General features: G+C 41.1%; 1 long non-coding RNA gene across 1 annotated transcript; it reads right to left on the reverse strand.

The window, feature by feature from the left end:
- Positions 1 to 15,111: 15,111 nt before the first annotated feature.
- Positions 15,112 to 96,706, reverse strand: LOC131828112 (uncharacterized). The gene is made up of 5 exons (XR_009352238.1): positions 96,513 to 96,706; positions 94,870 to 94,953; positions 24,924 to 25,013; positions 20,518 to 20,631; positions 15,112 to 15,772 (listed from the first exon to the last, which is right to left on the reverse strand). It is a non-coding gene; the product is annotated as an uncharacterized LOC131828112 (long non-coding RNA).
- Between the last annotated feature and the right edge of the window lie 47,473 nt (positions 96,707 to 144,179).

Raw genomic sequence — 144,179 nt, forward strand, 5'->3', positions numbered from 1 at the left:
GAGGCAGAGGTAAAAGGACAGTTCCGGGCCTGGGGGCTAAGGGATAGGAGATTTTCATGTGGACCATGTTTTTACACCTCTGAACCTTTGTTTGTGCTGAAATATCCACCCCAAACCCTCCAGTGTCCGCTTTCTCTCACCCAAATTACTGTTCTCTCCCACTTGTTTCCACCAAATTGCTTTTATAGTTGGTATATCTCTGCAGTCCTTGACAGTGATGTTGTGCGTTGCAAATCTTTGTATTTTTAAGGGCTTGGCAGTTGCCTACAGTGAATGTGCAATAAATGCTAAGTTGGAACAAGAAAATGACAAGAACAAAGACTGGTTGAGCCAGTATCAGATGGATGTTAAGGATCTACTGACACCAACATAAGACTTTCTTCTTGATCCAATTAGATTAACTGGAAAAAGAACAGAAAAAGCAATGAACTTTCTGATCACGTGATCCATGTTATGAGCCCAAATTGCCTGGAAGCATCTTACACTTTGGGAACCATGGATTAGAGCAAAGGATTTAAAGCTTTTTTGATCAAGACCTAGAGAAGAAATACATTTTCTGTCTGGAACTAATGAGAATAGGAGCACGTACACTTGCGCCCATGAGCATACAACTAAAGAAAAGAGCCAGGCAGTAAGTCGCCCATACTCTGGGCAGTATGCTGCACTAGGCTTTATACCATTCTGTTGCCATTCCTTTCTTTTCTTTTTTTAAATGATGATGGGAGAATGCTCAATTGATGTCACCACCCACTAATTGCTTGTGAAAAATCACATAATTTGAAAATCTCTGAATTAAGGAAATATGGCAGGGTCTACCCAAGAAATGTTGGGTCCTCCTGGATGCTAGTGGCAACAGAAATGTAATAGAGGTAAAACTGACAGTGCGGCTATACTCTCTTTTAAATGTTGTAACATTTTCACATAGGGAGGTGGAATTTATAAACCCATTTATTGTGAGCTAATTTAATGTAACTCACATTCCACAGCAATTGGTCAACTTTGGGTGACTTTTGAAGGGAAAGTAGAACTTTAGGGAAAACTGGCTGGTGGCACCAACCTTGCAAAGCAACATATTCAATAAGCATCAAATCTGATCACTTTGGGTTTTTCTTTCTCTCTCTCTTTTTTTAATGTTGGGAAGCATTCTATTTGCAAATTCCATTCACGCTCTTCAAGAAATCTTCAACCATGAGTGCTCTTGGGTCTTTAAGTCTGTACGGCAATTGTTATCTTGGATGATAGCTCGCTTTGTAACCCTCTGGTAGCCAAATGAGTATGACAGTGATGAAATTAAAAGTGTAATTACATTGTGCTCATATTGTGTGTTCAAGTGAGACTTAATGACTGGGTTCCCTTGAGCGAACTGCAAAATATGAAAACATTTCAAGTTTTAAAACAGGGAAAAATACATTTTCTTGAATGGCTCTGGAAAGGCCGCCTCTATTCACAAGTGTGGCTATAAAATAAACAATCTTCATCTTAATTTACGTTTGCTACCACACCAAGATGCTTAGGTGCTAAGAAAGGACTGTACGGTGATGCATTTGCCAGACAAAAAGCTTTCCCTGTTATTAATGACTGTTGGTGCCCCAGTGTAATCAAAGGGCACAACTGGGGTGATATACAGTGGTGACAAACCTCAGGATCTTTCCTTCTCGATGCTAACCTAACAGCTCGCAGCCGAGGACTTCCAGTGCTGTATATCTACAAGATAAATAGCACAAGATATGAATATACGTATTGCTTCCAGTCTTGAAAAGTACGGTTATATCCCCTCCACAATAATTCTAAATATGATGCATTTTTCACCATTTTTGGTACAATGCTGTTGTTTGTAAATGGCAGTAGTTTTCCGGTGGAGATTTAAAATCCTCCAACTGTACTGGTCACTGCAGTCTGATTTGAAAACTGGTGCCTATGCTGCTGCTGGTGTCAGCAGAGCCAGTTTCCAGAAATTCATTGCCCCTTTTATGTTGACAGGCAGCATCAAAAGAAGGAATCACTTCAAGAATATACCAGAAATCATTTTTATTTTTACTCCTCGATCATGCCAAGATGATCTAAAGGGAAAACTGAGAGTCGCTCATGATACGAATTTGACATGAAGGAATCTGTAAGAAGAATTCACTAGTGTTTTTATTTCCAGATATTAAGCCATTTTTCCCTCTCTCTCCTGCTTCGGACCTGGAACCAGTAAGCGCCATATTTTGCCTTAAGAGTTCAAGAAATGCATTTAATTGGGAGTTATGGCCAAGGTAAAATGCAGCATGAAAAGAGGTTAGCTTTCTACACTTATTCAGGTGTGAATTCCTGTGGAAAAATTCTATAATCACTGATCAGGTTTCTATGAAAAATAAAGTGAACCAAACCACTGAATGGACAAAGCAAGGTCTTTTCCCAGATCAATAGCAAAGACACGTCCATGCACACACAGAGGAAGTCGGTGCAGCTCCATGACCTTTTCATGAACTTTCTGGGAGACGGAAAGATCATTCAAAGGGCAGAGGTCAGCGTTCATGCTGGTCACAAACAAAAATCAGATTTAACCTCGTAATGAAAGATTCAGGGCTCTCACCTAATGATGCAAATTAAATACTATTATTGTACATTTTCTTACATTATCTATTGCAGAAGAAACTGCTTTTGTATTTGAAGCATATATTAACATTTCCTTACCAATATTTTGTTATTATTATCAAGCATCACCGGATTAAAGTGGAGGTTTAAAAACGGGAAGACCTCAGTCAAGATGGAAATCTTTAGCTCATCAAGAAGAACAGATGCTCAAGAGTCCCTCTCTGGATGCCCCTGCACCAGCCCCAGGACACAGAGCAAAGAGGGAAGAGCAGGATTCCAGAAACACAACATAATATGAAGCTAAGAAGAGAGCCTCAGTTAGAAATAAATCACATAGGTCATAGGGGAAGAGCCACCACCCAAAGAATAAGACAGTTATTGCTCCAGAGAGAGATGTTCAGTGCAGAAGAGACAGCAGTGGGAATAACTAGGAATCTAGAGCATTTTACAAAAAAGCCATGTTTCTAGTAGCCCAGACTCAAATAAGCATCATTGTGAAAGCCCAGAACTACCTGGGTTCCTGGGCAGAAGGTGTCCATACTGCAGTCCATACTGAAGAAGTGCCAACCGGTAACCTGTCTTGCCAGTGTTCTTCAACAAAGAGGAATCCGAATAGACCACAGTCTTTTAGAATCAGTTAGTGATAAGGCCCTTTGGGGAACTTTGAGAAATCAACCAAGTATCAGAACATAAAAATTCTACTCTTCAGAAAAATTCAATATCTTAGCTATCAATTAAGAAGGAAAGGCATTTTCAGAGAAACTGAGGCAACCACTACAAGCCACAAATGGCTTTGCATCCTTCTATGGATAGTACATGATAGTTCAAGGTCAGAAAGTTCTGCAGCCTTTAATAAATGCACCTGTAACATATAGAGAAATCTAGGCACTCGTTATTCCTGCCTTTCCCTGTGCTAATTTTCTGGGGCACAGCATTTAATTTTCTTAATCAATTGACATATGACATAAGCAAATTCCAATACATCTTAAATCCATTTCTACCAGTAGGTGGTCTGTGAAACTTTAAATCTCAAAGTTTTGCGTTGCGTTGGAAATCAGCTCTTAGGGAAAAAAGTCAATCTGTGTGGGCATATGGGAAGTGGGATGGGCCTGAGAGGGTGGATGCCTACTACAGCCTGTAGAACTTGACATTTAGGAAAACAAAAACAAACCCAAAAGACATTGGCAGAGCATTCCAGCTTACCCTTTTTGTTTTCCAGAAAAGAGACCAATGCTTGGTGAGAGAGTATGTGTGGTGGGATGGGGGTAGAGGGTAGAGGGAGGGGAGGTGGGGGGATGGAGGGCAGGCACTGACCAATCAGATCAGAGGAAAGCCCAGACCCTGAGAATGAACTGGGGTCTAGTGCTGGGGCAGGATCCGAAAACTCCTCTGCAAGTACCAGTTAAACTCTTCAGATGCTGAACTGTGGGAAGGTGGAAGATATACTGGGGAGGGCCAGTTAGCTCAGGTAATAGACAACATACAGTATCAGACATAGAGTATCCTCTTGGGCCTGGGAGGAAGATGATGTTTAGTTAAATACCCATCCGCCCAGGCTAGAATCCTGACTCTATCACCTATAATATAAATATTCTTAGACAAACTAATTAACTTCTGTAGGCCTTGGCTTATTCATCCATATAATGGGCATAATAATAATAACCTCATGGGACCATATAATCATATATAATACTGCACTAGATGCTTTAAGTGCACTCTTCTTCTGCCTTCCATGACCCTCTGAGGTAGAGGGTTTTTATTATTCACATTTTACAGATGAAGGAATGGAGTCTCTGGTAGGGTGGCAGACTTGCCACCATCTCACATTTGGTAAGAGACAGAGAGGGGACTCAGTCCAGGAGGTCTGGCATGGAGCCCTGTGTCAGCCTCACAGTCTGACTCCAGATACTAGTCTACATTGGTCTTAATGGTACTGCTTAAATGGCCTCCCACTGAGAGCCATAGTATTTATTTAAAATAAATAAGCTGCTTATAAAAGGATTCAATGTAATGGAATTCTACCTAACTTTTTCCAGAGAGGCCGACTTGTCCAAGTTCATACAGCAAATTAGTGGCAAAATTGCATTAAAGCATCTTCTGGTCCTTAGTGCATGTGTTTTCCAGTGCACACACAGCCATGAGTACAGCTTTCAAAATAGATCGGAAGAACACTCTATGAAGCATGGCACAGTGGATAAAAATGTGGACTCTTGAGGTAGACTGCCTGAGTTAGAATCCTGATTCTACTGATGTGTCCTGGGACCTTATAAAAGTTCAGTGACCACTCTGTGCCTTACTTTGTTCGTCTGGAAAATGAGGACTAAGGGAGGAATGCATGTAGGACAGTTAGAACAATGCCAGGGACACTAAAACCACTCAATAAATGCTAGCTATTATTATTTTTCTTTCAAGCACATAGCCCCTGTGCAATCAGATCAACGACTGAATTTCAGAAGTTTTGCCTTGTACTTTCTAGAACTATGCTGGGTCAAGAGAACGACAGTGGGTACATGGTGGACTAAATTAGAAGGACAGAGTTATTTCAAGTCTTCTGAAGAGGAATGGTTAAGCCTTAGTTCTGAAATCAGATAATACTTCAAAGAAACTTGGTAACATTATAGAGAAGGAGGTCTGAGAAAGTATTATAGTTGAAAAAGGAAAAAATTAAAGGGGAATGCTTGAAAGCATATCATACTCCTGTGACAGTAAATTTTATTCAGGGAAGGTTTGGGCTTGCAAGAATCATGATATTATTCAAATCAGAAATAGAAAGCAAACTCAGCTAAATATAATTTGTGTGAAACACTTTAAATGTCAGTTTTTTCAAGGAAATAAAATACAGAACATGATATAAATGTGTATTAGAAAGAATGGAGAATTACAATTAACCTGAAATAAATATTAAGTCCAATCCTGGGGGGAGAGGGCATAAAGATTTTAAAAATCTATTTCCCTTTCATCGACTTCCATAAAATTTTTTAATTCTTCACGGAGCACAGTGAGTACATTTCTGCCTCTTCTCCCTTTTAATGTGTTGAACTTGGTTTTAAGCACGCATCAGAAAGCAGCTTACAATGAAAGCCTTTTGTCGTCTGTAGACAGAAACGTCAGAAGCTGAATGCCGGCCGATACAAGGTATAAAAGAATTCCTCTTGATGCCATCTGTCCTTCAAGGTCAAGCCCTGCACAGCTGCATGCTCAGGATGGTCTAGGATCACCTGGGCAACCTCTGGGTGATGCTCATCTTTGAGATGTGACCTATTATGGGGAAGAAAGGGGAGAAATAGCAACATGATATTTAACAGATTCTGGTCTGAGTGATCACACATTTGGCTTCCTGCAAGGCATAAATCCATTATCTTCAAAACTGGCCTACTTGCATTGCTGGCATTCCTCCTAAACAGCTGCAAATGATAAGCCTTACTCTACATAATTTTCTTTAAAGCACCTTGGAGATATGATTAACCATATACATATAGATGATAGACCCTTATTTTCCCTGTTCCACCATGGGAAAGATACAGAGATTTCAGTGACCTCCTCCATTTTTTATATTGACTCTATGAATGAGTCCTTCAAAGCTGCCTCGTTCTACAGAGATTCATGTCCCAACAATGAGACCATATCTTAAAAAGTAAACTTTTAAAAAATTACAAAACTAGATCACACATTATAATCTGCTATTCTATTTTTCCTCATGTAGAGAATTTTTTCCCCTAGAATATTCTATTGAAGAAAGTGGTTTTAACCAAGAGCTTCTAGAAAAAGAAAAGTGTTGGCTCTGGTTTCTTGCAATGCTTGAATAAGGTCAGTAAATATTAAGACCTAGGGCCCTTAGGTAAAATTGCTTTTGAAGCCCTTTGATTTAAAAAAAAAAAAAAAAAAAGGAAAAAGAAAAAAAGAAAAGAAAAGTTTTAAATCAAATGGAGCTCTCCTTTTCCAATCTATTAAATAATCCTAGAATCATAATCATGTAATTTGGAGAGGTCTGTGGTAATGTCCCAAAGCCAACTTATGAATGGCTGGCAGTTAATTGTGTGTATCTTTTCCCCCCTCAAATTCCGAAGCTTCAAATTAGGCAGGGTGGAAATATTTACACTTGGGACATTGGCAAATGCTTCTTCCTCCTACCGTCCCAGAAGCTGGTTGCTAAATATTTACCAGGGACCATCGATTTAACAGGACCATGGATTCAGCCCTGGACCCTAAAGCTGGGGAAGGTTATTTCTGGGGACACCAGTCTTTGAGATACATTAGGTACTTGAATAGTATCTAGTATGCTCATGCCTTAAAGAGATATGAAGGGCTGTTGTGATACTGGAGACAAAAATGCAAAAAGATTATGCTTAATCAAGTTTTTTCTCAAAACTACCTTTAATGAAATAGAAAAACTACTATTAGGGAGGATCAACTGAACCTCGCATGGCAATGACTGACAACTAGGATTTTGTAGAAGTGTGGAAAAGTCTTCTGAAAACAGCCTTTTTTAATCAAGAAAATCTCTCTCCATGTGTGTTTGTTCCTTTTTTCCCCTCAAGAAAAAACTTACCTCATACATTAAAAAAAACAACGACAAGAATCTCTCCATATGTTTTACATTAATGAAGCAACTTCCTCTCTGGAAAAAGACTGTCAAATAAAGTGGATTTAGCTTTGACTCATCATTAGTTCTGTTCTCGTCCCTGTTTTGGCATTCTTGACTCTCACTCAGTACCACCCGTCCTTCCAGGAGAGTCTGGTAGTAAAATCATGGAGGGAGTTTAGCTTTTATTGATTCTAAAAGAACAATATAACAAGATACTGGCAATAATAAACAGATACAAAGTTGTTTCAGCTTGGAAACAATTGCAGCCATATAACCCTTGGTGGCCCCTTTTATATGAACCGTTATTTTTCTCTTCACAATGACTAACACGGGAACTATCATCCATCCAGTCTAGCAGGTTCTACTTGCTCAGGAAACAGTTAAACTACTGCAGGTCGGCCCTCCGACCTCATGGAAATGCTTTGATTTGTCTCCCACACAAAACCAATTTGAGTCATTTATTTGACTAACAACTCCCAAGGCACTGCACAAAGTCTCCTTTTAAGAAAAATTTACCCTCACACATATGTGACTTTGCCAAGGAAGTTTCCTCTGGAAAAGACACAGATCATGTGCTGGTCATGTGCTTTCATGAAGTGTCTATAGAGCTTTTACTTAATATTAAGGAATTGCACAATTCGGCATTTTTTTTTAAAAGCAGCCTCACAATTCCAATCTAGTTTAATTTGATGCTGTTTCTGACATGGGAAATAAAAGTTTGACTTTGGAAATGCTCTGGGGTAAACCATTCAAATATAATATTACGCCAAGGGCTCCTAGCCACAGAATAGGAGGATGTGGGTCCCTGACTCTTGAGTCTTGTGGTTAGCCAGTGTCCTCTGGATAGGTGATTTTGTAAGCATGTTTGTGTGATTCTCGTCTGAATATTGCAAATGTTTCTATATCTCATCTTCCGAAACATTCTCTAAGGGAAAGAAAATAAAATAGTTAAAAATATACTTCTCAAATAACAACTTCTATTCCAAAATGGGTGATTCATAATTGAGTCAGCTTCTCCCTGCTCGAAGGTCACCGTAGGAGCAGCCAGGAGGGAGGGTGACATTCTCCTGTGACATCAAGGCCCCTCCAGGGTCATCCTGCAGCTAAGCAGCCACTGGCTTCATACCACGTATATCTGAGTGAGCAAGATTTTGCATGATGGTTGTAGAAAAGAGATGGAAAAGAGAAAGAGGACCAAGAAAGTCCTTTGACAGAAAATAAAATCTCTCTTTTGTATTCCAATTTCAAAGGGAACTAAAGTTCTGCACACGCTACTCTCAAACTGTAGAGCTTAAGAACACCAGCCTGCATCAAGTCGTTAACCTTTTAGGACCTACTCAAAGCAGTGTAGTGTGACTTTATTAATGAATGCTTTAATGTGGTCTATAAAAGCTAACAAACACAGACACTTGCTATGATTCATCAAATTTAATATTCCATCAAACCTTTCCATTTAAAAACCAATGATCTTTTTTTTAAAATACCAAAACCTCAAAATGGAAGTCCCGGGCTCCAATTAAACTTAATGCATCAAAAAATAAAAACTGTAAGAATTTAATAGTGGCCAACATTTTGAATAGACAATAAAAGCACTAAATGCTGTGCAAAATTAATTGATAACTCCAGAAAATATTTTATTAAAACCATAGACAACCAAGAGACGTAGCCCTTGAAAAGAGACTTGCTGTTTAAGGCACACATTGTCTGCCATGTGGCAAGGCAAAAGACCCTACTGTAAAACAGCTGGGCTCCTTGCTTCAGGCAAAGGCAAACCTTACAGTAAAAAAAAAAAGCTGAATTAGAAACTTCTAGAATATTTGCACTACTGTACTCAATGACTTTTATATTTGGGGAACCGATAATTACGTGCCTGGCTTTCTCTGTAAGATCCTTTCTTGTCTAATTTTGATATATACAGTTTCTCACTGATATTTTATAAACTGTGCTACCAAAGAACAGCTCACCTTGCTTGCATTCAGTGTCCATCTACAATTCTTGGACAAAGTTTTCAAAATGTCAGTTTGCTTTAAAAATACCTTCTTCATGTTTTTCTTTTTCAATATTTGTGTGCTGTGGCATTTATCAGACAAAAAATGAAGAGGACAATTTTGGTGGTCATATCTGGTTCCACTTGATTTTGTGTTCAAAATCTAGGTCATGGTCTATGCCTGATACATACCAAAAATCATTACAGTTTCAGGGAACCACTGTCCCAGGTCCTGAGAATCCTCAGTGGACAAAGAAAGGGGCCAATGAATTATGTCATCAGGACAATCTGCCGTGTCATCAAAGAAAAATCCAAGTGGATTATTATCTTTTTCTCTTCAAATCATCCTGTAGATGTCTTAAGTGCTTTGCAAACTTTATTCCTTTTTATCTGGTTGTCAGATAGGTTATCTCTCATTTTACTAATGAAGGATCAGACACAGTGAAGTTAACTGATGAGCTGAGACTTCCAATAAAACTAAATCAAGAGGCTACTGACATCAGGATCTTTCCATCATTAAGAATGCCATTTCTTACCTCCTAGAACAGGGAATGCCAAGTTATGTGAATTTTACCCAGTTCAGTTAATTTCTCTCAAGCACACTCCAAAACAGAAAAAAAATGTTCAGCTTCTTTAGCTTTTTTAAAAATGCAAACATAGAATCTAGAAGATATCTTAAATGATATAGGAAGCAAAGCTCCTATGTTTCTGCTATGAAATGTGAATAATTCACTCACATTATCTGAGCTTTGTGTGACAAACTGACTCATGAATCATAGGGTAACCATAAAAAATGGTGTCCATGTGACAAAAAGTAGGTCAATTTTTAAATTTCAGCTATATGTCAATCCATCTTAGAAATAAATAAGGATACATTTTTAGTGAGAATTAGACTCATGTACAGGGAAAGAATTCGGTATGATTCAAGATCACAGAAGTTATGCTTAGCCAGGACTTTCAAAGACGGAGTTTCTATCATTCATCTCAGAAATGAGGATGCTAAGTTCTGAGAGGATAGACAACTTAACTTCTACAACCATAATTAGGGCCACTGTTGACATGATCAAGTTCATCTAATCATTTAAACCATAAATTGTGCCTCAGTGAAGAGGAAGAGTTTTACTATCTATGCTCTGAGCTCCCTTCCAACTATAAAGTCCAAATAGTTATTACATTTTATCAGGGAATATCCAGGTCCCCTGTTTCCCACTTGATGTTCTATTCATCCTTGTTTCATTTTTTCAACATGAGGAGACAGATGTAGAATAATGTGTAAGGTACATCACAAGCCACATTATTGTGAACTCTTCAGTTTGCTGGTGGGGCATGTTGGTGGAAGGGTCAAGGTCATCCTAGAAATCTGTATCATGGCTTTGATATCCTTTATAGGAAACAAGAGGCTCAAGGGCTGGTCCAAGGGAGCTGCCACTGGATGGCGCTGTAGAGCCCGCATAACAGAGTGAGGTGAGAGCCTGGTTGACTGTGTGAAGGCCTTGGCAGAAGGGCAAATTTTCACACTCAGTTTCCCACTTGTCCTGTATGAGCCCTTACTACTCCGGCTCCATCCACACTTGTAGATCTTAGTCCGCACAGCTGAAGCCAAGAATGTGACTTTTGGCTATAGCTGGACAGGTGGGGCAGCCACTCTTGGCTAGGAACATGGTGGTGGAGGGGGATGAGAGTTATAGAGGACTCTGCTTCAAGGGCTGACTGAGCATGTTCTCAGGGCACTGGGGGCTCTTTCTCTCACAGAACTGCTATAACATCCTGCATTAGGAATTAGCAACCTTAAGGCCCAGAGTTCCCTTCATCTCCCCCTCATTTAATACTACAGTTCTACAGTGAGCAAAAACCCAACAAGGTCACTATAATCTGGTCACATGTCTTTACTGGTTGAAGTTGCCTCATATAATAAACTCATTCAGAGTGGATTTCAGCACAGCACCAGTCTCTTTTAAGAGTGTTTTGTCATGAGCTCATCACTGTCTAGTTCCCTTTGACCTCTATGTTCCAGAAACAGTGAATTAGTAACTGTTCTCCAAAGCCTCCAAGATCTCTCATCTATACATCTTTGCACTGACTTTTCTTTCTCACGAGAATTGTCTTCCCACTACTTCCTTCCTTGTTAATTCCTTTGACTCTCTCCTTTGATAGCCAGAAATCTTTCTCTTTTCCTCCAACCCCATCCTGTATTGAGCGAGGTCCCCTCAGGTGTGTTCCCATGGCACCTTCTACCTCTCCTATTGGGGCTTTAAATTGCATTTTTGCTTGGCTCTCACCTCCACTGGGCTGCTGTGGAGGAGCCAAATGGGCTACTCCATGAAGGTAAAGTCTTTGCTTAGTTCCTATTATTTTATATACCAGCTCTAGAACAGGCTCTGGCCACAGGGTCCGAACGTAAACTGCATTTCAATTTAATTCATTTCCTTTGTAATTCTGTCTGCTTTTTGGAATGATTTTAAAAACATTACTCTGAGAAGACATCTGTAGGTTTCATCTGGCTGCCGAAGGAGTCTGTGGCATAAAAAATTTTAAGAACATCTGCTAAAGGCTCAATAAGTACATGATGAATGATTAGTTAGAAAAATAAATGGATCAAAGAAACTAAATTGAATGAAAGAGAATTCCCTATGATCCACCAAGGAAAGAAGGCATGACTCTAGGTCTGAGAGTTGCAAGAACCTGCTGCCCATGAACACGATTTTATTCCACAAGATAGAGGCATGAAACTGCAGAAAAGTTCCAACTTTTGTGAATACCCAATGTCTCTGGCCTGTGAAAAACTCTTGGTTGCCTATGTTACCACCAATCCCTTCCCCTTTCTTCCATGCTAGCAGGGCTTACCTCCAATAATAGTGCTAAACCAGCCCAATATTCCTTTGTGTTTAGTCATGCCTATGGCCCAATTCTGGACAATAAGATGTAAGGGAAAGAAGGGGCAACTGGGTGGCTCAGGTTATGATCTCAGGTTCCTGGGATTGAGCCCCGCATCAGGCTCTCTGCTCAGTGGGGAGCCTGCTTCCTCCTCTCTCTCTTTGTGCCTCTCCACCTACTTGTGATCACTCTTTCTGTGTCAAATAAGTTTTTAAAAATCTTAAAAAAAAAAAAAAGATGTAAGGGGAAATCTGCTAGGAGTTTCTGGGAAGTAGGTCCTTCTTTGACCAACAGTGATCTCAGAGAGAAGCTTTCTACCACCCTGCCTCTGAGCACAGCTTTGCAAAGGTGTGCAGTCTAGAAATATGGTGGCCATCTTATGTCCAAGATACAATAAATTTGAGGATGAAAAGAAAACATGCTAAGGATGGCAGATAGAAGTGAAGGAGGAATCTGGGTCTTCAGTAGAATGATTATCATTAAGTCTTTCATGGTATCACCCTATTACAAACATCTTTATATATAAGATCATTATATATCATTATTTTTCAGCCCATTCTTTGGTGGGTATCCTATGACTCAACGCCTTCCCATTTCAAACAGCAACACAAGCCACTGACAAATTTGGCTGCCATAAAGATTAGGTCTGTGGTCCTAACCTAGCTAAGGACACCACTCCTTATTTTCAGTCATCAGTTAATATTTCCTTCTGCAAAGTTCAGATTAATTCAGTAATTATTTTAGCCCTCAAATACACGAGACAGAAAAAATGAGCATTGGTTCTGTAGTAGGGAAATGACTTCATGTATCTAACTCTCCTGTCCCCTGACCTAAGAAGCTAGGCCTGGACTGAAAGTAGCATAGAGAAAAGGTTAAGTTCTGCTCTGAAATTGGAGTTTGCCATGATTCATACCAGTCCCAGATATCACTTCACCCAATTCCAGCCCGTCCCCTAGTGTACCTCATTCTGTTTCTATCAGGGCATTGACATACCTTTCTAATGGACTATAATGCTCTTTTGAAGTAAGGGACAGTATCCAGGGGTTATCGTATACTCCGTCAGTATCCAAGCAGGGAGCCAATAAATGTTTATTTGATAATGCTTTAGAAAAGGTTTAGGACTACAGGCAATCCTCGGATATACTGAGGGTTCAGTTCTAGGCCACCACAATAAAGTGAATACTGCAATTAAGTGAGTCCGATAAATTTTTTCATTTTCCAGTGCATATAGAAGTTATGCTTACACTCTGCTGTAGTCTATCAAGTGAGCCGTAGCATTATAACCAAAGAGAACTCACCATGTACATACCATAATTTAAGATTATTAAAAAGCGCTATCATCTGAGTTTTCAGCAACTTGAAATCTTTTTGGTGGTAGAGAGTCTTGCCTGGATGTTGATGGCTGCTCACTGATCAGGGAGCTGGTTGCTAAAGGTGGGGATGGCTGCAGCAGTTTCTCAAAATAAGACAACAGTGAAGTTTACCACATCAACCGACTCTTCACGTCACTTGAACACTTAGAAGCCATTGTGGGATTGGCCTAATTTCATATTGTTGTGTCTCAGAAAATGGGGAGGCCTAAGGAGAGGAAAAGAGACGGGGGAATGGCTGGTCATTGGAGCAGTCAGAATGCACACAACATTAATTTCCTAAGTACACTGTCTTATACTGATCACAGATCACCACAACAGATACAATAATAGTGACAGAGTTTGAAATCTTGTGGGAATTACCAAAATGTGACACAGAGACATGATGTGAGTAAATGCTGTTAGAAAAATGGTGCCCATAGACTTGCTTGAAACCTTCAATTTATTAAAAAAAAATGCAATATCTGGGAAGCACAATAAGAACAAAGTATAGTGAGGAATGCCTGTATTCATGAGAGTTGAGAGTAGGTAACATAGTCCCTGCAGACAAAGCATGGGTATAAAAAGATACTTATGATTCCAACAGCTACATGAAGGAGAAAGCCAAGGTCCCCTCGGGCTGAGATGGGAGAGGAGGGCTCCATAGAAGAGCTGTACCTCAAACTAGTCCCTAGAACGGATAAGACTTAGGAAGAGGGATGGAAGGACACACCAGGTGGGACACACAGGGGGAGCAATGACAGAGGCAGAAGGACTGTTCCAGGAGAGTGAAGGATCGATGGAGAGAAGGTAGGGGATAAAAGGGGAGAGGGAGTCTAATGTTACATGATAGAGGGCCTTTACCGTAAGCTTAGGCCTTTAGACTCCATATAACACAGGAAGCCATTTAAGCTGTAGGAGAGAGTTACAAGTATGTATTTTGCAAATGCCATCTACGATACACTTACTTGCACTGTAAGATCTGAGTCACACAGTGATGACAATTCCAGAGGCTCTACAGTCAGTCATGAGATTATCAGATAGCAGAATTATCTAGACCAAGGTTGCCATCATCTTGGGGAACAGGTTGTATAGGACAGACTCATAAGCCTTCCTATCTATGAACTGTTGCTTCCTGCTAACCCTCATACTTGATTTGAAGGAAGGTATTGCCATCACATTCCCAGAGGCAAATTAAAATTATATAGTCTTTTATTCCTCGTATTTGACCTCAAGGGCAGAGACCTATAATAATCCTACACCTCACTTTATAGCACATTGTCACATTATTCCCATAAGACCTTCCTCTTGTTTCATTATTTTCTCCTCCTCACCCCAGAATCCTCATCACCATTCCTCTCGCCTCCACACAGGCATTCTGATGTTGTCAGTATGTGTATCTTTATATATCCTGCATTGTTTTGTATTTAACAAATTTGAATTTGTTTTTTAAATTTGGGCAGATGGAATTATACTTTAAATCTCATTTTTCTTACTTTCCACTAATAATTATGCTTTTAAAATGCATCCATATTATATACTAAAATACTGCATATCAAAATATTGATGATATTGCCTCTATTTGTTGCATAGTTTTCCATAGAATGCAACCACCCTACTTACTTATTGTCCTATGAAGGGCACCCATGAGAATTCCAACTTCCAATTATCTCAAAGAGCGCTAAAAAGACATCATTGTGCATGATCCCTTCACAATAATATCTCTGGGATGTGTTCAGAGATGGACTTGCGGAAATAGGATGACTATATAATTTATCTTCCCTAAATGGAACATTTTGGGAAGTGAAGGGGGCACTATTAGTAAATTATGTCTAAACCTCAGATTTTTCCCTGTCTTCCTGGCTAACTTGTCATCTTCACTCTAATTTCACTAAGATTGTCAGGTTGTTTTCCAAAATGATCATACTCTTTACTGTTCTTCCAACAGTCAAAGATTCCCCATCACCCCCATGTCCTTGTAAACACCTGGTATTATCCAGCTTTCCAGTTGTGACATTCTAATGTGTCTGAAGGGGTCTGTGTTGTTCCGATTACCAGTGACCTTGAGTGACCCTTCTGATACCAGTTCACCATCTGAGCTTCCTCTCTTGCGAATAACTTCTTCATACCCTTTGTGCATGTTTCTTTGAGGTTTCCGGCCTTTTTCTGGCTAGTTTGCAAGACTTCTTTTTATATTTTATGTAATAATCCAATGTCACTTTTTTTAGAGGCAGTTGTAAGCATGGCAAATTCTTCTCCCAGTCTGTCATCTGTCTATTAGTGTTGTTTATGAAGCTTTCCATTTACGGTTGCCACGGTCACCATTTTCTCCAAAGATGAAAAGACACTATTATCTTCTCCTCCAGGCTCTGGCTCATTCTCTAGCTCTTTGCATATTCTCTACAAAACAACAGTAAGATTGATAGTAACTGAAATGTGGCCTAGGCTATAAGACATCAGGACCTGCGGAATGGGGTAACAGAGCAGAAGAGGACTTTGGACATCACCTAGTTCAAACCCCTCACTTGACAGATACATTCTGAGTCACAGAAGAATAAGTGCCTTGACCAAGGGCCCAAAGCACAGGTCTTCTGCCTGATTCCTGGGGGTTCATGTTAGCAAGCCTAGGCGCAGTGCCAAAGTGTCTTTTCCTCCAGCCATTCCTCACCAGGACTGACTCCCCCTTCTGTTTCCCAGGTTTAGGGTGAGCCTTAGTTTTGTTTCACGGCTTACTTAAGAGGTAAGTTGACCTCTTACCCAAGGCTGAGGGTGTTAAAAGGCTAAAATGCTTTCATTTTTGGATGTCGTTATTATCAGCACATGCTTATTTCCTGCATTTTCAACATTTTCAGAGTAAAGCCAAAGACAGGTGCCCTCACCTCGCTGTGGACAGCATCTCTGAAAAGGACACACCCAACCTCCTGAGCCCAAAGCCAACAAACCGCAGCTCCGCGGCTTCCCCTGTTTCATATTCACACGATGCAGAACACATGGGCCAAATTTATGTCCCTGCAATTTGCCTGGCAGCCGGCATTTAAATCACCAAGGTTCGCGGCTCCACATTTTAGGGTGTTGTTTGCAGTCCTGCGGCCAAGAGCTCTGAAGGAACGAGCGCACACGAAGGCTCGTTAGGCGGCCGGATGTGAGGGGGCTCTCCTGGCAGACTAATTAGTATGCTGCAGCATATCTGCATATCTCTCAAGTAGACATCGTTTGTGTCTTTCTTCAGTGACAGGGGAGCCTGTTCAGTAGGACATCTTACCTTTTAATATGCAGGGTTTGTTAGAAGAACCGCTCAATTCATATTTTCCTGGTTTGATGGGAAGCGAACAGCAGTGGCAATATTAATCTGTAGTAACCTGTCAGTGAACTCTACAGCTAATATGATGTAGTTATGATTTTACCATCAATCAGGACCGAACAGGCTCTGGGCAATCCTTACAGCACAGCCTCAAAAAATCTAATTGTGCAAAAGCTTCATTGGTTTCCAACATTTCTTTTTTATCTGTCACAGGCTTTAGGCCTAGTACACAACCTTTTATTATTGGCCTTATTGCATTAGCTTGTTGGACAAAGGAGAAAAGGCTAAAGCAGAGGGTTCCCCTGCATTCCATCATTTGTTTGCATGCAGGATTTTATTTGACAGTCCCATATTGTTTTAGATGTAGATAAAAATTATTGGGACATATGGCATCATATGAACTTTTGAACTGCCAATTGTCAATGTGCTCTAAAGGACTAGCGGCATTTAACAATTCCAGTCCACCTTCAGAAGCAGAGATGCCACATGGACAAGCAAATAAGATCTCCCCAGAGAATTGCATTTTAGAGTCAATATAACCTTGCATGTTCTCCTTGACCAATTTTTATGCCGGGGAGGAGTAAAATCACTCCGAGATAGAACATTAGCAACTGAGATGATCTTTAGCCAAAACTGAAGTTGAATACTTGTGATATGATGATAAGGAGCAGTTCATTTTCTCCAAAAACCTGCGCACACAGTGTGAAGTCACATGGGGCCACACGGCCTCCTCTCCTATGCAGAACATTTCTCCCCTGTGTCTGAGACACTGTCAGACTCGATTCCCATTAAAACATGTGTGTAAAACACAAATCCACATCAAAGTCGGTACAGCCCTTGAGTCTACAGGGTTGGAAGGGACTATAAGACTTAAAACATATAAAAACATTTAGGAAGATGAACTATTAACTTTATCCATTGAGGCATTTTAATCTTTTACATCTTAAATGTGATTGGGTCTTTGGAACTGGGAAATTGCTAATCAGCATGTTGGGTAAATGTTTCTATTTTAAAATGTGCACATTTAGAAATAACAGCTGGCCATAAAGTGCATATTTATGTTTGTGATTTAATGTATCACAAACTTTATATTTTATTTCATTTAGCTTCACAAAGAGACCACACTATTTTTTTGCGAGCCTTCTACAACAGCTTTATGACTCAAGACACACATCTGACAATAAATCAGATATGTATACAATGCCTAAGTTTTTCAAATTTGAAACGCCTTTTAATCAAAAAAAATTAAGGATTATATCCACTCCTTACCCTGTTTCACTTATTTAAAGACTCAATAGAAAATTCCTATTCATTAATCAGGAAAAATCTGCATAGCATTACAGCGATTGTCTCTTGAAACACTGCACCCTCGCTTCAGAGGAAACATATTGTGTGTACAGGCACATCAACCACACAGCTGAGGGTTAACTCTTCACAAGCCAGCACGCACATTGTCCACAACCTAATAAAAACAACTACACAAACCGAGGAAATGGCTGTGACATCCTGCAAGAAGCGTGCAGGAACGCGCCTTGGAACTACCGAGGCAGCTGCTGGGGCAGAGAGACAAAAACAGGATGTGAAAATTATTGCAGGAGCGGTGGTGATTTGAGAGTTCTCTGGCGACCTCTCCATCATTGGTGAGATTTTCTTTTTTTTTTTATTTTTAATTGTCTCTAGAAGATCCTTTTCAAATGCCTAAATCTAAATGATCTTGAGGAAGACCACCTGAAAACATCTGAGCTCTGGCAGACCTCTTGGCAATTTGCAGCTCCTGATGTAACCCATTTCTGACAACGTGGTTGGCATACCCCTAACACGGGTTTTTGTCAATACAGGAAAAAGTTTTAATTTGTCAGAACAAGTTTGTTTCTGAAATATCATAGCTGAAGTGAGGAAGAGTACTAGATCCAATTGCGTTGTTATTAACAAGCAAAAACATGACACAGAACATTCCTATGAGCAGGTCCAAAGTCTGAAAACTAGGAAAGGGTCCAAAACTAAGTAATTACCCCCAAATAAGAAACCTAGACAGTCTAACCTAGCTGCTGCTGAACACTCAGACCATTTTTTAAATTAAAAAGCATATACAGAGACATAGCTATGATAGACATGCAACATTCATTACAAATAACAGTCTCTCACCAAAAGTAAAAAGTGCTAAGCAAATGAAAGATATCATTTTACCAACATTCTCCTTGGATGGATTGGAAAAAAGATAACTGGATTCATCTTATCAATGTCTCAATAACTATAAATTGGAAAATATGTCTTTCAAAAGAGTTCATTGATAACAAGGGCACATGGTTTCTTGAGGTGAACTGGAGATAAAGACCTGGGGGCAGAGGGATGGTGAACTTCCTCGAAAAAAGTCTACCTGGTCATAGTCAAAGATAAAGATACTGAGTTATGCAGGTGGAAAAAGCTAATGAAACCCACATATTAATTAAGTGTAAATTTGAAACATAGATAATAAACATTACTATGCAAATTGTTTATATTTTCAAACACTCATACCTTCAGGTGTACGTGTAAATGTAAATATACCTTCTCATGCCATCCTCACGAGTTTTTTAAATAAAATGTCTATTAAAGTGCATCTTAGGTACATATAACTCTGGCCGGGTTTGTACTCACTGAGAATATTTCCTAGACCTCAGATAATCTAATATAGTTTCATATAATTTATTTATTTTTTTTTTATTTTTTTTTTAATTTTTTATTTTTTATAAACATATATTTTTATCCCCAGGGGTACAGGTCTGTGAATCACCAGGTTTACACACTTCACAGCACTCACCAAATCACATACCCTCCCCACCCCCTTCTCCCAAACCCCCTCCCCCCAGAAACCCTCAGTTTGTTTTGTGAGATTAAGAGTCACTTATGGTTTGTCTCCCTCCCAATCCCATCTTGTTTCATTTATTCTTCTTCTACCCACTTAAGCTTCCATGTTGTATTTTTTTAATTATACTCTTGTTTGGAAGGTACAAAGAACAACATTAGTCCTGCAACCTACTGAGCATAGAACAAACTAAAAAATGTAAAAGTCATAATTACAAAATGTGTGAAGTTCAGCAGCCAACGAGAGGGAAACACAATTATAAGCTCAGTTGGTCAGAATACAATAAAACTGATAAAAAAAAATACAAAGATTAATTTCAAAATCATTAGAGAAACATCAAGTAATACATGAATCATTGAGGTATGATTAGTCAGGTCCTTTAGGAGTCTGTAGCAGAAAAATGATAAGAATTAAAATGAAAATCCCATCACATTTACTTGCATTCCTGTTTGGATAACGTTATAGTATCTATACCAAATATTTAGATCAAGGCCATAGGTCAAATGAAATATATGCTATGTGTCAAATGAAGTATTTGGTTGAACCATATGAAACTGCCATTTTGTAGGCCAAAATCAGTTGAACTTGAGAAGCCCAGGTGGTTCATATATCTTAATGCATGTTGTAATGTAGACAATTTAAAACAGTTTTTGAAGTCAAATGGGCATGTATGAATTCCATCTCAGTTCTACCACTTTATCAGCTGTGAACCCTTAGGTAAGTTACACGCTTTTACCTCTCCTGTAATATCCCCACCTAGATAAGGGCATTGTGGTGTCCACTGTTGGAGTGTTGTGTGTATTAAATGTGTAATCCATGTACAGTGCCTCAGACAGGGCTGTGTCCCACCTAATGAAAGTATAGTTCTCCGAAGGTTTATTTTTAAATCAGTAGTTTAGAACAGAGAAAGGAGGGACCCTAAGTCTTCACTCAATCTTCTGAGATGTCCCATGATTTTAAGTGTTTTGGGCTTCTGGTCACCTTCCAGAAAAGCCACACCTGAAATAAGCCAGTTGTCCATATAGGTGAGGGCATCCCACCAAAACTTCTGCTTCAAATCAATGTCAGCTTCATCTTTGAAAGATGTCTTGAATCTCGTTTCCATTCTTCACTCTGCCAGGGACAGTAGAATTTAAAATAACCAGGAAGACACAGAGAATAATTCTTTGAAATTCAATAGCTGTGAAGTTGGGAAGTGAAGTAGGTACCTCGGGAGCTTTTGTCAAGCTCCTCACACTTCATAAACAATTTGATAACTCCTCAATGCCTGGTGGTACTAATTCCATTAGCCTTATGTATTTGGGTTAATCTCCAATCTCCCTTGGGGTAAGCTTTTTCACACCCCATCCAGCCAGAGAAATAAGTGCTTATCAAACTCTGGAGGATGCCAGTCTCTGGCTTCTTCTCAGTAGGGTCCTCATCTCCAACATCCAGTATGCTCTGCCCACAGAGGCCTTCAGAGTGAATTCCATTGCCTATACTATCAGCTTTCTGACTGAAGGACAGAGAGCCCTGAAATACCTTGAACAATAAGCTTGTGGCTGTGATGAGTGATTTCCATGTAATATTCCATTTCGTTCTCACGGCCACTTAGAAATGAGGAAACAACTTCAGCCTTACCATAGTCACACTACTAGGTACCAGGAAATCCCAGAGTTGGACTTCTCTGTCATCACATCCTAGTGTTTCTGAAAATCAGGAACAGCCTGAGAATAAACATTCTATAGAACATTTTTCTTCTTCTTTTTCTTTCCTTTTGAGTAGAATTTCTATATCAAATAATCAGCTAAAGATGACTATTTTGCTTATTACATATTCCAGCTCATTCTCATTACCCCTCAAAATGGGTCAACATCACCCGGTCTTCCATTAGTGACTAAAAGTTACTCTTCTCTATGATTCCTAGCATTTCACCTTTAAAGGGAACTCTTTCAATGAACTGATACATTGTTTTCAATCTTAGCTCTGTCCTTCCAATCCTTGTCCCTGGTATCTTTCAACTCTGGCAACAGTTCCCCATATCGCAGGTTTTTCTGGTTTTAAAAATATCAGACTTTGCCCACTTGCACCTTTAGAGTCTGTGCAGGCCCAGGATCTCTGCCACAAATCAATATTCTACATTAGAGAAGTGCAGGCATGAGCCAATAGAATTAGTAGAGAAATTTACTGTGCCTCAGCTACAGCTGGTAGAGACTGCAGAGGAAAGCAAGCAGATGTTTGTTTGATAATGGTGGTTTCCTTCAGCCGTCAGAGCCCAACACCCAAACTCCGTCAGCAGTCTGTCCAGCTTAATAAAAAAGGATAAGGGAGATTTGGGTTTCCTCAGTTTATAATGCCAATTGAGTTCTCCTTCTACTATTTCATTGCAATGTTCCGTGTTTTTCATGGTTATATTACGGAATAATATCATATGACGTTTCAGATTTGTTGTGAAAAAAAGCAAGGGTTTGGATGCAGGCAGGTCAGAAGCAGTTATCAGGGTCACAAATTGCTAGGCCCCTGAGGAGAAGACAGTACATATACTATGAACCCACAGTAAGCCTTGCTATCTACTTCGGTTTTGTTTCTTCTTTGGATCTTGTCTATACCCTGAAATGTTTATCAAAAATATTCAATCAAGATATATTTCCTGAAGCTTACTATGGCAAAATCCTGAGTCAGGTTCACAAGAAAACTTATAAATGAGAGTATAATAAATGTACAAATATTAATAATACAGGAAGACTGACACAAACTTGGGGGGGGTGAGGTCAAAGGAGGATGTTTAAAAGATGGAGAGATGAGATTATATTTTTTAAAAAGCCACTTCACCTTGAAGTCTTGGTGGAACTTGGGGAGCCAGAGGCAAGGCAAGGGAAAAGTAGAGGAGATGTTGGGGATAGAGGCACAGACTTGGTCAGAGAATAGAGAGGAGCTGAGTGGGCTGGTCATAGGAGTTGGTGGTGAAGTAGTCAAAGACAAGCCTAGAAAAAAAAAGAGCCTAAAGCTTGGAACACTTTAAATGGATTTGATGTGGTAGACTACTGGACACCATTGAGGGACTCTGAGCACAATCTGTCCAGTCAGTTCTGTGATTCAGGAAGGTCACTGACCATCAATGTGTAGGTTGAATTTGTGGGTAGAGAGTAGCAGGAAGTTAGGCGTAACAGAGGCATGAATTAAAATGGTAACAGGAAAATGAAATGGAAGCTAAGCTAAAGATTTGATATTAAGGGGCTAGAAAATGCAGAACTTCCCAGATAACTAAGTGATGTGGTGAAGGGTGATAGTACGAGAAGAAGGAAGGGTCCGTGGCAACTGAGACTTCAAAACTTGGGAACTGGGTGCCATTAAAAAATCTAGACCATTGAAAAAAAGGAACTGATTTAGACTCACTGCTCAGTGTCTCAGCATTACAAGTGGTTTTCATGCAGAATTTCATCTCATGTTCACCATTTTTATTAGAAGCTATGTTATTCCCACTTTACTTCTGAGGAAATTAGGACTCTGATCATAATCAATTTTTCCAAAGTCACACAGACAGCATGTGGAAGAGTGAGGATTTGAACTCAGCTCCGTCTGGCTTCAAAGCCTATACTCCATTTCAGGGGTTTTTCCATCTGTGATCTGAAGAATTCTAGAAATCCTCAGAGATTCCTTGGGATCTCCTGAAGGGGCATGATGGACATTGAGCCTCTGGGGTCTCATCTTGGTTCAACCTGGCTTAAGATTTCCTTTAGTGAAAGGGTTTTCCTACTAGCAAAACCAGCATGTCCTATTTCATCTTATAAGAATGAGAAGGGCTTGTTTTTGGACATGGTGAATTTGAGAAGCACGTGGGAATGTGAAGTTGTCCAAATGATAAACATGAAGAAATGATCTTAGAAATGGTACAGGTTCAGGAGAATGTGGAGAGGATCAGTGCAAGGGGTTGCCTAGTTCCATGCTGGTATTAGCTTCCTGGTATAAGTAATCATATTCTTGCATTTCTAGTATTACTAATCACATTCAACAATCCCATTCTTAGGTGGAATGGCTAGGAGTTCCTAATTGCCTTGTGATGCTGAATGCTGCTCTCTTGAATGTCTACACACCTCTGCTCCCAACAGTTAGGTATCCAATTTATCAATAATACTTGGGCTTATTCCCAAACAAGTTTTTGTCAGTTGCATTTGTTTTCATAATTCATAATTTTATTAAATACTATGTAAACCCATGCAAAGTGAATGTAAAGGAAATAAAGCTTTTCCTTGAAAAATAGGTTGAATTATTTGGAAAGAATAGACAAGTTATTGCCTTCAAATGAGATGGGAATGAGATTATTGTATAAAAAACCAAAAAAATCTAGACAGATGATTATTATTATTAATTCTTATTATCATTATTACAGCATATAGTACAACAAAGTTGAGTTGACCTTCAAGCATCAGACCTTGGCCTTACACCAAAAAAGTGGGAAATCACTGTATGTTGGTATGTTTGAAGTGAAAATAAAATGTTACATGGGTTTATATGTATTACTTAAGATGCTTATTTAAAATGACTTATTCATTAACCTACAATCAAGTAGGATAAGAATCCATCTACTATGTATTTCTAGTCCTTGAACAGAAAGGGGATTTTTACTACTTGAGCATGGGTCAATCAATGGACTCTTCTCTCCCTAGGTCAAACTAATTAGAAAATTTGGCAAGGAACAAAGAAAATTGTTGAACGGGGTTGAAACTTCGTAGAGCCAATCAATATGAGAGGGGACAGGGGTGAGAGTTTATATATATATATATTTTTAAAGATTTTATTTATTTATCAGAGGGGGGGAGGAGAGAGTGAGCACAGGCAGGCAGAATGGCAGGCAGAGGCAGAGGGAGAAGCAGGCTCCCTGCTGAGCAAGGAGCCGGATGTGGGACTCGATCCCAGGACGCTGGGATCATGACCTGAGCCGAAGGCAGCTGCTTAACCAATTGAGCCACCCAGGTATCCCGAGAGTTTATATTTTAAATGACTTAATTACAATTTCTACTTGGAAAATTAGGTGGAAAGAAATTTCTTCTCATCTTACATATATGTAAGCTCACTTATGACTCACTGGCACAATTCTGCCAATCTCCACGGTAACATAAAATAAGATTTCAGGCCAGGCTAGCAGGGAACGGACTGCCGTGAAGCCATTTTTAACTGTATACACAAGGTCAGATTTTACTTTGCTGCCCTGGAGAAATATGAGGAGCTGGAGCAAACAGAAGGAGAGGCCATGCTGCTCCCCACCAGCTGCTGCCTCGTGACCCGGAAGCCCTGAGCCTCGGCACCAGCCATGAGGCCTGTGTCTCTAATTGGCACTGCAGCCCGTTAAGACTCTTCCCTTTGTGTGCCCTAGACTGCCAGAGCTAGAGAGAGAGAGCGCGAATATGTGTGTGGTGTGTGATCACCTGCTTCCCTTCTCTTGTTGCCATGGGTTACGGAGCCCAGAGCTGGAGAGTGGGGCCAAGCACTTGGGGTGGAAATAACCACGTCAGCCTCTGGAAAAAAAAAAAAAAAAAAAAAAAGAAATTAGAAATAAGGGGCAGGGAAACAATGGGCAAAGGAACAAAAATCAACATCCCAGGGCAGCCTGACTCTGAGCAAGGAAGCCAGGCTGCCAAAACGAGAGCAGCCCTTCATAAATCTAGCTCCCACCACCAATGCTGGTCTGAACACCGAGGAAGAGAATAGAACAAATGCACATGTCTACAGCAAGCCTATGCCTACACCCCCTTGGGCCTGATGTACAGGTCTAGGATCCACCTCAGAGAAAAACAAAAAGTCTGTTAAGAGTTAAGTCAACAGCAGTCAGGGAGCCCACCCGATGCATAGCATTATGGAGTACCAGGCACTGAGTGGAGAGACACACCGACAGGAAGGAGGTTGTGACCTTGGGGAGGCCACTATTTAATTAGGCATCTTAAGTCTGTAAGTCAGGCTTCTTGTGAACCCTGCACCCGAATACTCATTACTCTTCTTATTTGATGGCCCATCAGGGAAAAGAATGTGTTCCCACCTCTTTCCTATGGCTTCTGAATATTTTATATGAAATGGCATAGCTTTTAGAAGCAGAGGGGATTTTTCAACAAAGTCCAATCCCTGGATTTTACAGCTGGAAAAAAGGGCTCAGAGAGATTAGATATCTTGATCAAGATAACCAGCCTGCTTGGGGCTTGTTTGTTTGGTCTGGGTTTTATTTGTTTGTTGGCTTGCTTGCTTTCTACAGAGGAAGCGAAGGGGAAAACAGTCTTAAAGGAGGTAGCTATTGTTTACTTCTATCAGCCTTAGATTGGACAGCCAGGAGGTGAGAATCCCACGTCTCTTCAGACTGAACTATCCAAAAAAAGAGATAAAACTAAGAGCCTTGCTTTTCTGATAGGGCCAGCCACTGCCTTTGGATGTGAGGATGAAGGTGGCTTCCCACCAATATTGCTCAGTCCAAGTCTCACGGATGTCAGGACATTTGGATGGTCATTAGGAGGGACATGCTAGTGAAGGTGTAACCTACAAGCCTTTCGAATTCAGACCATGACAACACTGTGAGCTTCCAGGAGCAATTTCTTCCTTCTCTGACACCTGTCAGAGGAAACGAGTCCTCAGTTATTACAGTGCCTGTTGATTTTTGCCATCCTCTCCTTCCTCAAGGCTGTGGTGAGCCTTGTTTCTCCCGGTTATCATCGGCTATTGGCAGGAAACGGATTCCATGAGAGGTTGTGGCAAATCTGTGGGCCTGAGGGAGCTAGCTGACTAATTGACTAGCCAGCTGCCGCTCTCTTTCCTGCTCCATCTCCAACTTGCTAAACACAGTGAGGTGGCCATTCTCTTTTTGGTTTCCAATGTGTCTTGCTACCTCAAGAATTTAGGCTCTCACATTAAAACATGTGGGAAGTTGTGCCAATTGTAGGCTTCTGGCAGACAATGTAAAAATGTAATATCTACTTGATGCCAGTAAGGTAGAGATAACTATGGCTGCTTGACTCCATGACCCTCCTTGAGAAGGCTAATGTTAGAGAGGGTTGAGCATGACCCTTCACAGAAGTGTGTCAAGGTTGACCAGCTCTTCTGTCTCCCCTGAGCTCCCCATGGGGGTAGGGTGGGCAGAACACAAGGGGGAAAGTCTGTCACAGCCTCTGTGAATGTTTATCAGGAAGCACTCGAGAGCTCTGGTGCTGGGAATGCATAAGGAGCTGTAGGCTACACCTTGGAATGCAGACTGTCCCAGGAAACCACAGGAGACAGGTGTGTCCAGGTTCACAACCCATCCAAAATACCACAGCTATTCCAAAGGGATAGAAGGGAGTTAAACTTCTCTCTGTTACACAAATTAATCCAGATCCTAAATCCTGCTTATTATTAATGCTAGATATCCTTGAGATGGATTCGTCAGCAAGTCCTTTGATCTCGCTGGCCCTCTGGGGGCTGCAGATTTCGCTCAGTAATCAGAGTCCATAGATCTTTTTTCTTCAGGGGTTTATATGCCATGAGTTTTTAAAAATCTTTATACCATGTGCTTCTTTATTTCACTTCATTCTCTACCCAATCACAGCCCCTGCTGAAGGGATAGGTCTAGAGGAGCCTGTGTTAAACAGGGTACCCCTACTCTATCTGGCCCCAGTTGATGAGACCCAGGGTAAACCCCTGACCCAAAGGCAGGCTGTCCACAGGCTGGCCAGCAACCTGTGATGTGGTCTGGCCTATATCACTATGAACTGGACCAGTTAAATTTGCTCTCTTGAGAATATAAACTATGAAAATGCCGAGAGAATGAGTCAGTTAGTAATAAGAGCTGAAGTTTAAAAAGAATGGAGAGGGAACATGTGTAAGCTGGTTAGAGGGAAGAGGAAGTTATGAGAAAGCAAGAGCAGCCAGTCCGCAGAGAGGATAAAATGCAACAGGTGACAAAAAGAAGCAGATAAACTGATAGAAGGTATCCCTGTGGTTCCTGAGAGCAACAGAGAGCATAGATACTTTCTAGAACTGTCTCCAGCCCTGGGCATTTTCTATTTCAAATGCTGTCGCACAAGCATCCTTGCAATAAATCACCTCCGTAACTCTGTTCATTGCAACGAAAGAGAATTACCCAAATACTCGCCTAGTATTTAGCCCAGTGTCACGTGCTTGACTCTGCCTATCTTGCTGCTTGTCTCCAAGGTGGTCCAGAGACTCTTGTCTGTCCTAGATCCCTCGGGGGGAAAGGAATTCTGTCATCCTTGATGACTTTACAGAAGCTGCCTTAGGCCATACTCCATAGGTACATCAAAATCTGAAAGAATGTAAATCTTCATTCCAGAGATTCTGCTCTATGGCAAAATTTTAAACCCATGACGTGTTTCTGTGGGTTGAAAATGTCTTTGAACATGTGCTCCCATATCCAGAGCTATGATTAATTACTGGTTGTTGCTGCTGGTTATGCCTACAGCTCTCAGCAAGAAAAGAAGTAAAAAGTATTTGAGCTTTTACATTTTCTATCTGACAAAGAGCCTCTTAAAAAAAGAAGAAGAAAGAAAAAAAAAGAAAAAAAAAAGAAAAGAAAAAACAAAGCTGGATGTAATTTATAACAAGGCTCCCATATTTTCTGGGAAGCCTGGGCCCAGCCAGCATCTGTCCTGAGAATAGCTATGATTCAGGCAGGTGAGGTGTGCTGCTTCTTCCCCACACACAAACTTACCCCATCATGCTCTGTGCACATTTCTGAATTAGTTCCAGCTAGTTAGTGTCACTGCAGGACAATTTAGACTGCCATTGTTTGAGTGTTCAACATATTCTTCGATGATGGATTCCCAGAAAAGGCGAAATCCATTACTTACACACAGTAGGAAAATAAACCTTCTCCCCAGCCCACAACATGAAGATTGGAAAGCTTTTCATTTGAGACAGATGGAAATTTTGCATTCAAGGGGCTTTGTCAACTCTTTTAATCAATGTCTTTCAGAAAAACAAATTTAGCAATTCGGCTCCTTTATTCGGTAGGGGTGAGGTGTAACTAAGGGTATTAGCTATCAGTGAAGGGTTCATGGTCTATTAGCTGGCACTAGCTTGTAATAAAGTGCTGCTAACTGACAGCTATGCCTGGAGGTGGTGTCACAATAAAACGATAATGACAAAAACCTTCCAGAATTGAAAAGTACAGGTAGGGAAGCTCAGTTCAAATAGTATTTCGCTCCAGCTGGAAGAGAAACACCATTCCCATGGATCGAAGATATTCCCGTGGTAGAGTCACAATAGTCTTCAAGTCAATATGGCAGGTTATTGATGTTCTCTAAGCTCCTTTCAAGAGATGCCCAAACGTTCTCAGTACTGGGGCCGCATAGGGAGATGACGTGGATGGTGTCCAATGAACTGCAGGTCAGGAGGTGAGGAGACCTGTGCTTAACAGCAAGGGCTCTGCAGGACATCCCTTCAGTGGCCAGGGAGACTTTGGGTGGTGGCCCATGTAACTGGATTGGGGCAAAGAACTGTAGGAGACTATTTCCCAGAGCGTGTTCCTAGGAATGGAGTAGGTATAACTGATGAAAAGGAGTCCAGGATCAGACTAGTTGGGAAAATTATGGGTTAAGCAAAGCTACACAGGTTGTAGGATTTCTTGAGTCTTTTAATAGGCTAATTAATCTGTAAGAAAAAGTATTGTTTGTGGGCTTCCCAGTTTCTTTTTAGCAGGAGGACCATGGGAGCCTTTTTATGGAGCAGCTATCTTGTGGACTAGCATGCTGGGGAAATTCTTTTCCAGTACTCACTTTCTGCCCCACTCCTGACTCTTCAAACGAACCTGTCATGTTGTCTCTGCTAACAAACGTAGTTCTGGGCTTATCCTCAGGCTCTTCCCTGCCCCTGTTCCATCCTGTCTTTAGCCTTCCCTTAGACACTGAAGGTCCTGTCAATTGTCCCAGGGACAGCTCTGACTCCGTCTCACCCTGACTGGGCCCTCCTGGATTACACTCCTGGGTGAACTCTTCATGCTTGGAACAATCATCTCTCCTGGTGCTTCCTCACACCAGGTCTCAGAGCCATGGTTCCCTGTGGGAGGCCATGTTCAGTCACCTTAGTCCCTTCAGCAGGCGAATCTGAGCTGATTATCCAGTGGCCACACTAAAGAGCCACCTCACTTCAGAGCTCCTCATGGGGACATGTCCTGTGCAACCTCCATCCTTTATGGGGCTCTGAGGTGTCATGAGGGGCTTGCAGACTCCAGGAGGCCTTCAGGGGAAGAAGTAGAGCTAAAGGTGTTCCCTCACCCCCTGTATATTCTCTTCCAAAATCTGTCACTTTCTGTCTCAATTATAGTCCCTTCCTGCCTTGCATAAACAGCTGGCTTGGGGCAAATCCATGAGGAGGTGATGCTGTTCTCCCAATCCCCACTCCTTCTTAAACTCCATCCCCCAGGTATCCCCTTTGGAGCCTCTTTCCTCCCACCCTCATCTAACCTTTTCCCCCTGTACAACCTGCTCTCATTTGATATCAGCCATTTACATGTAAGTATAATTTTAAGTCAGTTTTTACCTCTCTAGGGACATTTAAAAAATATTAGGTAATTAGGAATGGAATGAGTGGCCGCAGGAAGTAGGTTAGGGAGCTCCATTCCCTGCATGCTAAAAACCACGAGATTGCCTTTGCAGAATGCTAGTCCTGGCAATGACATTACGTAGGAGAGAGGGGGACTAAATGATTCTGTGCCACTGGCTAGGTTTCCAGGTGGTAAAGGTGGATACACAAATCTCATATTTCGAAAAAGTTAAACCTGGAGCCAACCATTTAGTACTGTCATTACAGCTCTTGCCAGCTGAACTTTCATGCAATTTTTTTATATTTTTATGTCTTATACTGCACAATGGCATTATTATTTGACTGTGCCATATGGGAAAGAAGACAAGAAAGTGACTCAGCGTTCTAATAATACGTTTTCTTTCTTAACATCAGTGGATGCAGAGATGTTCTATTTCCCAGCATGTTGTGGCTCTATAGATACTCCAGTATTTGAAGATGTAAAATGACAAAATAGAACCAGTAAGGAGGAATTGAGAAGACCGAACCCAGTTTTCCTTCCATTCCTGTCAGAAGTGACTCTGTGCCAAGCCATTTAGGAGAAACCAGCTTTGTCTTTGGTGCTATTGAGAGCTGGGGCTGGAGTTGGCGAAAGGAGCATCTCAGAAGACCAAAAGGGGGAACTGAGAGCTTACCTTGAGCAATGTACTTTGTCAACACCTGGAATCCCTTCATCACCTAGCTCAGTGCCCATATTTATTGAACTAAATCTGTATCAAATTTAAAACTGAGCTTGGAGCAAACCTCATTTGGTGTGTTAGGGGGCAAGACACCAGATGAACTATCATTTTTCTTTATTTAATTCTACTCTTGCTGTTCTTTGAAATGAATGAAGTTGCAAAAAAAGGGGGGTAAATAATCTTTACCTCATAAGATTATTATAAAAACTAAATGACATAATTCATATAAAGCAATTAACACAACACAGGCCATAGCATTTGATAAATGCTTGTGATGATGATAATGATGATATATACACATGCCTTCTCCCAGTCATCGACAAGAAGTCTGGGCTCAATCATTTATTTTAATATTATGAAGGTGTAACATCAGATACCTTTGTAGTGATAGAGCAGTTCTGTATCTTGTTTGTGGTGGTGTTTCACACATCTGTACATGTGACAAAGTTGCATAGAATTATATACATATACAACTGCCAGTGAATGAAATCTGAATAAATTACATGGATTGTACCAATGTCATTTTCCTGGTTTCGACAAGGTACCATAGCTATGTAAGATGTTACCATGGGGACAATGGGTGAAGGTATGGAGAACCCCTCTGTACTATTTTTTGCAACTGCCTGTGCATCTATTACTATAAAATAAAATAAAATAATTTTAAATAACAAGAAATTATTTAAAATTATTTAAAAACAAAAAGGTTGTAAGAAAGGATTCATGATTTTCCCATATTTGTATAACCTCTAAACGATTTCATTAAAAATATAGATGTTCTTAGGTTTCCTCATTTACTAAAAAAAACTTAAGAGAAAAATTCTCATCTCTTCCTGGAGATTATTATTGTTTAAACAGGAACCATTTCTGCCAGTAAATGTGGTTCCATGAGTTTGAGACAGATTTATACAAATAGCTGATTTATAATATCACTCACTTAAAAATATTTTATCTTTAGCTATATAGTATAGGTGTTAGAATTTAAAATGTTGCTGAGCAGCTGCCAACTATTAAAGTTATAATAAAATCAAATGGCCATTACCTAAGGGGGAGAAACATGCAAGCACAAGTCTAAAGAAACTTTATAAAGAGAACAGATAAAAAGGTACAATATGTTCTTAACAGAAATTGTGCACTTTCCCACCCCCAAATAACATATTATGCTTTATAAGAAATCTATCTGACTGTGAATTCACGGAAAGGCTTCCCAAGGAAGTACTATTTTCTGTAGCAGCTTTTAGCCGCTCAACTCAGAATGAAGAGACTTATATTTGACCACTAGGTGTCACTGTTGGTGGTGGCGTGGGCTATAAGGAGGGGGAGGGGAAATTGAAAGCAATCTCTTAGGGGATTTTTTTGGATTGTGAGGGGTTTTTTGTTGTTGTTGTTGTTGTTTTTTAACATAAAATTCCCATATTATTGCCATTTTGCCTCTCTGTGTTAAGAAGGATGACGTGGAAAGGAAATAGAGAAGTATGAAGATAGAGTTCTTGGAGAATTTCTATACTCATGGCCCATCACATCACTTGGAGGTAGGAAGTGTGTGGCTTAACCATGGAGCTATAATACCCAACAAAAACTGACTATTAAACACAAGCCCATTTTAATAGTTCCCTATCCACATGGCAGGAAAGCAGAAAAACATCAATTACTTCATGTTCAGAGAAGGAAACAGTCCTCAGCCATGTCTGCCTGGTGCTTAAGAACTTAGATGAATAATTTATACCAGAGAGCAGAGTGAGGGTCAGCATGTGTGAAGGGGATTTGAGGAAGGAGCTATTGAAGCACATCAGAAACACCATCCGTGAGGCCACAAACAAAGCCTGTTGGAAGAGTCTCAGGAAGTTGAATGGGATTTTTTTCCCCATCAGCTATCAGTGAAGTATAATTTAATTCTGGACTTGGCTATAAGAAATGGGAACTTTTTCAAAGCCCATGGAAAATCAAACAATGAAAAAGAGATTTTCCTGGTGTTGTACTTGGCACAGGACTCCAGCAACAGCAAGATGGGTGGTGCCTGTCTGGTCTCTGGAGGGGGTCGTCCTTTTCTTCAGAATAGCCTGGGCCTGCTGCCAAGCCTCAAGGTCAGGGGCCTGTTCCTGGGGACCCAGTGGCATACCGAGGATCTGTGGGCCTGCTGGGCTCATTGGCAGAAACCCGCAAAGGAAGTTGCTATGTGCCAGTGCTATTTCAGGCAAGCGTCTCTAGCTGGAGCTGTTATTCTTTCACTTTCCTAAGGGGGGGGGGGGGGGGATAACGTTAAAGAAAACCAAGGAGTTGGGATGGAAGGGAAGTTGGAGGATAGAACCCAAATGAAGGGTAGAAATCACTAATGAGCATCCAGAGGATAATTTTTTTAAATGGAAGGAGAAGTTGACCAGATGGTGCCCAACTTTTCATACTTGAAAATATTTCCTTGCTCACTTATATTAGAAGCTAATGCACGAAGTGATCATTTCTGTCCTCTACTTTAGACATTTCTCAGGGCGATATTAATGCTTTATTAACCACATTCACTGATGGCAAGTAAGTGAGATAATCACTGAATAAATGAAAAAAGAGGAAAATAAGCAGCTAACATTGACTGCTAACTATATGCTAGGCATCATTCTCAGTGCCTTCTAGGTATGAGCTAATTTAATTATCAAACAACCCTATGAAGTAAGCACTGTCATTATTCCCATGATAGATGAAGAAACCGAGGCAGAGAGTCAAATAGTTTGCACACAGTCACAGAGCCTGTAAGTGGTAGTCTGCCTCCACAGTCACTCATCGAAGCAGTCACAAAATCAGGACCAAAGCTGGAGTTCTGACCCTCGTCACCCAGTTTCTCCTTTTTGGACCACCTTTTGCCATCTTGTGATTTGTGAAATGTCTTTCCCAAAGTCAAGATGCTAACCAGAGACCCACAGAATGTTTGCCCAGAGGGATTTCTTCAGCCAGAGCTATGTTCTGACAAAACGCTACAACAAAAGATGAAAGGCATGCTGTGGTGGGAGGTATTGGCCATTGATTGTCATGTCTCTTAAGGCTGATGGCTCCAAAGACTACCTCAGGTAGCCCCTTACGACTTCTCTCTGGACCCACTTACAGTCGCATTTCTACATAATGCCTTGTCAGAGTCACTAGCTTCTATGAGAATATATATCAACTACCCATTGTGATCTACATGAAAGTGACTTCCAGAAACTGTAAGTAACAGTACTTTCTATGAAAATATATCTTTTCCAAGAGATTTTAAATGCCTACCCTCTACCACACCACGTATATATAATACATTTTTGCCAAAATAAGTTTAAACCAGTTGCATAATTGTACACAAAGTAGCTAAAGCTTCACATAACGCCTTGTGGGCACTGACTTAGGGGGTGGAGGGAGAAACAAAGAAAACATATGTGCTCTCTAATAACCCTGGGAGCTGTATTGATTCTAATGGATAGTTTCTAGTCCAGCAGTAGTATTACAGTTTGTCATTAATGGATGTGGGAAGACCAGTTTCCTCAGTTGGAATGAAGCCACTATTAGTAGATAGCCCCCTCCTCCTTCAAAAAAAAAAAAAGAAGAAGAAGAAGAGAGAAGAAGCAATCCCAGGAAATAAGTAAGCATTAGCTCTAGAAAGTAAAAACAAACAGAGCACAAAATGTTTTGTGGAGGTTCTCATGGTATTACTTTAAGGACAAATACTAACTATGAACTTTTAATGAGCCAGGGTTATTTCTTGGTTTGTCTAGGAAGTCAATTATGCAACAGAATTAAGGGGAATATAGTATTTAACTGTCTTCAAGTGACAAAAGAAATCTAACTTTCAAAATCCCTCCTCAAATCTGATCTTTTCAAAAATGTTTTCTCTTTTACTTTGCCATGTACATATCTAGATACCAATTCTGCATTATAGGAAACTATCAAAGTAAAGGGAAGAAAAAAAGAAGTAAACATAAAATGTCTATTAAGATGATTGCACTTGAATGCAAAGTTCAAAAAAAAAATTCTTTCACATTCATGAAACCTAACTGCAATAAGCAATCAATTGTCAATTTATCAGAAGTAATTTTTCACTAATGACTATATTTTATAATCATATTTTCAACAAACACTTTTGTGGTCTGCTATGGACTGGATAGTATCTCCTCAAAATCCATACATTAAAGACCTTACCCCCAGTGTGACTGTATCTGAAGACAGGGCATTTAGGAGGTAATTAAAGTTAAATAAGGTCATAAGAGGGTCCTAATATGGTAATATTGGTAGGTCTTATAAGAGTTAATAAGGCCTTATAAGAGATAGCTCCGTCTTTCACTCTCCATGAATCTGTGTTGAGAAAAGGCCATGTGAGGACACAGCAAGAAGGTGACCTTTTGCAAGCTAAGAAGTTGTTTCATCAGCTGCCAGACCATGATCTGACACTCCTAGTCTTGAGACCTGTGAAAGAGAAATTTCTGTTAAGCCGCCCAGTCTATGGTAAATTATTATGGGAGCTTGAGCTAATACGGACTCCTCCTCTGTGTCAAAGATATTACTATTTGCTGGTCTACAATTGTGTTCAGTTCAGATATGGTTTTGCCCTCTTGAAGCTTATGGTCTTGTTGGTGTGAGAGACATTAAGCAATTAATCATAAAAATAAGAGTATAGCTATTAGTTATAACAGTGAAATACAAAATTTGAAAGGTAATTCAAAAGACTGAGAGGAATTCAATTTAGCTTGGGAAATTGAGGAAATGACATTTAATCTAAGTCTTAGAAATGAGGAAAAAGTTAACCAGATGATGAAAAGAATAGAAGATTCTGGACAGAGGAAACAGTATTATATGCAAAGGCCCTGAGGCAGGAAAGAGGATGTTGATTTTAAAATAACTAAAAGAAGTGAGTGGAGTTACAGTACAGTGAGCAAAGAAAGGACATGATATAATTCATGTTTGTAAAATATCACTGGGACTTCTGTGCAGAGAATGAATGGCAGAGGGAAGTTGCGAGCTGATACAAAGAACTAGATAGAAAATGGGACCTGAAAACAGTGACTTCAACTAGCGTGGTGCCTGTGAAAGTAGGAAGAAGTAAAAGAAGAGTCCAAGAATCCTCTGCAGTGGAAACAAAAGGACTCAATGTTTTAATGAGGGTGGAAGGAGGTGGTTTTCACACTGGTTTTCAGTGTGAATAACTAGTGTCCATATGCGGCATTTACAAAATGGGAATAGGTGGAAGAGGAGCAGATTTGGGAGGTGAGAGCCACTGTTTGGAACTGCTGTTGCACTTGCTTCTATGAGGTTGATCTTAAGAGTGACCGTGACACTATTCTCTGCGGTGAGACTTTGGGTGTATCATACACACCAAATTCAGTAAGTGATAAGGATAAGTGACAACACCAGCAAGACCAGTACAGTTCCAGTAAGACTTTTTGGATGTAGGGTACTACGGGCTTGGATTAGGCTCCTGTTGCAAATCTACTTCAAGGGGCAATATCCATTGCTGGGCAGCTATCAAGGGAAAACCAGGAAAAGACAGCACACGAACTTGTCCAAACCTCACCCCCACACTGAAGGGCAGGGTCACAGGTCACAGATGAGCTGAGGGAATCCTTTAGGCTGAGCCAATACATGGCTCAAGATACCTGGGGGACATAGCAGTTTTCCCTGGATCCCTGGGCAGAAAGGGCTTCTGGAGGGAACTAGGTCTCACTTGTTTCTCCCACCATAGACTTGGTGCCACCATCCCACCACCACTGTGGTCCTTTAGACATAGGACTAGGAACTCTTGCCAAAAGCCTTGAGGATGTATTACCCTTCCTTGTTCTTCCAAATAGTCTAATATTAAACAGTAACATGCAAATATGAGAAACATATTGACTATTATACTTATCTTAACAGGTATGGACCTATAGCTATCACAACAGAGACTGTTGGTTTCTTTCTAACTTCCATTCTTTCCTCCCTCCATAGCAATGGGACTGCAATTCTTAATGAGGAGACGATGGAAGATAAGACTAGCATTGTGGCGATGGAGATGAAAAAATGTGGTGGGCAAGAGAGTTGCCCCAGAGGTAAAACCAGCCAGAGTTGGTGGTCAATGAATATGGGGACTGGGGGAGATATTCTAGTAGACCAAGACAATGACCAGGTGCCCTATTTGCAAAAGAGAGCAAATAATGATTCTGTTTCCAGACACAGAGGGAGAAGACCAGGTTTTGGGGGGGAGGGGTCATGAGCTCCACTTTGGATATGTTCATACCCATGAAGAGATCTGAAAGGGGCAGCTGGTACACAAGCCTGGAGGTGAAATGAGGGATATGGATTGGAAATACAAATTTGCAAACACCAATATTTCCTGATTAGATAGGGAAAGATGAGCTGGCAAAGGAGACTAAATATAAAAGGTAAAAGGTGGAAGAGAAAACTAGGAGAGCAGTTTGTCATGAAAGCCACAGGAGGAGAATATTTCAAGTGGGAGGATCTGACGATGGCATAAAGTGCTTCTGAGAGTTTAAGTTCAATGAAGACTAAAACATATCCCTTGAATTTAGCTACATGGAAGCCACTGGTGACTCTGGGGAAGTTTTTTCCAGTGATGAGGGAAGCCAAATTAAACCAAGTTGGACAGCGACCAGCATGTGCAAAACAGAGCAGAAATAAAGGCAATGCCTCATTTCCCTTGCCAACTACTCCTCCCCAGTCACCAGTACTCACTAGCAGTGGTCAGAAGCTCCTCTCAGTAGTCTTCTACATATAAAGATCACTGTCACCATCAAGTAACTCTACTCAGGGCACTATTGAAAAAATGTAGTTTTCTCATTGTTTTTTTAAGATGATCTTCACCTATGATGGAACAAGTTTGAATGCTATTCATGGGGACAAAGAGAGATGTGCAGACTGATCTGTTCACTCTCTTTCAATCCCATTTGTAAGAAGGTTGAACACAGGTTTGGAGTACAGCCATTGGTCAGGGAAGTGACTAAAGCTTCCATTTGGGGTCAATGTCTGGTCCTCTTTGTTCTGCTCCTATCATCATCCAAATGACCTGCTGAAATCTCCTGTTGTGCACAGCTAGCGAATAGAGAATCAGATGACAGGATCCTTCCTCTGTGCGCTATTCATACAGAAGGAGGGGAAAAGCAAATGTACATATTAAAGACAAATCAAGGCAGTGTTCTTTCACCCAAGGCCAATAATACAAATCTATTCCTAATAAAGTTCGAAGTTCAGACTTGGGGGGAAAGGAGCAGTAAAAGACAAGGATGTTAACTGAATGAATGGAATGTATCTACCAAAAAGAGGGTTCTCAAGAAATGGTTTTAAAGTGAGAGTTCTGCCGTTTGGTACAGATTAAGAAAGATATTTATAGCCCAGGAGAGTAAAATACTTGGAAATGGCTTAGATACTAGAGGGATGGAAACAAAAAGAGACTGAGGAGTCAATTCTAGCTCCAGGGTTTGTACAGATCTGCAACCCCTCGTCAGAAATCCCCCAATCGAAAAAGCTCTAAAAATCGAACATTTTCCCTTAACTTACTGGCAATCGGTTCTGACTCGACCTGAACACATTTGGCTGCAAAACCTAATCTGGACAGATGTAAAATTTTTCACAATTACCTCACCTCAAGGTGAATATTCATATTATTGCAGAAATATTAATGTTTGATTGCAGAGTGCTGCCTGTATCCTACTGGGATATCAGACACTGTAACGCAGGTGACACTGAGTTATCTTCCTGAAATACAAAAAATTTTGAATTCTGAAAAACATCTGGCCCCAAGAATCTGGATAAAGCATTAGGGACTTACAGGAGGAGGGGTCAGGAGAACTATATCCCTGACCCAATGAGGACGATTAACACAGAACAAATACAGAGACCACAGCCTGGGCAAGATATCCATCTTCAAGGGGGCAGATATGAGGCCTGCAGTCTCAGTCAGGGGCTGTGAATCAGAACCTAGCTCTGTGTTCTTGTAAGAGGGAGGTTTGAAGGGCCCTGATGGTCTCCAGCCAGGAAACCCATGTTTTTTGAAAGTCTACTGCATGCCAGGCACAACTCATTACCTCATTTTATTCCCCACATCAGCCCTATGAGAAGAGAAAATAAGAATCATGGAGTAAATGGGACAGTTGGGAATCATACCAGGTCTGTGTGACTCCAAGGCCCATTCATTGCCCATTACACCATGCCGTTTTCTCATTGAATATAAGTCAATGGGCTGAGTACTAGAGAGAGCAATTATAGCTAATTCTTACGGAATATATTCTATACGCACATACCTCACTTACTTCTCAAAACAATCAAGCTGAATTGGTGTATTGTGATCCCATGTTTCAGAAGGAGAAACCTAGGCTTACAGAGGATAAGTAATTTGTCCAAGGTCTTATAAACCTAATTAGTGGTGGAGCTGGATTTCACATTGACATCTGTCTGTCCCCAGAGCTGGCTCTGCTTCCTCGAATGCTATGGTTCCTCCTGAACATAGATTGCTGGTGCCATTGGCTGGATATTTATATGCACGTGCACGCATGCACACACACACACACACACACACACACATACACACACACAAACATTCAACCCCTTTTCATAATAGCCATGTGATTACCCAAAGTTAAGTGTCAATGGCCTTCTGGAATCTCTCTAAAGGGTGAAGTGATAAAGGTCACAGTGATGGCCACAGAAACCTGTTTATTATCAGGAGATTACACTTCCTGTCACTTAAATGAGCCAGAGACTCCCGGACACTCTAGCAAGTCTCCCATTACACAGGAGAACAGCTTCAACGTCAAGAGAGTGAGATATGGGCAAAGGCAGGGGATGTGTGCTTTTCTTCAGCTGTTGACGGTTGGTCAAGTGAGTCTAATGGCTTATTAATAAGAAGCAATTAATTGTGTAGCCAGCCCAGTAGTTCTAAGAAATGAAATCCCAAATCTGATACACGAAGGGCATCAGGGACTGAATAACTGTTAAAAAGCAGTTTCTGGCACTGCTTTGCATCAATAAAGATGTAAAGAACAAAGGAGTAGTGTGCAACTGCACGATCAATAGACACTTGAAATACAAAAGCTGAAAAAGCGAAGAAATGTGGGTAATATCTGCTTTCCAGAGAGGAATTCGGAATCATGGAGACACAGAGTCGGAAAGAGCCTCAAGAGGTCATCTTGATCCACAGCCCAGATTCTACCTGGCTCGGGACAGCTAATCTTTTATTTAAAACATCCAGAGAATTGTAATAGACTGTATTCCAAAGAAATAGGAGAATGTGCATTTATATTGCAGGCAATGGACACCTGGTCCACTGGGAGCAAAAATCAGAGTCCAGAACCCTGGAATACAAAGAATTTCTGGACTCATCAGACCTCCTGTAATGAACAAGACTGACATATGCCTGCATTCCAACAGAAATCATGTGAAATCAAAATTTCAGCCAAAAGAGATTTGGATCCTATGATGGGAAATCTTATAATTCTAAAGCCAGAACTCATACATTTCAGCCACTGAAATGAAGGGATGCAGGGGCCACTTGGGGGAATCCTCAGGTCCAAGTGGTTGTTCTGACAACCCATTCTACTTGGCAGGAGATAATATTCACATGGAAGGGACGTTCACATTTTTTTTTATGATAAGCTAAGAGAATTCTAATGCTAAACTGCAATTAAAACACACACACACACACACACACACACTTGGAGATTCCAGGAACATGAGAGACTTAGGGTAATAGTATTAGTATCATGATGTTAATTTAATAGTTAGGCCTGAAATGTGTAAGGTTTCCATCTTTCAGTGAAGTTGCACCAGCAATGTCCCTGCATCTAAAATTCCTTAGTCCTATTAATAAGACTAAAGGAAGACTCAGTAAAATGTTTAGAATGTTTTGAGATCTCTGAACCCCTTGGGAACTCCAGGCATAAAAAAAGAACAGATTTAATGATCTCTATATCATGCAATGCTTGTTGCCTAGAAACATCTCCCAAAGATTAGTAGATGCTGTTTTTGTCCATACTCCTGTATTTCTGAGTCTTTTACACTTCTCCATATATGCAAAGAGAGAAATATATATATAATTTATATCTGGTCAGACATTGTTTCATTTCTGGGAGCCTTTTAGGGATGTGCCAAAGAATTCAAGGGACCTAGGGAGTTGTTCAATTGGTTGGCAGAGCATTCCTATGAGGTTTAACACACTTGGTCAAAAGGATTGCCAAATCAATGCGATAGCTGACAAAATAAAATCAAAGACTCAGGGTTGAGGCCAACATTGTAACAGTGATCTCTTTCTTTCAGTCTAAGAGACTTTCTTGGTGAGAACAATCCCCTTTATGGGACCTGAACTGCCAAGCAAAGGCCATTTATTTTTTTTTAATTGTTTGCTAATTTACTAAGATGACGAATAGCTCATTATCGCTTTATTTATTTATTTATTTAATTGAGGGAGAGAGAGAGAGAGAAAGAGATCACAAGTAGGCAGAGAGGCAGGTGGAGAGAGAGGGGGAAACAGGCTCCCCACTGAGCAGAGAGCCCGATGCGGGGCTTGATCCCAGGACCCTGAGATCATGACTTGGCCGTAAGGCAGAGGCTTAACCCACTGAGCCACTGAGGTGCCCCGAAGCAAAGGCCATTTATAATGAGACTTTTCTTTTACTTAGGAGATTGTCTTCTAAACTAGTCAAATCCCATGGGCCTTAAATATAAAACTGGCTGACACAACCTACTTTTAATATGGCGGTATACCATGCCATGCTGGAAATGTCTGAAGATGATTGTGTTTTAACTGTTTTTTTAAAGAGTTTGATAGCTTTTTGTGCCTAGACAATCTAACCCTTGAAATACTGGTAGCTGTAGAAGTCAAAGTTTCATTCAACTAGCCCCATAAAAGAAGAACTGGTGTCTGACTCTGGGATAGCATTAGGCAATAGGACCAGAACTGTCCATGTTGCTGTGGTTACACTTTCTAAGTCCCATCTTTGACTAAAAAGGAAAGGCCCGGTTTCCTTGGGGACATCCAAGTAAACTACTCAATCAGGATACATAGTACCCTGCCTGGATGGGAAGAACCCTTTATATTTCTCTTTGAATACACATTCTCCATTCTCCAATGGGTCATGGGAGGGCAACAGGTTGGCATTAAAACATACTTATACCTCATGTCTGTGAGTCTGTGACTCTGGGTAAAAGCCAACTCATGAAGAGAGAGAAAAGCCTATTTTACGTTCCATCTCTGGAACTAGAAACTTAATCCTTGACTAGGTAAACAGTAAGATTTGTGAATAGCAATTAGAAACCATACCTAGAATCCTACTGAATTAAAAGGTCTTATGAACACATCGCATCATGTCTCTTAAGGGAAAAGGAATGATGAACCTACTCACTTCCATTTGGCTCACTGAGAAGGAACCAGAATAATAAAACAATGTGAAAGGTATCTATAGGTGTTCCTCCACCCACCCCCCATTACTCTTTTTGTTTGGTATTTATGTGAAATCACAAAAAGAGTCACTATTAATAAATACACATTGAGTGGCAGAGATGTGCTAAGGAAAATTCAAATTATAGTAAGAAACATGACATTGTGAACCAACAGATTAAGACAGGCATATATTTTATTATATGTATTCTATGATGTTCTTATGCATCAAGCCCATCTTATAAATCAAGTAAACAAACAGAGTTGGCAATAGATCGTTAGCATTTGTAGACTAGTTAGACAGCTGCAAGGGGTAATGAATGTTTTTCTTCTCATGTTTTACCAAACTTGCTAATTTTATGATGTGGTATGTCTGCTTTTTCTCAGGGTTTAAATGTTAATAGTCTCTTGATGAACACAGATAAATTGGTAAATTAGAAAATAATTTCTAAAACTGGAGTGCAAAACATGTTCTTTGCCTCATGGACAATGTAATACTCTGTTAATAACCAGTAAACACTCTGAAGACATTGCCATGTGTATGCTAGATTAGAAAAACAGTTGAAATCTTGAACAATGCTGGTTTCTTCCACGGATTCACAGGATGGAAACAACCTGAGCCATCTCTGATTTTTGAAAGTATAAGCAGAAGTACTCAAAGAAATGAGGAACCCTTCATTGCATCAAAGCTTAGAGTTAGAACCAGAGGTAATGACACATCTGGAAAACCAGCAAGGGAAAAGTTTATGAGACAATGACCCTAAACTATAATCATAACGAGAAAAAGACATGAATCAATGCACACAGGTTGTCAGGCAATGTTCTTATGCTGTGGACCTTCTGGTCTGCTCAGAATTCCCTTTTCTTTTTCCTGGGAGCCATATCCTTAACCTCCTGTGAGGAAACCACCCACTTCCAATCTCAGGACACAGCAAGATTGAGTACATTGCCTCTCCTAAGGTAGACGGGTAATCTAAATTTTTGCCATCAATATATTCCCTCCCCTTGGCCATAATTATTGTCTCAAGGATAGGCACACGACTCCAGTTTGACCAGTCATAACCAGGCTCTTTGCTGAGCTGAATATGAACCCAAGAGGAAAAAAGTCTGAAGTTGCTAGGGGCCATCATACAAAGAGGATTTATCCAAGAGTAAAGCAAACAAATGGGAGAAAAAGAGCAAAACTGAGTCCAAATACATTTGAACTCTAGCATCCAGCCGTGCCTAAATGTACCCAGATTTTTAAATTATTATGTGATCTATTGCATTCTTTTTGTTTTAATATAAGTCACCTTAGAGGTTGGGTCCCTTATAATCAAGATGGTCCTGAGTAATACACTCCAAAATAATGAACATGAACCATAATGGGCCAGTGAATATGAAGGCTGAGTCTGGTGTTCTGGTAGATGACACAGAAGAACTGATCTGTGCCCCAGATGAAAAAGACCCTTCATTTGTCAAATCTGTGAGCCAAATAGAGAGTCAGCCTGAGGTAGAAGGGTACCATGAAAGACTGCAGTGGTCATATTGGGGAGAAACCATCTCCAGGCTAAGATGATTTGACACAATTAAGAAACTAAAGTCTAAATTGACACAGGTAAAATCTGATTTATTAATTGCCAACAGCAAATGAAGAAAATGGAAGACAGAAATGGAGACCAGCTGGTGGACATGTTTTGGATTTGCAGAGCATCAGAACAGTCTGCAAGGAGAGAACATGAAGTACTGTAGAGGTTCCACATCAGCAGACCAAGCACAGAATTCCAGGAAGCTTTTGATAGGCAGGACTTCCTAAGTTGCCTTCGTCATTCCCCCAAGCTCCTTCAGACCTCTGTCTAATATGATCAACAAGTATCCAGAATATTAAGGTAGAATAGAGGCAGAGAAAGAACTACTTTCCTTTGATCAATTGGATGCCATTTTGTACATATTAAGAAAGGACTGCTTTGTAAAATAAAAGTATAAGCAGAATTTTAGTGTAGTAAATTCATACTTGTTTATACAAAAGAATAAAAGTTTGTGTAGGAAAAACTGGAGGCCAGGATAAGTGCATCAAAAGGGACCTGTACAGAAAATCTAAAACCCAATTCTTAAATGTTGACAATCTACAGATTAAGAAAACTGGGAAGCAGGACAGAAACAGATGAAACTAAAAAAATAAAAGATTTTTAATATAGGTGAGAGGTAATTCAAGTCTCAAGAACATGATATAGAATAATGATTAAAAAAAAAAAAAAAAAAGAAGTGCCAATGGAGGCTTAAAAATTCAGACAGTTTCAGATGTCTGTGGATTCCACATCTCCCAGTGTGATTTTGAGAATCTTTTACACAACCATTTTCTTTACCCCATCCAGAAAAAGGATGGGCTTCAAGACAGACTGGGAACTTCTCAAGGGCAGGAGATATTTCTTTTTCTTCTTCTTCTTCTTTTTTAATTCCTAGGGCTTTACACAGAGGCTGTCCAAAACTCCTGAATTCATTGGTTAATTAATCCCAACTAGAAGTGACAATGGCTTTCTGAACTAACCCCTAATTTTATCAATGAGAAAGTAACGTACATAAAGGGGATGAGTTTAGTTCGAAGTCATAAAGCTAACTAGAGGGATATCCAAGAGTTCAATATTCCTGAGATGAGGAAAATCTGTTCATCTGCCTGGAAAAGTTTACTGGATGGTAGTGACTCTGCTAATCAATTAGAAGATGGCTGTCACGCAGAACAGGATGATACTTTAATAACTGCATGGGGGTATACAAGATTCCTTTCCGTCTTGTTTTGCCCAGAGACAGTGGACTGAGGACTAGAGAATGGAGCAGTGGTGATAAAAAGAAACTTCCAAAAATATATTTTCAACAGCTTTATTCAGACTCCCTATTTGGGCTAAGGATCTAGAGACATTAACTTACCAATAAGTCAGTGGTATTTGTTAGTGCTTTTAGCTTATGGACTGTTGCTTGGGAACAAAGGAGGAAACCAGAGAGTCAGATGACACACAGAGAGAAAGCTCACTCATATACCTGGGTTTAATTCCACACAGCTCATTTAATGGAAACTGTTAGCCCTGGATTAATCCTCTCTTCATCACTACCCAACTGTGCAACCTTCTGTAGATCTTTGCTGCCTCATCATAACTGAGAGGTGAGGACTGAATGATCACTAAGATCCCTCCTGGCCCTAACACTACCAAACTCTGAGTGACATGCAGATACGGCAGCAAGGCCCAGACAAATTCAGTTGAGGTTTATCTAGAATTGTCCATCCTGCCTTCCTCTTCTGGCTTTCACTGACAAATGAGTATAAACCTGAAATCCATTTTGTTTCCAAAGTGCCTGGGATGCTAAAATTATTCATATTTTAATTGGCTTTTAACAAGAATAGGTAAGAAAGAAAATTAAGACAATTAAGAAATAATGAAGCCATTATAAAACCAGTAATTATTTAAAAGCAGGTAAGGGAATACTCTTTTTGGAAATGTTGAACACTTGCAAATGAGCAGCTAGATGACAAGCACACAATGGGATTAAGGGATTTCATTAATATCCAGACCAAACCATTTATAGTAATTCCTTCCCAAATTTGGGGATAATGCAAATATCCTGATTATTACTGAAAAGACACATTTTTTTGAAAATTGACCATCCTGCAGAAAGTTGGATATCATATCTGAAGATGTTAACGATATTTTGCTCAAAGGTATTCTCTTTCAAAGATAGCAACTTTCTAAAGTTTCTTATAAATCAAAAGATGTTTTTGAAAAGTATCAAAACCAGACTTGCTCTCTTTAAAAAGGTGGGGGAAGGTGATGCTAGGAGCTGTAACAACACATCCTAAATCTCAAGCACTTGCTTACTCAGAGTCCAGAACTGGCAGGACAGCTCTCCTAGGAACACCTCTTCAAAGCAGTGAGTCAAGTGTATGGGCCCCTTCCATTATCAGGATCCCCCATTTCCTAGGATCCCAAGGAAAGACTATGCAGATTTTATGACCAGGCCTGATGGTAGCCAAAGTAACACCTACCCACATTCCATTGGCCAGAACTCCGTCTTGTGGCCCCTCTTAGATACCAGATGGGCAGGAAGAATATTTCAGCAGTGTGCTCAAGAAGAAGAGAGAAATGAGATTGGTAAATACTAGCAATCTCTATCACAATACAGAACGCAACCTCAAAAAAGAAGCTAAAAGAGAGCTAGAGTATAGGCAGGGATCTGCCTTGGGGGTCACTCAATATATGTGGATGTTGGCCACCAATCAAACAGTCCACATATCTTCAGAACAACCCGTGTGTGTGTGTGTGTGTGTGTGTGTGTGTGTGTGTGTGGGGTTTGGAAGCTGTAGGAGGAGAGGGAAGGGTTTGGGCAAATACCTCCTGATTCAGACCAGGTACTTGCCATCATGCTGCTTACAGAATAGTTAAGAGGAGAATACATGGAAAGAAAAATACCCAAAGACCATTTAATAATATGAGACAATATCACCCTGAGCTTTAAGGACAGGGATTTGGCTTTCTTTGCAGCCCAGCACTATGCACACAGCATGGCCTAAGTTGGCACAGATACATGTAATTGACCTAAATTAAATGGACTACAGCAGATAGTACAAAGAAGTACATTGACTAACCTTCCTTACTAAGTTCTTTAAGTTCAGAGACTGCTACAGGGGTAGAAATAGACCTTTATTTGCTGCCTTCTAAGCACAGCAATTAACCCCCGTCTCTCACCAAATGGTGTCCTAAGGTGGAGGAGTGCCTCCATTTTTCAGCATGTGGTTTGTCTATCCCCAATTTCAGAGGCAGACATCAATTGTGTTATATCAAAATTTCTTGTGCACAGACTGGTACAAGTCTAGGCACATGATCCTGTCAAGGTTAAAGAGAAAGAGACAGACCATCTGGAAGCAGGTGGTACCACAAGAGATACTCCTCCTTTCCCTATGAAGATGTGGTCATAAGGGGAGATCTCGGAGTGGTGGGGATGCTGCTGGATAGGGCCCAAGGAGAAAGCTTCACCATAGAATACAGAATGGAAAGCTGGTTAGAAATTAAATCTGTGGTGGCATGGCTTAAGCCCCTAAACTAACCCTCTTCTGAAGCCAGACGGCTTTGGATTTTTTAGTTTTGTGCCAACAGACTTCATTCTTGTTAAAGCTAGTTCGAACGTGACTTTTGGTAACTTACAACACAAAATCCTTATTTTTACAGGTGGTGTGACCCCTGTGGAAGTACTATTGGTTTCCTAACTAGCAGTGTTTCCTTTTTTCTTTCAGGCAAAGCCTGGAAATGCTAATCAATTTCCCAATCTCTCTAGTAATTAAGATGTATATAGGAATATACTCAATTCACTCAGGTGGACAGGACCTGAAGGAAACTCTTCAGTTGAGGAGTGGGAGTGTATGGGAGGTGGTTCTGAAAAAATTTTACTCCTTGACAAAAAGAAACACATAAGAAGAAACAACTGCTGCTGTTGTTGGCCACTGTGTGTGAGGATGTGATTGCTGGTCCTAGAGCAATCATGTTGCAACTATGAAGAAATAAAGTCAATACAGAATGGCAAAATGAAAGATAGAGCTGAGGCCTTGATGCCATCAATCAATTGCAGAATTTATTAACTTCACAATTATCCTACTCCCACCTTCTTTTATTTACTACAAATTGTTATTGAGATGATAAATTATTTCACTGTTTAGGTGGCTTTTTCCAGAATGGAAGAAGTTCAGTAATTGACAATGGTTTAAAGGCATTAAAGTGTTTAAAGGCATTTAAAGTTTTAAAGAATTGATAGAGGCCAAAAGAAGAGTAGGGAGAAGGTTTCTATAAGAATACAACAACAAGGTGCTCCGAAGGGGCACGCGCACCCGAATGTTTATAGCAGCAATGTCCACAACAGCCAAACTATGGAAAGAACCTAGATGTCCATCAACAGATGAATGGATAAAGAAGATGTGGTATATATACACAATGGAATACTATGCAGCCATCAAAAGAAATGAAATCTTGTCATTTGTGACGACGTAGATGGAACTAGAGGGTATTATGCTTAGCGAAATAAGTCAATCGGAGAAAGACAACTATCATATGATCTCCCTGATATGAGGAAGGGGAGATGCAAGGTGGGGGGGTGTGGGGAGTAGGAAAAGAAAAGATGAAAGAAGATGGGATTGGGAGGGAGACAAACCATAAAAGACTCAATCTCAAAAAACAGACTGAGGGGTGCTGGGGAGAGGGGGGACGGAGGAGGGTGATGGGGATATGGACATTGAGGAGGGTATGTGCTATGATGAGTGCTGTGAAATGTGTAAACCTGGCGATTCACATACCTGTACCCCTGGGGATAAAAATATGTTTATTTAAAAATTAAATTAATTAATTTTTTAAAAAGAATACAACAACAATAGCTACAATTTACTGAACATCTACTACATGTGAAGGACTTCTTCATTTATATCCTTAATTTTAATCCTCTAATCTCCACAGTAATCCAAAAATAAACATTATTATGTTAATTTTGCAAAGGAGAAAACTGAGTCTCAAAAAGGTTAAATGAGTTGACCTAAGCTACTTACCAGTAACGTAGCAGTACCCAATACCCATGCATCTGCTCTCACCCTGTTATATTGCTACAGCTACAAATTTGAGGTCCAGCAAATGCAGTAGGCACATCTTTAGAAACTGAAACAATGCTTTCTATCAGGGATCAAACTTAAACTTACGAAGTAGGTGAAGAACACCCAATGGAATGAATGTGACATGTCATGTTAAGGGGTCACCAAGGATCCAGAGGATCTGTGCTTTTGCTTTCCTATAAGATTCTATTTCTTCCTGGCCTCCTCTTTGCCATTTATGTGCTGCCTATGGGAGAAAATCATCAACTGGTTCTGTTTAATCTGGGCCCAGGCACAGGAGGGGATGGTAAAGATCTCTTTTTAGCAGTGTGTCATCCCTTCCCCTTTCTTTTGATGGGAGTCCCCTGCTTTTCTTAAGGGAAATTACATACTCTGACTTCAGCATTGTGTGCATTCTGAAGGAACCATTACTCAAGCAAGGGGTCATGCAACCTGCTGGCCGAGGTAATGAGTGACCCAGATAAACCATAAAGACATTCACTTCTAGGACTCTGCATCTTGAGGGGAGTGATGCTACTAGGATTCTCCATCTTGAGGGGAGTGATGCTAGAATGGGGAAAATGGTTGGTGCCCATATATTCACTTCAGAGTGGGTACTAGCTTAGACAACCAAATGGTTCCTACTACCTGCACCCTACTACCTAGACCCCTGCCACAGTCCCTTCCTGAACTCAGTTTCCATCTTTCTATTGGTTACCCAATGTTCTTGGACAAATTATTTTCCTGCTTAAGCTGATTTCCATTTAAATGTGGAAAGTTAACACTAGACTATCAACTCTGTGAGGGCAGGAGTCATGTCTTTCTAGGCTCATTGCTATATCCCAGTATCTAGAAGATAGCAAGAATCCAACAAATATTTTAGCTTCTTAATTAATTAATGAAGTCCAGAAATGAATGAGTCATCCCTGTCTGTAACCAAGTGGAAGACTGAAGCTTAAATTTCAGATTCTTGTCAAGGATTTTTATATGAGAAATTATCTGCTGCTTGTCTTGGCTAAACAAAAGCAGAACCTTTGATATTATGAAGAGTGAGTGACAGTTTAATCAGAAACAAAGAGAAAGTGTTTCCTCCTGTGCCACTAAGTCTAGAATGTGCTGTTTGAAAGACAGGCAAAGAAATATGTGCTTCCCTGTGTGAGATATCCTCGATGCCACACATCCCAGAGCTTCTGATTCTTAAAGAGAATGAGTAGGTGGACAGAGAAGGAAAAGCCATGAATACTTCCAAAGGAAGGCACAGTGTCCCTCTACTGAGAATTACAGGACCAGGCGTGGTTAACCTGGCCTGTAGTTTACTTGCTAGAAAAAGAATGGGGGGTGTGACTAGGGAAGGAAGGAGTCCTCAGCACACTACTGGAGGCTCTCCTCCAACTTCTTTCAGTTCTTTTTCATTCTCTCTGTTTCCTTACATACACAGCCCACACATGCATGCTCATGCGCATACACACACACACACACACACACACACACACACACACACACACAGGCTATGAGAACCCAGAAACATCAGACATAAAACAAATGGAACTAAAGGAAATCCAACACCACAAAGCCCTGGTAATGATAATGATGAAGAAAAGCTGCTGCCAGATGCATCTTGTGATGACGCCAATGATCTAATTCTCTCACTATCAAAAGATGCCGGTAAAGGCAGCCTTGACAGAAGGCTTTAAAAAATCAAAAGAGCTCAGCATCACTGGAACTGTGTTATCTGATTTATGCCTTTTCAAAGACCACGCTTGTGTCATATGCTGATAATAGATTCTAGCCATCAAAACGTTATTTTATCTGGTATCTTGATTTTAAAGAATTGTGGAAACTAGCAAAGGGAACTGGGTTATTTATATGATGTTTGAACTATAGTAGTCTACACACACATACAGATACACACACACAGAGAACAAAATCAAAACCCAGGCTAGATAATAATATAATAAAAAGCAACAACTATTGGGTGCCTGGGCAACACAGTTGATTAACCGTCTGACCCACTGGTTGGCTCAGGACGTGATCTCAGGGTGACAAGATCAAACCCTGGATTGGGCTCCAAGCTCAGCATGAAGTCTGCTCAGAGTTTCTCCCTCTTCTTCTGCTCCTCCCCCAAACTTGTTTTCTCTCTAAAATAAATAAATAAATCTTGGGTGGGGGGGGGAGGCAATAGCCTTGATGTTATAAATGGTCAATAATTCTAATTTCTGAATTAGAACATTTTTTTTGTAATTTCATAATGAAAGTATGAATCAATGCTAAGTTGGTATATGGGTGCCCACTGGGTGAGACCCTTACCCACAAGTAATTGAGTGCTGCCAGAATTCAGAGCTATCACTGCCAGCAGATGGAGACTTCTGCTAAAGAAGATGCCACATCAGGAAACAGCCCTGTCTATTAAGTTACACAGAAATAGAAGGGTCTCCTTGGAACACAAATTTAAAAAAAAAAAAAAAAAAAAAAAAGTTTAAGTAATTGAATGTAAAAACTCCCCCAGAAGCATGACCTAATCATTTCACGTTTCATGCAACTTAGAGATGACATCTTTTTCCTTAAATGACTAGACATTAATCAGACAGACCTCCACACTTGAGAAGATAAATGCCAAGCAAAGAAAAGGAAGCTTTCTATATATTTACCTTACTGTTTAAAGCACAGACATTAGAAATGAATGAGATGTTTGACCATTTATCACACAGAGAGACCAATTGCCTTGCAGAAATTTTTATGTCAAACCACACCTGGCCATACATGTTTGTCTCTTGATTCATGAGCCCTAAATATCACATTGCAACATTGTTGGGCTTAAGCCAAAAGTAATGTGTTTAAAACTTCTTCCTTGCAGTCTTAAATTAGCTGCAATGCTAGAATGCTAGAAGAAAGAAAAAGGCTGCCCTGATGATCCAAAACTATGAAAAATCTCAGTGTTATTTATTTGGTGTTTTAAACATATTATTTAATGGGGTTTGGGCAGTATATTGACCTTCCTAATGAGGTTTGACTAAAGACAATATTAAAATTAATGTGCCCTCCCTGAGTGCCCAGTGACAGAGTATAATAGGAGTTGGCTCAGAAGGATCTATGTGGCAGAGAGAAGCCAGCCCGGCAATAAAAACTGGCCTCGGTCAATCTGTATGCAGATGATCAAGAACCAACTTAATCATTGTTAGGGATTCCAGGAATCATCTTCTCAGACTAGGCTTAGTGCTCAATGATCAGAATATATTGATAGGAAATATCGATCACAGTGGTTAAAGTTTGTGAAAACACAAGATGAAAATATAAAAGATCCTGAAAATAGTTTTAAGTGGAAAGACCAGCACCATATGCATCTGAACTCCATGGTGGTTGAAAACCACTGCATGGTAGTAGTAATGCGTGGGACTGGCTGGTTCTGTAGCACGTCTACATACAAGGCTTTCCCAGCTTTGCATGCATTCTTCATTATTATTAGGATGCTCACTTGTTAACTGACCTCCTCAAATAAGTCCTATTTCTCATCATGATGCATCCCAAAACCACGCTGACCCTCAGCCCTGAGAGCCCAACCAGTCCTGGCCAAACGCGACATAGGTGGTGAAGCATTTCCACCTCCTAGCTTCCCTGTTTCATCTCCTTCAATCCCCTTTCCCCCGTGAATTTCCCCCTGAATCCTCCCTAAGGTTGAAATGACTAATACTAGTTTATAGCATGACACCTAGCTGATTGAAGTAGCTTTCAGGGTCTGGCTTTTGGTGAGAATAAGCCTGGCTTCTATTTACATACACTCACCAGTCACCTCACAGCTGGGTGACTTTGGGTGCGTTATTTTACCCTTCCCAGACACAGTTTCTCAGTTGAAAAAGATTGGGGATAAGGAACGAAAGTATATTCACAAATGCTTTAATACCATGAGGCATTTCTTTGTATTACAAAAGACATAGATGGAATAGGGTTCTCCTCGTTATTCTAAGTCTACAGATTCAAATACTGTATGTTCATTTCTTTAATACAGTCTCTCTGGATCTTTCCAGCTTCAAAGAGGATTTGAGAGGCCAGAATACCCACTTCATCCTCAGAGTAACTATATTTACCCTGGCTGCCTATTCCACTGCATCCCAAACAGGGTAATTCCCATCTCAAACCCTTTTTGGTGAAATCTCTTGGCTGGGATCTCTGAGCAGACGCAGACAATTACAGATTTTCTCCTCTTTGTATTTAAGTCCTCAAGCTCAGCAGACAAAACAAGCAGGTTGGGAAAACAGAGAGCCGGCCAGGAAAGGACTAGGACTGATTTTCTGTTGAACTTGCCTAACTTCCATTTCATGTTTAAGATACCAAAATAGTTCTTCAAATATGCTTGCAAACGGTGGCACTGCCCTTGAATATGTTCCCCTGACTCCCATCTGAGTCACTGTAATGAGTCTGCATTTTATAAGAGCTGAGCCTGGTCCAAATGGAACCGTGTAACTGTTAGAAAGATTAATGGACTGTATCATCCCACAGTTGACTATAAACTTCTAATTGTGTGAATCTCAGTGTGGCGTCTAGAGCTAAATGGGAGCCTGCTTCCTCAGTCACTAATATCCACTGATATTGTTCATGATTTTTCTAATGCCAACCCTAGGTACATCAGGGCCGGGCAGACCCCTGAGGAAAACAACAACTTTTGTTGTAGGTACTTGAGAGCAGTCATTATCACTGTTGCCAATTAATTCATCAATCTGTTTACCAAGCTGCCACCAAGAACGGGGACCAGCACTGAGCCCTGCTGAGTGAGGGAAGAACAGAGGAGTCTATGCAGACTGAGCTTCTGCTCTTGAGCAGACGTAAATATGAGCTGAGACATCTCTTTCTGAGTGGGGACTGCGTGACATCAAGCAACTCCCTTTCCCCTCTGAGCCTTAAACTGGGAAGCAGGACACCCACCAGGCCATCTACCAGAAGAACAACAGACACAATGTGTGTGTGAATATGCTTTGGAAAACATTAAGTTCAATACAAATGAAAGCATTCTTCATGACCTATAATAGAAAATACAGATCTTGTAGAGCTAAGAAGAAATCAGGTTAACTTGGGTTAACCATTCTCCTCCTTATAAATTCTTGCCCCCTCTCTTTCCACATTTCAGAACATTTTGAGTGGTTTATCCACATCAGCGAACCCCTACTCTTTTTCAGTTTCGAAATCACGTGTGCAGGCTTCTTTAAGTTATACTTGCTTTGTCCTTGACAGAACCACATTCTATTAAATAGACTATGGAGTATTGGCCCCTGGTTGGAATCAAGGGAAAGCTAGAGAGGACTTCTTTCCTCTACTCCTCGCCATCTGTTCCTTCCCTTACTCCCCCTTTTTCTGGTTTCCTCTGAACGGGAAGCACAGAGCTCTCAGCCCTGTGCCTCCCCTCCATCCCACAGGAAACTGGACCATGAAGCAGGAGCCATGTAACTGCTAGGTCCTTCATCCCAGGCACCCAGCTGTGTGCGTTGCGTTTCATCACTTTGCAGAAATGTCCCTCTCTCCTTCCTCACAGCTGCATGAAGTGAACAGATTCCCTTATGTTTGAAAGAGTCCTTTCTTGTCAAGAAGTTAAGAAAAGAGGAACATTAGTTATCTATGTTGCTACAGGGTGTTGTGAAACTTGGGATGGCATAATGCTTATTGGCAAATAGGACTGCAAGTCTCCGAAGTTAATCAAGTTGCTGAGGTTTTCAGGATCCGGATGTTGGCAGAATTTCCTTACACTCTTATGCCAATTTAGATGTTTAAATATCTAGGGAATGGTAAATATAGAACATACAACTACAGCATTAAGAGAGAACCATGGCTGCACTCCTGTCTAACCAGCATGTCCCCTAATTCCTCAAAGCTTCCATTTTGACTAGATGGGGAACAATAAGATATACACCCTCCTCAGTCCTAGAAAGGGCTTTGCTGCCACTCTCAAAAGGGCTCAAGCTTTTTCCTGCCACCTCATTTATAACAACCTAATTTATATTCTGTAGATCAGAAAAATGGGCTGATTAGGAACAGATTTGTGTAGATTCAAATCTGCACTTTGAGTGATGGAAAAGCTAAAGCCTATTGTACTCTAGAGTTTAGAAGTAACTGATTCCATCAACGGTCTCAAGCTGTTACAGTAGGTTCTATAAAAGGACAATCCCAAAGAAGCCTGAACATAATGAGATGGCAAAAGGTGCAGTATCAGATTGTACCTGCAATCTCTGTAAAGTGCTTTATCAGAATATGGGAAGGTTGTGTGTTGGCTAAAATGCCTTTATACATCACTAAAGGCAATGACAGTCAAGTCTGGGTCTTCAGACTTATGACCAAGTGTTCTCTGTTGCTTTGCCCAAAGACAAGTCATAGGATGAAACCTCGTCCTGGGGAAGAAAGTATTGGAAAAAATAACAGAAGGAAAAGATTCCTAAAGCCACCAAAATCCTATCATTTGCAAACATAGTTTTCTGTCAGATCTGGACTGTGTGAACTTAGGTAAGTGAACAGATCCCCCTGGATGCTGCAGGGATAAGGGAGGAAATGTTTCAAGCCCCAGAGATCCACAGGACAGGGGCCTATGAACTGGTGTTTTTCCTCTCATCTTTGAGAGTATAAATTGTGGAAGGATATGAACAAACAAAAAGCTCGATGAGATTATTTATGAGGAGAAGCAATAAAACCCACACAGATAATGTAGGACAGGGAGGGGGAAATGAACTTGCCAAAACAGAGTCCTAACAACCTATGAACGACGCCACCCTCAGACTCCTTGGTGGCATTTCAGGACGTTACTTTACAGCCCCTTAACTGGGATGTGAATAATTGATAACTTGAAGGGACCCGAGAAACCGACTGCAACTGAACACAGATATTTTTTATGACATCAATTACAGGGCTGGTGAGTTGATGAGGAGAGGAAAATATTTCAAACCATACTTTAATGATCTCCACCAAGAACCCCTAGTGTTCCAAGTGAAACGTGGGTCTCTAGGCCTTGTTGTTTTTCTTTTTCCTCTATTTTCCTCCTCATAGGGAACGTAAGTTACTGCTGAACAGAAGAGATGGTTAATTATATCTATACTTTGCAGCGATGGCTCACAGGCCTTCTTATTTGAATAGTGAAGGAAAGGCCTGGGAGAACAGAAGGCTTTGAGGGGTGGTCCCTTGTGTGTGCCCCGAGAGGGCCACAGGTTATATGACAAAGGTGTTGTGGAGTTGGGCTTGGCAACTGTAGTTGAGATTGTCATTTATGACATTACAACACCAGGGCACATTAAAATGATATGGTAAGCAGTGCCATTAGGGCTGTTGAAAGGAAGTCAGAGTTCAAGTATTTGTGCATGAGGCACTTTATGTGGTGGCGACTTCTGAATTTATAGTTGTCAGGACGGGACCAGAAAGGCTGATTTGGCCTGAGAAGAGGTCTGTTTGTGCTTGTGCCTGGTCAATTGTGAAGTCCAGTTCATTTTTCGTCTTTTCGGGCAAAATGCCTGCAAGGCTGCTACTGCTTCATCAGAAAGGGCTAGAACCAGGTCTGGAAAGTGATCCACAAACTCCGACTATGGGGTGCACTGGGCTTGTGCTCAGGACTCAGACATATGGGTCCTGAGGGAAGGGTGCTTGAGGTAGTATTGGTGTGGGAGGCAGAGAGGGCCTGGGTATATCTCTGAATGAAGAGGGAAAAGGGTTGGGGGAGGCATCAAACTAATTCCAAGAACAATGAAATCCTGTTTTTCTGGGACTCATAACATACATTTGAATCCACCAACAAGTCAAAACACATACCTTGGAATATCATTACGGGATACATGAAAAGTCTCCTGGATCCAGCTTATAATAGGGGCTTGGGTGTGCTTCTCGGCTACCAGCATCATCCCGGTTGGCCTGCAGTGTTTCTTTCTTTGGAGAGGCCTGAACCACAGAGGAGAGAACTCCTTTGGTCAGTTAGTTTGGAACTCAAGAGATCTGCCAAACTGCTTGTTCGCAAGTTGAAAAAGATACTCATTGGCTGGTAGGCCAGAATTCTGAAGCCCTCATACTTTAAAGCAGTGTAATTTTAAGCTTCCATGTCTTGTAAAGAGCTGTTCACTGGCTTGGGTCCTAAGCAGGAAGAAAGGGGGGTGAATTGTGCAATGAAAACAAGAATTCTTTCTCTTCCTTCCAATTTTCTGACACAAATATGCCCTTGTTTCTCCCGTTGCATTTCCTCACAATTCTTCTATACTTTCTTAATACTCTGCATCATCGGATGATGTCAAATAAGCTATAGGATGTAAGATCGGCAAAATGTCAGCAGCAAAGGGCTTTTTGCGGCTTTTTCTTCTGGCTTATCTGTAAATGGCACCAGGAAAAATCAATGTATTTTTATGAGTCTTCCAACCCAATTGGGTCTACTTAAGAAAAACCTCCAGATGAAATTTATTGAGATGTTCCTAAAATGCCTCCTATTTACATATCACAAATGAAACATTATTCAGATTTGGAAGTGGTTTCTGGAGTATTTGAGTCTTTTCATTTTGAGCCTGAAGGAATAGTTCATAATGAAAACTTATCAATGGAGTCGATATTTTATCACATCTGTGTTAATTCGGGACTGCTGACTTATCATTAATAAAGCATTTGGCTGGAAAATGATGTCCATATTTGATAGTCTGGCCTTTTTTTTTTTTTTTTGGCCATTTTATGCTATGATAACCACCCAGTCTTATTGTTGCCCATAATGAATGTGTCAAGTTTTATAGCCTAAGTAATGTCAAATGACACAGTGTCGAGAAGATCTGGAGACAGGTTGGGAAAAGGGTTTAGATGGAAAAGGAAGTACTGTGGTCCATGCCAGCCTTGCTGGTAGTTTTACGGGTATTGATCCCTTTTTACATACTGATTTAGCATCCTGAATTATGATGCAGTATTAAATTTAAATGCCACTCAAACGTTTCTACCTCAAAGGTTGCTCTAAGTGACAACCATTTTTGACTCTACCAGTCTCTGCCTTTCTAGGGTGGGTGTTTTATTAGAACTGTCCATAAAAGACTGCATGGCAGTGAGTTCTGCAGTGGAGAGAACAGGCAGTGATTTCTAAACATCTGGAATGCCAGGAAGCAATGAGCGGTTTGATATAACGACAATATTCACAAGATCACAGTCTTGAAAGGAACTCCCAGAGATCTTTTGGTCCAGTGTGTTGCCTCTAGGTAGATCCGCACTAAACACATGCACTAAAACTTCAGAAAAGAGGATTCCAAAGACTTCCTTGATAACAAAGTTCACCTTACAATAAGTCTAATCCTAGAGGAAACTTTTCCTCTACCTTCCCAAGCCCCTGTACTTCACACTCATTCCTATTTCTCCCAAATTGAGGAGCGTTGAAATCCCACACAATCCACCACCGGAGGAAGCAGAGTATAATGTATTGGTCAAACTTTTTCAAAAATTAGGAGTCCTTAAATTTTTAATTAGGTATAATGCATTATACTCCAGGTGTTATTTATATAGCTTCTATTTGCTGCATATGCGCAAGGGCTATTTTTTGAGTGCCGTATGTCTGAACACCATGCTAGAACTTTTTTTTTTTTTAAATGAGGCAAGCTGGATCGAGTTCTAGAGTCTCTTTTTAATAGGTGTTGCCCATATTGCAAAACACGTGCTATATCCCTTTAATATTTAATATTCAAATACAGAAAAGAAGGGGAGAGAGGCTCTTGGGTGTCTCAGTCAGTTAAACATCTGATGTCAGTCAAACATCTGACTCTTGATTTTGGCTTTGGTCATGATCTCCGGGTGGTGAGATCTGCCCCCTGCTTCATTCCCTCCCCCGTTGCTCCTCATCTTAAAAAAAAAAAAAGAAACAAACAAACAAACAAAGACTGATTCTGTCTCCCTCTGCCCTCTCCCTGTCTGGATGTGCTTGCACTGTCTCTAAAAAAGAGTGAGGGGAGGGAAGGATAGAAAGAGAGACACAGAGAGAAAGAAAGAAGGGGGTGAGGGAGGGAGGAAATTATTTGTCCATTGATTTGAGATCTGCATGGAACTCATTGCTATGCTTTTTGAGTCCGATGTGAGGTCATCCTGTTTCTCATTGCTCAATGCTGACGCAATGCAGGGAAAAGGGGAGGGAGCAAACAACCAGTGGACCACAGATGGCTTTGGGTTCCACGCAAGACAATGGGTAGCTTTGTGTTCCATGGTTGGGTCTAGATTCCAGGAGAGCATGAAAGAGCACATAGAAGATAATACGAGAACAGAAGGTGATTTATTTATGGCCATCAAGGATGATTCCTTTCTTGCTCCCTTTCCTTACAATGCCTTAGGCAAACCTAAAATTCTTCCCTTACAATGGTAAAAGTACAAGATCAAAATAAGTTTAAGGAGTAGATTTTCTCTTCTGTAGGTTTCAGAAGTGAAATAGTTTAATTATATCTGGAATTCCCCATTAATTGATGGTATTTATTAAAATGCAACACTTCATTTGGTTTTGTAAAGAATTGAACTACGGACCTCTAACAAATTCAGTATAACTTTTTATTTCAATCAAGTGGCTAGCTAATTTTCACTGTACCATATGTTTTACACAATTATCACAATTAATCTTCACCCAATGGAAGAGACAGTTGTTCTCAAAGTTTGGTTCCTGAACCAGCAGCATTACTCAGGAATTTGTTAGAAATGTAAATTCACAGGCCTCACCTCAGACCTACTGAATCAGAAACTCTAAGGAAAGGACTAGCCATCCATGTTCTAACAAGCCTTCTGGATGACTCTCACACACACACTATAGTTGAGAATCACTGAGTAATGGAGTATTCCCATTCTAGAGTTAAGAAAATTAAAGTACAAAGAGTTTAAGCAATTTCCAGAAGACCACACAGCTAGAAAGTAGTCAAGGCTACATGATTCCAAAGCCCTTGCTCTCAATTATGAGGTTATGTTGCATGATGGACTCAGTTTACTCGGGAAACCAGTGTCAAGAATATACACAAATAAGAAATAATACTCCAGCGGAAGAATTCAGATTTAAAAAAAAAAATCAACAGCATATGGCTTAAAACATGTTTTGCTTGGTTAAATTTCTATCTATAAAATTCTTGAACTGAAGAAGTTATGATTCAGAGTGTCAAGTCAAACACCAGGTAGGTGATGGGAAGGACTGGCTGGACTCAGAAGGCGCAGTGAGCAGACAGCTCCTATCCCATGTAACAAGGCAGCTATTAGACTCAATGCCTACAGAATGATGCTACACCAAATAATCTCTTAAGGGAAGTCATTAATCCAGATTTGTGAGGGAAATCTTGCAACCTTAAAATATTAGCTACTAATTCATGAATTTTGAAAAAATGACACAGACTTAAAAAAACACATAGATTTTGCTTACAGGGTGCCATTTTGCAACCTCTCACTGAGAAATTCTCATAACATTTAAAGAACACAGATCAGAAGACTAAGGGGATATAAGATTTATGGATAATATGTGTGGGGAGAAGTGTGGGAAATTGAACTTTTGGAACTATGTTCACGGATCACATTATCAAAAGTGGGCCTAAACCTTATGGCTATGTCATAGTGGCCCATTTTATTAATTCACAGCTTGGAACAGTGTTTCATAATACCATGGTATTTGTACATTCTTCACTGAGATCATGTGACTGCAGACCCTGGTTTCACAAGCAACTGTTTGAGTGAATGTTGGAAAATAAGCTTTTGAGGAATATGTCAAGTGTTTATGTGGGCACCATTTTAAATTCTCATTGAGAAAGCCACTCTATGGACTGAAAAACATTCAGAGGAAGCAAGTTTGGAAAGGTTACTGCAAAATCCATCTCAACTGCAAACAGAAGTGATTTTAATGCCTGTTATTTTGGAAGCAGTTCAAAGTTGTTTTTTCCACTGTAAATAGCATTAAAGTGCTCTGTGGAGGCAAGTATTACTTTTTTCTTGGCCCACTGCACTTCAGTAATGGCTCTTATACACTGAAGGCACAACAATAAGACTCAGGAAGTTATGCACAGTATATCAGGGACAGCAGAGGAGAAGTGGGAGGGGAGAGGAGGTCATATGGTAAGTATAGAAAAGAAAAATTGGGGGCGGAGATGCTGTGCATGTGAATACCAGCCAAGACAGGCAACATCTGGAAAACCTGCTCTGTATTATGTGGTCATTCCACAAACTTTTCCAAGGAATCACATAAGGAGAATATTACATTTTAATTAGAGTTGGGATTGATCCAGAGAAAGGGGGAAAAGCATGGTTTGGTGAATGAGCTGCATTTTAGTTTGGCTGGGTCTGTGAAACACAATTAACTGCTTAGTTCCCTCCAGAGGTGCTCAGCCTATTCCAATGGCTCAGTGATTTAATGAAACATTACACTGGACTCTTGACTAGTCCTAACCTATAAAAGGAAAGCAGAAGCAATGGGTGAGTGTCAATTGAAGAAAAGAGGTCAAATCTGGACCTTTTTGTGGGAATGACCCCAGAAAGCCAAAGGGATATCCTTATTGCCTCCTTAATTTCTTACTTATGTCAAATAGCAAGTTTATTAGTTATTCTCTGAAGGTAAAAGGTAATCAGGAAAGAATAAGTACATGAATATGATGAAATATAAAATTTATTTAAGGTAATATTCTATTTCATTTTATGAGAAAATACAAGTATTGTGTCAAGAGTTAAAATAGTCCACATATCTGGAATCCTCCCTAATAGAAATTAAATTCATTTTAAGTGCTAATAATTTATTACTTTTTTTAAAGAAGCATCTGAAAATTTAAATTTAATACTGGTAATATTATTAGAAAAGAGTGAAAGAAATATTTCTCAGAACTTTGTCATTGTGTACAAATTCATCATTGTATATTGAGCTCAAACTATACAGTGGGAACTGTCCTAGAGGAACCAACCCCTCCACTCAAAGGACTAACAGTCAAGTAAGACAGACAAGGCAGAGAACCTTGAAATGTTAATAGCAATATAAGACAATGATGTATATAATGGTAGTCAGTTAAGTTGCCAAGCTAATGGCTCTGAAAGAAGCACCATGGACTCTGGGGGTAGCCAAAGCAGGGGTGGCTTCCTGAGAAAAGTAGCGTTTTTCTGGTCCTTGAAGGCTGAGCAGAATCCAGAATAGTGGAGAGCAGACAGAGGATCAAGCAGTGAGTGGGCTATGCTCTGAGCAAATGCTGAGGAAGGCATTAGGAATGTTCAAAGGGGAGACCTGACTGGCTGAGAAGAGGCTGTGGTGATATTTTAAAGCCACCAGTGGCCAGAATGTATATATAACGCATTGACAAATGCCCTAGATAAGGTATTACATAGGGACTATAGAAGTCTTTGTTTGAGGAAGGATCCTCGGTGTAGGGAAGAAAGGCTTGTAACTGAAAAGGGCTCAAATGAGTAGCTAGAGATTTCAGGAGTACACATACATAAAATATGCCAGGAACCCACAAAGTGGGATGCTTGCAAATGATTAAGGGATGTTTTTTCTTCAGTGGTATCTCTGTGGCACATTACAGTTTGGACATGATGATGTCCACTGTGATTTCGGTGTTTCCCTCCCTTTATACCCCAGACCCCAAATTATTATGCCATCTGAAATAGTCTAAATTCCTGACCCCTTGCATTATTGACCCCATGCCAATAACATGTCAACTCCTTTTCTTTCTTCTTTAAGCGTATCTTCTCCAGACAGTATTTGGCCCTTATACTTGAGCTACAGACTTCCCAGAAGTTGGAGAAATCCTGCAAAGAAGGAACATGGCATCTGATTCCTGGAATTACCCTCCCTCCGTCCTCTTCCAGCTGCTGTGCATATACAGACTGCTCAACTCGACTTAATAAGAAAGCTCAAAATGTTTCCCAATTCAGAACATAGCCCTGCATGCTGTTCCCTCTAGTCTAACCAGAAATCCCATTCTCCTCCTCCTCTAACGCAATAAACCAAATCTAATTGGAGAATAATTATAAAATACACTGATGTGCAATTTGTTTCACTAACCCAATAATTAATTAATATGCTACTTATGGTTCGGAAGAGCTCTTAAGACATAGCAAAATTCTACTAGATGAAAGAGAATATCAAAGATATAAACCAGGAGCAGCATCTTTACATAAGACAGACCAGGAGAAAAAGACAAGACCTACTTAGCCCTTTTGAAACTATGGTGAGATTTGTTTCACCCCAATGAGGATTCTGTTTTGCCCTTTTTACATGTGAATGAGATGAATTGTTTTTACAGATGAATTGGTAGCTGAATCCAGCTGGTGGATGGGTTTTTGTTGTTGTTGTTTGTTTAAATTTTCCAACCACTAGATGCTTTCAGGTGAGAGAAGAGTCCTCATCAATGGAACCCATCTCCTAGGGACTCGCGTGACTTGAGTATACAACCAATGCTCAGCAATACACAACTCCCAGTTGCTTTGGCCTTCACACAATTGAAAATTAAAGCAGGGAATGCCTTGGATTTTCCTTTTCATTACTTAAAATGTGCAGTATGCATAAATTACTCTGGAGATTTCATTTAAAATGATTATCAAGGGGTGCCTGGGTGGCTCAGTGGGTTAAGCCTCTGCCTTCGGCTCAGGTCATGATCTCAGGGTCCTGGGATCGAGCCCCGCGCATCAGGCTCTCTGCTTGGCGGGAGCCTGCTTCCTCCTCTCTCTCTCCCTGTCTCTCTGCCTACTTGTGATCTCTCTCTCTCTGTCAAATAAATAAATAAAATCTTTAAAAAAAAAAAAAAAGAAAGAAAATTATTAAAAAAAAATAAATAAAATGATTATTAACCTACCTTCTATTTGCCTCTGGAGAAGGAAGAGTTAAAGCTAAATCAAACTCTAATTTCAGCAATGAACAATTGTTAAATGATCATCAAATCTTTTTAAATATCTTTTTTTTTCTTTTTAGACAAATGAACATGTTCCTTGTAGCTGGGTGCAAGATTCTGAATGAAACCAGGCAATGGTGCACCAATGCACCTTCATAAACTGGAGGATATTATGTTTAATTTTAATCCTTACAACTCTGTCTGTACAACTGGCTTTTCTCTTTAGAAGTGTCATGAACTCTTCTTTAGAGTACAGGCCCCCTGGGAAGCTACAGTGTTTCTCATCTAAGGTGACAGAGCTTGAGATGATCCAGAACGGTTCACCTTTATATCCTCTTCTTCACAAGGCTCCTGGAGCCTTTCTTTTAATCAGCTTTATTTCCTTGGCAAAGCATGCTTGAAGCATTTTCCTGGCTCAGTGTGGGTGTGCCTGTGTCAGAACCCTGTTTTCCTGGAGACCTCATGTTTGTGCAGAAACACAGTTCATTTTGGCAGGCCAGCACCATACATGACGAATGAGGACTCAAAACCTACAAGTTCAGCTGATTTCCAATCTAAGGCTCATACGACGGAAGTAGTAAATCCGCCGCAATGTGGTTCTTTGCCAGGGTCTGCATATGAGTACTGCTTTGTGTTTTCATTGCTTTTAACATGAGGTCTGAGATTCAGCTGAGACTTGCCTCATTTTATAAAAAACAACTGATCAATTGCCTACCTATTGTTTGCAACAAAGGATGTACTACACTAAGTCATTGTCTTTTTAATCCACATTTCTTTTACATGGGATGTTATGTTGAAATGGGAGAGACTTTCTGCTCACACACAGCAGTTAACTATTCAAATCCCTTCCGTCAGTGTCTCACCTGATTCTTTTGATCGTGCAGCAGAAATCTCCTGAACCTGGCAAAAAGAGCAATATTTATGCAAACTTACTTTTTAGGAACATGGACCTATTTTGAGAAATTCTTTTTATCTTTCAAACAAAAATACCAGCTCATTTTATAACCATGGGATTTTCTTTACTAGAGAATTCGTCAAGCCAAATATTTTGGACTCATCCCGTGTCGATTCATGAAAGGAATGCTGATTAGGAAATTCCATTTATTATATGAAACCATATTGGACAAAGATAAGACAAACTTGCTTAAATGAATTACGATTTGGAGGAATTTCCAAACTATAGAAAACTGAAAGGAACAACTCCCTTCCTTTCTAACTCTTCAAATCCTGCACTATCCATCCTCAATGGTACTATCATATTTCAGATTTTAACTGTCTAGAGTCTATAGAAAAATATTTTTACCTGTTTTTCTCATCTTACAGAAACCTCATCATGGCATAATATGTGCATGGATTTTTTTAAAAATAAAGACGATTGTGGCAATAAGGCAAATGAATAGATGCATTCAATGCTGGAAAGCATCAAACAACTTGATAAAGTAGATTAAATAGATTACAGACTTCCTACAGATCATTTTAATAGAAGCTAAAATATGCAATGAGCACAATGGTTGCTTAATAAATGTTTACTGATGTGATAATAAAGTTCACATAAAACAAGGCTTCTCAAACTCTTTGTGCAAGAGAATCAACTTGTAGTTGTATTAAGAGTAGATTCTTGAAACGGTCTTCAGAAATTCTGATTTGATAGTTGTGGAGAGGGCCCCAGGAATCTGCAGGTTTGGTCATACCCCAGTAATCCAGGTGTAAATGGCCCATGGGCCACACTTTGAAAAAATATTGCCATGGGGCATGAATTGTAAAGCAAGCCAGATTTATTTCCCGTAAGTACAGAGCACTTCACAAAGCAATAGGATGACCAATGCTCTCCAAAGAGCAGAAGGAACTTTGCCAACCTAGAAGGATAGGAAATTTTGTTCATTTGTTCATTTACTCATTCCTTCCTTCTTCAGATTCCACTGAGCACCTATGACAAAGCATTTATTGGTTTGCCAGGCCCTGTGGCTGCTGGGTGAGCCCACAGAGAAGCCTGGTATTGAATGAAAAATCATCTTGTAGAAGAGAGCTTTCTTTTTCTACTTGAATTTTCCTTTCTTTGAGGGTCCTAGTCATTATTGCACAAGTACATGGTCCTTGCTTCCAAAGAGGCCCCACATGAACTCCTGCATTCTGCTTCCTCCTTTCAGTGCTCAGAGCACTCTAACTCCGGAGGTTGAAGCAGTTGGCTTTGAGCTTGAGCTCTTATCACCTGACATCAGGCTGGACTATCTTTGGTTTTGTTTCATTGGGTTCTTTTATTGAGATATAATTGGCATATAACATGGTATTAGTGTCAGATATACAACATAATTTGATATATGTATATTACGAAATGACCACCACAAAAAGTCTAGTTAACATTCATCACCACATAGTTTTTTCCTTTGATGAGAACTTTTAAGGTCAACTCTCTTGGAACTGTAAAATATACATTACAGTATTATTAACTATAGTCACCATGTTGTATATTATATCCTTAGTTTAGTTCAGTTTTTGTTTTGCTCTTTTAGATTCCACATATAAATGAGATCATATAGTATCTGTATACAATATACAGTATATATATATACATATAGATATACATCTATATATATATAGATATGTAGTACCATAAATATCTATATATCGATATATAGTATCTGTCTTTCCCTGAATCTTTGTTTTGATGATAGAGGTATAGCATGGAAGCCAGTTTAACACCAGCACAGGCAAAGTGGGGAAATTCTGTATTGGGGAAGTGGATATTTTTTTCAACAAAGAGTTCGTTTTCTACTGAGGATAAATTAATGATGTCATATAACTCACTTTCAACATGTATTGCTTTTTCCCTTCAATCTAAAGTCCAGGCCAATTAAATTTAGCCTTTAAAATAGACCACATTCCAAATTCCTTAGAACTGTATGAAAATAAATCACATTTAATACCACCATATGTACTACCTGGTATATAGCTCAGATAAATAGTATTCTCAAGAAAGCTCTGATACAGGATATTACTCACATAAAATGATGGAACATACATTGCCAACCAGTATAGGAGAAGCCAAAAGTCTTCCTGTTCTATGTCTTGAAGCCCTGACTTTATTTATTTATTTTTTAAGATTTTATTTATTTATTTGACAGAGAAAGATCACAAGTAGGCGGGGTGGGGGGAGCAGTCTCCCACTGAGCAGAGAGCCTGATGTGGGGCTCGATTCCAGGACCCTGAGATCGTGACCTGAGCCGAAGGCAGAGGCCCTACTGAGCCACTATGGCACCCTGAAACCTTGACTTTAATGTAGTGTCTGTGGTAGGATACGCTATCAAATGCTAAAAACTTTCAATTTGGTTTTATATCTAGAAAAGTTCTATTTCCAGAAATGGTAGCAGCGGGTTTCTTTCCAACCAGATTTCCTATAGAAAACAATGAAAAATACTGAATAAAATATTAATACAAAAAGTCTCATAAATATATCAATAAGCTGACAAGGCTGTAAGGAACTACTAGGCCAAAATCTAAGGGAAAGAAGACATAGAAGAAAGACCTGAGCATCACAGATATTTTTAATCCAGAAGGCATTTGCTGAGTTTTGTTGGTCATATCCAGAGATAGACAAAAGTCAAGGCTCAGGGCCAATGTAAGACGGAGCCTAAGAAAAATCCTTCCTCATATTAAACGGAGCCCAAGGACTACACCGTCAGAGAACATAACAACCAGAAGTGAACTAGCCTCCATTGTACCCATTTGTGAAGAAGGGAAGAAAGATGGTGGGGTAGGTGGGAGGACAGAGAAATCCATCGCCAAGATGTCACAGCCATAGGCCAGTTTGTAGGGATTTGTAGTCCCGGGATTTGCAGTCCCTGGAAGTTTCAGAGAACCTCAAACTCTGAACCTGATTTAAAGTGGTAGAAGACTGATAGCGCCCACAAGCACCAGGCAGAAGCAAAACCTCTCTGGAGAATGTGCCTTCGTGACAAGTCTCAAACACTCCCACCAGTAATTTTTCAAAGACAAAGAAAAGTACACACACAAAATGTACCAAACATACTAAAACAAGACACAATAAGCAAATCTGTTATTTGCTAGGTATCTCAAAATTTTGCTCCAGAGAATAAGGATCACTAGACTTGAAGATGACAGCTCTACTTCCCCAGAGCAGGTGCCCTTTAACCCACTGAATATTTGATGAAAAGTTTCTTTAGCTAGAAATGATTAAAATACCTGTTTAGGTATTTAGGGAACTATAAACACTGGGTTTTCTTTTTTTTAAGATTTTATTTATTTATTTGACACAAAGGGACAGAGGGATCACAAGTAGGCAGAGAAGCAGGCTCCCTGCTAAACAGAGAGCCCAATGCGGGGCTTGATCCCAGGACCCTGGGAACACGACCTGAGCCGAAAGCAGAGGCTTTAACCCACTGAGCCACCCAGGTGCCCACACTGGGTTTTGTTAATTACATGACTCAGAGTGGCCATCCTTGACAAGTAAGAAGCCAAACAGTAAAAGTTATCAAATTCCTTCAAGTAAGAAACTTATCTACTTGGAAGGAAACTTTGTATGTGTGAGGAATACAAAGAGCACATGATCTTCTTTATAATTTTAAAAAACAAAAGAGGAAAGATTTAGTATCTTTACCCATTTTCAGAGGCAAAAACTGAGATATGGAACTGAATCCCAGGTGACAAGAAGGTCAGAGGCAGCACAGAGAAGTGACCTATGGTCCCCTCTAGATTCTATATGGCACATCACATTAGTCCAACTGCTCTCATGTAAATTCATCAGGCCTTTTGATTTTGTTCATGTGTTTTAGATTCAAAAAATGTATTTGCCAGAATTCTTTGCCCTTAATTTTAAAAACCATGTGTGTTTTAGGGTCAATTTAATCTGCATGTTTCTTATTTTCTTATAATTAAACCATCAAAATACTGTCCTTTAAAAACTATTTGATGTCCACAAAATCATCTGAGCCCTTTCAATAAGCTTCTTAAAAGGATTTTTATCCCACTTAAAAACAGAAGTTGCACTGTGTTATGGGTGACCTGCTGCAGAAACCAAGAATCCCCTTTAAATTCCAAAATCCTTGAAGTCTGAATAATTTCTGCACTTGGAGAAAATGAGTTCACCCATTGCTAAAGTTTCTGTGTTGCTAAAGAAGACATTTGGAGCAAAGATGAGTTCCATAAGAGGGGAAATCAGAGCTGCAGAAGAAACTGAAGGTATGTGAATTTTGCTTAGACCCCTGAGGAATAGCTGGAAGCCTAACTTGTCACATTGCCATCCACAGAGCGAGAAAAAAGCTCAAATGCACATCAAATGTTTGACAGGACTAAAAAGAAATGTGATGTCCATATGAAATAATATTTGCTCATAATGCTAAGAAAACAATGGAGTATAAATGCATGGATTTCAGCACATCCAATTTGCTCTCTAGCATAATTCTCTGCTGTTGGCAGCCCATGGAAAACCCTTAATAATATTTACCAACATTGAATAATTAATTCCTTATAAAGGAGAAATAGGATTTGTTATTCTAACACTAACTCCTATTACATAGAACTACAGAACTGTGGTGGCAGGGCCACTGGGTGGAGGTCTTTTGTAGGTTACAGACAGCAAGCCAGGAAAGTGAGCTGGGCTCCCCTGCTCTGCTGGTATTGACAAGAGCCCCAAATCTGAGCAGCAGCTAGCATGCCTGTGAGGGCAAAGCTCTCCAGCCGGGGTCCAGATTATGTGCAGGAGGCATTTCCAGGGAACCCATAAATACTTCTGTTCTAAGCAGTTCCCAGCTCTTGGAGAGCACAGGCCTATTATCACCAAGCATCAAATACTGAACAGACAGGATACAGGGGCTTCCCCACCAGGGGAGCTGGCACACGAGCTCTAAGGAAAAGGGATCTGAGTCCATTTCCTACAATTGTTAGAGAAGGATGGTAGCCTGGCCCTTGGGTATTTAAAGTCCTGTGTACATTACTGTTCTCACGTGATCATTAGGATCTCAACATATCCAGGCCTTAATTATCTTCAGAGAAACTCCCTCTGCTTAGGCACCTGAGAGAATTAAAAGTTTGATTTCTCCATTATAGCTAATAAAGTACAGTTTTATTCATAGTTTCAAAGCTCTAGCACATGCATTAAATAACTTCTTTATTAATGCTGTTGATTTTAACCATAATAGCAACAATAACAGTACCAATAACAAGCATTACTAGAACAAGTGAGTTTAGCAAATTCGCAGGACACAAGGTAGATATATAAAATTCAAATGTATTTCTATATACTGACAGCAACGAACTATCAGAACTTTTAAACAGCTTTGTCTGTGAGGCACAATTCACATTTAATGCACTGCCTATATTTAAAGTATACAATCTGGAAAAAAATTAAGTGTACAACTTTGTAACTTTTTACATATATGAATGCGTGTGTGTGTGTGTGTGTGTGTGTGTGTGTGTGAAACCATCACCACAGTCAAGAAAATGAATGTATCCATCATTCTCAAAAATTTACTCTTTTAATCCCTCCCTTTCACCCTTCCATGCCTTTTCTCCACCTGCATCTGTTTTCTGTTAATATAAATTAGTCTATATATTTTCTAGATTTATATAAATATATAGAGAGTCATAGACAGTCCACTCTTTCTGGCTTGGCTTCTTTCACTCAGCCTTATTTTAAGCTTCATTCATGTTGCTTGGAATGCTTGGAACTTCTTGGATTTGTAGACTTATAATTTTGATCAAATTTGAAAATTTGTTCAATCATTATTTCTTCAAATACTTTTTTATTCCCCCTTTTCTCCTTCAAGAAATCTGTAACACATACATTGGGACTCATTAGACCACTGATGCTCTGGGGTTTTTTTAAGGAGGTATTTTTCAGTCTTTTTTATCTCTGAGTTTCAAGTTTTTATTGCTTCAAATTTACTCAATTTTTTTCCTCTTTGGGTTCAATCTGCCATTAATTCCACCCAATAAATTTCTCTACCTAGGCACTGTTTTCATCACCAGAAGTTCAATTTAGGCATTTTATTTTATACTGTTCATGCCACTACTTAACATTTTTCATTGCTCCTCTAGTTTCTTGAACACATGAAATACTTACAGAAACTTTTGATGTCCTTATCCACTAATTCTAGTATCTGGGTCAGTTCTGGGTCAGCTTCAGTTGGATAAATTTTCTCCTAATTTCACATTTTTTTTCTATTCCTTTGGATGTCTGGTAAATTTTTATTGCATTCCAGACACTATGAATTTTACCTTCTTGAGTGCTGGATTTTTTTTTCATTCCCAAATATTTTTGTGCTTAGTTCTGGAATACAGTTATATTACTTGGAAACATTTTGGTCCATTTGGGTCTTGCTGTTAAGCTTTCTTAGGTAGGAGCAAGTGCAGCATTTGGCCTATGGTTTATGAGTTATATGGGGTTTTTCTACTCTAAATGGTAGGAACAAAAGCTATTTTTAACACTGTTGACTCTAAATTTTTGGGTGATTCTTTCCCTGCTCCCTGATAGTTTCCTCTACAGCATGCACTGACCAATAGTAGACTTAGAGGGGCTCTCTGCAGACCTCTGGATACTCCCTCAGTGCTGTTCTGTTCTTTCCAGTGCACTGACCTACAAACTCTAGCCATCTTAGCCTCCCTAAACTCTCACTTCCACTTTCTCAACTCAGGAAGATTGCCGGGCTCGGTCTGAATTGCTGTCCCTCTGCTATAACCTGGAAACACTCCAAGCCATGATCCAGGCAATTACAGAGCTCTCCTTATTTTTTTTTTCTATCAGTCAAAAATCACTGTCTTTCATTGCCTGATGTCTCATGGCTTAAGAAATATTATTTTATATATTTCGTTCAGCTTTTCAGTTGCTCCAGTTGAGAGGACAGTCAGTCCTTGTCCAACTTGGCTAAAAATAAAAGTTCACAGTTGGAAACTGAAATTTAAAATATATACTATTTATAATAGCATCAAAATATAAAACTCTTAGAGAAAAAATTAGTACAGTGTGTGTAAAATCTACATATTGAAGATTATAACACATTCTGAGAGATGCTTGAAAGGGACCCACATAAATGAAGAGGTAAACTGTGTTTATCTATTAGAAGACACAGTACTGATAAAAAGTCAGTTCTTCCCAAATTGGCCCATTGACTAAGTGTGATTTCAACCAAATCTCAGCAGGTTTTTTAATAGAAATTGGCAAAATGATTTTAAAACTTTATATGGAAATGCAAATGAAGATCTAGGAAGCTGAATTATTCTGAAAAAAGAACAAATTTGGAGTAATTATGCTACCCAATTTCAACACTTGTTATAAAATTATAATAGTAAAGATGGTGTGGTATTAGAATGAATAGAGAAATATAGGTCAATGAAACAGAATCCAGGAGCCAGAAATAGATCCCCATATCCATGGCCAGTTGATTTTCAAGAAAGGTGCCACGATGCCAATTCAGTGGGATAAAGGATAGTCTTTTCCAGTAAAAAGATCCTGGAAGAATTGATCATACAGGGAAAAAAATTTCTAGGACCAACCTCATACCATATACAAAAATTAACTTAAAACATATCACTTAACTGTAATATCTAAAATGATAAAACTTCTATAAGAAAATACAGGGAAAAACTTCAATTTGAATTAGGAAAATGTTTCTTAGCTAGGGCACACAAAAATAAATCATCCACAGAAGAAAAACTACACCAAACTGGTCTTCATAAAAAATTAAACTGTAATAGTCAAGGGGTGCCTGGGTGGCTCAATCAGTTAAGCATTAGACTCTTGATTTTGGTTCAGGTCATGATCTCACCGTTGTGAGATGAAGCCCTATACCCAGCTCCACGCTGCTGGGTGTGGAACCTAAACATTCTCACCCTTCTGCTCTCTCTCCCTCTGCTCTTTCCCTCCAGCCATTCTCCATAAACCCCCACCCCAACCCATCCTGCTTGCGTGCCAACTTTCTCTCTCTCTCCAAAAAAAAAAAAAAAAAAAATCTGACTCCATTTTGATGTTTGATTTTGACTGCTGACTTTCAAACCATTCCCCTTTCCCCTTCTGCCCCACATCTGGGCTAGCTGATAAGAAAGCCCAGGGGCTCCCACCTTTGTTGCCAAAAGGAAGTTCAAAACATGCAAACCTTGGCTCTTATGCACAGGAACCCTCACTCCAGCTCCATTCCCCAAACACAGTACAAACAAAACCAGTCTCTTTTCCTTGCTCTCTCAAGACAATTTGCTCCTGCTTAGAAGTCTGCCATGCTTTCCAGAGAATATCTCATTACTGAGTAATAATCCTTTCATATCTTCCAGGTGTGGTCTCAACACCTAAATCAAATTTGGTGGGGAGGAATCCATCCTATTTCTATAGGATAACCACCTAAAACTTTTACACTTCAAAAGACTCTGTTGTGTCTCAGGAGAAAACATTTCAAGCACATTTCTATAAGGTGTGTTTGTCTAGAACATATAAAAGAACTCTTAGATCTCAAAAATAAGAAAATAACTCATTTTAAAAATGGGTAAGAAGAAGAAGGAGGAAGAAGAGGTGGTAGTATATAAATGACAAAACATCATATGAAAGTTGTTGAACATAATTCATCTTTAGGAAAATGTAAATTAAAACATATCATGGAAAAAAAAAACAGATGTGTGGGTGGCACAGTTGACTGGGTGACAACTCTTGGTTTCAGCTCAGGTCCTGACCTCTGGGTTGTGGGACTGAGCCCCACTGGGCTTTGCACATGTGGGGGGAGTCAGAGGGAGAGGGAGAGTCCCAAGCAGACTCTGTGCATAGAGTCTGCTTGGGACTCTCCCTCTCCCTCTGACTCCCCCCACATGTGTGCTCACTCTCTCTCTCTTTCTCTGAAATAAATAAATAAATAAAAATCTTTTTTAAAGAAAGAGATAGAACAGATATCACTCCACAGCTACTAGATTAACTAAAATTACAAAGACCTACAATACTACATATTGCTGAAGATATGTTGAACAACTAGAAATTTCATACATGAATAGTGGAAATGCAAAATGGTACAGCCACTTTAGAAAGCTGTGTGGTCAGCCACAGCAATTTCTCTCAAGACATGTCTCCAAAGGCAACAAAAGTGAAAATGGACTTTTGGGACTTCATCAAGACCAAAACTTCTGCGCAGCAAAGGAAACAGTCAACAAAACAAAGAGGCAGCCCATGGAATGGGAGAAGATATTCGCAAATGATACTACAGACAAAGGGCTGATATACAAGATCTATAAAGAACTCTTCAAACTCAACATTCAAAAAACAGATAATCATGTCAAAAAATCGGCAGAAGACATGAACAGACACTCTCCAAAGAAGACATATGAAAGGCTAGCAGACACTTGAAAAAATGTTCATCATTAGCCATCAGGGAGATTCAAATCAAAACCACATTGAGATATCACCTTAAACCAGTGAGAATGACCAAAATCAACAATACAGTAAATAACAAGTGTTGGAGAGGATATGGAGAAAGGGGAACCCTCTTACACTGTTGGTGGGAATGCAGGTTGGTGCAGCAACTTTGGAAAACAGTGTGGAGATTCCTTAAGAAATTAAAAATAGAGCTACCCTATGACCCTGCAATTGCACTACCAGGTATTTACCCCAAAGATACAGATATAGTGAAAAAAGGGCCATCTGTACCCCAATGTTCACAGCAACAATGGTCACAGTCACCAAACTGTGGAAAGAGCCAAGATGCCCTTCAATAGATGAATGGATAAAGAAGATATGGTCCATATATACAATGGAGTATTATGCCTCCATCAGAAAGGATGAATACCCAATTTTTTATTAACATGGACGGGACTGGAGATTATGCTGAGTGAAATAAGTCAAGCAGAGAGAGTTAATTATCATATGGCTCATTTACTTGTGAAGCATAAGGAATGACATGGAGGTCTTTGAGAGAAGGAAAGGAGAAGTAAGTTGGAAATTGGAGGGGGAGACGAACCATGAGAGACTATAGACTCTGAGAAACAAACTGAGAGTTTTGGAGGGGAGGGGGTGGGAGGCTGGGTGAGCCTGGTGATGGGTATTAAGGAGGGCACATATTGCATGGAGCACTGGGTGTGGTGCCTAAACAATGAATCTTGGAACACTAAAAAAAAATAAATTAAATTAAAAAAAATAGAAAGCAGCATGGCCATTTCTTATCAGATTAAACATACACTTATTTTACAACCCAGCAATCCCACTTTTAGGTATTTACCCAATAAAAATTAAAAAATACCTATATAAAGACTCGTACTCAAATGATTATATTAACTTCTTTCATAATAGCCAGAAACTGGAAATACTCCAAATGCCTACCAACTAGTCAATGGACAAACAAAATATTATGTATCCACATAATGAAATATTATTCAGTAATAAAAAGGAACTACCGATACACACATTATGAAGGAACATTAAAAGCATTATGCCAAGTGAAAGAAGCCAGACACAGAAAACTACACACTGCATGATCCCATTTATATAATACTGTACAAAGGATTAAAGCAAAGATTTAATGGGAGAGAAGTGATGCCGACAGGGTACACAGAGTTTTGGGGATTCTATAACATCACTGTAGTGTCAGACATATGATTATATATATTTGTCAAAACACAACAAATCATACCTTAGAACTGGTACATTTTATTATATGTATATTACATCTAAATGAAAAATTTTTAAATTAGTATCTACCATCTATTGACTGGTGAAGTGTTATATTGGACTTTTTAGATTATTACCTATTTCACATATTATCTTACTCGATCCTTGCACAATTTCAGCATGGTTGAGGTATGATTCTATAGACATGGCTCAGGGAGACCTAGGGATTTCCACAAGATTATATTATCTGTAGATATATTGCAGGGTTTGAATCTTTTATTCTAAATTCAGTGTTCTTTCACCTACAAAACCATTTCTTCATGGAAAAATGGCTTTTAAATCTTTCCTTGATATTTTCAACATAATGTTTTATACTATCTTAAGTAATCAAGAAAAGAGATACAGACCATTGAAATCTAATCTTTAAAAAATTCAATTTTTTTTAGTTCAATTATTTATAAAGATCTTTATAATTCTGTATGCAGCCACTTTATTTAGCAGTTATTCTGTATTTTATAATAATTTATATATAAAATATATAATATATATTATATATTATAATATATCACCCTATATAATAATTTATCACCCTAATAGAATACTCTCTTAGAAATTAGCATATTCTCTCTTTTACTCAGAAACCTTGGAAGGACTGACCATGAAGTTGATAAAGGAAATGTCCCATAGTAGGTTAGCTACAGAGGATTTTTTTGATCTTTAGACCTGAATAAGTATTGTTTTTGTCACAGTTGACCTGGAAATAGAGAGAATCTGTTGTCTCAGCCTTATATTCTACTGCTTAGCATGATGGCTAAGAATATCACCATGATGGATTTTGCCATATCTGTGAGCCACTTATGCTATTATTTATTTAGTTTTTCTTTAAGCCTCTTATTTTTTTCTATCTATTCTGTCAACAGTAATGTCTATAACATCATATATATCATAAATACTTTTAAATCATAAACCATATATACTTTTGACATAGACATAGCATAAGTCATATATATTTTTATAATTCATATATACTTTTGACATAGACATACCAAGAAGACAAAGGAGGACATTTCCTTCTACCTCAGAATTTTGGCTAAAGTTTCAAAAACTGGTAAGAACTACCCTAGCAATCTAAAGCAAGGTGTCACTAGGTGGCCAAGCTGATTTTTTAGAACTATCAAAACAAGGTTGGTGATTCATCAACAGGAAATACCTTACTGGAGTAGACAGTGTTATGAGGGTCTTCCTTTCTTTCTTTAAGGATCTTCTCCCTTTAAGTAAAGAAATAGAGCCTCAAGAAAACCACCTCATAGGGACTGACAATACTTGTCACACATAGAGGCTGGCCTCTTACCCCCTAGCTGGATGCCAGCTTTGGGGAGTTACAAACCATTAGTGAATTCTTGGTAGAACTCCAAATTGCCTTCCTTGGAACTTGAAGGAACTGAAGAACTCAGAGGGCAAGAGGTTAGGTGGTGTTGCCCCAAGCGGCAGTACAAGGAGAGAGGGTCAATCAGATCAAACTGCATTTCTCTAAATGACAGGCAGAGCAAGGTATATGAGCACCTGTGTGCCCTGTGTATAATGTCCCAGCAAGTACTCGGGTGAGAGCTATCTTGAATGGAAGCTGCCCAAAATCTACCTGAGATGAGAGAACCCCAGTGGAAAAAGGCCAACTGGGATAAACTGCCAAAATACAGGAGCCAAAGGAGTGTCATACAAAGTTGGAGAGATATTCCATCAGCTTCAGGGAATGGTCTTTAGTGGTGGTGGAAGCAACTCCAAAAGTCTCATAAAAACATGACAAGCAGGAGCCAGCTTGGGCCTTTGTCATAAGGAAGACAATGACCACACGCTTACAACAGCTCCAACTAGCCTGTCTTTATATTGTCCTCAAATCCTCCTCTTCCTCCTGGCCTTGACTCTGGAAGAGTCAGAGCAACACTGTGAATTGGAATCAATGAATCAAGGAGAACAAAATAAAACATCATTCCTTTTTACTACTGTTGAACTTCAGGATCAAGGGTCAGATGGTAGATCATAAAAACTCTGAACTGGATGAGATTGAAATTTGGATTTTCATCTGACTGGAATTTTTAGTACATGAATGTGAAACTGTTTTCCCAATGAAAAAACTAATCACCTGAAAGTAATCTAAAAAGTTATGAAACTGGTCTAGAATATCATCCAGTAGTAGGACAAAGATCAGACAGAACAAGTGGGAAGGCACCAAGGGAATTAAAACAATGATATTTCTTAATTGTATGTTATGGTGTTTGGCCCAATAAATTCAATAAAGTTACTCAGCAAGATGAATTCCTTAGGTAACTTTTTTTAAAGAGAGAGAATGTGAGCGGAAGCGCCAGGGGCAGAGGGGGTAGGTACAGGGCAGGGGAGGGCAGAGGGAGAGGAAGAGAGAATCTTAAGCAGGTCTAAACCCAGCAGGAGAGCTTGAGAGCTCAACCTCACTACCTTAAGGATCATAACCTGAGCCGAATCAAGAGCAAGAGGTTTAACTGACTAAGCCACCCAGGTGCCCTTCAATTAACAATTGTTATAAATAGGGGCACCTGGGTGGCTCAGTGGGTTAAGGCCTCCGCCTTCGGCTCAGGTCAGGATCTCAGGATTCTGGGATCAGGCCCCATATCAGGCTCTCTGCTCAGCAGGGAGCCTGCTTCCCCTTCTCTCTCTGCCTGCCTCTCTGCCTCCTTGTGATCTCTGTCTGTCAAATAAATAAATAAAAACTTAAAAAAAAAACAATTGTTATAAATAAAAATATTCATTCAAGCATCCCTAAAATCATGTTACACATCCCCAGTGGTTCTTATTCTGTATTCCACACTTTAAGGGGAAAGACTGAGTCATATCACATTAGAATAAGGAGACCATGATAGCATTTCCATGATAGCATTGACACTTGGCTGTCACTTAAGTGTCAAACAGAATCATTTAGTAATAAGGACAGAATTTCAGAGATAGCAAATGACTTGCTCCAAATCATACAGCTTCTTCTTTTACTTACCCAGAACTCAAGTATTCTAAAGTCCTAGATCATAGTGCTTTCCTGAACACTACATTGCATCCTTGGTTTACTATTGCTAAGTTTTAATATTGTGCTGAGATTTTAATTATTGAATATATTTATATAATTTCTCTGCCTGATGATTACAATAACAATTCTGAATTTCTACAATTTAATTAATTCAATGTTAAAACTCTGGGAAAATAAATTGTCTTCAGATTTCTATTCTATCTCTAGTATGTTTGCCAAGCCACCCACTTACCTCAGGGCTGGGCTTGAAATACTTTGAGTAGGAACTTTTTTGTAGAGTTTTCATGGACTCAACAAATGTTTATTAAATTCCTCATGTGCCAGGCCTGTGCCAGGCACTGGGAGTGTAACAAAAAATTTAGGGTTCTTGTCCTCTAGTTCTTTGGCTCAACAGATGAGAAAACAGGCACAGTAAAGCATGGTGAGTGCTCTGGTAGAGGAGTGCAGACTGGATGATATGAGAATCAAGAGACAACTGACCAGACTCAGGAGGCTCAGGAGGCTCGGGAGAGGCTATGTCTAAATACATAAATATAAATATATAAATGCATATATATTTGGTTCACATCAGGGGTCATGACTAAAGTGCCATGGAGACTGCCACTGGTTTCATGATTGTATGGGTGGGAAAAATCTCCTGACAGACCCCATGCCCCACCTGGTGAGGCTCTAGGTGTAAGCTCTTCTCCCTCCCCTACATGATTTGAAAGAAACATTGCACTCTGTGTTGTTTAAGAACAAGAATATGCCTTTAAACTGCATCTCTTACCCATGATTTAAAAAATGAAGAGGTCAGAATGCACAGCTAACCTGGTCAGAGACTGTGGTAGGCAGAAAAATAGGCTTTCAAGGATATTCACATCTTAAATCCCAGAACCTGTGAATATGTAACCTCACATGGCAAAAGGGACTTCGCAAATATGATTAACGTTAAGGACCTTGAGATGGGGAAAGTATCCTAGATCATCCAGGTGGGCCCAGGCTCCTTAAATGTAAAAGAGGAAATCAGAGAGTCAGAGGCAGATGTGATTAGGGAACAGGAGCCAGAAAGAGAGAGACTTTCTGTCTTCAAAGAAGGAGAAAGAGGAGTATGAGCCGAGAATTGTCGGTCACCACTAAAAGCTGGAGAAGGCAAGGATTCTTCCCTAACCCTACTGTCACTTTGATTTTAGCACAGTGAGACTGGTTTTGGACCTACAAAATTGTAAGCTGCTAAAATTTGTGGTAATTTGTTACAGCAATGATATAAAACTGATATTAAGTCCACGGCTCCTCACTAGAATGAGCTGAAAGTATGGTGAAGAAATGGTTTCCAGAAGTTAATGACATACAAATAAGCAAATGTCAAAGATAACCATCCAAAAGTGTTGTGTGTGTGTGTGTGTGTGTGTGTGTGCGTGCGCGCGCACGTGCGTGTGTGTGTGTGTGTTTAAAGCTAGATATAGTGGGTTTTAGTTATTAAAGAAATATATTTTCCATTGAGGGGTGGTAAGGGTTCCCTGAGGAAGATGTATAATTTTCTGCAGATAAGGGTAGGTGACCTCAAAAGTCTAATGAGAAGTTCACTGTGAATACCATGTACATCTTTTCCCACTGGTGATGATGCTGATCATCAGTGGACCACTGGCCACAAGAAGCCATAGGGAGGAATGACCCAGATGCAGGCCTGTGCACCAGAACATAGTAAACCTTTATTCTCTTTCCAGTACGCTGTTCTGCTGAAAACATACCTAAGGAGACAAATGGATTACTGGGGCAATAAAAACCAGAGATCTGTGGTGTGAGACTCATTACTTGCTTTTACTGTCCAAATAATCAGAAAGAGTAATCTGTAAGTACCCTTTTACAGTGATATTGGAAAGGAATTCTTCTTCTCCCTTCTCAGCCATAAAAGGGTACCCATGAGGATACATGGAATTGCATCATGAATTTTTCCTTTGTCCTCAGCAGGATCCTGCTTTTGTGTTTGCTTAAAGGCGGATTTATGTGAAATATATAGACTCTTATTCTAAAAGTTCACCTACAGGTACAGATCAAACAATAATGGCTGTGTGATAAAGTACTTCTGCCCTCATGATGTAATGAAAATGCCTCAAAGTTCTTTTCCATCTTTGCTTTCCCTAAGTACAAATCATTCACTGTTTTTATTTTCCTGCAGCTTTGCTCTTTGTGCCCCTTCTTTATTCATGTTGCTGGTAATGAGGTGTTGGTTCTGAGGAGCTTTATACAATATCGCAAATTCCTAGATTGTCAAGAGTTCGTCTAAACCTCCTTTTTGGTCATCTCTCTGGGGCTTTGCCCAAGTCAGCCAAGGAATACAATGTTCTCCATACTCCCCAAGATACCCCAGAGTGGAGACTGTTACGGGCTGAACTGTGTTCCCCTCAAATTCATATGCTTAACTACCAACCTGAGTATCTGGAATGTGACTGTATTTAGAGATATGATCTTTAAAAAGTCAATTAAGTTGGGACGCCTGGGTGGCTCAGTTGGTTAAGCGGCTGCCTTCAGCTCAGGTCATGATCCCAGCATCCTGGGATCAAGTCCCAGATCAGGCTCCTTGCTCAGCAGGGAGCCTACTTCTCCCTCTGCCTCTGCCGCCACTCTGTCTGCCTGTGCTCACTCTCTCTGACAAATAAATAAAATCTTCCAAAAAAAAGTCAATTAAGGGTGGGCCCTAATCTAACCTAATCTAATCTAATCTGACTAGTATTCTTACATGAAAGGGAGATTAGAACAGTCACAATGAAAGGGACGACCAGGTGAAGATAAAGAAGAAGACATTTACAAGCCAAGGAGAGAGGTGTCAGAAAAAACCCATCCCACTAACACTTTGATCCCAGACTCCTAGCCTCCAAAATTGTAAGAAAATAAATTTCTTTCGTTTAAACCACCTAGTCTGTGGTATTTTGTTATGCAGCTCCAGCAAACTAATACAGAGAGCAAACCCATTAGTACACTTACTGTTAGAAAAAAATCTCCTCATAAAAGCTCTTACTTGCTCAGAATAGTGGCCTTTTATTCTGTCTTTCATGGAGAGGGTAGCAAGTTCTTCCAAAAGTACCCTGAATATAGTAGGGGAATCTAGAGTGTTAGACGTAGGAGGAGTGTGGAGATTATTATTTCAACCACTTCTTTTTACAGATGAGGAAACTGAAACCCAAAGAGGTTGAGTGAGTCTTCCAAAGTCACACTGTAAGTTGCTGGTCAAGCCCAGAAGATGGGCACAGGGCCTGGTTCTCTAGCCCACTCCTCCCTAACTCATGCCAGAAAAGCTAAAAAAAATTTTTAAAGAAACAATGTTGGAAGGCATACCATGTCAAGTGAATTAGGCACAGAGGGTGGGAGCATAGGTCATCTGTATATGGTAGCTGTTGGTGCTTATTTTCTGTGATAACAAAAATTTTGCAGCATTTTAAACTGTTACAAAACAAACAGTTCTAGACTCAGACTTCATAAACAACTCAGGGGATCCCCTGTACATTTGACAATCTACCATTATCTGATATTACAATTTTCCTATTTGGGGAGTTGGAGGGCATTACCGTGACCTCCCCTGTCATGGGGAACCTCATGAGAAGACCCACCATGCTGAGGAAACCCAGGCATGTTTTCTTGCCTCTTACGGTTTCATCCACTTCTCTTCTGCCCTCCATCTGTCTCAATCTCTCTCTCAATCTCTCTTCCTCTCCTGTTTTCACCCAGGACATTTTATCACACATTCATTTTTTTTCTGGATGCTTTTTGGAGGACAGAAAGCCCTATATAAATCATAAAGTAAGGAAAGATACAATTACACTATCTTGCTCTTCTTTCTTTTTTCTCACCAATCCTTCAACCCCTCCCATGGTAGAGTGGCAGGCTTCACACATAAAACTCAAAACACTAAATTTCTTCCCTTTGGGTCCAGTTGTCTCCACTGGAGCACAGTGAATCTGTCAATTCCCTGTGCACTGCTGAGCGCCAAAACTGCTGGAGCCCAAGGCAGGGGTCGCATCATCGGATGGTGTCGATGTCAGGAATCGCTGCCCTGCAGAAGCTAGGAAGCAGCGAGTGGAGGCAAAGCTTACCAGTCTAGGGTGAGATTAAGCCCATTTAATAGAGCACAGAAGCAGAGGTTAGAGCTGAACTTGACTATGATTTGTCTGGCTATCACCTAAGCAGAGTTACCCCATGTGAACCTTCTGACTCATTAGGTTGGGGTTCTCAAAATGAAGTCTGTAGACCACCTGGGTCAGAATTGCCTAGGGCCATGTTAAAAACTCTGATTGCTGAGCCCTATTCCAGATTTAGAATTTTAGCAGCTGCCAAAATCAGGAGTGATTGCCTTTAGGACATCAGCTTGCTGTGTTTGTCTTTAAAAAGCAATGGGATGGACATTCTAGGATATCCAAGCTGTTTTAGTTTAGGGGGATTACTTTTACTTTTGACAAGTGTTAAAAACATTTCTGAAATCGGAATCTCAGGGCTGTGGCCTTGGGGTTTTCCATGTTCATTAAATTCCCCAATGATCCTTTGGTTCACTGAAATTGGAAAACTCTTTCCTGTATTTTTCTTCTGCAGTCCTTTCGGTGGATCCTTTGGGGAGAATTAATAAAGGGGAAGAAGAAGGGAGGGAGGGACAAAGGGGAAAAACCTCTATCATTATTTTGGTCTGCCCTGTTCAATTTGCTCTGTACTTGCCCTCTTGGGCAGGTGCACTATCACTCCATTTGGCTCCATCCCACATCTAACCTTCTCTCTTGTATGACCATGCCATAAGTGTTGCATTAGTAAGACACAGGGCCTGTATCCTGCGGGCAGCTCAGGCATAGAGAGCTCTTTTGGCTCCACTCCCTGTAGTCAGGCTTCAGTATGTGACCACACTTTGCCATTTGATACTTCCACCACTGGGATGAGGGAGGGAGGTGAGTGATGGGTTTGCAGCTGTGGCAACAGCATCCTTGTAGGAGCAATGATATTTTGGCCAGATCCCATTGCCCAAATATCATCCACTTGATCATGGTACTACTTGATAGGCAACTGAATATGACAAAGAGCACTAGCAAGTCATTGCAAAGTTCTATATTAACTCTGGTTACACTGATGGTGAGCTGCCTGACTTCAGGCAAGTCTCATCTTCCTTGGAGGCCTCACTTGTATCACTTATAACAAGGAAAACCATTGTCCCTAGCTATTTAGTAGAACTGCAGTAAAACTCAAATTTTAAGTATATGTGTGTTTTGTAAACACACAATAGAAATATTAGTGGAAAGTGAATTTTTAAATTTATACCTATTCTCACAGAAGCAAAAATTTCCACTCAGCAAGAAGTATTTTTAGAAAGAGACTCTTGGTTTTCATGTGTGACTTTTGAATTTAACATCCAACTTGCTGATTTTTAACATCACAAATTTTTATATTTCGCTAAGTCCCTGTTGTTTCATCTGCTATCAGGCAAGCAAATTCCCCAAAGGAATGAAAGCATTAAATAAAATGCTATACACACTACAGTAAAAACTTCCATCCATTCCCCAACAGCTGTTGCTTTTTAGAGAAACCAAATATTTTTGGAAAGGGCCACAAACATTCTGGATTCAAACCATTTATTAGTTTTGGAAACATAACATGCAGTCATCTTGCCAGTCTTAATCTTGCAGTTCCATTAAACACACCACAACTGCATCATAAAACAGAAAAGGGAAGAATTTATAAACAAATAAAGCAGTTAATTGGGGCAATAAAATAACAGCTCCCTCCCAAGTGTGGAATTGATGTGTTTCAACCTACGGAACCCTGAAATTTGCTTGTCAGGAGTCTAGTGACTAGCAGAGCCAAACACAGATCAAAGATTTCAGGACTGCTCCTGGGTCCACAATGCTTACCTCGGCCACCACACCCTCAGGACCTCCTGGCCCCTCACCTGGCATTGCTGCAAGTCTTTCCCAGGAAAGGAGCAGCTCCAAGCACTGTTCCTTACTAGGGTTCCAACAGAAGAAGGAATTGCTGGGAGTTCCAGCATCTTTAACATGTGTTTGCATCTGCAAAACACTCAGGTGGAGGGATGGAGACATCTTCTAGACGTGATTTTCTGTTTCCTGAGCAGTGTGGTGACCTAATGGTGCTGTCTCTCTTGCGCACCGCCAAAGCAAAAGCAAACTTTGGAGCCATATGAACTGGGTCACAATCCTACTATAACACCTTGAGGCCTACTTTACGGCCATAAACAAAAGCAAGATTTTTAATCTGAGTTTCACTCATGTGTTCATCCAACACAGATTTATGGAGCACCTATTATATACCATGCTCTGATCTTTAGATTTTTTAACAGTTGCATGGCAATGCTAAATCCTTACTTCAGAGAGTTGTTGTGAGAATCAAATGAGAAAAAATATATGTATATGCATATATACATATATGTGAGATATGTGTGGGGACGCCTGAGTGGCTCAGTTGGTTAGGCTCAGGTCATGATCCCAGGGTCCTGGGATCGATCCCATAATCAGGCTTCCTGCTCGTGGGGAGACTGCTTCTCCCTCTCCATCTGCCTGCTGCTCCCTCTGCTTGTGCTCGCTCCTCTCTCTCTGTGTCAAATAAATAAATAAAATCTTTAAAATATATATATATATATGTGTGTGTATATACCCTTACAGATAGTACGTGCTCACAAATATTCACTCCACTCATCCAAGCAGCAGATGAGAATTATACCGTGTGTGCAGTTAAAATTATGTCTTGCATGGCATTGCTTTCATTCAAGAAAGAGACAGAAAAGCTTAGGGTAGCCACCCCCTTCCATACGTGAGCCCTGGCTTCACTCATGTGAACTTCAGAGTAGTCAGAGGAATTGCAGCTCCCACTCCGAGGGGCCCTCTGTGGCAGTGGGATGGAGCAGAGCCAAGTGGTCCATGTGGGGAGTGCACTCATGACCTCTGCCTTGTTAACACCCAGGACCTGCACTCTTTCCCACCCCTGGAAATGTTTACAATCCATTTATGTAATCAGATACACACACACACAAAATCTAGCAGGAAATTATGCCTCTTTGTAGAGGTCTGGCTTTTAGTATGTTTTGTTTAAACTCTCGAGAGATAAACTGCCATTTACTGTTGTTGAATAGCCCCCATAATGCATAGGCGAGAGCTATACCCGAAAGATGCTCTATTAGTGACTTATTAATGCTTATTAACAGTTATTTTCCTGATTTAAAAAAGAGTGAGATTAGTATATGGTACTCTTGTAAACTATTTCCCAGGTCCTAAGTCAACCTAAGAGAAGGGAGATACCTGACAGTCAAAATCTGTGTGAAGCCTAAATAAGTGCTTGCTACAGCTTGAAATCTTCCTTAGACACAGCAACTGCATGTGGGACTGCACTAGAAAAAGTCACTTAGGACACTATCAATTGGAGTGAGAACCCAGCAGTAGCCCTGAAAGGGAGGCTGGGATGGGAGAAAGTCAAAGGACTTAATCTCTTCTCCAGGCAAATACCTTAAAAACTTCTAATTCAAAGATTTCCAGGCTGTGCAGGCATGTTGGGTTAACTGGTTTCCAAATGTACTGGGATTGCTCAAACCTAAATGAACCTTTTATTTTGGGAATCATATGTGGCTGAAGAGATTGAACCCATGTGTCTCATTCATTTGCACACTGGCTGTAAAAACATCTTTAAGTAATACTCTGGAAAGGATCTGTAAGCCTTAAGTAAGCATACCATGTCCTTCCCCTTCAGACCTACTGAGGCACTGTGTGGGTGACAGTGCCTTCTTGTTTCTAAGCCTTGCCAGCTCCTGTCTCCTCCCACACGTAAACAAAACTCAAGTGAACCGGGAGTCATTTGGAAGGCAGGCAGAGTGCTGTCCTTTCATCAGCTCACCTGGTGCTCTAATAAAATATCCAAGAAGCCCACATCTGGTAGGTCATAAAAACCAGAGTGGAATGAAGATGTGCCTGGCTGCTAACATGCTCTAGCCACTAGACAAAGCCCTCATGACATTTTTTTCAACCAGTGCTGATGCCAGGGTTTTAATGGGGCAAAGCTGAGAGGCCTCTTTCTATGTATTTTTCCTGCCTTGGGTTCACTGGCTGTGCTGCTCCCGTGCCACTAAGGCTTTCCTCCACAGCACCATCAAACTGGCTCACAACCCAAACAAGGAAAATGCGTCTTAACATGACAGAATCAAATGCAATAACACTTATCTCATACTCCCATTTCCCCGGGGTGGTGGCACTGAAGGGCGGGTCTTCTTTTTCTCCACCTCTTCCGAGTCTCCCAAATAAGAATGAATGTTAGATCTCTTTGCAGGAAAAGACAGCTATGCCAACCGCAGAGGACATGTTCTGACTGTCAACAGTGATGGATGAGATTCTGTACGTTTAATAAATATAAATGTCATAATCCAACCATCAAATTTAATAAACAAAAATACCACAAACCATCTTTCCTCTCTGCTCCATGTGCTCCTTTAAAGCTGATAACATTAGAACACATCTTGCCCAAGCTATAACCTCACCATCTGCCTGGCTGTACTTCTGAGGACTTGGTACAAGATAGAAAGCAAAGCAAATGACTTCACACTGAGAAAAAAACGAGGGATGGGGGCCTGGATGGTTTTTTTCACTCCTCCTTTTCCTTCTGACCTATTTGTTAACTATAGAACCAGATGTAACCATCTGAACATAAGTTCAACCCTCAAGAATTATTAGGGAGGCAGATCGTGGAGAACATTTTTTTGCATGAGTTACACGAACAAAACTCAAAGGCTGCTTTCCCAGCAAGCTGCGTTCGTCGTGTGTTTCTGGGCTTTGATTTGGAAATGCAGAGATGGGATGCAGACGAACTCATTAAGGATGCACTTTCTTTTGATGGCAAATTAATAATAATCATAACCACAACAATAAGCACATACATAAAATAGTTTTATTCTTTGGCCAGATTCAAAGCTGTAACTGGAAGGGGTTTTTACATTGAGTTCAGGAGAACTCAGTTCAGGAGTGAGGGAAAGGAAGAAACCAAGTCCAAAGAACCTTAAAAAATGTTGACTATGAAGAGAGAGAGAAAGATATGCCACATCTAATTTTTTTCCATTCCCTTTCATTGAGAGCCTGCTATGTCCTAAGTACTTCAAATACATTTTTACATGTATTTTCAAGAACACACACCAAAAGGTACTATTAACCCTATAGTGGCTAACATGCCTAGAGGCTCTATAACGTGCTCAAGTTTACAGCACTATAATGGGGGAGAGCTGGTCTGACCTACTCCGGAACTGCTGATACGCCTTCTCTGGGTCACCTCCATTTTTCTTTGGGGAGCTGCTCCTCTCTCCCAAACATAGTTTGACCCCACCTCCCAGTTCCAGGATTCACATTTACCACACCTGGCTCCAAGCCCACATTCACAACTACTATGCCATGGTGAATGGGAAATAGCTTCAGATGCTCCAGCCACACAGGTGGCTGGAGCATTGTCTGCCATAGAAAGCACATTTCTTCATACCTAAAAATCCCCAAGGTATTCAAGCTAAATCCAGAAGGACCGTGGGTTTCATGATGTGCCCATTGGTTGTTGCTATTCTCATACCATCAGAGATATCCAGGCAGAATCCTGTAAAAATACCTGCATGCGAGAAATCATCTGACTGCTTCAGAGAGTGGTGTCGTTTTCTTCTCTTTAGTAACCAACCCACACCCTGCAGCTCTTCAAGCCTCATATAGTACAGAGCATGTTTCCTTAGAAAACCAGGGAAGATGAGTGGCTGCCTTGCACCCTGCTGGTTCCATGTGTCCAAAAGTAGGCTTGGGTTGCCCAGAGACTGGGACAGGTCTCGGGGACTAGCAGAGCAACTAGCTCTGCCCTGAGACAGAACTAACCCACCAGGAAGGAGGAAGAGAGGCAACCTCACTGGAAACTCTAAGCTCCTGGGTTTTTTAATATATAAAACCCAGAAACCTGTAGGACTGGGCAAGGCAAGAGGCAAGAGGATGGAGGCTGAGCAGAGTTCTTTTGCTTGAGTTGAAATTTCTCTACATTCCCTTGGTAGACAGTGGGAAAAAAAATGCAATGGAAAAATCTCAAAAAGATTTTGGTACCAAATTACTACTGAGACATCACATTGCAACTGAAAAATTTTATTTGGAGCTGGATAGGATCTCAGATTGTAAAAGGTCTCTTTCCCTTCTTAGTTTTGATTATAAGGGAAGTCATTTTGCTAGTGTCACAAAAATACAATAACTTCAGTGTAACAATTATTGTTTTTCCTCTTGACAGAACTCTCAGGCAATGGGAAGCAGCAGTACTTGGAACAAATATTGCTGCTTACCAGAGATGACGACAGGAGTGGGTAAAACTCTGCAAGAAACAGTCCCTGCCTGAAAGCGAGGAATCTAATTTACACAAGGGCCATGGTCAATGTTGTAGTTTGGAGACTTCTACAATTTTCACAGCATGATTTCATACCTTGAAGGCCAACATTTACTATTGCAAATTTCTATCTTCCAGAGTCTTCTGTGATTGAAAAGAAGAAGAAGAGTTGGAAGCACAGAAACCAAATTTTCCATCCCTAGTACCCCTCCCTCCCCAAAATGCATATAGATAATGGTAGCTAAGAGGCTAGAAAGTAGGGAAGGAAAAAGATAGAATGCCTTCTTTCTATCCAGATCTGTCCTTTCTTACTTGCCAAAACCTTTAACAAGAAGTAAGAGATGCAAGGGATCCTGTGGTCTGCTGGAGGAAGGCTACGCCCCTCGGGGCCATATTCCTATTGGCACCTAAGTCAACAGCAGAAGAATCTGGCATCTGTTCTTAATTATCCTTTTTATTTCAGAATACTAAACAATGAGTTCAATACTCTGCCTTCTTAGTTGAACATTAAAATACCCATGTCCTTTTAACTGTCCTCCTTGGGCTCTGGAATCCAGAAAGGTCAAGTGGGCTCCCCAAAGATGCATAGTGAGGGCTTAGAAATTAATCCTGGACATCTGATTTGTTTCTAACTCTACAGGAGTTAACAATGGCTGACTAATAGCAAACTTATTTTGAAAATGCTTACTAGCTATTTTTTCATCGCTAGATAATACCTGGTAGTTTGCTTCATAAATATTGTATCATTATGATTCCTAATATCTCTGTCAAAGTTCTTAACTTTTATGATAATAGGCAACTTGGAAACACTTTGCCAGACATGAGGCCATAATGTACAAAATAAGTGACTTACAAATGGGTTGTAGCTATCTAAAGCATGTCTGGTAAACAAGTAACTGATACTGGACAACATTGAAAATCAAAGCTTAAGTGCTGTTTTTGTGAAATCAGGACGTCTTTCTGGTTCTCTGTTTCATCATGAACTGCTGGAGCAGCTGTTTTCCTTTTCATTCAAAACCACCCCTTGAACAACAAACCCAGGAGGAAACAATGGGAGGCACAAATACAAATATGGCCATTATCTAACAACACCCACTACACTACCTACTGATGGCTCTGCTAGTGCACATAGAGTGTCGGAAGTCCCTAAATTTTACTCTTTAAATTCCAAAAGCAAAGTACGCCCACGAAGAATTAAGGCCATTCGTTGAGGGTGGAGACCCAGGAATAAATTACTCTTTGGGATACTACCACCCAAGTTCCAACGGAGAACAGTTTTATACAGAAGAAACCAGATAAAAATACATTTTAAGCATAACTTTGAAGAGAAAAAGACATAAAAATTTAAACATTCAAATGTTGGAAAAACTGCAAGTGGAAACAAGAAAGGGGTTTTGCTTGGATTGGGTGGTGGTGAGGGATTTAGGCTTTTTTCTTTCTTTCTTTCTTTGGATTTTTATTTTATTTCTTTTAATCCTCTGCCTCATTCTACCAAAGATTGGAGGCTGCTTAAAGAAAGAGAATAGGAAACTATTCTTAAAACTTGAGGAAGCCTAAATAAAATTTTTAGATGAGAAAATACTAACTCCAAGAGTGATATTAACAGAGAGGAATGTATACCATATGGTAATACAGAGTTGCTCCCAAGCCTCTTTGGAGCCAAAATAAAGAGGGAAACAGAGTCATTTATAAGATTCAGCATGTCAACAAGACAAAAACAAACCAAATGTTCAGTAGAATCCCCTTTCCTGAAACTAAGACCCGGAAGCATTTTCCCTGTGGCATCTCCTGAAGAGGATATAGGCTGCCGCCCAAAAGCATGGCTACAGCAGAAGCAATCAGAGTCCCTGCAGCAGGTTTGTCCTGCACTGTTTGCTGTGGCATCGGGCCAGGATCTGACTGGGAGAGCACCAGAAGATGGGTACTGTGTTTCAGAACAACATAACAGAGTGAGCTTCAATCCCGGCTAGGCCTCTGAATCTTAATACCTTAATATCCTGATACCCTGCCCATATCCTCAGTCAATTAAATCAGAAAATCAGAATCTCTGGGGATGGGTTCCAGGAGTCTGTGGGTTTTTTTTTGTTTGTTTGTTTGTTTTCCAGACAGTTTCCCAAGTGATTCCAGTATGCAGCCTTGGGCATGGGGCCTTTGTGATGGATGTCCTCCCACAGGTGCCTCCACTATCTATTCCCCCACCATGAGGCCCAGTGCAATACGCAAGACGCAGCACAGCTTAGAGCTTTCCTGGGGCTCCTGCCTTTGTAAACAGTGGTTCTGACCAGAGCCATCTTCCTGGAAGGACCCCCTGCCAACTATCTGTGCCTTGGCTATGACAGCTTCTGCTACCAATCTTCACTGACATCATGTGATTTAAAGATGACACCACCTATAATCTTTGGGTAGGCATTTGTCTCTTTAGTCATAGTCACACACTGACACAAATTATTTTTCTTTTCTTCTTTTTCTAAATAATGTAAAGCAAGTCATGCATTTTGACAGGTGCTATAGAATGGCTCACTCAGTACCCACTCCATTTTTAACTTCTCCCTCAGTTTTCTCTGCCCTCCACTGGAAGGGCTGGAAAATTAACATATCTACTCAGCTTCCCATATAATAAGGGTTCATGGTTCTGATCACAGATACAAGAAAGATCCCTGGGAAAGACTCCTATTCCTAAGTCAAAAGACAAAGCTTCATGAAGAGAAAGGATTTGCTTGACTTGCTTCTTCCTGCCTGAAAGCGGCCAACTTTAAATCATATAGATGAAAGGAGCACACAAAGCATAGGAAGAGAGAACATGAGTGATGACATGGAGCAACTGCACCAGCCCTAAACTGCCTATTCTGGGAATTTTTATTACATGAGGAAGATAAACCCCTGTTTGGTACTAAGCCACCGTAGTCAACTTTCTGCTGCATACAATCACATGCAAACCCAGGCAACACATATATGGTACCATTGAAGGAGGGGGACTAGAACAGTGTTTTTCAAACAGGAAGTTGGAGTTCAATAATGAATCAACCTAAGATAGACATGGAGATGTAGACCTGGAGAGAGATGGTAGATAGGTGGATAGATAGATAGATAGATAGACAGATAGATAGATAGAGATTTATTTCAAGAGAAATGAAGGGTGTCACTAATCTACCCAATCTCTCCTCATCCACTACAAGTTATTATGGTTGTGTCTTTCTCTGCTGTAAGAATTAAGAAAAAATAGGGAAAGTTTCCTTGCCTAAGGATTATAGAGAAAATGAGTTAGACTGTCCAAGATGGGGAAGGACCCCAAGGGTTAGAAAGGGTAGATGTGGCCCAGTCTGGAGGACAGAAGGGTTCTCTCAGAGCAGGATGGGAAACAGAGGGTATGATAAGTGCCCCAGTCCTGCAGGTTGACCAAGTAGTGGACATAGGTAAAGACATCAAGAGTTCGCTGGGTGCCCCATGGCTAGCCGGAGGTGGGTGAGGGAAAGCTGTGAGGGCAGCTCTGTGGGCTACCCTGACTAGTACTGCCTGACAATGTGGACTAGCACCCCAGTCAGCAGAAGTCTCATTAGAAAGATTACGGCCACCATGAGCCAGGACCATGGTGTTTCAAAGTTTGCTGACACCACTTAAGTTCTCAGATGTTTGTTAATTCATTAGAGATAGAGGTAGTCTTCCAAAGTAATTAATACTGGCCTCATGTTGATAAGAGAGAAAGAATATAACTGGGAAAACAAAGAGTTATGAGAGCTGATGGTTCTTGGATCTTCATGTTGGAGAATTCATTCTCACTGCCCAGCCCATTATCTAAAGAGGTATTCGTTCTGCAGTATAATCTTTGGGAGCAGCCCAGTCATTGAAGATTGTATTTATCAGAAGATAATTAAACCTTGGAAAAAAGGCTCGTTTTTATTTATTTTTATTTTTTTAAGATTTTATTTATTTATTTGACAGAGAGAGAAATCACAAGCAGGCAGAGAGGCAGAGAGAGAGGGGGAAGCAGGCTCCCCACAGAGCAGAGAACCCGATGCGGAGCTTGATCCCAGGACCCTGAGTTCATGATCCGAGCTGAAGGCAGAGGCTTAACCCACTGAGCCACCCAGGCACCCCCTCATTTTTATTTTTTATCAAACTAGAGAAAAGGAATGAGGAAGCCAGTTATTCCTTCTGGTAAGGCTTTAATATAGGCCAACTAGGGAGTAGAAGGGATTCTGAAGACCATCTGGGCCCCCTACTCATGTGAGGCAGAAATTCCCTCCCTAGCATCCCAGCATTGCACCTGGAACTCTGACTTGGGCACGCCTTCAGCATATAAGACACTGTGTGGCACAATGACACAAATGGTAAGTGAGGGCCCAGACTCTACCCTCAAGACACTCAAAATGAAAAAGTAAGAAATAAGTGCATAAAGATTTATAACATTTGGTTTTGGCGGAAAGTGGGGTTATGAGACAAGGTAAAGTCTGGGCAAGGGTCTGCAGGGAAGATCTGATGAGGTAAGAGTCAACGAGAAACTAACTGTTCAAAGGAAACTCAGCGAAAATCTCAGTAGAGTGGGGACAGACTCCACCAGTTGTACGACTTTGCCATGAACTCAAATGGCAAGGGAGGTAACAGGAAGGTCTAACTCAGGTGAGAATAGGAAAAAGGAAAAGGGATGTTTATATTATATATATATATATATATAAATATGAAAATATGAAATACTCTGAGGAATGTTCTATTCACAACCAAATTCCTACTTCCTACTTTGCTCTGTAATATTCATCTTCCCCAGGAAGATCACTACATTTCATCTGGAGTTTTGAAGTCATTAAGAATGCACTCAAGTTCTTCCACCACCTTGGTCCGGCAATAAACATTACTGAGCCCAGCAGCAGTCAGCTCTTCTAGCAGTATGTGAGGGACTATTGGGGGAATTTGAAAATTTTATGGTCTGAAAAGTGGGCCTTAGCACTTTAGCTTTTATTCTCTCAGAGAGCTTATAAATCCCTCTTCATTTAGCAGTTTTCATGAAAGTGACAGCTTTTGTTAGTCAGGCTAAAGCGAGATTAGAAATAAAATTTTTAACCATTAATCCTCACTGATTAAAGTGAGACCAGAAATCAAATTGTTACCAACTGTGTGCTAATTTCAGCTTAATTCTTTGGCAAGAGGCGTTGGAAATTTTCAGCTCGCTGCACTAATTCACAATGCCGTACTACTGATGGCAGAAAGTCAAGGTCTCCTTTCCTCTTGGGTCCAGGGTGTGAACAATGACTATTTCAAAATCAGTCCAATAAAATATAAACATTAAATTCTTAGCTATGTTGTTTCTCAGCCATCACTTTCCACACCACTCTCTCCTCCTACTCAACACCAGCTTTCCCCCACTCCACCAAGAGCTATGAAAAAAATATCTCCCCAGAGACTGGAGAATCACAGCTGAAAGGCTGGCCTCTCCGCATCAAACAGAGTGTCTGCAGCATCAAAGCAGGTGTCACCCCCACACAAGCCCGTTTCTATTACATACAGTGCTGGGAGGGAAGGAAAATCTTCATGCCAATAAGCCACATCAATTCATCAATCAAAACGAATTCATGCACTAATTAAACTAGCAAAAATTTTAAAAAGCATTTGTGTTACAGACGGGAGAGTGGAGTGGGGAGGGCTGATGGGAGTTAAAATTCCAGGGAAGTGAAAACTTGACAGACACAGCACCAAATAGAAAAGGCAATAAATACATGCCTGGAATTAATAGCAAGGATTTCCTTCATTTGAAAATAATAAATAAATAAATAGCACTCACACATGCACACACCCCCCAAAAAAGAGCAGGAGGCAAATATTTTCTCGGTTGAGTCAAAATTAACATTAACAGGAGTGCCCTCTGTACTGTGCACATTCACTGGGAAAGCCTGTGAGCAAAATAAAACTCTATCCCTTTCTTCATATCCACTTGTCCCTTAATACTGAACATTTCTCCTACTCCCTTTGAAGACTTTCCAAAGCTATTAAGTACTGTTGCATGGTTAGCGCACTGAACAAAAGCCTGGAGCTGAGGGAAGAATGGAGGCTGAAACCTCATCCGTGTTCTGACAACAAAGTCACATGTTCTGGCATGGAGTTGTTGTCATTAGAAAGTAGTGCCTTTTTCTTCATGAAAGGCGCCCTCTGACTGTGGATTCTGAGAAACAAACTGAGGGTTAAAGAGGGGAGGGAGGTGGGGGGATGGGTGAGCCTGGTGGTGGGTACTAAGGAGGGCACATATTGCATGGAGCACTGGGTATGGTGCATAAACAATGAATCTTGGAACACGAAAAAAAATAAAGTAAAATTAAGATGTTAAAAAAAAAAAGGTGTCCTCTGCTTGTGCACCCAGAAGTCTGTAACCCCACAGAGGCCAGTAGAGGTCCTTGCTTTTACTTACCTCTCTTGTCTCCTGTTTCTCTGTTTCTTCCCTCTGAACTTTGAACTGAATACTTCTTCAGCTGTTTCAGTATATCATAAATATCTGAACAAAGAGGAAAAAACTCAGTTATCCGTCCAAGTGTTTCATCTATATGACACCAAGTACCCACATATAGGGGGAATATCTTAATGCTTAGTATTGTGTAGACAAAACATCTGGTTGATCAACTTAGTTCATGTATCTTTCAGATGCTTCACCACCATAGAAACGCTCTCATACCCACTCTCAGCCTGGATTCTCCCATGTAGAGTGCAAACTAGTCATTTTTCTAGGCTCAAAGAGTCTAATTCAGTATAATAGGAGTCTGAGAGATAATAAAGGGACAAGGGGGCTGTTTTCCTCTTAAAACTAAATCAAGAGCATTTAGCCCATATGCTAAATATTATGGGAGGGAACTTTTCATCTTTACTCCAATTGTTCTGATGCTTCATTCAACGAGATTCTTTCACTGTCTCTTCTCTGTGTTATATTTGGAAGAGAAAAACTTCAATGTTTGCTTCAATATCCCAATTTTATATAGCCTTTCGGGTTCATCTATTTCTTTTAAAGCTTGCTTTTGAAAAACAGGAGTCCAGGAGTGAACTTCCTAAAGTTAGTATTAGGGCAAACCAGTGGCCCAATCTCAGCTATCTTTGTTTGAAATGATGGAGAAAAATGATTACAATATATTAAGCATGTCATCTGAATCTAGCTTTATGGCCAGGACACTCCAGAACATCCCCATGGCAAACTTCATTCTCCCCATTTCCCATAAAGAGAAGATTGCAATGCTAGGCCCCTGGTCACACCATAAGTCAACAGCATTACGGAGAACTTTCCAGATCTTCCCAGAATTGGTCCCAAGACTTAGTGCACAAGAGCTGAAAGCTAAAACTCCTTTTCTTCTCCCCAAGGCAGACCGTGAAACTGTAAAGATGAGCTGGCATTTTGTTTTATTTTGTGTAATAAACTGTTCTTTTCACAGCAGTTGGCCCTGGGGGAGTTTCAAATAGCGCTGCTTGGCTGCAGCTGTGGGTGTGGCCCGGCTCAATCCAAAGGCAACTGGGAGACCACAGCTGTGTCAGGCAGAATGGAGCTTAAACCTTCCATCTGGGCTGCACACTTTCAAGTTCACCCCCAAACAAGTTGAGTCATTTTCACAAACCAGAACCCCTCAGATGAAGGTGCTGCTCTTCCTCTGCTCGTGGTAACTTGGGGGCACATCCTATTTCCCCAGAGACTGACACCCCCCCCCCCCCAATGTGTCTCTGGACAATTTCCGAACCGTCCCGGAGCCGTCCCTTGGCTAGCCACGCGAAGACATTTTCATGGAGGCTACGGGGTGGTAGGATTTTGTCTGTGTGTTTTGTGCTTCGATTTTTTCTCCCCCATTCCAGTTTCTTTGGCTCTCGGTCGGCTCTGACAAGCGGAATGCGTTCCCCCAATTCAGTAAATCCGTACATGCTTCCAGAAAAATTTTCGAGGGTTTTCCTTGAGCCCCGGCTTCCAGCGGTAGCAAATAAATGACAAAGTAAGCCTCTACCGGAGGCGTCCAAACCCGAGGACAGAAGTGCGCGCCCTGAACCCCCTCCTCGGCCTTCAAGGGAGGGGGAATCACTTACTTCTTTGTCTCACTGAGGAAAGTATGTGGGCTGGTGAATGGCGTCTTTTCTGACTAGGTTACAAGCACGTCAAAATGGGCACCGTCTAGGAGGGCCAGAGCGAGAAAGCGCAGCGCCGGACACACGTCTGGGCGGCTGGGTGGCGAGTGCATTCCCGGGCGGCGGAGAAAGCTCTGGAAGGCCGCGCGGGGGCCGCCGAGGGAGGAGCCGCCGCTAGGGGGAGCGCCGCGAGCGCTCCGGCCTTTGTTCGCGCGAGCAGCTGCCGGGGATTCCCGGCGTGGGGGGGGGGGGGGGGGAGGGGGGCACTCGGGCCCTCTGCAGGGGGCAGGACCTGCGTCTTTGGCGCTCGCAGTCGCTTACGGTCTTTTCCGCGGGGACTCTGTCTGGGGCTGTGCGCTTCGGTGTCGCCCCGTCCCCCATCCCCCATCCCCCACATCCGGCCTTCGACGCGGTCCGGCCACACACCTCCACCCCCGGTCCCGTCGCGCCGCGACGTCCCCCTGCGCGCCCAGGGCTGGGGACCAGGACGCCCTGTGGTGGTGCAGACAGAGCGGGCGGGAGCCGCGAGACAAAGCCTGGGGAGAGCGCGAGCACGAGCGTGAGGGGGAGATAAACGGGGGTGAGGCTATGTGTGTGTGTGCGCGCGTGTGTGCGTGCACACGAGAGTAAAAGAGAGGAGGGGGGAGAATAGAACTGGAGAGCGAGAGGAGAGGGAGAGGACAGCTCAACCCAAGTCAAAGCTGAACGCTGCCCCCTGGGAGAGGCACTGTCCTTCACAGGGGCCCTGACTTGGGTGATTGTGAACTGGTAGGGAGAGTGAGCTGCTCTTTTCCATACAAGACGGATGAGTCTGCGGGTGTAGCTAACATGACAAATATGCACGGGTCTTCTCAGGGAGCCTCCTTCCTAGAAAAAGGGGCCAAAACTTCCCTCGGAGAGTTGCAGTAGTTTATCTGTGGAGTGTCAGGCTGTCCCCAAAAGAGATTCCATGATCGAAGTCTCTGGAAAAGTGATAAGAACATAAAAGTTTTTTCACAGCTGTCAACACTAAACAAGTCCTTGGGACCATGGCCACTTTCTTTCGCTGTCTTCCTCTCCATTTCAGCCTGACTGCCTGGTATTCCTCTAGAATTGTGAAGTCTTTGTCTTTCTGCGGCCAGGGCCAGTTCTGGACAGAGTGACTCATCTGCTGATGACACCAAGAGGGAAAGACTGAATGTGATCCTGGGAATGAAGGTCATTAAGAACAGTTTCAGATTGACTTCCCTTAGTCTGAAAGTGGGAGAGAAGCAATAGAAGTGGTTACTCAGGTTTAAACACTGGCTTCGAATTTTTTTTTTTTTTTAAGATTTTATTTATTTATTTGACAGAGAGACACAGCGAGAAAGGGAATACAAGCCGGGTAAGTGGGAGAGGGAGAAGCAGGCTTCCTGCTGAGCAGGGATCCCGATATGGGGCTCATGACCTGAGCCTAAGGCAGATGCTTAACCACTGAGCCACCCAGGCACCCCCTGGCTTTGAATTTAAAATTCCACTCAGGGTACAATAGAAATAGAGTAGGTGCTTGGGTAGCTCATTTCTTTCATATGAGCACGGATGACTCACTTGATTTTCTTTTCCTCATTCGTAAAATTGAAGGATTGGATCAAGGTCTCTTCCAGCTCCAAAATTAGAAGAGTTATCTCTGTTCAGGAATTTGCAGAGGAACATTTCTTATTTAAATGTATGATGCAATCATGGAATGAAGAACACGAAATACGAATTTTCAAAAGAAGAAAAAGCAGTAGCATAGCATTTTCTCCAGCTGAATCTCCCTTTCCAAATATTTTATGTCTAATGTTGATGAGGTCACATCTAAAGTAGTTAATGCTCCTTAAGTGAGAAGACAATGTCACCTCTGAGACCCAGTACGGAAATCAACCAGGGAGACCTCTGGGTGAGATGATTTGCTGTTCAAGAGGCAACCACTTTCCTGCACTCAGAAAAGACTCAAATACTTTATTATTTTTTTAAGATTTATTTTATTTTAGAAAGAGAGTATGAGTGGAGGAAGGAGCAGAGAGAGAGTGAGAGAAAGAATCCTCATGCGGACTCCCCACTGAGTGTGGAGCCCAAGCTGGGGGTGGGGTGCTCAATCCCTGGACCCTGAGACCATAAATTGAGCCAAAATCCAGAGCCAGCCACTTGGCTGAGTCACCTAGGTGCCCCATTTTCTAGACTTTAGAATCTTTGGGGTTTTAGTACCAAACCTCTGTAGGACGTAGCTTATATTTCAGAGCACCTAATTCTTTTGTTCATATTTTGTCCTCTGATCACTGTTGTGTAAGTTTGGGAGGTTGAGGACAACAGAGAGACACAAATCCAACTTTGTGGCAAAAACATTTCTCAGTATGCACATCAAATTTTAACAGTTGTGAGAATGTCTATGATTAAGGCGTTTTTACCTAACATTTGTCTAAGTTGAGGAAGTTCCCAACGGTGAAATTTCAAGTCTGTGGCTTATGAGGAACACAAGTTTTTTTTTTTTTAAACTTTATGTTCTTTAGCCTCTCTGTTGGAACTATGACAATGTGGGTCTGATAAAATATGACTTGGTTTCAAACTATCAAATAGCATTATAAAAATGTTTGGATTAGATTTAGTTCTCCTAAGAGGTGGCAGATTGATAGAGCATGGATAAAACAAGTCAGCTTCTAGGAATGATTGCTTCATGAGAAACAGGGCCCTTCTTTCTCCAGAGTGACATGGACATTCCCAGACAACATCTTAACTTGCAGAGTTCTCAAGCATGAATCCAAGCTTCCTTCCCTGCTGAGACCGCTGGCAAGAGTGGAAATTTCTCCAGGAGTTCTGTAATGGAATGGTACCTTGCTGAAACTAGGGGTCACAGGGTCATTGCTTTCTAATCAGCCAGAAGCCAGCAAGACTATCCCCATAGCTAAACCATCCAGAAAAAGCCTGTGAAATATGTTTGCTGAGCCCTCTGATCTCCTTGGTCGCTCACCTCCCTAAGTGGTTTCCCTTCCCCTCCTGCCATATTCTCACACTGACCACAGCTCCACCCTGCTGACAGGGTCTCCTAGTCCCACTCTCTGTCTCTTCCCCCTTCCTTCATTCCCTTACCTCATGGCCCTTCTAGGTACATTTGCATCTCATCTGTGTGACTGGTGCACCTAAGGCTCCTGGCTCTGTAAATCAGGCTTGGATCTGTCGAGGGGCACGTGGGTGGCTTAGTCATTGGGCATCTACCTTCAGCTCAGGTTATGATCCTGGGATTCTGGGATTGAGCCCCAGGTCAGGCTCCCTGCTTGGCGGGAAACCTGTTTCTCCCCACTCCCGTCGCCCCTCCTTGTGTTCCCTCTCTCACTGAGTCTCTCTCTTTCAAATAAATAAATAAAATCTAAAAAAAAAAAAAAATGGATATGTCATCATTCCATAAGAGCAGCTAATAAAGCTGGACCAAGTATTTTGACTACTGTAAGTGTTGATTGACGCCAAATCACTTAGGTATCACTTTTTCAAAATATCATAAGTTGTTTTTAATTCAAGACCTTTTATGGTTAAGAAAAAGAATAAAGGTTCAGTGGAGACAAAACTGCACTATTGTAGAAATAATATATAGCTCTCTAAGTATATCATTTACATGGATATTGCGTATGTTCATAAATGCATATAAAGCTCCAAATACTAGCTAGATTCCCCCCATGCTTGGTCTCTTAACTACCTCCATACCTGTTTTGAACCTTAGTACAGACTGCCTTGTTCACCTTCTTCCTCATTAGGGGACGGTTGCCTTCGACGTTTTATTGCTGATCTGCTAATTATGAGAAGTTCTGTCTATGCTCACAAGTTTAGCAGAACAGTCACACTCTCTTCTCTCCCTGCCCTCCCTTCCGCTCCTGCCTCCCTTCTGTAGCAACAGGAGAGATTTTGCCAACTATTTTAGCTTTTTACTCAATAGAATAATTTATGGACTAAGCACCTTGCCCACCCCCTCCGAAGTCAATCTGCCATGGTTAGTTCCCGGTTTGACTATTAAATGTTCCTCCTCTTCCTTGTTCCCATGCTTGCTGCCGTGGTTTCAGCTGTCCAACAGGCATCTCACTGGGAAATTGCTGGTTCCTCACGTCACGCTGATTTCTGAAAAGCTCCTTGAGTATCTTCCCAGAGCGAGCCCCAAGTCAGGAGCCGAATCACTAGCCAGACCGCAGGACCGCCCCCTTCAAGATGGTCCCAACCACTTTTCTTTCTGCGAGGAAGCACAACTGTCCGCCCCACCTCCCGACTGGCCAGCAAGTATCCCACATTTGTATAAAAATGAAATCGACCCACATGTATCGATTGCAAGCGTTCTTAGCAAAGCCCTCTGCTGGGCACTAAGTACCCAGATACAGGATCAGGTGAGGTTTGCTAAGAACGCCGCAGAACTTCTGAAAATAGCTACAGGAAGGGAAGACAGCTCCTGAACGCCATGCTGCTGGGACTCCTGGAAAGCAGCGCGTGACACCGGAGGTCCAGACGGCCAAACGGCTTCAGCAGGGCAGCATACTTTTACAGGGTTCATTTAAACCATTATGTCGTGGACGTTCTCTTTTTTTCAAATGATACATCACTGCTGACAGTTGGCATGTAGTGTTTTCATAGCTTAGCCTTTATAAATATTACGAGCACATATCACAGCAGTATTGTTATAACGAGTTACAATGATGTGTTCTTTGAGAGAGTGCCAATGACTGGTTTATATCCTTGGTGGTGCCGCAGCATCATAATAAATGTGGTATAAATCCTTCCCAAGGTTCAGCAGTTCCTTTAAGCCAAGAACACTACATGTGGGTTGTTGGGTTCCCCAGGTTGCCCCCAACCTTTGAAACTCCTGCTTCCTCAAGGCTTTGATAGATGGTCCCCAATTTTGAGGATGTTAATATGGTCAGTGATCTAAACCGCACTCCTTTAATAGAGGGCAGCCATTATTATAATCTGGAAATAATTTTCATCTGAACATCACCAACAGCCAAACATAATAAAATATGTATAAGTCAAGTAACATTACACAGAGGCCGCTTCGGCTCCAGCAGAGTCAGCCCCAGCCGCTGCGCAGCAGTGGGTCTCTGGAGGCAGGGAGGGCGGGGACACCTCTGTTTGCTGGCACAGGGGTGCTGTCACTGTTGGGGGCATATGGGAGAAAGCAGTCTCCCTCTACTAAGATGGCTCTGTTACTGCAGGGGCAATGCCGTGGGTTTTCTCTGTGGATATGGGGAACAAGAAGAAGGGGCTGCAGCAGTGAAATAAGCAAGCGACGTGCCAGGCGCAGAGGGCTGACAGAGTTCAACTCTTCCAGCCATAACTCACTTGTCTGGTTTGGACAGGTGGCAGAGTCTCTGGTCTTGATGCCCTTCCTTCTACCCTGTGGGACCAGCGTAAGGACAGAAGCACAGACCATTAATAATGGTGGCAAGTTGACCCTCGCTATTTCAGGGCAATTCTGGGTAGGACCGACACAGCCTGCCCTCATCCCCTGCATTACTCCATGTAGGAGGACACCAGCTCTGGCCCTCCCCCAGGTCCCTGGCGCAGTGAGTCCCTTCCAAGTAGGGTGCGTTAGAATGATCTGTTGGGAACTGTAGGTGTACTGAAAACGGAACAACTGAATCTGGAGTCATTAAATCTTCATTTAACCCTGCTAATTGTGTACATGGGCCAAGAGCTGCCTTCACATAATCCACTCAACAGAAACTGGCTGTGGACGTAGAATTGATCTATAGTCGGCTGTCCCAAGCTTGAGGTGGTAATTCTTTTGCCAAACATTAATCTATTCTATATCCTCAATGAAACCACACTCGAGTCAGAACAAACGCGGGAGAAGGTTTTGAACGGGGGGATGCGTAACAAGGCCAGGGTGAAAACACCCTGTAAGGTGCATTCTTCATTCAGACTCTAAATCACCTCCATTCCTGACTAGGCTGGGGTGACTTCATTACCTTTTCCTGTGAATTATTAATACCAGAAACACTAAGCCTTGAGGCAACAGTTGGAGAAAACTCTATGCATGGAGGAAATGAACCCCACCTATTTTCAAGTGCTTCTCCTTTTCTTTCCCTGGAATTTCCTAGTCCCTGCCACCCACCCCCTGCCCCAGCTTCTTAATTGTTCATGTGTTTGAAATAGCTGGCATTTGGCTCATTAGTGGATCTAGTGCTATTGCTCAAGTTTGCTTCTTCTTTTAGAAATATCTTTTTGAAAGGAAAACCTAGTTCCTATAACTTTTTTTGTAACACATGTCCCAAGTCCCAACTGACCTGTGAGGATGTGAGTTGTGAATAAATTCTCTGCCTGCCTATTGCTTTGTTGGGAAAATAAACTGGTAGTTGAAAAATGACTTCCACCAATGGACCCTTTCTGTTGACACAAAAACCTTTAATCTTAAAAGACAGATGCTCAGATTTGGGGTGCCAGACTTTCCGCTCTCACTGCACAGCTCTCTTAGGTTTTATCTCTGATCAGGTCCTTCCCAACCCTTGCGCCATGGCCCTCTCCTCTCTTCCTCTTCTCTCTCTGGTCCCCTGGAGCACAATTGGTCTCAGGATCTCTCACTTGCCCTCTTGTCCTCACACCTGTTCTCTAGCCACAAATGCCCTCCCTTGACTGTCCAGACATAGTGAAAGCATCTTGTTCAAAATTAATTTTATTATACTCCACGTTCCCCAGGTCCTGTCTCAGCTCTCAACCTACAGGAGAAACTAAATAAAATCCAAAAGATAAGTCAAAAGAAAATCTTGCGTGTGCGTGCAGTTCTTAATGCCCTAAATACATAGACCAAAGAAAACTTGGAAAATTGGGGACTGGAAGAAAACTGGATATTTTTTAGACTGGAATTTCTGAAGTAGACCCATTTCAGAAGAAAACTGGCAAGGAAGTCATTGACTCTTGGTTCAAAGTGGGCTTCTAAGCCTGAGAAAGATGTTTTTGACTGAGTTGGGTGAAAAGTTTCATGAGGCTCTGGAACCTCAACCATGTCTCAACCTCTTGTGGAATTAGGGATAAATGAAATCAGAAACATGTGGAATATATTTCCCTTTAAATACATGTAAGGCTAGAAGTTAAGGGGAAAGTGTTCAGCTAAACTTATTTAGGGTTTGGTTTTCCCCACAACATCTGAAAAATAGTTCAAGATGTCAGATGAACCCAAAGTGCAACCACGTTCACCTTCTACTGAAAACAGAGTGTGTGTAGCAGCTGAAGGGAGACATGTTTAATGTCAAGTTAATAAAAGTAGAAAAAGGTATGTTGGAGCTGAAAGGAGGAGGGAACGTTCAAATATGCACAGAAAAGAAAATTGTTAAAGCTAGAGGAGCTTTGGCTAAAGAGAAGGGGCCAAGGAATCTGAAGTCTTTGTACTGTTTCTGAGACATGCATGTCCCTGGGGCCTAGAGTTCACTTAGCAAACAATGCTTCTCATGACACTCCTTCTTCTGTGACCTGACTTTCCCTTAAAGTTTAAACTATTGCACCTTGATTATAACAGAGGTATCTTACAGGCACCAAACATAGGTTTGAAATGTGACTGGCTTTTAGCCAGATATCTTCAAGAACCGGTGGATTTTTATGACTAGGCGGTTGAACCCTTAGATGCCCAGACTCTTGGTAAGTTGGGATCACATGGGGCTGCCCTCTATGAGGGAGAGCCCGAGACCTCTCCACTACTGCCTACAGCAATGAGAGAGGCTCTCAGTCTATGGGTCTGCTGTTGTCTCTGCTGGGACCCAGAGAATGGTAGAGCTCTCCCTCCACTGGACACAGAAGGACGGGCTTCCTTTAAAGCCTATAGTCTACACCTCTCTGACCATTTCTGCTGTACCCACTCTGTCTGGATTGATGGAATCCGTGGTCCTGAACTCCCCTTTTGGGCTAGCGATCATCCTCTTTCTTTTCACACTGGACCTCAAAACAAGAGACAGCAATAAATTTCGCTTGTGCCTTATTAACCCGTGTGGAGCCTGGGACTCTCTATAAAGGGGGACTCTCTCTATAAAGTCTGGGACTCTCTATAAAGGGGAAAAAACTGCTTTTTGCTCCACTTATAAAAAACTAAAAGAGAAGCCTTGAATCAGACTAAAACACTTGCTAAAACAGAGATGGAAGAAGCAGGATCAAATGATTATATCTTGCAGGATGCCCTTGGAATTTAGGGAGATGAACTTGGCTAAGTCTCTGAACACCTTTTTATTTCAATTTTCCCATCTATGAAATACAGGGTAACAATGTCTACTCTGCTGTTTTCATAAAGGGATTGTTATAGCATAAAATGAGATAAAATGTGCATAAGTGCTTTGAAAAACATAAAGAATCCTCCAGCACTCCACACTTCTCTTTTGAGCTCAGGTGGTTGATCTATTTGACTTTTTCCCCTGAATATTCTACTAATATCTCATACTTAGCATGTCCAAGACAGATCTTTTTGATCTTCTCCTATAAATTTCCTACTCCAACTTTCTCATTTCTGCAAATGACTCTACCACCCGACCAGAGGTTTAAGTCAGAAATTTGGAGATTTTCTTTGATACCTCCCTCTGCTTCCTACTGTCAATTCAACACCATGTCCCTATTGATTCATCCCCATTTTTCTGGAACCTGGGCACTTCTCTAGCCCAGGTTTGAGTCCCCTCACCTGAACTACTGCAAAAGCCAGTGATTTGTCTCCCTGCTTCCTCGCACCCCCACCCTCCTCCTCCCTCCTGCATCTCTCCCTACCCACTCCCCCCACCCCACCCCCACTGTCCAGTCTCCTCACTGCAGCCAGAACAGTCTTTCAAATTTGATCCTGTCACTCTCCTGCTCAAAATGATTCAGGCTTTCTGATTCCCAGGAACCTGAAGAAAAATTCAAGGACATAGGAATTGAGAGAAGGCTCCACTGTTTTGGGACTCCAGACACCCCAACAACAGGCCCCTCCCCATTAGGAGGATGCGTATGTGTATGTGTGTCTGCCTGTGTGTCTTCTTGTTTGTGCAGATTTTGTGCCTACCATCTGTTGACCAGCTGTAATTGCAAGAAGGAAAGAGGGAAGGGAATGAAGCATAATGAGAAGAAGAAGAAGATGAGCTCTTCTCTATTTGTATCTTTCATTGATAATAAGTATTTTTAATGGTCTGAAATGTTCTCTCTAAATTTTGACTATTTTCTTGATGTCCTAGAAATGCTCAGTTTGGAAAAGCCTCAAACTATTTTACAAAGCACCTGAAAAGTTTCTAGAAAACAAAGGTGTTTAGAATTTGGAATACACATAGCTATGTAACATCCATATGCAAAATGTTGGCTCCATGGATCATCTAAGAAAAAATATTCGTTTAAAACTGACTTCTTCAATCACCCATTATTAGTGATTAGCACCCAAGAAAGATAAACTAATTTTATCATTTTCCTGAGTGAAATAGATTTAGAAAAGATAAATTCACTACCAGAAATGTTCTGTAAAGTTTTACAAAGTCTTCTGAGCTATCTGTTGTTTTAAATTATTGTCAGAATGTTAATGCTTTTGGCCAAAAGCCCTCTCAAAACATTCAGAGTAAAAGTTAAGTATAATGGAACTTTGGGATTAAGTCATGGATTATAAAACAGAACAGAACTAAAATATTTCTAAAGCATTCAAAGTTTCTATTTCCAATTATCTGCACTTTCATTCTAATCCAAGAATCCAAAGGATCAAGTGGTAAGTAACTATATTTAAATTCTTGATGGCACTTTTTCTCAGTGGTCTTCAAAAACTTTGTAGACATGACCTGGTGTCGAGTATGATTAATCTCAGATGCAGAGGAACTGGGTGGTTTGGACAAAGTGGCACAAGCATAGTATAGAGAGAACGGTGTGGGCGTCATGCATCATAGAACCTTGTCCCTTCCTCTCTGCCTACCAGACCCCTAACAATCAGCGATGTCATCTAATTTCTCAACTGTTCATCTGCAAAGTGAGAATACAAAGGCTGATGGTTTTTCAAAAACGCTTTCCATGTTTCAAAACACCTGCTCCATGATTCTAAGATTTAACACACCGAATCATCTATAATAGGGAAAATCTTCAAGTGTATCTGTTTAAAACAGGAACTAAAAAATGCAGAACAAAGAATCAGAGCTGGGTAAGTATTAAATGAGACTTGACTTCGAAAAACCAAACTAAAAATTACTAAAAGAGGTTAACTTTATCATATTTTAAAGTGGGGGTTATGATTGCATAAATTACTTTTTAGAACCAGGAATAAAACAAATGGGAGATGTTCCTCACATGATTTTGCTACCAAATTTATGATAGTATAATACTGCATTATGATAGCCATTATTATCATTAAAAACAGTAAAATATATTGGAACTTCATTATTTTCTCAAGGGCCCTCTTCCTCATTTGATTTTCATTTTTTTTTTAGATTTTATTTATTTATTTGACAGAGAGAGATCACAAGTAGATGGAGAGGCAGGCAGAGAGAGAGAGAGGGAAGCAGGCTCCCTGCTGAGCAGAGAGCCCGATATGGGACTCGATCCCAGGACCCTGAGATCATGACCTGAGCCGAAGGCAGCAACTCAACCCACTGAGCCACCCAGGCGCCCCTCTCATTTGATTTTCAAACATTTCTGATGAATTACTATTCCATCATCATTCCTCTTGATTTTTTTCCCCTCTTACTTATCGCTAATTTTTCTGTTTCTTCCATTCCCATCTGTCAGTAGATTTGTTTGTGATTCAAACAATTGTCAACATCGCTTTATCAACTTCACCAAATCCCACATCTTTTACAAGATTTGTGACTTCACTTTGTGGTAGATTTATATTGTCAAAGTAGTTGGCAAGTTTAGCATGAAGTGGGGAGACATCTTTAAGTGAGGGTTAATTTTATAAGTAAATGAATAACATTAGTTAACATTTTCATGTTATGGCTAATTTTGCTTCTGTGCTCATTTTGTAATGAAAGGGACTTACTCAGATAATAAAGCAGCCTTATGTTTGTGAATTCTGAAACCTACCTCTCTTTCTGTTTATACACAAATAAAAGATGTTTTCCTGATTCCTGATCCCTAGGAAAATTCCTATGAGAAATACTAAATTTTAGAAACATAATACTAATATTATTGGAATTCTCCTCATTTGAAAATTAATAAATGAAAGACTTGACAGGATAATGCTGTCTCAACTCTAAAACAATTGTCTGCTATAACAGCTCGTAGCAAAATTGTGATAACTGCCTTCCCAGGATGTTTCACAGTGAGAAATATTCTTTTTGAAAATATCCTTGGTGTCAGAATCCACGATATCTTTATGTGAAAGGCCATTTGTCGGGTACTAAGGTGACAGATCACCTTACAAGGATCTTCAGGTTGAGGTCATTTGTTTCTGAGAAAAGGGGGTCTCAGTGGGGCCCGTGTCCATATTACGGAAAAAAGAAATGGATTGACCTATTGATGCTGGAAGGTAAGTTTTAGAATATCTAGTGCAAACAAATCCTGTTACAGATGGTGGTTGAAAGCCATTCTGATGAATTTGCTTTCTCTTGCACTGCTGATTTTCTGAATTTTGTCTGCAGATGTGTCATTTGGCTGCAAGATGGAGCCCTCAAGGCCAGATGACTGAATAGTGCTAAGCATGGGTTTCTGAGACAGGATCCCCATCAACCCTTTGCCCCAAACTGCCACTTTCAAGCAGAGGCTAGGACAGCGGGCTGTTTTTGGTGGAGACGCAAACCCAGGAAACAGGAGGCAGACCCTACAGGCAATAAAACAGGAGGGAACGCTGCGGGAAGGGCGCTTGTCCAGTTGGTCAGCACTGCTGGTGACCGGAGCTCAACCTCCCCAGGACCTTCAGAGAAACTACAAGAATGTACCTAAGAAATGCCTGCCTGGGAACAGAAGGGGAGGCACTCTCCTCCAGCTCCCATAACCATCCATCAGGAGTTTCCTGTGAGACATTACCCTCCCACACCTCCAGGTTGCATGTGTGAATAAGCCTCCACAAGCATTTCTCTCACCGAGGTTGTCAGAGGGGCCTTGGGACAGGAAACCAGATGTCTGTGGTGTTGCGGAGGTGAGGCACTGTCCAATCCCGCCAGCATGAAACTAATTCTAGCAGCAACAGCTGAAGTAAAAGATGCATGAGGACAGGAGGCAATGTAGATGGAGTGCTGGGCACAGAGATACGGTCACTGAGGTGAAGACTGACAAGTGAATTCCGGTCAGGGCACTCAGCAGCCAATCGACCCCCTGCTGCCAAGGGATGCCAAGGAGATGAGGGGGCTTTGTCTTACCCACATAGGGTGACACACGGAACACAGGCAAAGGGCCCCTATCTCTTTGCACCATTTTACACATTCTTTCTCAAATGCCGTCTTCACCATGTTTGTTGCCTCTGCCTGTTCTCGAGGACGGATGAGTTCTTGGAAGTTTATTTTTCAAAAGCACACTCAGCTGCCTTCCCAGGGTCCCATAAGTTTCCACTCTAATTTCTGACTCCGCATCTAAGATGGCTTGTAGAGGGTATGACTCCGGGGAGGCACTCTATAAATAGTCATTCCTTCTATTTTTGCTCCATAACTTTTAACCAATTATTTACTCCTTTTGCCTATACTACTAGTTTTCGGAAATTTATTTGTTTAAACCCTGTCTTACTCCAAAAACTCCCTGAAGTGGCAGGTTCTGAAGTTAAACCTCACCATTGATTTTGTCCATGTATGTCCCTTCGCAGGAGGAGCCTTCTCTAGAGCTATTACTTGGAGAAATAGAACTTCAAAGTCAGACTCAGTTAATGAACATACTCAACTATGACAATATTTACTGAGCACCTCTTATGTGCCAAGTACTTGTTAAAAAGGGGGGGGGGGTGGGAGGACACCACTATTCCTTCCCTTACTATGCTCACAGCTGACTGTGAGGAAGGAAAACAGATTAGTAAAGAGACAGTTGTGGCACAGAGGGATGGAGATAAGCACAGGGAGCCGGGAACATAGCCAACCCCGATTTGGAGGAAGAAGGCGAGTAATGGATGGCTCACTGCGTTACGCCTTGAAGAAAGTAGCTGGTGGCTCCAGGCACACAGAGAAACCTGTACAAAGCCCTCAGAGCACCTGAGGGATACAGGGCAGGCAGGGCATGGAGGACCTTGTGTAACGTGCTGAACAAGGTGGCTTTGATCTTGAAGGATACAGAGAACCGTGCAAAAGATATTTAGAATCTTCCCACTCCTCACTCTCTGGTCTAACCCACTATCATCTCTTCCCTGGACTGTTGTGGTGGTCTCCTAATTGTTTCTGCTTCCACTTGTGCTCCACTAAAATCTTCTCAACACATCACCCAGGGTGATCTTCCCAATGGTAATTCAGATCATAGAAGTCCTGTGCTCCAAACCCTCCCACAGCGGCCCAGACCACTCAGAGTTAAAAACCAAAGTAGCCTCGGTGGCCCCAAAACCCTCAGTGATGTCACACCAACACCGTGCTGTTACTTTAGGTCCCCATCCCACTGGGGACCTCCCTACCCTCCTTGTTGTTTCCCAGCAAGAGTGGCCACTTCCTTCCTTCCCGAAGTTTCCTCACCTAGAATGCTCTTGTGCCTCTCCATGGCCTCACTTCATTCAAATCCCTGCTCAGATTTTTTAACAGTGAGGCTCTCCCAACCAGACTGTGTATTAAATAGCAAACTCTCTTTGCTCTGCCCCTGGTTCTTTCTACCGCCCTTACTGCCCTGATTGTTAGCTAGCATTTATCACTCTCTGACATGTATATTTTTGTCTTTATTTTATATTCACACATCTGTATTAACTTCCTTATGCTGTGTATTGTCTCCCCCTCCCCCTGCTAGAACCCGAGATCTGTGAGGCAGGAACTTGGCTCTGCTCTCTGTGGATCCTCATTTCCTAGGTCAAAGTAGCATCTTGTAAGGATGCGTTAGACAGCTGAATGAATGATTTGAACAGGTTTAAACAGGAGAGAAACAGGATCAGATTAATGTTCAGATGGCAGCACAGTTGAGAACAGATTAAAGAAAAATAAGACCAAGGAGGCCAGGCAGGGTGAGGACGTGAGCTGATGACAGAGTGGAGGGGGCGGGAGAAAAGACAGGGGTGAGAGGTGTTGGGAGCTGAATTCTGCAAATCTTGGGGCTGATTGACAGAGGAGAGTGAGTGGTGGAGTGAGGAGGACCCTTAAATTGTGGGAAGGCAGAGAAGGATGTCCTTCACTGAGATCAGGGGACAGGAGGACAGGGGGAAGGGGAAGGGTTAGAGAAATTCCCACTTGACAGCTTATACTTACCATGTGAAGTAAAAGATAATCACAACAAAATGAGGATGAGGGGAGAGATGTTGAGTTAGGGAAAACCTTCTGTGAGGGCTGGGAGAGAAAGCTGAGAGGAGAGGTGTGAGACACAGACATCAAAAGCAGCCTTGGGGCGCCTGGGTGGCTCAGTGGGTTAAGCCGCTGCCTTCGGCTCAGGTCATGATCTCAGGGTCCTGGGATCGAGTCCCGCATCGGGCTCTCTGCTCAGCAGGGAGCCTGCTTCCCTTCCTCTCTCCCTGCCTGCCTCTCCGTCTACTTGTGATTTCTCTCTGTCAAATAAATAAATAAAATCTTAAAAAAAAAAAAAAAAATTTTTAAAAATAAAAATAAAAAAAAATTAAAAAAAAAAAAAAAAAAAAAAAAAGCAGCCTTGACTAAGAAGTCACTGAGCATGAAAGGCTTGTGAATCCGGGTGTGAATCCAGACCTGCCCTTACCAGCTCACCTTACAAAAGCGATTTAACCTCTTTGAGGCTCAGTTTGCTCGTTAGGAAAAGGAAAGAGTGTGCTCCATTATGCCCAGCTATGGTGTTCCTTCAGTAAGATGAATATGCCTGCGAAGTGTCACATAGCCAGGGCCTAGTGGATCCATATTTTGTGGGGACTGGAATTCTGACAGTCAGGAAAACACCCCGTAAGGACTACCAGCAGGGCGCTTAGGTGGCTCAGTCAGTTAAACGTCTGCCTTTGGCTCAGGTCACGATCTCAGGGTCCTGGGATTGAGCCCCATGTTGGGCTTCCCACTCAGCAGGGAGCCTGCTTCTCCCTCTGCCCCCCCCACAACTTTCTCTCTCTGTGTCAAATAAATAAATAAAATCTTTAAAAATAATAATAATAATAAAAGCTAGAATACCAGTGTTTTGTGTATCCATCCAGAATTTGCCTGTGTAAATATAAACATATACATCTCCCTCTCTTCCTTAGAAACAGTACACTGTATAAGTTTGTTCTGCTCCTTGCTTTCTTTACTTAACCCTCAAACACAGAGATTGTTCCATATAGTACCTTTAAGAACTACCATGTTCTTAGGGCACTGGAGGGGCTCTGTTTGTTAAGGAACCGAATCTTGATTTCAGCTCAGGTCGTGATCTCAGGGTCATGGGGTCCAACCCCAAGTCGGGCTCCACAACCAGCTTGGAGTCTACTTGAGAATCTCTCCCTCTCCCTCGATCTCTCCCCCTGTTTGTAGTCTCTTAATAAATAAATAGAATTTTTTTTTTAAGGGACTCTCATGTTCTTTTTCATGGCTGCATATAATCCTGTAGTATACATGTGTCATACTTTATTTGGCAAACAAAGGACCATGTCTTTGTTATCTTTCCCTGCCCACTTCCTCGCACAATGCAAGGAATCAGTAAACATTCAATGCTTGCTTAGAAATTAATTACATTCAAAATAAAAATGAATTTGTACATAGAATGAGAAAAGAAACCACAAATTACATATTTTTAACCTGCCAAAAGCCAATGCATCATAAAATCCAGAAAAAGAACACAATATTTTTATTAATCAATTGCCTGGAATACCTCTATCATATTTTTCCTATATTATTTGGCTGCAGTCTTGATCATTTCTTCATACGATAATGATTTTGTAATATAATTTTTATAGAAAGGATAAAAAGACATTCCAGTCTTTGTTCCAGCTTGGTTGAAGTAAATTTTTTTTTATTATTGATAGCTTGGATGCAATAAGCATTATACACAGACATATCTCTGTTTATTATATGGCTAGAAGTTCGCATAACTACAAGAATTGTGATTAGTTCTATTTCACACACTCATCAAAAAAGAAAAATATATGAGGGATGTCTTAGCCCATTAGGGCTGCTGAAACCAAAAATATCATAGACTGAGTGGTTTAAAAAAGCGAAAAATTATTACTTATAAATAAGTCGAAAATCAAGACAGATTTAGTGTCTGGTGAGAGCCCACTTCACAGATGACCATCTTCTCACTGCACTCTCACACGGCAGAAGAGGCAAGAAGGCTCTCTGGGGTCTCTTATAAAGGCACTAATTCCATTTGTGAATGCTCCACCCTCACAACCTAATCATATCCCAAAGGCCCTGCCTCCTAATACCATCATACTGGGCATTAGGTTCTCAACTTATGAATTTGGGGTTGGGGGAGGGACACAAAAATTCAGCCCATAGCAGTAGCTTTACATATGGTGATATATGGTTCATTACTGAGTATACTCCTGACAGAAAAGAATTTTCATTTTCCTTAGTCACTGATGAGACTAGTTTATGGATTTCAAACTTCTTATCTCCTTCATCATTAACCTATTTCCAATGCCTTGCCCTGTAAACCATGTTGATACTGTGATATGGCTTCTGGGCTTTTCATCTTTGTGTCCTGAAGCTGAGTGAATCAACACAGTGGGCAGGTAGAAGTATTCTGGGACAATTTCTACACTGGGGTGGTTTATAATTACTGAACTGAACATAGAGGTGACTGAAGACCACAAAAGTTTATCTCAGAAAACCCAAACCTAAATGTTGTTCCAACCCAATTTCCCTCAATTAGATCTCCAAAATACTGGTGGTCATTCCAAACACACTGGCTCCCAACTGGGGAAGTATCAAGGGGAAGGTAGAGCAGACAAAGACAATGGTCTTAACCAACTGCATTTAAATACCTTACTTTCCAAACTTTACAGAACATGTGGCCATGTGAACATAAGATCTGGGCCCTACCCAGGGTCTTGGAAGGAGCTCAGACAAATGAGGGACCCTAAAGCTTAAAATTCATTGGCATCATGGCAAACTTGTGTCTAGTTGGAATTATAACAAATAATCAACAAATTGTTGTTCTTCTCTTCCTCACACGTAATTTTTTCTAGAGCAGTTCCTCCCAAGACTACGTGCCCAGCACTCTGCATCCAGCTGCACTGGTAAGGTGTGCTCAGCAAACACCTGACAAGCACTACCTTTTATTTCCCATACTCACTCACCTTGACTTAGCTCTACTTTGGCTAGGTTTTTATCTGAAGTAGGTCTTTTTTTTTTTTTTTTAACAGATAAATAGATTTGATATTTGCAATACTTTTATTTGACAGGATTTCTTAAAAGGTAGTCTATAATAACCATACTTCCAAGAAAAAAAAGAGCTGGAGGTTGGCATTCAAAACCCAGATAAGTTATGTAGGAAGAATGCCCTTAAAATAAACTCAACTAACACTTCATTTACATCAATATTGTACAGATGGACACAGAGAAATTTATTGTGAATCTTGGCCCTAATCCACACTCCTCACTGAAGCATGTTGAGTTTGGAATATTTTGTTCCTCTGCCAAATAAAAAAGAAAAGAATAAAACAAAACAAACAAAAAACCCACCTCTAATAATTTAACATATTTACTTTTCACACAATTTTTTCCCCCAAGAGATAGAATACATTGCCATAGCCTCTTCTGTAAAGAGAACAAAGTAGATGGCAGTCTTTGCAGAGGCTTGGGTACTCTTTGTTCTAAGCAAGATTCTAATGAATGCACACAATTTATAAGTGATACTTTGAGGACCATCTCACAGAATTTAAAGCAATCCAGGATTTAATAGCAATCAACAGAATCAAGGCAAAGTGAAACTATTATGGCTGAACACACCGGAAAAGTGGAGTTCGAATTAATACCGCATATTATTCATTTTGACAAGTGCAAACTCACATTGAAGATAGCAGGAGAAGAGACGGGGACTGCAGGGAAGGGTAATACAAATGGATTATTAACACAGAAACAAATCTGACTTTAAACCTGGCGTGTCTCCTGGTTAGCAAGAATAATAATAAGGCCTTGAATTCTCATTGTATTTTGCATCGAAAGTAATCAAAGAAGTCCCAAATTTTCATGGGAGATAGGGCGGTCAGTCCACCTCCGTTATCTCTTCAAAGGAAACCTATTACTAAATTAAATGTGTGCAGTTTTGGGGATGGATGAAGATAGGGAGCGTCGAAAATGCATTCAGACATGGAGAAATATGGAAAGTGGAATTGCAGGACACTCCCTGCAAGGGACAGCCAGGCAGCTCATCAGAGACTGACCTGATTTCCATAGTGCAATGAGGCACTGAGGAAGGACACTCACAGTACCGTGAACTCCAGCAAGGCTCTCAGCTCCTCCTTTGAACTAACTGGGGAATGCCCTGACAAAACATCTCAGAAAATTGTCTGTGACTCATGGGCTCCAAGGGATTTTCACCAGTGGGACCAATAATGCAAAGACGCAATCGGGATTTCAGTTGCACATGGCGAAAGCCAAGCCTAAGGACATGTGTTTAGCCCACCTACCACACTTACATCCTGTGCATAGCGTACTGCATTTGTCTCACTGGCTGTCACAGAAATCTTATGGGGCAAGCCCTATTATTCTTTGCCTTTTACTTGCGAGGAAACAAGCCAGCACAAAGAGGTTGAGGAATTTGAGAGGGCCAGTCCCATCTAGGTGATGCCAACACAATGGCAGAAAAGAATCTCAGTTTAGTGGGCATGAAATCTGTCTTTTAAAATGCTTGTAGTTTCTGGGGCACCTGGGTGGCTCACTGGGTTAAGCCTCTACCTTCAGCTCGGGTTGTGATCTCAGGGTCCTGGGATCGAGCCCCACATCAGGCTGTCTGCTCAGCAGCGAGCCTGCTTCCCCCTTTTTCTCTGCCTGCCTCTCTGCCTACTTGTGATCTCTGTCTGTCAAATAAATAAATAAAATCTTTTTAAAAAAATGTTTGTAGTTTCTTTCTTTGCTCCTTGGATCCACCGACTTTTCTAAGACTCGCAGACACACTCAAGCATCCTGTGTTCTGATTTCCCACAGAGCTTGATCTCTGTCTCTCTTACTCATTAGTAAGCCATTTATAAATACAATTGCTAACCTAATGCCCAAACTTAAACCAAACAAAAAATGGAGATGTGGTCAGAATGTGCCTAGCAGAGAGACTGTGCCTGATGGGGAGTGCCTCCCTTGTCCAGGCTCCGAGGGAACATCCAGAGCCTAACAGAGTTAAAGTCGCTGTTCAGGAACACCCCAGCCTGTCACAGGTAGCCATTATTCTAATACCACTGCTCCTCCTGAATTAGTGTCAAGTATGTAAACCCCAATTTATATTAGCATAAATATTGAGGAATGTTTAATGTTGTGCCGTATTCTTGATTTATAGGAGGACAAAACAAAACAGATAAATCATGTTCCTTAAGTGCCATGGCCATACATCTTTAAATAAGCAGTCCCTCATCTCCAAAGGCCCTAGTTTCTCCTTAAGCCACATTTGTAATTCTCATTAGTATCTGATGAGAGCTGTACCCACCAGGGAGGAATAAACCTGAATGGATACCTTGCACTTTCAGATTTTCAGAGCAACGTGAATGAAGCAGATCCTTGGACTTGATCATGGTAAAGTGGCCCAGGAAGACAAGGAACAGCAGAGAGTCAGGAACCCAGCATTAGACGTTCATTAACACTGAGCTACCTTAAATTCAGCAAAGGGAGCGACTTCCAATGAATTAGTTCTATATAGAAATGTTGCAGGTTATGAGGAAAGGAAGAACATTTAAATGAAAGCACGTCTGTCTTTCTTATCGGCCCTAAGAGTCTGATTTTCAGATCCATGAGGAGTGCATTGTTCTTTAAGAATTAAAAAGGAGAAGTAATTATCAATAATGTAGTCAGCTTGTATATGTCAGACAGATAAAGTCAAGCCACTTTTAAAAAATCAATGAGATACAGAATATGAATTTGTACCCTAATGGACAGGCACAAATAAAGAAAGGAAAGCATAACCAGGGTACTGGACTCAAGGTTTTCAAGTCAGGTCCAGAATTTTCTCTCAAGATGCTTCTTAGCTCCAAAAACAAGAGTGAAAAAGATGGAAAAGACCACTATCAACAGTAGACTAGCTTCTTACCAGCTAAGAGCTTTTTGTTAAATATTCAGGAATCTCCTGAATGAGACCTTAAACTGTTGGCAACTTAAAAATGGCGAAGGTGGGAGTAGTCACATGAAGGAAATCAGCGAATGCTACAAAGCGGGCCCCCACCCAGCCACCCACCTCCCACCCTCTACCCCTGACCCTGGAGCCATCTTACTAACACACCACTGAGCAAGTCCTAGGATGTATCCCACTATGTCTTTATCTCAGTTCCAAAGGCATAGACCTCTGCTCTCACACTTTTTTAATACTGAGTCGAAATAGTGCATTAGTTGTCAATTCAGTGACTAGGAACGTGCCACTTTGTTAAAAAGGCATTGGGTTGGGAGCCTGGGTGGCTCAGTTGGTTGAGCGACAGCCTTCAGCTCAGGTCATGATCCTGGAGTTCCAGGATTGAATCCTGCATCAGGGCTCCCTGCTCAGCAGGGGGTCTGCTTCTTCCTCTGACCTTCCCCCTCTCATGGTCCCTCTCTCTCATTCTCTCTCTCTCTCAAATTATAAAATAGGGGGTAGGGCATTGGGTAATGAAGATGCTGCCAGTTAAAATGCAACACTGAAAAGGATGATTGTCTGGCAAAAATACACCGGCCTGGGAAATTAGTGGGACTCCCGGCTCTACCACGGAGCAGCTGGATGGCCTTCGGGAGTTCATGTCACCTCTTGGAGTCTTCCTTTCCTTCCTCATCTGCATAAAGGGCGTAATCACATCCTTCCTACCTCTGCAGGGTTACTGTGAAGAGGCTCAGGAGACCACGTTCTAAACCACGAGGCCCCTGCAGGGAAAAGGTCAGGAAGTACACAAAAGGAACCATGTATTTCCTACCCCTTCTTCATGATTTCCCCTCTCTTGGCAGTGACCACTGGCTTGTGCTGTGGACCCGTATGTATGGAGGCTCCTGACCATCCTCTTGGCCCCACGGGCAGAGGCGACAGCATGGTCTCCTGGATCCACCGCAATGCCCAGCACGGCCTGGCACACGTGGCGTTGCCCCAGAACGTGATGAAGGCTTCCCACCACAAGTAATGAATAACCGAGGGCTTTGTGGAATGACAAAGAAAGAAATTCAAATTCCACCGAGAAGTTATGCTTTGTCACTTCAGCCTTGACATCTTTTTTGATTCCTCTGATTACAGCTTCTTCAGATTCGATCTTTGAACCCCCTACAGCCTCTGTTTCAAATCACTCCTCCACATGCGCTGTTCCTTAAAGTTCCTGTGACCCAAGTGGACGGATTCTTCCCAGCCTACCCTGAATTAGCTGGGTCTTGTTCTAATATGCGGCAGAATAGCAGAAGCCACTGTCAGAAAGCCGCCAATCAACCCCTAATGCCCACTAATCCTTATTCACTTCAGTTTCCCACTGTACTCCTTCGTGATTTTCTTATTTTTTATGTAGACTTTTACAACCCAGGAAAGAACCTTCTATTTTTCTCACTGGAGAACAGCACGGAGTCAAGGAGAGCACATAGGTTTGGGAGCTCAACAGATCAAAGTTTAGGTCCCAGCTTTACCAGTTCATAGTGGCATGACTTTAAGGAAAATGAGTTCACCTTCCTGACCTTCAGTTTCCTCATCTTTGAAGTGGGGACAATAAATTAAGTGAGACAAGGTATGTGAAAAGTGTCCAGCGTGTTGCCAAGCACAAAGCTCACTTATACTCACCTCTCCTACCTCTAGAAATGCTTGCAACCCTTCCTGCGATCTCCCAGAATACCCTAAGAGAGGCTTAAACGCATTTGCCTTTTGCCCTTGGTTGCCAAGTAAGAATAAAGCTTTTAACAGGCTGAATTAATTGAGGTAAACCATTGCCTGTCGCTGTTTGGGAATGGTTTAAGAAGGCTGCCTCTGGCTGATCAAGGTTGAATTTGATCCTCCCAGCTGCCATGGGTTTTTCTGGTTTGAGTTTTCGTTCTTCCTTCCTTTTCCTTTTTTATTAAAAAAAAATTTTTTTTTCTCATTTGGCCAATAAATATTTATTGCATGCTTACAGGGTGACAGATGCTGGTTGTGTGGGGCTTGAGGTTTGTAATAGTTGGGAGACCCTGTGATAAAAAAAGAATATAAAATTGCAAATACAAAGATAGGTATAAAAGTGCATCTTAGGCTGCAAATGGAAGGGACCCTGAAGCTTAAGGTTTATTTGCCTTATAGTAAATCTGCCTCGGATACCTTCCACATGACAGGCATGATGTGAGCTTCTGAGGATACACGCATGAATACAGGAGACACGCTCCTGCTCACGTGGATCCAGCAGTCTAGTAATTTTCAGACAATGCTGAGCCTTTTCTTCCCTCCTCAGAGAGCTACATGACCCATGCCTTTCTCACGGTTGGAGGTCCTTGAACACCAGCTCTTTTTCCTGTTTCTCCTTACTCTGTGCTACAAATAACCCAGACTCTTCTATTACCCAGTGGTTCTCTCAAATTTCCTCTAGCTCGAAAGAGAACACTGCCTTTCCCGTGCGTGTCAATGGAGAGATTTCTGGAATTTTCCCAGAATTTGAAACCTCATTTACACATGAAGTCATGGGATCCAAAAAGTGTACCAGTGTTCTTAAGGTAGAAAGGTAGTTATCGCCCAAGCCAAGGAAAAGCCCAGGGCCCTGCTTTGGGCTTTAATGGCATTTCTGTCATGCCGCATCATCTCTTCCAGACTTGCTCTCCAAATGGGGGAATAGGAAAAGGCAAATACACTTTATCCCTCTCCAGAGAGGAATTTTAGCAAGCCAGTCCTCAATTCACATCATGGATAGTTAGTTGTCTTTATTACCTTCTTGGCACCATAATCAATCAGCCTTTAAAATCCCACTGTTGTCATTGTTAGTTGGGATGGTCGTGCTTACCAGCTTTAACCAAAAAATACACAGAGGTCCAGGAAAGACTTGCATCTTTATAAATATTAAAGATAAATTAAGCATTAGAACATAACTCCCTTGTTTATTTTAACTTTGATTTTCTCCTTCTCCCTGAAGGCCACAGTCATCTACATCTGAAGAGCTGAATTCAGTCTTACCAAATTACTATCTTTTTCTGGTCTGGGTGTAAGAGTTTGGGTGTGTGTAACTGCTGAATCTCTTTTTTTATCTTCAAGACAAGGATTAGCCACTAGATACTCCTTGAAATATTCATCAGTGTCTGATGCATACGGAATATTGCTTAACATTCAGGACAATATATTTGTGTATTCTGCCTTTTGATTAAATGGTGCTGGTATTCAAGAAACAGAAACAATGATCCCTGAAAAGCCATATATATAAAATAGATATTGATTCCATTTTGGAGCAATAACAAACCACAACACGGCTGTGAAATGATCAAATTTGGGTTAGAAATCCTTAAAGAATGAAAGCTGGGCAATTTATTGTATGATCAACATATTGCATCGTTGCAATTGCAGAGAGAAAGCATGTAGCAATTGCGGCTGAAAACATCAATGTAAATGTTATTATGCCTTCCCAGTTCTCAGTCATATTGGCTGCTGACATCGCTCAGTGTCGGTTGATTGTCAGTGGCAAAGCAGGTCCGTCGTCTATTGGCTCACGCGTGTCATATGATCCCACCGCCTGCACCCACGTAAATCACCGAGTGAACTGTTGTGTGAAATCATCCCTACGCCCTTTGGTACATTTGCAGTGTGACAGCTCACCCCCGAAATAGATTGGATGGCTTCAGTCCGCATTTGCACTTCCGACAATCCATCCCGGAACCTGAGGCTCCCGCGAAGCTCAGGACTCACATCCTATTGTCTCTCATTCACCGGGGAGTTTGCAGGGGCTTTGCTCCCTCACAGGCACACCGCCTGCACCTTTATTTGCTTAGCCTCTCTTTGCATTTGTGCCTCGTCTCTTCCCAAGACTCCAGGATGAGCGTTCTGCAGCCTTGCGACCTGCCTTTGCCAGTTGTTACTTCCCCAAATCTGATAAAGTGCTTAGCACTGCGTTTCATTCAGTCTTTGTGTGTGGATAATTTATGGGGTGAGAACGTAACAAAATCAGAGTTGGAAAGGTATTGAGACATCTTATTACCTACAAGAAAAAAAAAATACTACAAAGCGTGTCCCCAAATCTCAATGTGAACATTTGGCTTCACAGAGATCTTACGCTCCCAATACCCTGTAGCATTTTCACATGATGACAGCGAGGGTCCAAGCCGGTATAACCTTTTTGGAGGACAATTGGGCGCTTGATGAGTAATCAGAGATGTGTCCAAAAATAGAGGTATAAGAATGTTAAACCAGAGGTGTTTATAATCGCAAAATAGCTACTTAGAATTATATGCATTTATAATAGTTATATATACTTATGCGTTCAAAATTACAATAATTACAATTATAGATAAAGAATAGATAGCTATGAAAATAACCTCGATGTCTGTCCAAACATGACTCTGCCCTAATGATTAAGATTTTTTGAGATTATTTTTATAATTTTAGAGTATCTTAGTAAGGAAGACACAAAACCCAGAAAACATCAATGATTTTTACGGCCTACAAATTTGCAAACAAACAAAACAGCATAAGTAAAGTCAAATGTTTGTAACACATATACTGAAAAAAGTATTCAAAGAGCTCTTATGATTTAATTTTGATTTGATCGATGTAAGAAGGAAGAGGAAGAAAAGAAGAATCGGGGGGTGCCTGGGTGGCTCAGTGGGTTAAGCCTCTGCCTTCGGCTCAGGTCATGATCTCAGGGTCCTGGGATCAAGCCCTGCATTGGGCTCTCTGCTCAGCAGGGATCCTGCTTCCCTTCCTCTCTCTGCCTGCCTCTCTGCCTACTTGTGATCTCTGTCTTTCAAATAAATAAATAAAATCTAAAAAAAAAAGAAGAAGGGGATGCTAATAGAAGAATAGGCAAGGAACATAAATGGATAATTCATAGAAACCCAATGGCCGATAAACAAAAGAAAAGATGTCTGGCTTCACCAATAATCAATGAAAAGCAAATGAATGCCAAAATTAGATATTTTTATTACACTGGGAAGACCAGTAACATTCACTCATGGCAAAGGAGTTAGGAAACTGGTAGCAAGAACACAAATTAGTACAACACTTTTAGAGAACATCTGGAAACACCTAAAATAATACATATGTCTATAATCACATAATACAATAATTGCTTGTATTTCATGATTGCTTGGTATGTACTCGGGCTAAGTGCTTGTACAATTGCAAGTATTAACCATTTACTCCTCACGACTGCTCTGTGAGCGGGGCTGCACACTCACAATTCCAGAAGGCACAGTTCACCTAGCCTTCCTTGAGAACGGTGCCTCCTAGACCCGCGTCAAGCAGTCTCCCTGACTGTGAGATCGATCTGAATTATCCCCATTTTACACATGAGAAAATTAAGCCCTGGAGAGGTTATGTAGCTTTCCTATGACCATGGCAATGGTCAGATAGTAAACCAGCAATAGAGAGAGAAAGAGAGAGAGAGAGAGGAAGGAAAGGAGGGAGTGAGAAAAGAGAGAATAGAGCATAGAAAAAGTCCTGATCTGTAGTGTTTGCCAATTTCTGTGGTGTAAATACTTCCATCGTGGCCAATAATAACCTATGAACATAAGGACACTGAACTTGGAGTTGAGAAGAAAGTGCCTAAGTGCTCTCCTGTGCCAGCCTCAGCACACTCCAGTTTGCTAAGTGTTCCTACCAAGATTCAAATTCAGGCAGCTCGCCTTCCAAAGCAGACGTCCATGGCTCAAAATTCTATTTCTAGGATGACAAAATCTACAAAATACATGTAGCCAAAGTTATATGTGGAAGAATGTTTGTAATGCAGAAAAACTGAAAACAATGCAAACGTTTATTTATTCATTCATCAGTTATTTACTGAGAGCCTACTCTGTACCAATCACTACCTGAGGAAGGGGTTGATACAGTGGAGATAAAACTAATAGGGTTCCGCAGAACTCACAGTTCTAGGGAAAGACCAGAGACAAGTACTTATTCAAATTATAATTCACCTAATTGAAGAATGTTATATAAATGGAAAAATAAAAAGGTACATGTGTGTATATACGTTATATGCATATATATGAAAAGACACTAAGTTTAATACCTTTAGCAAAATTACCTCGTAATGTTCTTTTTTTTTTAACTATAGGTATGTATTACTTTTATAATTAAACATAAAAAAATTAGATAACATCATTGTTGTACAAAGATGTTTGAGGCTATGGTTTGAAAGAAAGTAGTTTACAAAACAATATGCATACGTTTTGCATAAGAAAATGCCTACAAAGAAGCACACTGAATTGTTAGCAGTGGTTAATTAAGTAATGCTTTATCTTCCTCTGTTCGCCTCTTTTTACTTAACTGTTTTCCTACCATGAACATATGTAGCTTTTGCAATGAGAAAAATAAACAACATAAATTATTTTAATAAATAAAAGGAATGAAAGAAAAAAATCAGCCAATGACATCTCTCTCTCTCTCTCTTTTTGTTTTTGTTTTTTTGCGTGTTTTTTTGCCATATGAACAAGCTCAGAGCTGTTTTTCTGCAGAAAATCCACTAGAAAGAGTGAGCTGGTGGGGTGGCTGTTGTCCCTTAAGGATCCATGTGGGCTCTCAAGTTTGAAAGTACCATCACGATGGGCAGAACGTCTCACCTTCCATCTGGTGTTTGCCTTCACGTAAAAACAGCAATTCCATGTTGAGCTGGTCCAACCTAAGGCGGGGGGGGGGGGGGGGGGCGGGGGGGGGGATGCCCAGTCAACTCCAAACAGGAAATCACCTCCCCCACTGGAAATCATGGTCAGGTTCAAATGAATTCACACATTTTACACATATTCCTCTGCTTCCACTTATCATGCCAAAGGTCAATCTACGGTTTACGTGTCCAGACCATTGTAATTCTTAGGAAAAATACAATGCACAACTGCACACCAGAAAAACAACCACCCAGCAAAGGGAAAAATTTCAATAGCATTAGGATTGCTCAACAAACCAACAAAAGCCAGGAAATTCAAAGTTAAGTTTTACACTCCCTTCTTAACTCCACACTATTGTGAAAGAGAAATAAAAGGTACAAAGGCGTGTGTTAGGGGCGCAATGTCAGCAGTAACAGCACTTCCAGGCTTTTATTGACTATGTCATAACCTTAACATTCTATAAACAGGGGATTTGGCTTAACACCTGGGTCCTTTAAAAAGAGAAATGTCTCCTGGAAGCCTAGACTAGGGAAACCCAAAGAGGTTTCCTTGTCTCTTAGGTATACACAGTAAATCATTCTAGAAAGAGGAAACAGATAAACTTGTAGTTAAGATTACAGCCATTCTGGCCTCTCGGGAAAATAAATAATTACAACAAAGAATCCTATTTACTTATGAGACCAGAAGAGACTCCTGAGTAATCTGGTCTACCAGCTAATTATTAAACACATTCTCATGCAAAGCTTTGCATTTAGGGAATAAAAGGATTCCTCAGTGGTACTTTAAAGTGCTAATAGTTTAATGTTTCTTTTCGTACCATTTGCCAGATACAGCAAGCTCCTTTTGGAGCGTTCAATGCCTGAATAAATGGAAATGGTAGGCAACTCAAGGACGACAGAAACAGTCTTCAAGATTTAAACATAAGCATAATTTCATTACCAGGTGTGAAATCTGGACTTCCTTTTTTTTTTTTTTTTAAACCTGGCAGGAAAAGTTTATTGAGGAAGTTAAATGAGTCTCCACAAAGTGCATTTTCAAGAATTGGTTTGAGGAAGAGTGTGAAGGAGGAGAGATGCTTCACAGATGCTGGGCCCCAGAAGCTCCTCTCCTATGGAGAAGCCCCGGACCACAAAAGCGAAGGACATCTTGAAAACCCTTCAGGCTTTGCCCACCACCCCCATTACCTTCCCACCCTCCCCGCCAAGGAATGCCTCCTCTGCTTAAGTGTCCTGATGAAAGAGTAGGACACCCCCGGGACCTCTAAGCTTTGGCCCCTATGTCTAATGTCAAACCAAGGAATGATGGGGGATAAAGGCTCTTCTCTCTGGTAACACACAGAGATTCTGGCAACAGAAAACAAACTTCAAATGGCTGAACTATTTTCCTTCTTGGAATCTTCGCTTTAGTAAATGGCAATGGTTGCTGTTGTTAAGTAACTAAGTAATAAGCTGCCTTAAGACAAGTTCTTGCCATGATTGTTGGCTATCAACAGCGAAGTATTGAACAAAAGAGCAGTTACCGATAGTTAACATGTTAAAGGAATAGTTTTCTATTTTAAGTTTACTTTTTTAAAAAACCAGATGATAAATATGGAATTGTATCAGATCCTTTCGGGGCATCTTTCAAAAGATCATGTGTTTTTTTTCCCCTCTTACAACATATTAATATGATGAATAACATCATCAATGCATTTTTGGAGTAAATATATAGACCCTTTCACGTGCAGATGGCCAAAACTTAGTCCCATGACCACGTATAGTTGAAAGAGAGGGCTAGGCGGACAGTGTGCCCAAAAAGGAAGGGAAGTAGGTTTGGTGAATAGCGACCCAGTTTCTGTAACACCGGCCACGGCATCTCCGGACCTACGAGAATACCAGGGGCTACAAGGAGGGGTTCCTGAAGCAAAGGGCAAATCCCTCCCCTTCTTCTCCACCACATCCCCAACTCAAACCAGCCTAGTAATAAGGATAATCTGGAGTGAGTGGGACTAGTCAAACTTTCTCAGCGGATAAGAGTAAGATCATTCTTGGGCTCCCATCTTAAAACTCTGTACTCCTATCAAGAAAGCAGGTCTATACATTTCTCTCCTCTGAGCTGGGTAGATGTATATAGGGACTTCTAGGACCATTGTTGTTAGTTTTGTAACTCTAAAATGATATGCATTTTCACATTTTTAATGCTGTCTGATAAATCAAACATGCAACTAGTACAGAAACCAGATAAAACGTTTTACTTTTAAAATTAGAAACAGGAAGAAAATGTAAAGCAACAAAACTTCTGGCTGGAAAAGTGAATAATCTGTCCTGTAGACATTTTTAAATTGCTATCATGAACTCAATGGATATTGTGCTCAAAGGTAAATTCCATCTAAATCCAAGTGTGGTGAATAAGATCTTATCCCTCTGCCCTGCCCAGGAACCATTTGTATGTTTGGCTTCTTCAGGCTACAGAGGGCACTCAGTAAAAGGAGAACTCTATTAACATAGAAGGGGAATGTGCCTTGCCTTTCAGGCATCAGCCTTAATTTGATTGATCAACTAGATCTTACAGAGACAAGACAATGTCTAAGTGACATTGTACAAGGTTAGACCAAAGCCATTGATTGTTACAGCCCCTAATCCATTGATAGACACCTCCAGCCAATTTATTTAGATGAATTCATATGACTATTACATGTCCCAGGATTGCAAAGAGGTAATCTTACATATTAGCATGAAATATTTTTAAAAGGATTTGCATTTTCTAGAAAGTGAAGGAAAGAAGCATTCAATTGTGTGTGTGTGTGTGTGTGTGTGTGTGTGTATAGTTGAACCTCAAAGATGATTCTAAACCAAACCTTTTAGAGCACTTCTCTTTCTTTGCCAGTGACTCCCTCTCAAACCCTTCTCTCTTCTCAGAGTCCACAAAAATCACCATCATCCCTTGGCTCTCCCGAGTACCTTCTTGATAACAACCCAGAGGCATTAGAAATTTTTTCCTTTTTTTCAGGTAAGTAAGAATTGAGGCATAGTGGGGTGCCTGGGTGTTAGTTAACCATCCAACTCTTGATTTTAACTCAGGTCATGATCTCAGGGTCATGAGATCGAGCCCCATGTTAGGCGTGAAGCCTGCTTAAGATTCTCTCTCTCCCTCTGCCTCCCCCCCCATGCTTGCTCGTGCTTGCTCGCTCTCTCTCTCTTTCTCTCTCAAAAGGAAAAAAAAGAGAATTGAGGCATAGAGATCTTAAATAATGTGCTTAAAGTCACCCACGCCCATATTGAGGGACCCAGGTCTCAATTTCCAGCTGTCTAACAGACCTCCATGGCCACACTCATCACCAACACTACAGTTCCCTACCGCATTTGCTTGCATTCATTCTTTTGTTTCCCAGAGGACAATGTTGGTGTATTTGTCTTGTAAAGAATCTGGAAATCCCATCCTGCTTACATGGGAGCTCTGCAGATTCCAAGACTCCCCATTGCTTCTCACCACCTCTAGTACCTAGTCTACCTGGATTACTGCAGGAACTCCTAAATGGCTCGCCTTCTCCCCTCTACAGGTTATTCTTAGCTGGACAGATCCTGTGATATCCTAAACCAGATTGTGTCAACACAATGCTCAAAACTTTCCAGGTTAGCCATCCAATCAAAACCACAGTGAGATACCACTTCACGTCCACTAGGATGGCTCCAAGCAAAAACAGATAAAAAGTAATACATGTTGGTTAGGATATGGAAAAGTTGGGACCCTTGAACATTGCTGGTAGGAATGTAAAATGGTACAGCCACTTGGGAAAACAAACCTTTGGTTCCTCCAAAGGTTAAACATATGACTCAGCAATTCTATTCCTAGGTGGGAAATAGGAATGAAAGTGTATTTCCATGCAAAAATCTGTTCATGAATGTTTAGAGCAGCATTATTCATAATAGCTAAAAGGTGGAAGTAATCCAAATGTTTATTAGCTGATGAATGGACAAATAAAAAGTGATACTATGGAATATTGTTCAGTAATAAAAAAAAAAATGAAGTACTGATGCATATCACACACTGAAGGACCTTGAAAACATACACATGAAAGAAGCGAGTCACAAAAGATCCCACACTGTGCAATTCCACTTAAATAAAATATACCTCCGGAATAGGCAACCAAAATAGGATCCAGAGTAGGCAAAGTTATAGAGAAAGAAGGTAGATTGTGGTCTGGTGCACAGGGTCTTGGCAGGGAATGAGAATATCTGCCAATGGCTCTGGGATTTCTGGCTGGGGTGGTGAACGTGTTCTGAAATCGATGATGGTGATGGTTTCACAATTCTGTGAATGTACTAAAAGCTATTGAATTGTACACTTTAAGTGGATGAATTATATGGTATGTGAGTTCTATCTCAATAAAGCTATGTATTTTTTTTTAATTTTTAAATTTTTTTATTAACATATAATGTATTATTAGCCCCAGGGGTACAGGTCTGTGAATCACCAGGTGTACACACCAAAGCTGTATATTTTTTTTAACCTTCCAGAGCCAATTATAAACCTGGCACATAGTGAGTGCTTAATAAATATTTGTTGAAAGGAAGGAAGGAAGGAAGGAAGGAAAGAAAGAAAGAAAGAAAGAAAGGAAAAGAAAAAAGAGAAGAAAAGAAAAGAAAGGGGGGGTGTTTTCATTTGTAGATCAAATTAATATCATGGAATGAGCAAGCAGAGTTCAGAGAGGGAACTTAGGTCTTGCCTCAATATGTCATTCTTTGCGAGGTCTTCAATGAAAGTTCAAGATTTGGTCCCTCCCCTTGGTCTGATCTCCTCCAGTGCCCGCCCATCCTCCTTTTCTCCATTCATTTCACACAATTACCTGTTCTCTGTGTGGGTAAAGGTCACAGCTGCATCCCCAACCCCCAGCACAGTTCTTGCTGCTTAATGAACACTTGTGAACTCAGTGTCTGTATGTGAAATCAATCTATTTACAACTACTTTACTTATTAAACATCTACTTTTTGTCCGACAATATAGTGGATGCTATGGGGACTATAAAAAGTTAACAATTTCCTGAATTGCTTGACTTGTTATTATAAGCATATATTGCTTTAGTACTGCAAAATAAAATAGTGTAAAGCAAAGTTTTTAAAGGGTTCGAAATCCTCTTTCCTTTTGAATGCCTTAAAGAAAAAAATTGACAACTCAGAAGGTCTGCCACTGATATCTGATAACCACAGATATGAACATAATAATTTGGGTACAAGTCATGATACACTAAGTGTAAAAATGGAGTGTAGTAAATATGACTGCACTTCCCAATCTGATCTTTGGCTAAGCTACATATTAACTGCGTGATTTCAGGTAAGCTGCTGGGCTAGCTGGAGCCTTGGTTTTCTCATCTGTAACTCGGGGATCTTGACACCATTACCTATAGGATAGGTTTGTTGTGATGATAAAATGAGACAACATGTGTAAATATTCTGCGAATTATCAGTAGCAATATCAGAAGTGGCACAGAGGAACAGGTGGTCTCTATAGAGACCCAGGAATGAGGGCACCCTTGGCTTGGGGCTTCAGCAAGGGGAAGGTTTGGTTTACCCCGTGCATGGTCTCTGAAGCCAGACCAACTGGGGTTCTAATCCCAGGGTGACCACTTACTAGCTTGAGGAATTGGGGTGAGTTAATTATCATTCAAAAAATTTTATTTTACTGTTAAATGGGGGAAATTAAAAGCACCTACTCTGTGGAGTTGTGACAAGAGTTCAATGAGGAGTTGGTATGTTCTAATGTGTTCAGAGGACAGTAAGCTTTCCATCAGTGGTAGCTATTACTCAACCCTGATTCTTAAGAGGGAGCTGTGCCAAGCACATTCCAAAAGGGTAAAGAGATAAAGTACCAAACAACCTCTAACCAGAGAGACATGCATGCCACAATGCCCTGCAAAGAAAAGATTACTAACTTCCTAATAATAGTTTATTGCGATTACATTCCATAATTATCCTCTGAAAACCATCACAGGGACTGACTCCAAAGTTCTCCTTTCTCTAGCTGGTTTGGAATATCTTATAGAGAGCATTAGAAAGCTCTTTAGCGGGGCACCTGGGCGGCTCAGTGTGTTAAACCCTCTGCCTTCAGCTCAGGTCATGATCCCAGGGTCCCGGGATCAAGCTCCACATTGGGCTCTCTGCTCAGCAGGGAGCCTGCTTTCCCCTCTATCTCTGCCTGCCTCTCTGCCTACTTGTGATCTCTGTTTGTCAAATAAATAAATAAAATCTTAAAAAAAAAAAAGAAAGAAAGAAAGAAAGAAAGCTCTCTAGTAATTCAGCAGTCCAATGTTTCCCTGCAATGGACTATTACAGACCCCACTGTAAAGCTGACCATGATTAAACACATTGTAGTCCCCTGTAACCGTGGTGTTAAAGTTGGGGGCAGTATTCCTACATGTGTGGATTCAACAGGACACTAAAGACATGTGTTAGATTCCAGAAGGAGAGGAAACCGACAGGCTTCGTGCATCAAGAACCTAACACTGGCCTCATCTTAATTGGAGGGTTTGGATCACCATTTCCCCATTAACCAGCTTTCCCATTATATATTCCCATATTCACTAAATTAGGAATTCTTCACCTTTTCCCATGGTTCTCAGACTTCAGGATGTATGGGAATGACCCAGAGGGCTTGTGAAAACACAGATTGCTGGGCCTCACCCCCAGATTTCTTATTCGGTAGGTCTAGCATGAGGCACGGGAATTCACAATTCCATCAGTTTCCCAGGTAAGATGACACTGCCGGTGAGGAGAACATAGGTAGAGAACCAGTTACCTCGCCTAACAAACAGCTACTTGGAAAATACACTTTTCAGAGGGCTGCCTTGCTCTTTAGAAGAACTCCGACAGCAGATGAGCCTTCCGGATAAAGTCCAATGCACACAGCTTGGGAAGTTTCTAGAGGGTGGACCCTCTGAGAGGCACTGAGTCAGGAGCTGATCAGTTGCAGCTGCTCTGATGAAATGTCCTATAATCAGCGGCTGCTTGTCTGCCCAGACCTCCCTTAGCACAAAGGGTTCCCAGCCCAGCTGCATGCTCCCAGCTTCCTGGAGCAGAGCGGCAGCTGGCCCCACTTCCCTCTGCACAGGGGACCGGTGGGTGTGGTGAGGACCTGAGCGGGGCCTCCCCGGGGGGACTTCCTCCCCACTTGCTCCTGCCTCCTGACATCAGCTCTTCCCACCGAGGAAACCAGTCTACACTGTCTTGAGGGCAAGTGCCCGGGGTTTATTGTCATAGCAACTGATCCTCTATCCGCAGAGGGGTAGAAGAGGGGTGTGATTTAATGGGCGGGCTACACCATTTCCATCTCCCTTAATGACTATATCTCCACTAGGAAACCTTTCTTTTGAATTAGGTATTTTCCCACCCTCGAGTCCCATCTTAGAATGCAGACTGTTCTCCTGAAGAGTGTGAATTCCTTACCCAATGGAGCCTGGTACCAGGCTCGGAGGAGAGATCGCCAGACCTCACCCACGAAGGGATGCCGCTGCGGACAACAGCAACTCTGCCTCCCACACTATTGCATCGAAATCCTGCTGCGAGGTGCTTGCTGCGGGTGGGGAGGGGAGTGACTGGGGCCACGACAGAGGTTGGAACCAGTAGCTCTCCCTGCACATGGTGATGTTTTTAAAATCTCACGATCATAAGTGGAAGACTTAAGATGGTCACAAACCCCCTCACCCATCTGCCTGTCGTGAAACTACAGAGAAATGAAGAAATGTCCTTTGAGATTGGACGCCTACTTAACAGCACATTTTGTTGCTGTTTCAGTACAAATTCACCTTCATGGTTTGTATTTTATATTTTATTTTGCTATCATCTATTTTAACATCTTGAGTCGGGTTTCACATAAAAGAACTAGAGCCAGGATGTTTGGGAAATTAACAGATGATATTTAGCAAACATTTTGACGGGTCATAAAGAAACATCTGCAGCGAGTCTGAGACGAGTCGTGTGTTGGGGGAAGGAGGCCCCTCTCCAGCAGCTGCATTGGGTTACAAGGTTGAGCTGAGCGAAGCGTTCTGAGCTGATGGCCGCGCGATTCAACGAGTCCCCAGCAGGGGGCACCCTGTCGCAGTAAACTCTCTCCTTTTTATAGTTTTGCTCGGATCTGCAGACCTTACACATAATTGGCAGTTTGATTTCTCTAACCCTCTGCTTCCTCCTTCAAAGCAGACACTCCTCTCTAGGAAGCTTTCCTCCCACACCTTATTAAAATGGACATTTTGATGGGAGGTGGCTCTTGTGGAGAGGATTAAAAGCAAAATCTGAAGACGGAAGACAAGTCAATGAAATTAAATAGAAGGTTGAATACATACTCACACAAGTTTAAAGCTGGTCTTGCCTGACTTTCATGATGGACCCAAAGAGCACAAGGACCCAAAGAGCACAAAGAGCATGACAGACCCAAAGAGCACAATTCCTAGACTGTCTCATAAAAATCTGAGTCAATGGTGCACATCAGTATAAAAGGGCCTCCTGGTATTTCATTTCTCAAGGGTCAACAGTATTATTTGACAGCCTCTGTCTGTGCAGAAAACACCCCGTGTTCTCCTAGCACTGCATAAACAATCACAATAAATTATCCACTCATTAGCCAAAACAATCAGCCCTGTTTCAGACAATCCTAAAATGTCTTAGAAGCAAATAATTCAGAAGTAGACAAACCAGGTTCCAGTGTTGCCAGCCGTGACTATTTAAGCATTTTAAATAACTTTTTTTTGTCCTTTGAATAAATAATAATTTATATATTTTGAATATATAAAGGAACAATTTCAAATAAATTTAGGCAATTTAATTCATTACACTTCACAGCTCTGTAGACACATTTGGGCAAAAATTCTCATTTTAAACTTGTGGATTTTGATAGCTATTTTTTTTTTCATTTTTCTTTTAAATCTTTTCCTGCTGGTGATTTTCTCGAGCAAGTAGGGGGTCCTTACTCACCCTGGCTCTCTTCTCAGCCACATTTTAGAAACCGATTCATTCTAGAAATGTTAACTCATTTAAGCTTCCTGAGGTAGCTGTCATGAAGGGTAAAGTGAGGCACAGAGAAATTAATGACTTGATAGAATAAACAGAAGTGGCAAGTAGCCCGGGCAGGATTTGAACCAAGAAGTCCATAGCCAAAGCCCAGATTCTTAGCTACCGTACCATGTTATCATTCCTGGGTGCTTAATATTGAAAAGCCCTTTGTTGTACACACATTCAGTTAGTAAATGGCTCTTTTAATTACATGTGATAACCTAGGTAAGGTATCTTGTCCAATCCCTGGCTCATAGTAGATGCTTGATAAAAACTGGGGGTACTGGAGGAGGACAGATGTGTGTATGTATATTGACCCTCTGTACTCATTTAGTGAAGTGGTTGATAGCACTAGGATATTTCCAGCCCTTTCAATCACACTCCATGTGGCATTTTTCAATGAACTTTGTCACACTAAGTTCGGTCTCCCCATCTGGGGATATTCCTAGAGTCTCCCTCACAGAGCTGAGGTCCAGGTAAATGAAATCATGCATATAAAAACCTAGCCCAGTGCCTGGCACAGGATAACAGGTTGCAATTCTTTCCATTTTATTTAGACTCAGTTTTATATGAGGATTTCATCAGTGTTTAGTATCTTATAAGGTAACTATCTATTGAAATTTTCCCTCCAAGAAGGCCATTCTAGGAGCAAGTTCAAGACTTTTTGGAGTGACATGGAAGCATCTGGTAATCAATATTGATTGAGGCTTTTGGAAGGAAAAAAGATGAAGAGCACCATTAGAAAGTCAGTTATGGACTGAAATTTGGCAAGGTTTACCGAGCTTCAAGTCCAACACTTCTCCTTGGTAGCCAGTACTTTATGCAAGCGAAAGCTGGAAACTCTGCCTTTGACAGAGGACAAGGAAGGATAAAGAAATGAGAGGAGAAGCTCACATAGGCCGCAGAGCAGGGTAGGCCTTCCCCCCTCGTTCCCTCTCCTTGCTCCATCTCAGGCTACAACTGCCCCTCATTTTGTTCCCCTTCTCCTGGCTGGACTCTTCCTCCCCATACCTCCTCCTCAAGCAGCTGTTGGGTGGTGAAAGAGCATCCCGAGCTGCCTTTGCTGCCTGGAGGCTGTGAGAGGAGCCAGGTGGCCTCTGTGAGTGACCAGGGGAGTTGAGTTCAAGGCCGGTGGTGAAGGAAGAGTGGTTTCCCTCGAACCTGCATGGGTGTGTAAAGGCCACAGGCATCTTTGCTGAATGGTTGTCTTTGCTATAAGGAAAGGGAAACAATAGTCAGTCCTCAAAGTTGTGTTTTAAACCATTGTGGGAGCCATGATGGTTTACTCAACAACAGTCTAAGGTAGGATTTTCCCAGTGGTCACATGCCTTGCTGGGAAACGGCATGTGCACAATGTCTTCCTGGGGTTCTCACGGATCCAGGCAATTTTTTAAAACTTATTTGTTTATTTATTTATTTGAAAAAGAGAGAATATGAGAGAGGTCAGCAGGAGAAGCAAACTCCCTGCTGAGCAGGGAGCCCAAGGTGGGACTCCATCCCAGGACTCCAGGATCATGACCCAAGCTGAAGGCAGTTGCTTAACCAACTGAGCCACCCCAGCACCCGGATCCAGGCAATTTTTAAGACGGCATTTTAATGTTGCTGTTTCTGTGCCATTCCTTATGATTTCCTTCTCACCCAAACAGGACTTGTCATTGATGATGCTCATGTAATTCCAAAATACATGAAGGGTAGTCAGGACTACAAGACACCCTGGTGCTAGTGGGAGTTAGAAATAGTGGAAAACACTATTGTGATACGTATCTCTATATTTGTGCATCCCAGTCCCCCTGCAAAGGACAGCTGGGAAACTTTTATCAAAAAGAGTAAGAAATATGGGATGCCTGGGTGGCTCAGTTGCTTAAGCATCTGCCTTTGGCTCAGGTCATGATCCTGGGGTCCTGGGATCGAGGTCCACATTGGGCTTGAGCCCCACATTGGGCTCCCTGCTCAGTGGGGAGTCTGCTTCTTCCTCTGCCTCTTCCCCCCGCCACGACCCAGTAAATAAATAAAATCTTTTTAAAAAAATGGTAAGAAATAAATTCCAAAGAGATTTCACTCTACAATTTATTTATTCATTCACATTTTTTTTTTTTGAGCTCCCATTATGTGCCCAGCACTGGGCTAGGAGTCACAAAGAAGCATAAGGCACAATTCTTGCCTTCAGTGAACCTGTGGTCACTGTGGGAGGGAAGGTCAAAGAGACCAACTTTCCACAGTGTGAAGAGCACAATAATGGAGGCATATCAAGGTGCTGTGTGCACTTGGGTGGGGAGGAGTTTGGAGAGGGGCACCTGAGCTGGCTGAGGCTGCCCACAGAGTAAGCTCTATAAGGCCTATGACCCTCAGCAAAGCAAGTGGACCTAGAGAAGAAAAGGGAGGGGATGGTTCTAGATAAGCATCCAGAACTCACTGAAGCATGAAATCACTCCGGGCAACTGGAAACTGCAAGGAGTGAAGCTTCTTTGTGGAGGGACCATGAGAGAGGTCTCTAGAAAGGTGGGTGAGGCCAGATGGGCCATACTAAAGAAAGAGTGTTTTGTCCTCCAGACAGAGGGAAACCACTAAGGTGTTAAGTCTGAGAGTGATATAATCAGATTTGAATCTTAAGAAAATCACGTCAAGAAAACTTTAGGAGTTCATTTTCAAGGGTGGGTCTGAGATACAGAGATGGTTACCTGGGCTCTCCCTATAAATCCTTCCCGGAAGTGAGTTCTCACTGGACAGGAAGCAGGAATCCTGACAGTCCAAACTGGAAGAAGTCCATGCCTACAACCCTGACTCCTTTTATCTGGAGGCGATTAACCTGGGCCACAGATTCTCTGCAGCTCGTCCCATTAAGAAAGAAAGTCCTTTTCCCACCTCTTGAGTCAGGGCCAGCCTTGTGATTCCCTCTGACTGAAAGAATATGGCAGAAGTGGCATCGTGAGAATTTCAAGCCCAGGCCTCAAGAAATCTTACAGCTTTCTCTTTCACCTGCTTGGATAACCAAAATCACCACATAAGAAAGCCCAGAACAGCCTCCTTGAAGATGAGAGACCCAGTGGAGAGAAGTCCAACTGTCAAGCCATCCAACAATTCATTCACATATGAATGAGACCATCCCCAACCAGCCAGCCTCCCACCAACCCACCAACCCATGGCAGCCACACAGTTAACCTCAGTTATGACAAGAAAGAGAACCATCCAGAATGAATGACAAAACCAAGGGTGAATCCATGGCCCTTGTTGGACACCACTGTGCGTGAGGGCAGTGACTTACACAGAAATAGGTAACTGGTCTCCTCTCTTCTGCAACTCCTGAAAACTGTCATGGTGCCCAGAAGCCGTCCAGAGCCTCAACCGAGTGAATCCTGTCTGGAGGGGACATAGACTTCCCATACCTTGCGAAGAACAGGCTTCTGCTAGCATGGTCTTGGTAGCCTCCCCTCCAGAGGGCCGGTTAGGGTGCCTGACTTTCTCTAACTTATATCTAACTATAAATGCACTGCCCTGATTGATGAGACATCGATATTAATTAATAATTCATAGTAGGGTCAGACTTTTTCACATGTACTCATAACTTTAAATCTCAAGAAATGCTCCTGTTAGATAGCTGGGAAAGCAGCTTTTCCTTTAAATCCTGGTCTTAAAAAAAAAAAAAAAAAAAAAAAAAAAAAAAAAAAAAGTTACCTTTAGTCCCTCAGAGTTTTGGGAAAGTGTGTGAAAAAGCCAAAGTCGGTGAGAGATGCTGTTTTTCTCCTCAGGGCAGGATGCCCCTCCTGCAGAAAATAGCTTTCATGTGAACAGTGGGGACAGACAAGGAGAAGACAAAATGAGGGATAGTCACAGGGCCTCGGATCCCATATGGTGGGGCTGGGTAGGCACTCGAAACCAAGCTGATGTTATGAAATTCACGGCATCTAAATTCCTGCACAGACATCAAAAGCGAAAGAGCCTTGTTGCCACACACTTGAACTCATTTTGAACCCACAGGCATTCTCTGTAGCACACTACCATGCCTCATCTTTGTTCCATAAATCTAAAGTTAAGTTTCTATCTTTCTGCTGTCACCACGCTATACCAAAACAGCTAGACAGGTTTGTGTGTGTGTGTGTGTGTGTGTGTGTGTGTGTGTGTTTTTAAACCAAACTTAGAGGATATGTTTGGGATGTCCTGACTTGAAAAAAATAAGCCCTGGGATTTGCAAGCATCAAAGTCCCTCAGGGAGGCCCCAGAGGGCAGGTAGAAGTGAGACACGAAAGACCCTTGCAGCAGCTACCAATCAGAGCCATGGCAAGGCATTATACCGCCAGGCCCAGAGAAAACAAAACTGGGTTTCAAATGCGCGCCCAGACCCAGCCCATGAAGGGTTTCTGTCGCATGCATCCGTTCTCAGTGGAGCTGTTTCTCATGAAGCCACATTTGTAATGTTCTCCAGTTCAAGCAGCAGCGGGGATTTCTTTATTTAGCAAGGGTTAAAGATCGTTGCCAGCAATGCAGGGGGAGGCCCATGAGTGTCATAAATAGCTATGCACACTGCCCTTAGGAGCTGCACCCTTTGGAAATAAAGACATATTTGAAGCTGAGTTTAAACTAAGAGATGCCACATTATGTTCTCTCTGGGAACACTTTTGCTCTCCAGAGGTGGAGTTCGGAGCTCACCCTGTGAATGAGCACAAGCCATCCAGTAGAAACGATTCTTTTTTTTTTTTTTAAAGACATTTATTTACGTATGTGATAGAGAGAGAGTAGTGGGGTTGGGGGGTGGGGAGAGGCAGAGGGAGAGGGAATCCTAAGCAGACCTCATGCTGAGCGTGGAGCCCTATGCAGGCCTCCATCTCCTAACCCTGAGATCCTGACCTGAGCCAAAGACCAAGAGTGGGACGCTCAGCTCACTGAGCCACCCGCGTGCCCCAAAACAGTTCTAGTAGTTCGGAGTCCCTGCTGTGAACCTTGGAAAACCACTTGCGTGTTTGCCTTGTGGTATGAAGTAAAGTTGTCTGTGTGTTTCCATATATGCTCGCAGAGGCATTTAATAAACAATAGTTGGATGAGCGAACGAATGAATGGGCACTGCCTGAGGAGCTGTGAAAGTGGACGAGTGAAATGAAGCAGCTGACAGAACCCTTCACAGAAAGCCAGACCTTGTTAGCTAGGCTTGCAACTGAATGACCTTGTTAGTTCTATGACTTAATAGAGTGTTGAGATTTTTCAAACTACATTTAAAGCATCTAAAATATAAAACTGTGGCTTTAAAAGGCCAGAACTACAGTGTTTCCATAATACTTTCCATAAGAACTGTTTACCTCGTGTTTAATATTGGCACTGCCACTGGTCCTACAAAGAATTGACAAACCAGTTCAATACACCTCATTTAGAACCATTATAGGGCATTTCATCAAAGATCTGGTTATGAATGTCTCCAATGAAAGGATCAATGAGGTTTTTATTATGGTCGGGAGGGATTTTGTGGGGGAAAAAATCCCTATAAAATGAAGGCAATGGGACTAAAGCATGACCTGGACAATGGACATGTTCTATTTTACCCTATTGAAGGTAAATAGAATTTTTATGTTTACAGTAGTCTATTCCCACATATATTATCCATGTAATTGTTTATGCTTCAAAACTCACTCGATGGCAGTTTTACAAGCAGCATAGATAGACAATTCTCAGGAATTAGTGCTTGGGGACAGCTTTAAAGCAAAAACTTCCTTATAATTAGCACATTTGGTACATTAGCAATAATAATAGCAATAGTAAAACAAGCCTGCAGCTCACCAAACCCCTGCTTCTCAGAAGAGTGTTAAGGAGGAAGGTTCTGGGGGGCTCCTACCTTGCTACAATTGGGTCAAGGTTCCCCTGCATTGTGGTCTTAGTTAAAGATCCTGCAAAACACGGTGTATTTAAGCACCTCTTTGTGTATCTTCTTTACACAAAATGAATTAATTTAGCCTTAACATGGTTCTATTTAGTTTCAGATGGTTTTATAATTTGATAAGAAAAACATCTCTAACTGGCTTTAATATTTTCCTTCAGTTTGTACCTGCCAAGTCAGTAATTTGAAGGAAGCTGAATGAAATCTCCAGAAGGGTTCTGTTTCATATTATCTCCCTAGTTTTGTTCAGCCTTATTAGTAAACTCTCACACTTTTTATCCGTTATACAAATCTCCGAAACATGTAACAAAAGACTTGAGAAAAACAAACATTGTTTTCCTGTAGGTATCCGTCAAGATTCTTTGGACGCAAGGCAAAGAACCAGACTGGCTAATGAAAGTCCAGAAACAGGTGGTGGGAAGGATACTGGACAGCCTGGGCTGAGAAAGCTGAATGGTGGGTCCCAGGCTGAACGGGCGGGGTCACCATCAGAGCCCCTGGGTGGACACACCGACCTTCAGTCTCTCAGGATAGGGCATGTGATTGGCCCAGTTGGATCTAGACTGCCTCCTCTGCGCCAATCAGATGCGGTCAGGAGCTTGGGAGGGAAGCTCAGACAGTTCGCGGGAGGGCACCACGCGCCGAGCTATCACTCCTCCTTACGCTGAAAGCACTCTAGACTTGGTTGTTGTAAGCAACCCCTAGGGACGTTGGTTCTATTTTATCTGCCAGTGGTGAGTGCGTGTTTTTTTTTTCCAGGATAGACCCAACAACAAAATAACACCTGATGTTTGTGCAGTTTTACAGTTTCAAAACATTTGGCATACATTATTATTAATGGCACCTTTCTATTAGTTGTAAAAAGCTATCATTCACTGAACACTTACTGACTTTCTGATGGTAAATTACCACTTACACTGTGCTAACAATGTGCTAGGCTAATGCTAAGCACTTTGCATAGATTATCTCTAATCCTCACCAAACAAACAAACAAAAACCCCAGTAGGTTTGTGTTATTATCAAATTTGCCAGATCATTTCTGGAATAAGACGGGATACAAGTAAAGTAAAATAATAAACACACACCTAATGTGATATCTCACACATGGACTTACTTGACCTTCCCAAGACCCTGATGAAATCAAAATTATTCACATTACACAGAAAAGGATGCCAAGGCCCACAGACAAGGATGCCCCATACCTGTAAACTTGTAAATGGTAAAATTATCATCTAACTGCCTGTTAGGTGCTCTTTACCATATTAGGCCAATAGAACTCGAGTGATTCTATAGATAAGGACTTTCTAAAACTTTGCCTATCTTAGTAAAACTGGATTTTAGTTCATAGAATCTGGAGTAATGAGAGATAAATCCTTGCTGAACTGGGTTTCTTATCTTAGTTTCTTTAAGAGAGAAGACAGGAAATGAGTGAATTACAGTATAGTCAAAATTGCCACAATTAAGGGACTCAAAAGTTACATGACTTAAATTCTCACAAATGTAGGGGTCTGGAATAAGCAGGCCAGGAAAGGCAGGGTAGTGCTACTCTCCTTCACATGCGCCTTCTGGAATCACCATTCCCAGCAAATGAGAAAGAGGAAAGTTTGGGGCAAGCAGCTTATATTTTAAGACTGAGAATCTGTACCGTCTCACTTTGGTTTACCTCCTATTGGCCCAAATTCAGTCATATGGCCATAACTATTGCAAAGGAAGATGGGAAATGTACTTTCTAACTAAGGGGACAAGCACCCACTGAAAATTTAAGAGGGGAAACATTACTGAAGGTGGGGAGAGGAAGTGGAAACCAGGGGACCATTAGCCACTTCTGACACAAGGAGTATTTTTACATGTTCTTTTTTTAAGCAATTAGAATTTGGAAAAATAGCTATTCCTAATCAGGAGCAGATCCAAGTTTTCTGGAACTTGAAGCTTATACAATCTGGAGGAAGTGGTATATGGAGGTCTTTTTTCAAGAAAAATAATACAAAAATATTGAACTTTTGGAAATGTTACAAAAACATATGATCTTGGGAACACATTGCTCGCCCCTCCAGGGGCCCTGCCTCATCCGGAATCTATGCAAGAGAGAAGCCCAAAACTTTAAGCCTCAGTAGCTTCAGGGTAAACCAGTTTATCCCTGTAATAGCTGAATTTCTCAACATGTTGTTCCTGCACACTTTCGAACACATACATGTTATGACTTTGTAGCTAAAGATAATGGCTGAGTCAATGACAGAGAATCAGTGTGATTTTTTTTTTTTTAATAGGAGCCAGTGGCCCAGCAGATGGTTGAGAGGCCTTTAGTGAGCTATTCTGACCAGTCAGTCCATCAGCCATAAATAAACACAGCCAGAACAATGACTCATAAAAAGCAAACAGTGATGTCAGTTCTAAGCTGAAGAGCTAGATCTCTCTTCTGACCATCCTGACCAGCATTATGGTCTTGCCAGGAGTTTGGTATTCTCTGCAGCCTCGGGTCCCAAATCTGTAGAATAAGAGGCAGAGCTGGATTCTGCTCAGGCCTTCTACACCGTAGGGAAGATTCTGGTGAAATCTTAGTGAAATATACTCTGACCTTCTTCACCTCATGGGCCTGAGCTTAAAGAAAAATTCTTCAGTCATTACAACAGCTACTTAACCATTTGCCTAGACTAAATCACAAAGTATGACAAACACAGTTTTACTAAAAATACACCTTGAATAGGGAAGAGAAAGCTGGTCCAGGTGTCCACCACATCCTGAAATGCACGCTTCCTCCTTAGATATTTCCAAACATGCACAGTTCTCCTCAGCACGGCTCAAATGTTCATTTGTTCGTTCGTTCATTCATTCATTCACTCATTCATTCATTCCAGGAACATTCATTTTCTCCTTGCTCCATGCAGGCAGGCCCAAGGATGCAGGAGGGGATAAGGGAAGGGCGGTACCAGAGTTATGTGTAGAGCCCCTGGGGACACACACATAATCCTTAACTGGGAGGGGGTAGAGGTGCCACAGCAAGAGAGGATGGAGGGATGTTAAATATTAGTCACCACGAAGATGATTTTTCTTTTTGGTTCACTAGGCTAAAGCAACCTCACCCTTTCCAGAATACCGGGTCCACAGGACACCAGTCACATCGCCTGCGTGGCACTCGGCATCAGCCTTACCTTTCCGGCTGTAATATAAATGGTGGAAAAGGATAGGATGAACTATGAGCAGGTATGAACGTGCAAGGGACACTGATACTTATTAAGCACCAGTTTCAAGTTAGGCAGTTTATATATTCTGATTTATTTAAGTCATATTTTTAAAAACTCGATAAGGAGGGTAATATCTCTATTTTGCAGATAAGAAAACTGAGGGTAAAAATAAATAAATAAATGGGCTCCCTGGGGTGGGGGTGGGGTGGAGGGTCAGTCAGTTAAGTGTCTGCCTTCAGCTCAGGTCCTGATCTCAGGGTCTGCGCTTAGTAGGGAGTCTGCTTCCCTCTCCCTTTCTTTCTGCCTCTTCCCCCACTGGGGCACTTGCTTTCTTTCTTTCTCTCTCTTTCTAATAAATAAATAAAATCTTTAAAAAATAAATTAAGTTTAAAAAGAATGAAATAGACACAAAACCCCAACAGTTCTGTCTTCTGATGTGCTTTTGAAACTCTTCTTAGCCAACTTTGCATTGCATATTTGAAAGAACTTATTGTAATAGTCAAACTTTTATAGAAATCCAACTCATTTTTTTAAATAAGATTAAATAAGTAAATAAATAAATAACCTTAAAGAGTTTGTCCAGCCTCACATACCAGCACTGGTGGAGTGAGTGGGAATTTGAATCTAGTTGTCTCTGATTGCAAAGCTCCTATACTTCCCAGATACCAGACTTAATCTTTTTTCTTTTACCTCACAGTACATAAAACACTTGATTACTATTATTAAATAGTCTCACTGGGCCTTTCTTCTTGGGCCTTCTTTTAGATTAATAACAAGGAAACCTACCACAGCCTGGTTTCTTCTGGTCGAGACATCTGTTAGTTCAAGATAAACATGTAGAACACTACCTTAGCACAAGCCATTAAATAATGATTAAATGACATAAAATGATAAATAAAATAAAATGACATTTTAAATAATGACATCTAAAGAACAATTTTGGCAATTAAACACTCCAGAGTATTATGTCCATCTATTGCTAATACCAAGCCTGCTGGTAAATCTGTGCTCTGCACTTTCAGATCTTAGGAAAAAACAAATTAAAAAAAAAAAAAAAAAAAGGAGAAGAAGAAGAAAAAGCCAGGATTGTTGAAAGTGTTGTTGTTGTTGTTTTTTTTCCTCACATAAACTGATTTCTGTGTTGACTGGCAGCCATGTGATTTAGTTTGGATATTTGCGGTCAAACCAAAAGCAAATTTTCTTTTTACCAAATCCTATTATATATCTTATTACTGGGGCATGGGGAAACATTACCTAGTATTTCCTATTTAGTGTTTTTAGAAAAGAATCATCTATCTTCCTTTCTAAGCAAAAGAAACTAGATATTTTTCAGTTAGTATTAATATTCCAGCCACTAAGTTCCATGTGCTATTATGGAAATAATATATATTATTGAAAATATTTTAAAAAGCTGGCCATAACCCTCATGGTATATACTGTTCTCAGCTGTTCTGATGTTAGACTAGCACAACAACTCTAAGCTGATTTGGGATTTTTGTGTCTAGACACAAAACCCCAACAGTTCTGTCTTCTGATGTGCTTTTGAAACTCTTCTTAGCCAACTTTGCATTGCATATTTGAAAGAACTTATTGTAATAGTCAAGCTTTTATAGAAATCCAACTCATTTTTTTTTTAAGATTTTATTTACTTGACAGAGAGAGAGAAAGTGATAGAGGGAACACAAGCAGGGAGAGGGGAAGAGGGAGAAGCAGGCTTCCTGCTGAGTAGGGAGCCTGATGTGGGGCTCCATCCCAGGACACTGGGATCATGACCTGAGCCAAAGGCAGATGCTTAAAGACTGAGTCACCCAAGTGCCCCTCAACTCATTTTTAAAAATAAAAATCCTTTCGGGGCCCCTGGGTGGCTCAGTGGGTTAAGCCTCTGCCTTCAGCTCAGGTCATGATCTCAGGGTCCTGGGATCGATCCCCACATCATGCTCCCTGCTCAGTGGGGACCCTGCTTCCCCGCCCCTCCCTATAACCCCTGCCTGCCTCTCTGCCTACTTGTGATCCCTGTCTGTCAAAAAAAATAAATACAATCTTTAAAAAAAAATCCTTTCACTCTCTGAGAAGATTCAAGACCCTTCAAATGATACAACAGAAAACTAATGTTGAATGATAGACAGAAATTATTCTCAGAACATAGTAATATCCATGTGGAGATGTAGGCCCTGCTTGCAGGCCAGGGATAGCAGGGTAAATTGAAGCAGCTGTCTGGAAAAAGAGAATAGCTCACCCAATAATAATTGGGGCAAAAAAATAGGTGGCAATTGCCCATTAGTTCATTTCAGTGTAAACAGAGCCTTTTAACTATAATTCTCATACACCTTAATCCTTGCCCAGATTGCATAAAGAACAGAATCTGCCATTTTAGTTTTTTTCAGACATGGGTACCTTTATTTACCTTCTTTAATAAACCTTAGAATCATAGAGCTCATGTAGCTCTGCAAACCGACTTCCCAGTTGAGAACATTGAGGCAGTGGGGCGCCAGGGAGGCTCAATCAGTTAAGCAGCCGACTCTTGGTTTTCACTCAGGTCATGACCTCAGGGTCACAATCGCAGGGTTGCGAGATCCAGCCCGAGTGAAGCCCCACATGGAGCATTGCACTGGGCTCCTAACTCAGCAGGGAGTCTGCTAGAGATTCTCCCCCTCTGCCCTTCCCTCTTCTCTCTCTCTCTGTTTCTCTCCCTCTCTCTCTGAAATAATAAATAAATAAGAAAGAAAGAAAAGAAG

The sequence above is a fragment of the Mustela lutreola genome, chromosome 3 (genome assembly GCF_030435805.1).
Source record: "Mustela lutreola isolate mMusLut2 chromosome 3, mMusLut2.pri, whole genome shotgun sequence".
Classification (NCBI taxonomy): domain Eukaryota; kingdom Metazoa; phylum Chordata; class Mammalia; order Carnivora; family Mustelidae; genus Mustela; species Mustela lutreola.